We start from the raw sequence: 143,196 nt of genomic DNA, 5'->3' as shown, positions 1-143,196 counted from the left end.
TTAAGCACACATATTCAATAGCAAAATATACCTAAAACAATTAATACACAAAGTAGAACCAATAGTTTCTCTCATTTTTAGAGTATCTAAAAAAAAAAACCCAACAACTGATGCTGGCATGTTATAGTATAACTTGATTTATTTCAGGATCTCATTGTAACAAACAGGAACATATGTAGTATATCATTTAACTGCAGCAAAATAGTTTAAAAGTGTTGAAGTTGGAACAATCCTCAGAGATCATACAGTCCCATCTCCTACCAAATGCAGTCACCCAAAATCAATGACATTCCACCTCTGCTACAATGGTAGCATAGGAAGTGTTACTTTGCAAAGTGACTAATTCTGTTGTTAATCAGTTTGGCCCAGTGTTTCTCAAATTTTTCTTACCAAAACCCACAGTAAGAAATACATTTTGGCTGGGCGCAGTGGCTCATGCCTGTAATCCCAACACTTTGGGAAGCCAGGGTGAGTTGATTGCTTGAGCTCAGGAGTTTGAGACTGCCTGGGTAAGATGGCAAAACCCCATCTTTACAAAAAAACACAAAAATTAGCCAGGCATGGTGGCACGTGCCTGGAGTCCCAGCCAGGAGACTGAGGTTGAAAGATTGCTTGAGCCCAGGACATTGAGGCTGCAGTGAGCCGTGATCATGCCATTGCACTCCAGGCTGGGCGACAGGGCAAGACCCTGTCCCCTCCCCCCAAAAAAAGAAAAGAAAAAAAGAAATCCGTTTTAAGGCTGGGCACAGTGGGTCATGGCTGCCCATAATCCCTGCACTTTGGGAGGCCCAGGCTGGAGGATCGCTTGAGGCTGGGAGTTAAAGATCAACCTGAGCAACATAGCAAGACCGTGTCTCTACAAAATAATTAAAAAATTAGCTGGGCGTGGTGGCATGCTCTGTAACCCCAGCTACTCAGGAGGCTGAGGCGAGAGGACCTCTTGAGCCCAGGAGTCTGAGGCTGCAGTAAGCTGTGATCACCTACTGCAGTCCAACCTGGGTGACAGATTGAGACCGTCTTTAAAAATTTTTTTTAATTAAAAATAAATAAATAGCTGTTCTTTATGAGCTCAAATTCATTTCCCTTTAGTCCTATATTTTGGTCCATTTGCTTTTTAGTGAATATTTATTCATTCAACAAATACTGACTGAGCATCTGTATGCTGGACATTATGCACTGTGCTAGGGATGCTGAGGTGGAAAAAACAGAGACTGATACCTTTTGGAGCTTAGATTCTAGTGCTTAGTCTAGAAGCCTAGTCTGCTAGACCTATTAAGAGAATAATTCTGGCCGGGCACCGTGGCTCATGCCTGTAATCTCAGCACTTTGGGAGGCTGAGGCAGGCAGATCACGAGGTCAGGAGATCGAGACCATCCTGGCTAACATGGTGAAACCCAGTCTGTACTAAAAATACAAAAAAATTAGCCAGGCTTGGTGGCGGGCACCTGTAGTCCCAGCTACTTGGGAGGCTGAGGCAGGAGAATGGCGTGAACCCAGGAGGCGGAGCTTGCAGTGAGCCAAGATCGTGCCACTGCACTCCAGCCTGGGCGACAGAGCAAGACTCCATCTCAAAAAAAAGAAAAAAGAATAATTCTACAGCTGGGCGCAGTGGCTCATGCCAATAATCCCAGCACTTTGGGAGGCCAAGGTAGGTGGATCACTTGAGCCCAGAGGTTTGAGACCAGCATAGGCAAAATAGTGAGACCCTATCTCTACAAAAAAAAGAAAAAGAAAGAAAAAATTAGCTGGGCATGGTGGCGCATACCTCTAGTCCCAGTTACTCAGGAGGCTAAGGTGGGAGGGTCACCTGAGCCTGGGAAGTCAAGACTGCAATGAGCCGTGATAGTGCCACTGCACTCCAGCTTGGGCGACAGAGCAAGACTCTGTCTCAAAAATAATAATAAAAAATACATAATAATAAAAACAAAATAATTCTAGTTCTTCCACATAATTGCCTTTCAGTATTGGAAGACAACTATCATGTTTCTTAATCTATACCTCATATGGCGTAGTTTCTATGACAATAGCTATTGAGCCATAGTGATTAACTAAAGCTCCCCATACTAAAGATGGGCTTGTTAAGGAAACCTCTGATGAAGTGACATTTAAGCAAAGACTTGTGTAGAGTTGGGGAACAAGTTATGTGAAGATCCTTCACTCCTGGGTGAGGAATGTTTCAGACACAAGGGATGCCAGGAATGAGCTTGGCACCTTGGGAGGCATCAAAAGCAGTAAGATGAGAGCTGCAGGTAGGGGAGATCTTTCAGAGATCTGGCAGCACTTTTAGACCAGGGTAAAGACTTTGGATTTCTTTCTTAGTGAGATGGGAGCCACTGGAGGTCAAAGTATTTAACTTCATTTATTTTTGTGAAAGGGATTGTATTAGTCCATTCTCGCATTGCTATAAAGAACTCCGTAAGACTGGGTAATTTATACAGAAAAGAGGTTTAATTGGCTCACAGTTCCACAGGCTGTAAAGGAAGCATGACTGGGCAGGCCTCAGGAAACTTACAGTGATGGCAAAAGGCACACGGGAAGCAGGCCCATCCTACATGTCTGGAGCAGGAGGAAGAGAGTGAAGGAGGAGGTGCTACACACTTTTAAACAACCAGATCTCGTGAGAACTCACTATCACAAGAATAGCAAGAGGGAAATCCGCCCACATGATCCAGTCACATTCCACCAGGTCCTCTCTCTAACACTGGGGATTACAATTCAACATGAGATTTGGGCGGGGGACACAAATCCAAACCATATCAGGGATCTTCTCTTGTATCTGCCACCTAGCTATTTTTGTGTATTAATTTTATCATAAACTGGCTCTTTTACCAAATTCTTTTGTTTCTAGGTTTAATTGGCTTTATTAAGATGTAATTTAGGCTGGGCATGGTGGCTCACACCTGTAATCCCAGCACTTTGGGAGGCCGAGGCAGGCAGATCACAAGGTCAGGAGATCGAGACCATCCTGGCTAACACGGTGAAACCCGGTCTCTACTAAAATAGAAATATTATCCTGGTGTGATGGTGGGCGCCTGTAGTCCCATCTACTCGGGAGGCTGAGGCAGGAGAATGGCGTGAACCTGGGAGGCAGAGCTTGCAGTGAGCCGAGATTGCGCCACTACACTCCAGCCTGGGCAATAGAACAAGACTCTGTCTCAAAAAAAAAACAAAAACAAAACAAACAAAAACAAAACAAAACAAAAAAAAGATATAATTTAGCCTGGGCACAGTGGCTCACGCCTGTAATCCCAGCACTTTGGGAGGCCGAGGCAGGCAGATCATGAGGTCAGGAGTTTGAGACCAGCCTGGCTAACATGGTGAAACCCCGTCTCTACTAAAAATACAAAAAAATTAGCCAAGTGTGGTGGCACACACTTGTAATTCCAGCTACTAGGGAGGCTGAGGCAGGAGACTTGATTGAACCTGGGAGCTGGGAGGCAGAGGTTGTAGTGAGCTGAGATCATGCCACTGCACTCCAGCCTGGGCGACAGAGCAACACTCTGTCTAGAGAAAAAATTAAGATATAATTTACATACAGTAAAATGCCCCCATTGTAAATGTACAGTTTAATGTTTGACATATCTTCATATGTAATAATCACCATAAATAATACATGAAACATTTTCATTACCTACAATTTCCCTCATGCCTTTTTTTTCTTATGCCATTTTGTAGTAGAGCCTCCTGTTTCGTTCCCAGTTTCAGGCAACTGTAATCTCCCTTACGTGATTATAGATTAGTTCTGCCTATTCTTTTTTTTTTTTTTTTGAGATGGAGTCTCGCTCTGTCGCCCAGGCTAGAATGCAGTGGCGTGATCTCTGCTCACTGCAAGCTCCGCCTGCCGGGTTCACGCCATTCTCCTGCCTCAGCCTCCTGAGTAGCTGGGAGTACAGGCGCCCGCCACTACGCCCGGCTAATTTTTTGTGTTTTTAGTAAAGACGGGGTTTCACCATGTTAGCCAAGATGGCCTCGATCTCCTAACCTCGTGATCCGCCCGCCTCGGCCTCCCAAAGTGCTGGGATTACAGGCGTGAGCCACTGCGCCCGGCCCTGCCTATTCTTAAGATTTCATATAACTGGACTCACACAGTAGGTATTCTTTGGTGTCTGGCTTCTTTCATTGAGCCTAATGATTTTGAGAGTCATTCACATCACTGCTTGTATCAGAGGTTTGTTGGCTCTATTGTTCAGTAGTATTTCATGGTATGGATATACTACAATTTATTTATTCACCAGCGGATGCACATTTTATTTCCAATTTGGGGCTAATATGAACAAAGCTGCTATGAAAATTCTTGTATAAATTTTTTTGTAGTCATGTGTTTTCATTTCTCTTGTATAAATACCTAGGAGTGGAACTGCCGGGTCTTAGAGTAGGTATAACTTTATTAGAACTGCTAAATAGTTTTCCAAAGTGACTGTGGCATTTTACATTTCCACCAGCAATACATGAGAGAACCAACTTCTCCACATCCTTGCCAACATTTGGTATTGTCAGTCATTTTGTCTTTAGCCATGATGGTGGGTGTGTAATGACATTTCCTCGTGGTTTTAATTGGCATTTCCCTGGTGACCAGTGACATCTTTTCATGTGCTTATTTTGTTTGTTTTCTATTATGAAGTGTCTGTTCAAATCATTTGCCCATGGGTTTTTTGTCCTAGTGTTGAGTTCTTTATGTATTCTGGGTACAACTCTTTTGTCAGATATATATACTGCAAATATTTTATCGTGGTTTGTGGTCTGGTTTTCCTTTCCTTTTTTTTTTTTTTTTTTTTTGAGACAGAGTCTTGCTCTGTTGCCCAAGCTGGAGTGCAGTGATGCGATCTCAGCTCACTGCCAGCTCCGCCTCCCGGGTTCACGCCATTCTCCTGCCCCAGCCTCCTGAGTAGCTAGAACTACAGGCGCCCGTCACCATACCCAGCTAATTTTTGTATTTTTAGTAGAGACGTGGTTTCACCGTGTTAGCCAGGATGGTCTCTATCTCCTGACTTCGTGATCCACCTGCCTCAGCCTCCCAAAGTGCTGGGATTACAGGCATGAGCCACCGCTCCCGGCCAGCTTTTCCTTTCCTTAATGGTATCTTTAAAAGAGCAGAATTTTGATAAAGCCATTTGTCAACTTTTTCTTATAGTTCATGCTATTTCTTTTTTTTTTTTTTTTTTCTGTAAAAAATAGAGATAGGGTTTTGCTATGTTCCCCAGGCTACTCTTGAACTCCTGGTCTCAAGCAATCCGTCCATCTCAGCCTCCCAAAGTGCTGGGATTATAGGTGTGAGCCACTGCACTTGGTGTACTTCACACTTTTTGTGTCTTAAGAAATCTTTGTCCACCCCAAGGTCCCAAAGACTTTCTCCTTTGTTTTCTTCTGAAATTTAGCTTTTACCATGATCTTTTTCTATGAACTTTTTCTATGATCCTTGTCAAATGAAAATTTGTATGTTGTGTAAAGTAAGAATCAAGATTTTTTTTCTTCTCTAATGGATATCCAGTTGTTCTGGCACCATTTGTTTGAAAACATGAACCTTTCCCCATTCAGTGACTGTGATATCTTTGTCAAAAGCCAATTGATAAAGTAAACCTGACTAAAAAATCAATTGATAATATATTCATGTGTCTATTTCTGGACTCTATTCCATTGATCTATGTGCCTGTCTTACTGCCAATAATACACTATCTTGGTTACCATAGTTATAGTAAGTCTTGTAATTACGTAGGGTAAGTTCCCTTTTCCTCTTCTTTTTCAAAATTGTTTTGGCTATTTTAGGTCCATTGAATTCCCTTTAAATTTTAGAAGCAGCTTGATACTTTCTACAGAGATAAATTTGCTTGGATTTTGTTGGGATTACATTAATCCTGTACGTCCACTTGAATAGAATTGACATATTAACTGTTTCTTCTAATTCATCTGCATGGCTTATCTTTCCACTTTAGATTGTTTATATTTCTCTCAAGTATTTTGTGGTTTTGAATACATAGAGTTTGCAAATAATTTAGTTATATTGACCCCTAAGCATTTTTGGTGCTCTTACGAATGCATTGTTTAAAATTTTTATTTTCCAGCTGTTCATTGCTAACATATAGAAATAAAACTGATTTTCATATGTTGATCCTGTATCTTGTGACCTTGTTAAATTCAGTTATTTGTTCAAGAAGATTCTTTATAGGATTTTCTGTATACATAATTGTGTCATCTATAAACAGTAACAGTTTTCTTTTTTTCTTTTTCCTTGTTACTCTTTATGCCTGTTATTTCTTTTCTTTTTTTTTAAGACTGAGTCTCGCTCTGTCACCCAGGCTGGAGTGCAGTGGTGCAATCTTGGCTCACTGCGACCTCCACCTCCCAAGTTCAAGCAATTCTCCTGCCTCAGCCTCCTGAGTAGCTGGGATTACAGGTGCCCACCACCACGCCCGGCTTATTTGTGTAATTTTAGCAGAGATGGGGCTTCACCATGTTGGTCAGGCTGGTCTCAAAGTCCTGACCTCAGGTGATCCGCCCACCCCAGCCTCCCAAAGTGCTGGGATTACAGGCGTGAGCCACCACACCCGGCCTATGCCTGTTATTTCTTTAACATCTCTTACTGCACTGACCAACACCTCTAGTACAGTGTTGGATAGAAATAGTTGAGAGCACAAATCTTTGCCCTATTCCCTGCCTTAGGGGGAAAGCATTTGGTCTTTCACAGTTAAGTAAGATATTAGCAGTTGGCTTTTTGTAGATGGCCTTTAGCAGCTGAGGAAGTTTCCTTCTATTTCTGTTTCACTGGAGTTTTTATTATGAATAACTGTTGGATTTTTCAAATGTTTGTTCTGTGTCTGTTGAGATAGCCTTATTTTTTTTTGTTCTGTTAATGTAGTGGATTGTACTGATTAATTTTCAACTGTTAAACATCTTGTATTCCAGCGATAAACCTCACTTGGTATTATCCTTTCATATATATTTGATTTACAAATATAATTTTTTTTTTTTGAGACAAAGTCTCGCTCTGTCACCCAGGCTGGAGTGCAATGGTGCGACCTTGGCTCACTGCAACCTCTGCCTCCTGGGTTCAAGCAATTCTCCTGCCTCAGTGTCCCAAATAGCTGGTATTACAGGCGTCTGCCACCACGCCCAGCTAATTTTTTTGTACTTTTAGTACAGATAGGGTTTTGCTATGTTGGCCAGGTTGGTCTCGAACTCCTGACTTCAGGTGATCCACCCGCCTCGGCCTCCCAAAGTGCTGGAATTACAGGTGTGAACCACTGCGCCTGGCCACAAATATAATATTAAGTTGGAGTTTTTTTTTGTTTGTTTTTTTTGAGACGGAATCTCACTCTGTCACCTGGGCTAGAGTGCAGTGGAACAATCTTGGCTCACTACAACCTCTGCCTCCCAGGTTCAAGTGATTCTCCTGTCTCAGCCTCCTGAGTAGCTGGGACTACAGGTGCACACCACCACGCCCAGCTAATTTAGGATTTTTGTGTCCATGTTTACAAGGGATATTGGTCTGTAGTTTTATTTTCTTATGATGTCTTTGGTTTAGGTATCAGAGTAATACTGGCCTCATAAAATGAGTTGAAAGTTTTTCTCCTTGTCTATTTTATGAAAGTGTTTGTATAGATGAATATTATGTCTTTCTTAAATGTTTGATAGAATTCAACACTGAAGCCATTTGGGTCTGGAGTTTTCTTTGTGGGCAGTTTTTAAGTTATATTTTAAATTGATTTAATATAATTTAAATTTTAAGTTTGATATATGGCTATTCAGATTTTTAATTTTTTTCTTGTATTAGTTTTTTTTTTTTTTTTTTTTTGAGACAGAGTCTCACTCTGTTACCCAGGCTGGAGTACAGTGGCATGATCTCACCTTACTGCAACCTCCGCCTCCTGGGTTCAAGTGATTCTCATGTCTCAGCCTCCTGAGCAGCTAGGAATATAGGCACACACCACCACACCTGGCTAATTTTTGTATTTTTAGTAGAGATGGGGTTTCGCCATGTTGGCCAGGCTAGTCTCAAAACTCCTGACCTTGGGTAATCCACCCACCTTGGCCTCCCAAAGTGCTGGGATTACAGGTGTGAACCACTATGTCCAGCCTCTTATACTAATTTTGATCACTTATATCACTCAGGGAATTCATCTATTTCATTTAATTTGTTGAATGTATTAGCATAGAGTTCATAATAGTTTCTTTTTATTCTTTCAATGTTTGTAGAATCTGTAGTGATGCTTCCCTCTTTCATTCCTAATACTAGTAATTTATGTCTTCTTTTTTTTTTCTTGGTTGATCTAGCTAAAGGTTAATCAGTCTTTATTGATAATGATTAATTTATTGATACTGATATAGATAACCAGCTTTTGGTTTCATTGATTTTTCTCTATCATTTCTTTGGTTTCTATTTTGTTCATTTCCTTCCTTCTACATACATTGGGTTTAATTTGATCTCCTTTTCTCTAGTTCTCTAGATTCTTTTTTTTTTTTTTTTTTTTTGAGACTGGGTCTCCCTCTTTCACCCAGGCTGGAGTGCAGTGGCATGATCTCAGGTCACTGCAACCTCCCCCTCCCGGGTTCAAGTGATTCTCCTGCCTCAGCCTCCTGAGTAGCTGGGATTACAGGTGCGTGCCACCACGCCCGGCTAATTTTTTTTTTTTTTTTTTAGTAGAGATGGGGTTTCAGCATGTTGGTCAGGCTGGTCTCGAACTCCTGACCTCGTGATCTGCCCGCCTCGGCCTCCCAAAGTGCTGTGTACAGGCGTGAGCCACCATGCCCGGCCCTTCTCTAGAGTCTTAAGTTGAAACTTAACTCATTAATTTTTTCAGAACTTTCTTCTTTTTTTTTTTTTTTTAATTGAGAAAGGTCTCACTCCCATCACCCAGGCTGATGTGCGGTGGCATGATCATGGCTCACTGCAGCCTCGAATTCCTGGGCTCAGGTGATTCTCCCACCTTAGATTCCCAAATAGCTGGGACTACAGGCGCAAGCCACCACATTTGGCTAATTTTTTGTATTTTTTGTAGAGACAGGGTTTCACTATGTTGCCCAGGCTGGTCTCAAACTCCTGGGCTCAAGTGATCTGCCCATCTCAGCCTCCCAAAGTGCTGGGATTACAGGCAAAAGCCACCACACCCAGCTAAAACTTTTTTTTTTTAATATAAGAATTTAAAACTATACATTTTCCTGGCCAGGCGCAGTGGCTCATGCCTGTAATCCCAGCACTTTGGGAGGCCGAGACAGGCGGATCACCTGAGGTCGGGAATTCGAGACTAACCTGACCAACATGGTGAAACCCCATCTCTACTAAAAATCCAAAAAATTAGCTGGGTGTGGCAGCGCGTGCCTGTAATCCCAACTACTCGGGAGGCTGAGGCAGAAGAATCGCTTGAACCCGGGAGGCGGAGGTTGCAGTGAGCTGAGATCACACCATTGCACTCCAGCCTGGGCAACAAGAGCGAAAACTCTGTCTCAAAAAATAAAAAATAATAAATAAAATAATAAATGAACTATACATTTTCCTCTAAACTGCTTGAACTGCAAACAACAAATTTTGATTTGTGTAGAGTGTTCTATAAATGTCTATTTATTTAGAAGTTTAATGTTTAATTTCCAAGTATTTCAGGATTTTCATGTGCTATTGACTTCTAGTTTGATTCTATATGGTCAAAGAACATACTCTGTGTGATTTTAATCCTTTAAATATACTAAAAACTTAGGCCAGGTGCGGTGGCTTACGCCTGTAATCCCTGAGGCTGAGGCAGGAGGATAACTTGAGGCCAGGAGTTTGAGACCAGCCTGGGCAATGTAGGCAGACCCCTGACTCTATAAAAAACTTAAAAATTAGCCAGGTGTGGTGGCATGCACCTGTGGTCCTAGTTACTTGGGAAGATGAGGCTGGAGGATTGCATGAGCCCAGAAGTTTGAGGTTATAGTGAGCTATGATTGCAGCCCTGCACTCCAGACTGAAAGACAGAGCAAGACCCTGTCTCTAAAATTAAAAAATAAAATTTTTTTTTAAATTATAACATGTTTTATGGCTCAGGGTATGGTCTATCTGGATTAATGTTTGCTATGTACTTAAAAAGAATGTATATTTTGCTCTTGTTGTGTAGAGTGTGCTGTAAATGTAAATTTGTCCAAGTTGGTTGATAGTATTGCTCAAGTGTTTTATTTATTTTATTATTTTGAGACAGGATCTCACTCTGTCACCCAGGCTAGAGTTGCAGTGGTGCTGACATGGTTCACTGCAGACTTGACCTCCTAAGCACAAGTGATTCTCACAACTCAGCCCCATCAGTAGCTGGGACCACAGGTGCATGCCTCCATGCCAAGCTAATTTTTATTTTGTAGAGATGGGTGTCTCTCTGTGTTGCCCAGGCTGGTCTTGAACTGCTGCCCCCAAGTAGTTCGCCCACTTTGGCCTCTCAAAGTGCTGGGATTACAGGCGTGAGCCACCATGCCTGGCCTGATAATGTCCTTTTTAAATGGAGTTCAGACTATTAACATTTAATGTAATTATCAATATAGTTGGATTTAAGTGTACTGTCTTGCTGTTTGTTTTCTATTTATGCCAACTTTTTTTTAATGTCTTTTGTTCTTTTTGTTTTCTTTTCTTTCCTTTTTTTTTTTTTTTTTTTTTTTGAGATAGAGTTTCGCTCTTTCCCCAAGGCTGGAGTGCAGTGGCACAATGTCAGCTCACTGCAACCTCTGCCTTCAGGTTTCAAGCGATTCTCCTGCTCCAGCCTCCTGAGTAGCTGGGATTACAGGTGCTTGCCACCACACCTGGCTAATTTTTGTATTTTTTACTAATACAAAATACAGATGGGGTTTCACCATGCTGGCCAGGCTGGTCTCGAACTCCTGACCTCATGATCTGCCCGCCTCAGCCTCCCAAAGTGCTGAGATTACAGGCGTGAGCCACCGTGCCCGGCCCATCTTTTGTTCTTTTGCTTTTCTTTATCCTGCCTCAGTTAAAGAATATTGAGGTGGCTCACGCCTATAATCCCAATACTTTGAGGGTCCGTGGTGGGAGGATCGCTTAGGGCCGGGAGTTCAAGACCAGCCTGAGCAACACAGCAGGACCCCATCTCTGCAAAAAATTAAAAAAAAAAATTAGGCATGATGGTGGTCTCCTGTAGTCCCTGCTACTTGGGGGGCTGAGGTGGGAGGATCACTTGAGGCCAGGAGTTCAAGGTTACGGTAAAGCTATAATCATGCCACTGAACTCCAGCCTGGACAACAAACCGAGACCCTATCCCTGAAACAAACAAACGAAAAGAATATTGAGTACTTTTTTAGTATTCTGTTTCATCTCCACTATTGGCTTATTAACTTAATCTCTGTCTTATTTTTAGTAGTTGCTCTCAGGATTACAATATGCATTTTCCCTCATCACAATATGCATTTCACTTATTACTCATCACATATTATAGAGCTTCATATATAGCAGATTTCACAAACTACAGCCTTCAAGCCAAGCCTGAATGCCTACCTGCTTTTGTAAATAAGGTTTTATGGGAACATAGCCATGGTCATTCATTTACATATTTTTTCATCAAGTCCAAAATGTCTACATAAATATGACACATTTTGTGCTATAAGGACAGAGCTGAGTAGTTGCAATGGAGGCTACATAGCCTGCAAAGCCAAAAGTATTTACTGTGTGGCCTTTTAAGTAAAAGTTTGCCAACTTCTCATGTATAAGAACCTTACAGTATATTTCTGTTTTTCCCTTTTTCTTCAAATGTTTTTTCTGTCCCCACCTTTTCTGGAACCTCAGTTACAAATATATTAGACTATTTGATATTGTTCCACATTTCACTAAATCTCCATTCATTTTTTTTTCTTTGAGACAGTTTTGTTCTTGTTGCCCAGGCTGCAGTGCAATGGCGCAATCTTGGCTGACTGTAACCTCCACCTCCCAGGTTCAAGCGATTCTTCTGCCTCAGCCTCCTGAGTAGCTGGAACTACAGGTGCCCACCACCATGCCTGGCTAATTTTTGTGTTTTTAGTAGAGACGGGGTCTCACTATGTTGGCCAGGCTGGTCTCAAACTCCTAACCTCAGGTGATCTGCCTGCCTCGGCCTCCCAAAGTGCTGGGATTACAGGCCTGAGCCACCACGCCCAGCCTAATTTTTGTATTTTTGGTAGACACAGGGTTTCACCATGTTGGCCAGTTTGATCTCCATCTCCTGACCTCAAGTGATCTGCCCACCTCGGCCTCTCAAAGTGCTAGGATTACAGGCATGAGCCACCATGCACAGACTCTTTTTTTTTTTTTTTTTTTTTTTGAGATGGAGTCTCACTCTGTTATCCAGGCTGGAGTGCAGTGGCATGATCTCAGCTAACTGCAACCTCTGCCTTCCAGGTCCAAGTGATTCTCCTGGCTAAGCCTCCCTAGTAGCTGCGATTACAGGTGTGCACCATGACACCAAGCTAATTTTTTGTATTTTTTAGTAAAGACAGGGTTTCACCATGTTGGCCAGGCTGGTCTCGACTCTTGACCTCAGGTGATCTGCCCGCCTTGGCCTCCCAAAGTGCTGGGATTACAGATGTGAGCCACCATGCCTGGCCTTTGTTCATTTTTTGTCAGTCCTTTTTTGTTTTCTTTTTGAGACAGAGTCTTGCTCTGTTGCCCAGGCTGGAGTGCAGTGGCGTGATCTCAGCTCACTGCAATCTTCACCTCCCAGGTTCAAGCGATTCTCATGCCTCAACCTCCTCAGTAGCTGGGATTACAGGTGTGTTTCACTCTGTTGCCCAGGCTGGTGTTGAACTCCTGAGCTCAGGCAATCCACCCGCCTCAGCCTTCCAAAGTGCTGGGATTACAGGCGTGAGCCACTGAGCCCTGCCGTCAGTCTTTTTTTAACTTTAGTTCAGATAATTTCCACTTCATGTCTTCAAATTCATGGAGTAGTCTTCTGCAGTTTATAATCTCTTATTAAGCCCATCTAATGCATTTTTAATTTCAGATATTGTATTCTTTTTTTTTTTTTTTGAGACAGAGTCTTTCTCTGTCACCCAGGCTGGAGTGTAGTGGCATGATCTCAGCTCATTGTAGACTCCACCTCCCAGGTTCAAATGATTCTCATGCCCTAGCCTCCCGAGTAGCTGGGATTACAGGTGTTTGCCACCACCCCTGCTAATATTTTTGTACTTTTAGTAGAGAGGGGGTTTCACCAAGTTGACCAAACTGGTCTCAAACTCCTGGCCTCAAGTAATCTGCCTGCTTCAGCCTCCCAAAATACTGGGATTACAGGCGTGAGCCACTTCACTTGGCCCAGATATTGTATTTTTTAATCTCTATAAATTTTTTTTTTGAAAGGGAGTGTTGCTCTGTTGCCCAGGCTGGAGTGCAGTGGTGTGATCTCAGCTCACTGCAACCTCCACCTCCCGGGTTCAAGTGATTCTCTTGCCTCAGCCTCCCCAGCAGCTGGGATTACAGGTGCATGCCACCATCCCCAGCTAATTTTTTTGTTTGTTTGTTTTTTGAGATGGAGTCTTGCTCTGTCGCCCAGGCTGGCACAACCCTAGCTTACTGCAACCTCTACCTCCCGGGTTCAAGCAATTCTTCTGCCTCAGCCTCCCAAGTAGCTGGGATTACAGGAGCATGCCACCACTCCTGGCTAATTTTTTTTTTTTTTTTTTTGTAGTTTTGTAGAGATGGGATTTTGCCATGTTGGGCAGGCTGGTCTCAAACTCCTGACCTCAGGTAATCTGCCTGCCTACGCCTCCCAAAGTGCTGGGATTACAGGCCTGAGCCACCACATCCAGCCTAATTTTTGTATTTTTAGTAGAGACGCGGTTTCACCATGTTAGCTAGTCTGGTCTCCATCTCCTGACCTCAAGTGATCCGCCCGCCTCGGCCTCCCAAAGTGCTGAGATTACAGACGTGAGCCACCAGGCCCGGCCCTAATTTCTAGAAATTTTATTTGACTATTTTTATATCTTTCAATATGTTCATTTTTAAAAAAATCTTTGAGTATATGTATAGTTAATGCTTTTACATCCTTCTTTGCTAACTCTAGCATCTCTTTCGTTTCTAGATCTGTTTCTATTGATGAATTTTTCCTTCTGATTTAAAAAAATATTTTATTTATTTATTATTTATTTATTTATGGAGACAGGCTCTCACTGTGTTATCCAGGCTGGAGTGCAGTGGCTATTTACAGGTGTGATCATAGCACGCTACAGCTTCTAACTCCTGGACTCAAGCGATCGTGCTGCCTCAGCTTTTCAAGTAGGTGGGACTACAGCCTCATGCCATTGTGCCCAGCACTAATCTTTTTTTTATGGAATGGTGGACACTATAAATATATATTTTTGAGTGTCTGAATTTTGTTGTCTGTCTTTAATTGAATTTTGGTTTACTTGTTAATTTGTTAATGGGTCAGCTTGATTTGGAGGCTTGTTTTTAAGCTTTGGGGCAGTTCTAGAGTTATCTTTACTGTTGTGTTAGGTTAGTCGTACTACTAAGATATTACTCTTCCAGGGTCTCTACTTTATGCCCTGGATGTTCAGCTTCATCAAAGAATGTTTACTCTGGCTGGTCAAAACTTAAATATCAGCCAGGCGCACTGGCTCACACCTAAAATACCAGCACTTTGGAAGGCTGAGGCGGATGGATCACCTGAGGTCAGGAGTTCAAGACCAGCCTGACCAACATGGTGAAACCCCGTCTCTACTAAAAAATACAAAAATTAGCCGGGGCGTGGTGGCAGATGCCTGTAATCTCAGCTACTCAGGAGGCTGAAGCAGGAGAATCACTTCAACCCAGGAGGTGGAGGTTGCAGTGAGCTGAGATCACGCCATTGCACTCCAGCCTGGGCAACAGAGCAAGATTCCATCTCAAAAAGAAAAGAAAAAAAACAGCTTAAATATCTTCCAACTCTGTGTGTGTGAGCTCTGGAAATTTTTCTGCTCATAGAAACTCAGGACTCCTGTGAAGAGTTATTGATCTCTTTGCATAGTTGCTTCTTCTCTGGTACTTTGCCTCAAACTTCCAGGCACCTCATGTTCCTCAACACTGATCTCTGCTCCATTCAGTGTGATTTTCTCTTCCTGTATTCCAGTCCAGAAAGCCAAAGTGATAGTAGGACATACCTCACTTGGTTCCATTCTCTCAGGGATCACAGTCGCATACTCACTGATTTCATTGTCTGAAAACAATTTTTTTCATGTATTTTGTTCAGTTTTTCTAATTGTTTATAGCAGAAGGCCAAGTCTAGTACCAGTTACTCCAACATAGGAAAAGAATTTTACTTTTATAGTTTTCTGATTTTACATTTTTTACTTTATAGATATACAGTATCACCTGCAGTAATAATAACTTATTATTTCTAATATTCACACGTTGTAGTTAGTTATCTTGTCTAATTCATTGGCTAGTACTTCCAGGACAATGTTAAATAATAGTATTGATATTTTCCTGGTATTTTTCTGTAAGGGTAGATGGGACAACATTTTAAAGGGAGGCCGGGCATGGTGGCTCACACCTATAATCCCAGAACTTGGGGAAGCTCAGGCAGGTGGATTGAAGAATCACTTGAGCCTGGGTGGTGGACGTTGCAGTGAGCCAAGATCACACCACTGCATTCTAGCTTGGGCTACAAAGTGAGACTCCGTCTCAAAAAAACAAAAACAAAAAAAATTTTTTTAAAGAGAGCATTGACTGGGCACAGTGGCTCATGCCTGTATATAATCCCAGCACTTTGGGAGGCTGAGGCAGGCAGATCACTTGAGTTCAGGAGTTCGAGACAAGCCTGGCCAACATGGTGAAACTCCATCTCTACTAAAAATACAAAAAATTAGCCGGGCATGGTGGCACATGCCTATAGTCCCAGCTACTAGGGAAGCTTGAGGCACGAGAATTGCTTGAACCTGGGAGGCAGAGGTTGCAGTGAACCAAGATCGCACCACTGTACTCCAGCCTGGGCAACAGAGTAAGATTCTGTCTGAAAAAAAAAAAGAGAGAGAATTTTCAGGGTTAATGACAATACTGGGGAAAAGGGCACTGTCCTATGGTGTTGATGGAGATACAAATTGATATAGTGTTTTCGGAAGGCCGTTTGTCAGTACCCACTTAACAACTGGACTTCTAGGAATCAAATTATGTCCTAAATGCTTGTCTTAGTCCGTTTCTGTTGCTATAACAGAATACTACAGACTGGGTGATTTATAAAGAACAGAAGTTTATTTGGCTCACAGATCTCATGCCAGCATCTGGCAAGGATCATCGGATGGTGGAAGGCATCCCATGGCAAGGAAGCACAGGAGCAACACAGAGAGACAACAAGGGGGCCAAACCCTTAGCAGGAGCCCACTCCCATGCTAACTAACCCACTCCCAAGATAACGGCATTAATCCATGCATGAATGAGGTGTCCACACGACCTAATAACTTCTTTAATCTACCTCTTAATACTGTTACCTCTTAATACTGTTACATGAGTTTGTAGGGACATTAAAACCATAGCAATGCTCAAGGATTATATATATATAATATATAAATATATATAATATATAAATATATATAAATATATAATATATAAATATATAACTATACTATAGTATAGTTGTAATATATAACTATACTATAGTATAGTTGTAATATATAAATATAATATGGTTATAATATATAAATATACTATAATATAGTTATAATATATAAATATATATTATAAATATATTAAATATATAAAATATATAATGTATATTATATATTATAAATATATTAAATATATAAAAATATAATATATATTATATATAAAATATATAATATATTATATATTATATAATTTATATAATATATTTTATGTTATATATTATATATAATATGTATTATATATTATATATTATATATTTTATATATTATATGATATATTTTTATATATTATATATTATATGTAAGATATATAATTATATGTTATATATTATATAATTATATATTATATATTATATAATTATATATTATATATTATATAATTATATATTATATATTATATGTAATATATATAATTATATATTATATATTATATGTAATATATAATTATATATTATATATTTATATACTATATATGATATATCTTATATATTATATATTATAATTATATATTATATATAATTATAATATATGTTATATATTATAATTATATATTATATATAATTATAATATATAACATATATTATAATTATATATTATATATAATTATAATATATATTATATATTATATTACATTATATATTATAAATAATATTATATATTATATATTATATTATTATATTATTATAAATAATATAATAATATAATATATTATATATAATTGTAATATATAGATATATATTAATATAATAATACAATATTAATATATATTTATATATATTATATATAAATATATTATATAAATATATATAATATATAACAATATGTATTATATATATATTTTTTTTGAGATAGAGTTTCCCTCTTGTTGCCCAGGCTGGAGTGCAATGGCAAGACCTCGGCTCACTGCAACCTCCATCCCCCAGGTTCAAGCGATTCTTCTGCCTCAGCCTCCCGAGTAGCTGGGATTACAGGCACACGCCAACATGTCTGGCTAATTTTTGTATTTTTAGTAGAGACGGGGTTTCGCCACGTTGGCCAGGCTGGTCTCAAACTCCTGACCTCAGGTGATCCACCCGCCTCGGCCTCCCAAAGTGCTAGGATTACAGGCATGAGCCACCGTGCCCAGCCTGCGAAAGTATTTGTTGCAGCATTGTATTAGTTTGTTCTCACACTGATATGAAGAAATACCTGAGACTGGGTAATTCATAAAAGAAAGAGGTTTAATTGACTCAGTTCTGCATTGCTGGGGAGGCCTCAGGAAACTTACAATCATGGCAGAAGGTGAAGGAGAAGCAGGCATCTTCTTTACAGGGCGGCAGGATGGAGTGAGTGCCAGCAGAGGAAATGCCAGATGCTTACAACACCATCAGATCTCGTGAGACTCACTCACTGTAATGAGAATAGCATGCGGGGAGCTGCTCCTATGATTCAGTTACCTCCACCTGGTCCTACCCATGAGGATTACAATTCAAGATGAGATTTTGGGTGGGGACACAGCCAAACCATATTAAGCATTATTTATCATATCAAAAAAATGTAGTCATGACCCAACTAACTTGTTTCAAAGGGAATAGAGGAATTATTATATTTTAACTGAGAGGATATGCTAGTACAGGTTGAGTATCCCTAACCCAAAAATTCAAAATCTGAAATGCTCCAAAATCTAAAACTTTTTGAGTACTAACTTGGTGCTCAAAGGAAATGCTCACTGGAGCATTTTGGATTTTGGATTTTCTAATTAGGGATGCTGAACCTAAGTATAATGGTTCAGCATATTTTGGAAATATCCCAAAATCCAAAAAAATAGGAAATTCAAAATGCTTCTGGTCCCAAGGATTTTGGATAAAGGATACTCAACCTGGCTGGGTGCAGTGGCTTACCCATGTAATCCGAGCACTTTGGGAGGCCGAGGCGGGCGGATCACCTGAGGTCAGGAGTTTGAGACCAGCCTGACAAACATGAAGAAACCCTGTCTCTACTAAAAATACAAAAATTAGCTGGACATGGTGGCACATACCTGTAATCCCAGCTACTTGGGAGGCTGAGACAGGAGAATCGCTTGAACCCGGGAGGCTGAGGTTGCAGTGAGATCGTGCCATTGCACTCCAGCCTGGGCAACAGGAGTGAAACTCTCACAAAAAAAAAAAAAAAAAAAAAAAGGAAGGATACTCAACCTGTAAAAGATTAGGCATTGATTTAATGCTTCTGTAGCAATATTCCCAGATGTCTTGTTCCGCATTTGTCTGACATAACCATGCATATATTATGTCTCTGTTAGCACAGTATCCCGGGTTTGTCTGTACTCCAGAAACAAGGTCATATAAGGACTCAGCAAAAGCTGGGTCTTTGGGCGCATAATGAGAATGTCCAATCCCTAGCTAAGTGACTCAGTCTTTTTTGTTTAATAATTTCTGGGAGATTTGGGATTTCGAAGCCCATTACTAGTAGAACCTGGCCTATACATTAAACATGGAAGAAACTTCATTATAGATAAAACTCCTTGAGAACTAATTCATTATAGGGTCTTCATCTCTATATATGTTCATATTTATAACTTTCATAGAGTACTGAGTAGAAGTTAATGTATTTTTAAAATAACTGCTTAGACCAGGTGCAGTGGCTCACACCTGTAATCCCAACACTTTGGGAGACCAAGGCAGGTGGATTGCTTGAGCCCAGGAGTTTGGGACCAGCCTGGGAAACAGTGAAACCCCATCTCTACTAAAAATACAGAAAATTAGCCAGGCATAGGGGTGCAAGCCTGTAGTCCTAGCTACTCTAGAGGCTGAGGTAGGAGAATTGCTTGAACCTAGGAAGCAGAGGTTATAGTGAGCCAAGATTGTGCCACTGGCACTCCAGCCTGGGTGACAGAGTGAGACCCTGTCTCAAAAAAAAAAAAAAAAAAAAGGTTAAGTGACTGAATCTGGGGTGGGAGTTCAGATGGTGAGGCATTAATATAGTCTCACTCATAGGTTAAAACTGGATTAGATTATTCCAGTAGTACAAAGGTCATTCAACATCCAAGAAATCCATTAATGTAATATGCCATTTTAATAGATTGTTATGGGTTAAATTTGTTCCCCCAAAATGATATGATTAAGCCCTGATCTGCAGTCTTTTATTTGGAAATAAGGCCATTGAAGATGTAATTAAATTAAGATATGGTCACTAGGGTAGGGTGGGCCCTTAATCCACTATCACTGGTGTCCTTATGAGAAGACAGTGAAGATGTGAAGAGAGAATACTTTGGGTTTTTTGTTTTTGAAATGGAGTCTTACTCTGTCACCCAGGCTAGAGTGCAGTGGCGGGATCTCAGCTCACTGCAACCTCCGCCACCCAGGTTCAAGCGATTCTCCTTCTTCAACCTCCCGAGTAGCTGGAATTACAGAGGCCCGCCACCATGCCTGGCTAATTTTCGTATTTTTAGTAAAGACAGGGTTTTACCATGTTGATCTTACCATGGTGACCATGTTGGTCTCGAACTCTTGACCTTAAGTGATCCACCTGCCTCGGCTTCCCAAAGTGCTGGGATTACAGGTGTGAGCCACCGTACCTGACCAAGGAGGAGAGAATACTTTGTAAAGATACAGAGACACACACGCAGGGAGAAGATGGCCATATGAAGACAGGCAGAGATTGGGGATAAGCTGCTTCAAACCAAGGAACACCTAGGGCCACCAGAAGATAGAATGAAATAAAGAAGGATTCCTCCCTTACAGGTTTCAGAAAAACCATGGTCCTGTTTGCAATTTAATTTTGGATTTCTAGCCTCCAGATTGCAAGACAATAAAATTATATTTTTTTAAGTTACCTAGTTTGTGGTAGTTTGTTATGGCAGCCCTAGGAAACTAATATACAAAGACGGGAAAACGTATAAATGCAGAATAAACACTTAATACAATTTAGCACTAATTTATGATTTTTTAAGTTTTAGCAAATTGAAAACAAAAGGGTACCAATCAAACTCCTATACTAAACGTCATCATTCTTTTTTTCTTTCTTTCTATTTTTTTTTTTTTTTTTTTTTTTTTGAGATAGAGTCTGTCACTGTTGCCCAGGCTGGAGTGCAGTGGCACAAACAAGGATCACTGCAGCCTTGAGCTCCTGGGCTCGAGGGATCCTGCCACCTCAGCATCCCATGTAGCTGGAACCACAGGTGCATGCCACCATGCCCAGCTAATTTTTTTTGTTTTGTTTTGTTTGTAGAGACAGGATCTCACTTTGTTGCCTAGGCTGGTCTCAAACTCCTGGGCTCAAGTGATCCTCCCGCCTTGGCCTCCCAAAGTGCCGGGATTAGAGGTGTAAGCCACCATGCCCAGCCTAAACATCATTATTAATAGTTAAATTTTAGCAGTGTTTCCATTCAGCAAATGACGCCTGCTGTCATGGCCTCTTTTCCACACTTTATGGGAGATCCTAGCACATGCAATAGGACAAACATAAGAAATGAGACAGAAAAATGGAACTACATGAAATAAAACTCCTTATTTGCAGACATATAATTATCTACGAACAATGTTTCAGATTTCTTTTTTTTTTTTTTTTTTTTTTTTTTGAGAAGGGTCTTGCTCTGAGGCTCAGGCCGGAGTGCAGTAGCACCATCATGACTTACTGCAGCCTCAACCTCCTGGGCTCAAGCAATCCTCCTACCTCGGCCTCCCAAGTAGCCAAGACCACAGATATGTGCCATTTTCTTATTTTTGTAGAGACAGTCTCCCTATGTTGCCCAGGCTGCTCTTGAACTCCTGGGCTCAAGCGATTCTCCCAACTTGGCCTCCCAAAGTGTGGGATTATAGGTGTGAGCTATAGCACCTGGACTCAGAAAATCTTTGGATAAACCATTAGAATAAGAGACTTTAGCTAATAAGAGAGGTTGCTACATACCAGATTAATATACAAATATGAATAGTATGCCTATAAACCAGTAATAATGCAGTAGGAAAAAAAATGCCCATTCACTATAGCAATAAAATCTATGAGCAGTAGGAATAAATCTAACAAAAATATGTAAGATCTTAACAGAGAAAATAACATTGAAGAGTAGGAAAGACCTGAATAAATGAATTATACCATGTTCACGGATGGTGAGACTCAACATTATAAAGATGTGAATTCTCCCCTAAATTAATCTATAAGTTCAATACAATAATGAAGCTTGTCAAACTGATGCTAATGTTTATGAGGTAGAAGGGTCGACAGCATTTTTGAAAAAAATGTTACTTGAAGCCAGGCCTGGTGGCTCAACACCTGTAATCCCAGCACTTTGGGAGGCCAAGGTGGGTGGATCACCTGAAGTCAGGAGTTCGAGACCAGACTGGCAAACATGGTGAAACCCCGTCTCTGCTAAAAATACAAAAATCAGCTGGGCGTGGTGGCGGGCTCCTATAGTCCCAGCTACTCAGGAGGCTGAGGCAGGAGAACTGCTTGAACCCAGGAGGTGGAGGTTGCGGTGAGCCAAGATCGCGCCATTGCACTCCAGCCTGGGCAACAGGAGTGAAACTCCGTCTCAAAAACAAAAACAAAAAAAAAGAACGATTTCTGGCCGGGCATGGTGGCTCATGCCTGTAATGTCAGCGCTTTGGGAGGCCGAGGTGGGTGGATCACCTGAGTTTGGGAGTTTGAGACCACCCTGACCAACAGGGAGAAACCCCGTCTGTACTTAAAAAAATACAAAATTAACCGGGGTGGTGGTGCATGCCTGTAATCCCAGCTAGTCAGGATGCTGAGGCAGGAGAATCGCTTGAACCCGGGAGGCAGAGGCTGTGGTGAGCCGAGATCTCGCCATTGCATTCCAGCCTGGGCAGCAAGAGCGAGACTCCGTCTCAAAAAAAAGAACGATTTCCTTATGTGTTTTAACATTTTTGAATCATTCATTCAACATTAATTGACTATCTGTTGTCTAAGAGCTGTTCAAGGAGCTGGAATACATAAGTAAGCAAAATAGGCAAAGTCTCTTCTCTATTGGACTTTACATTTTAGTAGGAGAAGACAGATAATAAACAAATACATAAAGGTACAGAGAGTGAGAAGGAGTGCTTATAGGTTGTTAAAGGAAAGCCTGTCTGATAAGGTGACGTTGGAACAGAAACCTATAGGAAGTGAAAATGTGAGCTCTGTGTTTATCTGGGGGAAGAATGTTCCAAGTAGAGAGACTGGCAAGTACAAAGGCTGTGTGGCAGGAACATACCTTGAATGTTCAGAAACAAGCAGAGGTCCTGGTAGCTAGAATGCAGTGAGTGAGGAGCAGAGTGGTGGAGATGAGGTTAGAGAAGTACTGGGATGGGGAGCATGCAGATCATATAGGGCCTTTTAGGTTATGAGAAGAACTTTGGAGTTGGATGATAAACCTTTGGAAGGTTTTGTGCAGAGGAGTAACGTGATTTCACTTACGTTTTAGAAGGATCACTGTGGCTGCTGTATTCAGACTAGGCTGAAGTTGCAAGGAAGCTATTAAAATAGCCTTTAGGGTCAGGTGCGGTGGCTCACGCCTGTAATCCCAGCACTTTGGGAGGCCGAGGCAGGCGGTTGAGGTCAGGAGTTCGAGACCAGCCTGGCCAACATGGCAAAATCCGTCTCTACTAAAAATACAAAAATTAGCTGGGCGTGGTGGCAGGTGCCTGTAATCCCAGCCACTCGGGAGGCTGAGGTAGGAGAATCACTTGAACTCTGGAGGCGGAGGTTTCAGTGAGCCGAGATCACACCACTGCACTCCAACCTGGGCAATAAGAGCGAAACTCCATCTCAGATAAATAGCCTCTAGATGATAAGTGATGGTGACTTGGATCAAGGTGGCAGCAGCAGTCTTGGAGAGAAGTGGTGGGATTTTGCTATTCTGAAGGTAAAACCAACAACATGGAGTCAAAGACGACTCAATGTCTTTGATCTAAACAGCTGGTAGAATGGAGATTACATTTCCTAAGATGGATAAGACTGTAGGAAAGGTAGATTTAGGATGGAGGTGAACAAAAAGTATGGTTTTGCACATGTTAAGATGCTGTGATTGGCTGGGCATGGTGGCTCATGCCTGTAATCCCAGCATTTAGGGAGGCCAAGGCAGGAGAATCGTTTGAGCCCAGCAGTTTGAGACCAGGCTGGGCAACATAGTGAGACTGTGTCTCTATTTATTTAAAATAAATAATTTTTTTAAAAAGATGCTATGATATTATGAAATATGTGTTTGGTCCTCATCCCTCTTTCCTGGGATACAACTAAAATCCTTAGAATCTCCAAAGTGATATCTTTTTGTATGCTCATGAATTGACTGCTGGCTGGCTGGCAGCCTCTAGGTAGCTTCAGGTTTGGGGCTGGTCCCCAGAAAGATCAAGCAGGAGTAGAGAGGTAGGACTTTCAGCCCACCCCCCAGCCTCTGGGGAGGAGAAAGAGGCTAAAAGTTAATTTGATCACCAATGGCAAATGCTGTAATCAGTTATGCCTACATAACGAAGTTTCCATAAAACCCAAAAGGACTGGATTTGGAGTGCTTCCAGATAGCTGAACATGTGGAGGTTCCTGGAGGGTGGTGCACTAGGGGAGGGCGTGGAAGCTCCAAGCGCTTCCCACGTGCCTTGCCCTATGTATCTCTTCATCTGTATCCTTTGTAATATCCTTTATAATAAACCAAGAAACTTAAGTGTTTTCCTAAGTTCTGTGAGCTACTCTAGCAAATTAATCAAACTTAAGGAGGGCGTTATGGAAACCCCAGTTTATAGCTGGTTAGTCAGAAGCACACATAAAACAAGCTGGGGCCTGCATCAGAAGTTGGGGGATGCCTTATTGGACCGAGCCTTCAACCTGTGGGATCTGATGTTCTCTCCAGGTACGTAGTATTGGAATTGAATTGAGTTACAGGACAACTCGCTGGTGTCGGTGCAGAGCTGATTGCTTGCTTGGTGCTTGAAACTGAGCCTGGATGGGATCTAAATACTCCCTAGGGAATGATATAGGTAGAGAAGATGTTTGAGGGCTGAGACCCAATACATTCCAAAATTTGGAGATTAGGAAAATGGAGAAGAACCAGCAAAGGAGACTGAGAAGGAGTAGCCGGTGAGGTAGGAGAGCCATGAAGGAGTAGTGTCCTGGTGGTCAAGTGAAGAAAGTGTTTTAGGATGAAGACAATGATCAACTGTGTAGGCAAAATGAAGATAAAGAAATGATCATTGGATTTGACAACATGCGAGTTACTAATAACCATAAAAATGGTTTTGGCCAGGCCCGATGGCTCACACCTATAATCCCAGCACTTTGGGAGGCCGAGGCAGGCAGATCACCTGAAGTTGAGAGTTCGAGACCAGCCTGGCCAACATGGTGAAACCCCATCTCTACCAAAAATACAAAAATTAGCTGGGTATGGTAGCATGCGCCTGTAATCCTAGCTACTCAGGAGGCTGAGGCAGGAGAATCTCTTGAACCTGGGAGGCAGAGGTTGCAGTAAGCCAAGATTGCACCACTGCACTCCAGCCTGAGTGACAGAGTGAGACTCTATCTCAAAAAAAAAAGTGGTTTTGATGGATGGTGATGAAAACCTGATTGGAATGGGTTGATCAAGAGAGACAGGAGGAGACATGGAGACAGCAAATACAAACAAAACAAAGCAAAACTGTTCCAATGAATTTTGTGTAAAGGGAGTTAAAAAGAAAAATGGAATAGAGGCCAAAAGTAGATGTGAAATCAAGGGGAGGATTTTTTTGTTTTTTGTTTTTGAGACAGAGTCTTGTTGTGTCACCCAGGCTGAAGGGGAGGTTTTTGTTGGCACATGTGTTTGTTTGTTTTTGAGTTGGAGTCTTGCTCTGTCGCCTAGGCTGGAGTGCAGTGGCGCAATCTCGGCTCACTGCAACTTCTGCCTCCCAGGTTCAAGCGATTCTCCTGCCTCAGCCTCCTGAGTAGCTCGGATTACAGGCGCCCGCCACCACACCCAGCTAATATTTGTATTTTTAGTAGAGATTGGGGTTCGCCATGTTGCTCAGGCTGGTCTAGATCTCCTGACCTCAGGTGATCCGCCTGCCTCAGCCTCCCAAAGTGCTGGGATTACAGGTGTGAGCCACCGCGCCCAGCCTGTTTGTTTGTTTGTTTGTTTGAGGTGCAGTCTCAGTCTGTTGCCCAGGCTGGAGTGCAGTGGCGCAATCTCTGCTCACTACAGCCTCCACCTCCGGGGGTCAAGCAATTCTCCTACCTCAGCCTCCCGAGTAGCTGGGATTACAGGTAGGCACCACCATGCCTGGCTGATTTTTTGGTATTTTTAGTAGAGACGGGGTTTCACCATGCTGGCCAGGCTGGTCTTGAACTCCTGACCTCAGGTGATCCGTCAGCCTCGGCCTCTCAAAGTGCTGGGATTACAGGCGTGAGTCACCACGCCCGGCCTCTGTTCATTTTTAAGATAGGAGATATTTGATATCATGTTTATACAATATTGGTAATTATCCACTTTATGTATAGAGGGGAATGATTTTGAGTTCAGCTTAAGCATAGTTTATTTCTGCCTGGCTTGGATTCAGAGACCCACCCTTCCTGAGCAATGTTGCATTTGCTTCTGCAAGGTGCCCTGAAGGCACCACCAGCCCAGGACCAATTTTCACGTTAATTTTTCTTTTTTTTAAACTTTATTTATTATTTATTTATTTTTATAGAGATGGGGATCTTACCATGTTGCCCAGGCTGGTCTCGAACTCCTGGGCTCAAGCGATCTGCCCGCCTCAGCCTCCCAAAGTGCTGGGATTACAGGCATGAGCCACTGCGCCCAGCCCATGTTAATTTTTCAGGTTGAGATTTCCCACACCAAGCAGGTAAAGTAAATCTGGTCTCCAGAATCTCACAAGGCAAACCACTGGGCTTCAGTATCTCACCTAAGGCCTTTTTTTCCCTACCCAGGGCCCTGCAAAGACAAACTTTGTTACCTTCTCCTTGGACATACGGTCAGAATTTTTAGTCCCTTTTCACTAAGGTTGTGGTCCTCAGAGGTTTCTAACTTCTCAGCTGTCAGTTCTAATAGATCAGAGTTTGGTACTGGTAAGGACCTAGTCCCTTAGCCATTACTGGCCCACACAGCTTGGGCTGTGCTGCCTCCGCTTAGCTGGCATCTAGGGATTTCTACATCTTTCTTGCAAGTGCAGCCGCACATTTAAAAAACTTCAGCTGTATTTTATCCAGCGTCTCTAGGAATTCGTGGCAGGAAAGTTTTCACCTATCTTGCTGGAACCAGAAATTTTTCTCCTCACTCTACCTGACTAATTCCTGCTCACCTTTGAGGTGTCAGTTTAAATGTTACTTCTAAAGAGGTATCCCTAACTTTGTCCATCTCAGTCTACACTAGGATACTACTCATAGCCCCTTTATGCTACTCATAGCACCTTCTTTCTTTCTTAGCACTTGTCATTGTAACTTCATACAAGTCTTTATTGAATTTAATTTAACTTTTTTTTTAATACGGAGTCTCACTTTGTCACCCAGGCTGGAGTGCAGTGGTGCAATCTCAACTCGCTGCAACCTCCACTTCCTGGGTTCAAGCAATTATTCTGCCTCAGCCTCCCAAATAACTGGGATTACAGGTGTGTGCCATGATGCCCAGCTAAACTTTTTTTTTTTTTTTTGTATTTAGTAGAAACAGGGTTTCGCCATGTTGGCCAGTCTGGTCTTGAACTCCTGACCTCAAGTGATCTGCCTGCCTCAGCCTCCCAAAGTGCTGGGATTACAGGTGTGAGCCACCACTCCCGGCCTAATTTAACTTTTTTAGAGACAGAGTCTCTCTCTGTGGCCCAGACTGGAGTACAGTGAGTGGCATGATCATGGCTCACTGCAGCCTTCACCCCCTGGGCTCAAGTGATCCTCCTGCTTCAGCCTCCCAAGTAGCTAGGACTACAGGTGTTCTCCATCACACCTGGCTAATTAAAAAAAATATATATTTTTTTGTAGAGACAGGGTCTTGCTATGTTGAACAGGCTGGTCTCACACTCCTGGGCTCAAGCTGTCCTCCTGCCTCTGACTCCCAAAGTGCTGGGATTATAGGCATGAGCTACCACCCTGGGCTGGAGTCTTTGTTTAATGTCTGATAACACTTTTCGACTGAAAACAACATGAAGGCAAAAACCAAATGTGTTGGTTCAGCATATAGCAGAAGGCCTGATTTATTGAAGATGCTTGGCTGGATGCAGTGGCTCATGCCTGTAATCCTAGCATTTTAGGATGCTGAGGCCAGAGGATCGCTTGAGCCTAGGAGTTCAAGACCAGCCTGGGCAACATAGACCTCATCTCTATATTTAAAAAATGAAAGAAGATGCTCAATAAATTTTGCTAATAAAACAATTTTCTAAAATCTAATAACGGTCTAGTTGTTTTTTTGTTGTTTGTTTGTTTGTTTGTTTGTTTTTTCAGACAGGGTCTCGCTCTGTCGCCAGGCCGGAGTGCAGTGGCGCAACCTTGGCTCACTGCAACCTCCACCTCCCAGGTTCAAGCGATTCTCCTGCCTCAGCCTCCCGAGCAGCTGGGACTACAGGCACGCACCACCATGCCCAGCTAATTTTTGTATTTTTAGTAGAGACGGGGTTTCACCATGTTGGCCAGGATGGTCTCCATCTCTTGACCTTGTGATCTGCCCGCCTTGGCCTCCCAAAGTGCTGGGATTATAGGCGTGAGCCACCACGCCTGGCTGATAACAGTCTAGTATTAAGTGACATGTTGAAACCTATTATCTTCTGTGTCTTGGCGATTATATTCTCCAACAAGAAAGTGTTCTTAATGGAATAAAAGAGGCTTCTGATTATTATTTTAGTTGACTCACCTTAGAAAAGGATTGTTCATTTTGGGAGGCTGAGGCAGGAGGATTGCTTGAGCCCAGGAGTTGGAGACCAGCTGGGGTACGTGGTGAGACCTTATCTCTATTAAAAACAAAAAAACAAAAAAAAACAGGCATGGTGGTGCACACCTGTAGTCCCAGCTATTTGGGAGGCTGAGGTAGGAGGATCACTTGAAACCAGGAGTTCAAGGTTGCAGTGAGCTTTTTTTGTTTGTTTGTTTTTGGGGTGTTTGTTTGTTTTTTGAGATAGAGTCTTGCTCTGTGGCCCAGGCTGGAGTGCAGTGGTGTGATCTTGGCTCACTGCAACCTCCACCTCCCAGGTTCAAGCGATTTGTCTGCCTCAGCCTCCTGAGTAGCTGGGATTACAGGCACCTGCCACCACGCCCAGCTAATTTTTGTATTTTTGGTAGAGACAGGGTTTCGCCATGTTGTCCAGGCTGGCCTCAAACTCCTGACCTCAGGTGATCTCCCCCGCATTGGCCTCCCAAAGTGCTGGGATTACAGGAGTGAGCCACTGTGCCTAGCCACAGTGAGCTTTGATCACACCACTGCACTGCAGCCTGGGCAACAGAGCAAGATCCTGTCTCAAAACAAAATAAAATAATTGTAATGTAGGTTTTGGTAACCACATGTGTCTTTTCCTCTTCAGAATGGAGATCTCCTCTCATCAGTCTCACCTCCTGCAGCAACTGAACGAGCAGCGCAGGCAAGATGTATTTTGTGACTGCAGTATTCTAGTTGAAGGGAAGGTCTTCAAAGCACATCGAAATGTATTATTCGCTAGTAGCGGCTACTTTAAAATGCTTCTTTCTCAGAATTCAAAGGAGACAAGTCAGCCAACCACAGCTACATTTCAGGCTTTCTCCCCTGACACTTTTACAGTTATCTTGGACTTCGTATATTCTGGCAAACTGTCTCTTACTGGTCAGAATGTCATAGAAGTGATGTCGGCTGCTAGCTTCCTTCAGATGACTGATGTCATAAGTGTATGTAAGACTTTTATTAAATCTTCCTTAGACATTAGTGAGAAGGAAAAAGATCGCTATTTCAGTCTCTCAGATAAAGATGCCAATTCTAATGGTGTAGAACGTTCCTCTTTTTATAGTGGTGGCTGGCAAGAAGGAAGCAGTTCTCCATGTTCTCACCTAAGCCCAGAGCAAGGAACAGGTATAATAAGTGGAAAATCTTGGAATAAGTATAATTATCATCCAGCCTCCCAGAAGAATACTCAACAACCCTTGGCCAAGCATGAACCAAGGAAAGAGTCCATTAAAAAGACCAAACATTTGAGATTGTCACAGCCTTCTGAAGTTACTCATTATAAGTCAAGCAAACGAGAAGTACGAACATCTGATTCTTCCAGCCATGTTTCCCAGTCTGAAGAACAAGCACAGATTGATGCTGAAATGGACTCTACTCCTGTTGGCTATCAGTACGGTCAAGGATCTGATGTCACATCCAAAAGCTTTCCAGGTACCCAAAAAGAGCATAAGTCCCCTCATCCAGGTTCCAAACTGCTATATTAATCAGTCTACTGTCAAAACACCCTTAGTTTCAGGTGCTCTAAGCAGTTGAAGCAAGTGATTTTTTTCAGAAGTTCTTTTTGTAATGAAATTTATTTAGTAAGGATAGGCGTGGTGGCTCACGCCTGTGATTCCAGCAGTTTGGGAGGCTGAGGCGGGCAGATCACCTGAGGTCAGGAGTTCGAGACCAGCCTGGCCAACATGGCAAAACCCCGTCTCCACTAAAAGTACAAAAAAATTAGCCGAGCATTGTGATGTGTGCCTGTAATCCCAGCTATTCAGGAGGCTGAGGCAGGAGAATCACTTGAACCCGGGAGGCGGACGTTGCAGGGAGCTGAGATTACGCCACTGCACTCCATCCTGGGTGATAGAGTGAGACTCTGTCTCAAAAAAAAAAAAAGAAATTCATTTCATAAAACGTGGATTTAAATTTTTTAATTCAAAATAATATTGAATAAATATAATGACAATCAAAATAATAAGAATACTAAGGGTCAAAACCCATGATTTTCCAAACCTGTATCTGTGGGTGGTTAGATTACTCTTAAATGTTTAAAGCTCTTTTCTAAATAGTTCAATCCCTGAGACACATATTTTCACTTTAAATAGTTTTTTTTTTCCTGTGTACTTATTCAGAGGAGTATTTAGCTTATTAAGATACAAATACAGGCCGGGCACAGTGGCTCACGCCTGTAATCCCAGCACTTTGGGAGGCTGAAGCAGGCAGATCACAAGGTCAGGAGTTCGAGACCAGCCTGGCCAATATGGTGAAACCCCATCTCTACTAAAAATACAAAATAAATTAGCTGGGCGTGGTGGCACACGCCTGTAATCCCAGCTACTCGGGAGGCTGAGGCAGGAAAATTGCTTGAACCCAGGAGGCGGAGGTTGTGGTGAGCCGAGATCACGCCACTACACTCCAGCCTGGGTGACAGAGGGAGATTCCGTCTCAAAAAAAAAAAAAGTATTTTTTTTTTGAGACAGAGTTTTGCTCTTGTTGCCCAGGCTGGAGTGCAATGCTCAATCTTGGCTCACTGCAACTTCCGCCTCCCGGGTTCAAGCAATTCTCCTGCCTCAGCCTCCCAAGTAGCTGGGATTATAGGCATCTGCCACCACGCCCAGCTAATTTTTTGTATTTTTAGTAGAGACGGGGTTTATCCATGTTTCCCAGGCTGGTCTTCAACTCCTAACCTCAGGTGATCCAGCCGCCTCGGCCTCTCAAAGTGCTGGGATTACAGGTGTGAGCCACCACGCCCAGCACATATTTTTTTTTTTTTTTTAAGGATTGCCTGTAGTCCTAGCTACTGGGGAGGCTAAGGCAGAGCATCACTTGAGCCCAGGAGTTAAAAGACCAGCATAGACAACAGAGTGAGACTGCATCTCCCACCCAAAAAAGAACAAACACCTCACATACAACCCATAACACTGATACTGTAAATCTACCATGGACCAATATGCAACATGAGACATCTCATTTTCATGATAATAGTAAAATGCAGAAAGACGGTGTAAGTTGACAGTTTCAGAATAATCCTCCCTCACTCTGGAAGTAGAGAATAGGGATAAGAAATGCATATCACAATTTTCCCCCCAATTAATCAGTTAACAAATTTGCTTAATAGTTTCCATGTAAATTTAAAGGAAAATTATATTAAAATGAAACTCCTGAAGGTTGTAATGTATAGATTATATATTTATTTTATTTTATTTTGCTATTTTGTAGAGATGGGGTTCTCACTGTTTCCCAGGCTGGTCTTGAACTCCTGGCCTGAAATGATCCTCCCACCTCAGCCTCCCAAAGTGCTGGCATTACAGGAATGAGCCACCATGCCCAGCCTGATTTTTATTTTAGAAAAATTTCAAACATATACAAAAGTAAAGAGAATGGTATAATTAACCTCCATGCACCCGTGACCTAGTCCCACAACCTCCAACTCGTGGCCTGTCTCATGTCTGTATCCTTATCCCTAACCCACTCCCTTTATTATTTTTAAACCAATCTCAGACATCATATGTTTTCACCTGTAAATAGTTCAGAATGTGTCCTTAAAATATTATAGAAGAAATATAATACTATTATCATACCTAAATTGAACAATAATTTTTTTTTTTTTTTTGAGTCAGGGTTTCACACTGTTGCCCAGACTGGAATGCAGTGGCGCAATCTTGGCTCACTGCAACTTTCACCTCCCGGGTTCAAGCGATTCTCCCACTTCAGCCTCCCAAATAGCTGTAACTACAGGCGTGTACCACCACACCTGGCTAATTTTTTAATTTTTGGTAGAGACGGGGTTTTACCACGTTGGCCAAGCTGGTCTCAAGCCCCTTACCTCAAGTGATTTTCCTCCAAGAAAAAAGCTTAAATATTAAATACTTTTACTTTGAAATTGTGTACAGTTTAAAATTATAGTACTATTTTACATTTAAAATCTAATGACCCTACTGCATTAAATTTAAAAAAAAAAAACATGGCGGGCCGGGCACAGTGGCTCACGCCTGTAATCTCAGCACTTTGGGAGGCTGAGGCGGGCAGATCACGAGGTCAGGAGTTCAAGACCAACCTGACCAACATGGTGAAACCATGTCTCTACGAAAAATACAAAAATTAGCTGGGAGTGCTGGCGCGTGTCTGTAATCCCAGCTACTCAGGAGCCTGAGGCAGGAGAATCGCTTCAGGAGAACCCAGGAGGCAGAGGTTGCAGTGAGTGGAGATTGCGCCATTGCACTCCAGCCTGGGCAACAGAGCGAAACTCTATCTCAAAAAAAAAAAAAAGCATAGCAGTCTGAATTTACCCAACTTTCTAAATATATCAAATACTGAAGTTAAAGTTCCATACTTAGGATTACATTGACAATCTAGTCTTAATAAAATTTCTTTCATCTCTTACTTTTTGGGCTAACCAACTCCTTGTGAATTCTTTTTATTTCTTTTTTTTTTTAAGTTTATTTTTTTCTTTCCTTGTTTCCATTGGGCTTGGATTGGATTCTTTCTGTTATTAGAATTGTTATGAACTTTCCAGTGATTTAATCAAAGCGTCTCTTGACAGATGATCTGCCTCGGATGCGATTCAAGTGCCCGTACTGCACACATGTGGTGAAGCGGAAGGCAGACCTAAAGCGCCACCTTCGTTGTCATACAGGAGAAAGGCCCTATCCATGTCAAGCTTGTGGAAAAAGATTTAGCAGGCTAGACCATCTAAGTAGCCATTTTCGAACAGTATGTATGATTTTTTTTCATCGTTTTACTAATTCTTTTTTGGTTTTTGTTTTTGTTTTTTTGAGGTGGAGTTTCACTCTTGTTGCCAGGCTGGAGTACAATGGTGTAATCTCAGCTCGCTGCAACCTCTGCCTCCCGGGTTCAAGCAATTCTCCTGCCTCAGCCTCCCGAGTAGTTGGGATACAGGTGTGTGCCACCACGCCTGGCTAATTTTTGTATTTTTAGTAGAGATGGGGTTTCACCACATTGGCCTGGCTGGTCTCGGCTCACTGCAACCTCCACCCCACCATGGGTTCAAGCGATTCTCCTGCCTCAGCCTCTTGAGTAGCTGGGATTACAGGCACACACCACCACACCTGGCTAATTTTTGTATTTTTAGTAGAGACCATGTTGACTAGGCTGGTCTCAAACTCCTGACCTCAAAAGATCCGCCCGCCTCAGCCTCCCAAAGTGCTGGGATTACCGGCGTGAGCCACCACGCCCTAAGCCTGGCTGGTCTCAAACACCCAACCTCAGGTGATTCACCTGCCTCAGCCTCCCAAAAGTGCTGGGATTACAGGCATGAGCCACCACGCCCGGCCTTGTTTTGTTTTTTTTTTTTTGAGACAGGGTCTCTCTCTATCGCCCAAGCTGGAGTGCAGTGGCGCCATCTCAGCTCACTGCAGCCGTGACTTCTCAGGCTCAAATTATCCTCCCGCCTCAGCCTCCTGAGTAGCTGGGACTACAGGCCTGCACCAATATGCCAGGCTAATTTTTGTATTTTTATATTTTTTGTAGAGATGGGGTTTCATCATGTTGCCCAGGCTGGTCTTGAACTCCTGGGGTCAAGTGATCCACCTGCCTCAGCCTCCCAAAATGCTGGGGTTACAGGCGTGAGCCACAGTACCTGGCCCATCATTTTACTTCTTAAGAAATATGTACAGTTGGCCAGGCACAGTGGCTCACACACATAATCCCAGCACTTTGGGAGGCCAAGGCGGGCGGATCATGAGGTCAGGAGATCGAGACCATCCTGGCTAACATGGTGAAACCCCGTCTCTACTAAAAATACAAAAAAATTAGCCAGGCGTGGTGGTGGGCGCCTGCAATCCCAGCTACTCAGGAGGCTGAGGCAGGAGAATGGCGTGAACCTGGGAGGCGGAGCTTGCAGTGAGCCGAGACTGCGCCACTGCACTCCAGCCTGGGCGACTGAGCGAGACTCCATCTCAAAAAAAAAAAAAAAAAAAGACCAGCCTGGCTAACATGGTGAAACCCCATCCACCAAAAATACAAAAATTAGCTGGCATGGTAGCGCACACCTATAATCCCAGCTACTCAGGAGGCTGAGGCACGAGAATTGCCCAAACCCAGGAAGTGGAGGTTATAGTGAGCTGAGATCGTGCCACTGCACTCCAGCCTGAATGACAGAGTGAGACCCTGTCTAAAACAAAAAACAACAAAAAAAGTACATTTATGGGCTTTAGGATCATCTCATTTGCTGAGGGAAATATTTTCACACAACTCTACCATATTTAAAATTCTTCCAACTTAGTGTTTTTACTTTGCACGTAAAGCATAATTATGTATATTGATTTTTAATCTCCTTCGAGACCTTGAAGTGGGGTATATTCTTTTGATGGTAAATCGTTTTATATTTCCATTTTAATTCACTTAGTCTAATATGTTTTTATATACTGGTCTGTTCAGAGCCAAAGATAATATAAACTGTAAAAATGCTTAAGTGTCTAGGTCAGAATCACCACTGTAGATACTCAGCATCTACCAGTGGTTACTGAATCTTTGTCTGGTAGGATCTCAGTCTAGTTGCGGCTGTCCAACCAAAGGAGGTCTCCACTACACCTGCTTTCTTTTTTCTTTTTTTTTTTGAGACAGAGTCTCACTCTGTTGCCCAGGCTGGAGTGTAATGGCGTGATCTTGCCCCACTGCAACCTCTGCCTCCCAGGTTCAAACAATTCTCCTGTCTCAGCCTCCCGAGTAGCTGGGACTACAGGTGCCCACCTAGTTTTTGTATTTTTAGTAGAGATGGGGTTTCACCATGTTGGCCAGGCTGGTCTTGAATTCCTGACCTCAAGTGATCCATCCACCTCGGCCTCCCAAAGTACTGGGATTACAGGCGTAAGCCACCATGTCTGCTGGTCTTATATTTTTAGATATCATATGGTCTCAGGAATTTGAGGAATTGTATTGGTTTATTATGTTTGGATCCACAATTATTATTCCTTTTGACACTCAAATTTTTAGTTTTATCCAGTGAACCGTCTCTACCTTGATGCTGGCTCTTGTCTCCTTTTGTCACAACTCCATTAAATTTTGAAAGTGTCCTTGTTCTCTGGCTCCAAAAGAGGCCTAGACTCACTTTGTACTTTCCCTACCACAGAGCTGGAATCAGCCATTTCTCAATCCATTTCCTTTAGTGGAAAGTGAAATTAGAGCCCAAAGTCTGGGCAGTCATTGTTATGGAGGTGTCATTTCTTTTACACTATTTCAGTGGATAGAGTTAGAAGATAGATATTTTGGAGGGATGGACATGAATCTGTATCAGAGCTTGTAACAAAAACAATACCACATTTGATACCCATAGTTTTGTTTGTTTGTTTGTTTGTTTTTTGAGACAGAGTCTTGCTCTGTCATCCAGGCTGGAGTGCAGTGGCACGATCTCAGCTTACCACAACCTCCACCTGCTGGGTTCAAGTGATTCTCCTGCCTTGGCCTCCCGAGTAGCTGGGATTACAAGCACATATCCGGCTAATTTTTTTTTTTTTTTGTATTTTTAATAGAGATGGGGTTTCACCATGTTGGCCAGGCTGGTCTTGAACTCCTGGCCTCAAGTGATCCACCCACCTCCACTTCCCAAAGTGCTGGGATTACAGATGTGAGCTACTACGCCCAGCCTAATACGCATAATATTACTATCTCAGGAGAAATCAGAATTCATTCAAATCATGTACTTTTAATGTTTACTGATTAATATGTCAACAGTTACACACAGGATAATAACTGTACTAGTGGTAATTCCATACATTTTCCTACATATTTTACCAGACTATATTAGCTTTCTTGGATTTTTTTTTTTTTTTTTTTTTTTGAGATGGAGTCTCACTGTGTCATCTAAGCTGGAGTGCAGTGGCACAATCTCAGCTCACTGAAACCTCCGCCTCCTGGGCTCAAGTGATTCTCCTGTCTCAGCCTCCCGTGTAGCTGGGATTACAGGCGTGTGCCACCATGCCCAGCTAAGTTTTGTATTTTTTTTTTTAGTAAAGATGGAGTTTTACCATGTTGGCCAGGCTGATCTCAAACTGCTGACCTCAAGTGATCCACTCACCTCAGCCTTCCAAAGTGCTGGGATTACAGGTGTGAGCCACAGTGCCCAGCTTCTTGGATTTTTTTACTGTGTTTGGTGCCCTACTTCTGCACTGTCCTGACTTTATTTAAATGAATATTCCATAAACATTGATTCAACATTATACAATTAATTTTTATAATTTTTAGATTAGAACCCATAATCTACTGTTCTGACAGCTATTGAACAAAATTGTTTATTACTAATTATAATACGTAATTATTCCTCACTACAACTGTTTACCAAAGCATTTCACACGTGTTAACTCATTTGGTCCTCACGTTAACCCTGTGAGTGATATTTCCATTAGCCAAAGGAAGCAAGCAAAGATAATACTAGGCTGATATGTAGAAGCAGCACCATAGTAGTTGTTTGTGATGAGTGTCCAGTAGAATTAGTCAGTCTTCTCATCTGTCTGGGTGGTGCCCATATCTTACCAGTTAAATATTTTAACTGTCACCCTAAAGCAGGTTTATATAATGTTTTAAATTACTTGCTCCGAGATACATGGTTAGTAAGTGACGAAGATAGTAAATAACTAGAACCACAACCCTTCCAATCCCTGTGGTCCTCTTTCCACCAGATCTTTTATTAATAAAAATGGCAAGTTGTCCTTCTATCTAAAATATTAATAAATTTAAATTTATGCAATATTTTTCTTTCTCTAGTAAAATAACAAAAAATTAATACACAAAACAAGAGAGATTCCACCCCCCGACCCCACCTCAAATTAAGATATGTTCAGCCTGGAAAACACAGTGAGACCCTTTCTCTATAAAAAATGTTTTTTTAATTAGCCAGGTGTGGTGGCATGCACCTATAGTCCCAGCTCCTCGGTAGGTTGGGATGGGAGGATTGCTTGAGCCTGGGAGGCTAAGGCTGCAGTGAGCCATGGTCACCACTACACCATAGCCTGGGTGACAGAGCGAGACCCTATTTTAAAAATAAAAAGTATGCTGGGCGCGGTGCCTCACACCTATAATCCCAGCACTTTGGGCGGCGGAAGCAGACAGATGACGAGGTCAGGAGTTTGAGACCAGCCTGACCAACATGATGAAACCCCGTCTCTACTAAAAATACAAAAATTAGCTGGGCGTGGTGGCACGTGCCTGTAATACCAGCTACTCAGGAGGCTGAGGCAGAAGAATTGCATGAACCCCGGAGGCGGAGGCTGCAGTGAGCCGAGATCGCACCATTGCACTCCAGCCCGGGCAACAGAGTGAGACTCAGTCTCAAAAATAAATAAATAAATCATAAAAATAAGTAAATAAGTACATGGCACATAGTGTTTGCAATTATTATTATCATAGGAAGTTACCTCAGATACCAAATGCTATTGGATTAAGGGATAGGTGAAATTATTATGTCATATTAATAATAAAAAACATGATAGCCACTATTTAGAGAAAGCTGATGTTTAATATTTCTGTGACATCAATTCACCACTAAAACCCTTGATCTTTTTCTAATAATAGATGTTAATTTGAGTTTAATGCATGGCTTTGAACATCTTAAGTTTATGAACTGGTACCTAAAATATCAAACTGTCCTGCTTTTGAAAAATCACTTTTATCACTATTTAAATCTCTACACAGATTCACCAGGCATGTAAACTCATCTGCAGAAAATGTAAACGTCATGTGACAGATCTAACAGGGCAAGTGGTACAGGAGGGAACCAGGCGCTACAGACTGTGTAATGAGTGTCTTGCAGAATTTGGCATAGACAGCCTCCCCATTGACTTGGAAGCTGAACAACATCTTATGTCCCCATCAGATGGAGATAAGGATTCCAGATGGCACTTGAGTGAAGATGAGAATAGATCCTATGTGGAGATTGTAGAAGATGGGTCTGCTGATCTGGTCATCCAACAGGTTGATGATAGTGAAGAAGAAGAAGAAAAAGAAATTAAGCCCAACATTAGGTAGCTGTAATGTGAACCAACAGAGCTGGCATGTCTGCAATTTACATTGACTTTCTGTATCTCTCTCTTTCTATGGTCTGAGTCTAGTTAACAAATTTATCACACTGACTTTAAAGAAATGATCTGATATAACTTGCATGCTTTCTGAACAGGCCATTGTATCCATTCTGAATTTTGTTGCCCTAAAACGTGTTGCTGCACTGGAAAGAAAGAACTAGCTTGAGTTGGCTTGATGGATGAACAATTATCCTCTTACCTTCATTACAATCCTCTTACTTTATTACAGAGATACCCTTTTTCTTTTAATATTGGAGGATCTACTTAGCAAACTTTTTTCAAAGAAAATACTTTAAATAAATTCACCACAACCAAACTTTATGTAAGACAATTTCAAGGTGTTTCAAAAACACATAACTACCAATGTTTAATTTCACAGGGAACCAGTTAAGAGCACAGTTAAGGATCTGGCAACCCACCTTACTAAACAAATTAGTCTTTCTATTAATTTGAGATCTGAAACAACCTGTCATTACTCTGATATCCTGAACTTTTAAGGATTATGGAAGAAGACTAAAATGTTTGAAATCATTCATATTTGAAATTTTTATCATTAGCTTAAAAATTACTCTCAGTATGTTAAAAAAAAAAAAAAAAGTAGAGGCTGACCAAAGATTATATACAGATATTTTCTTAAAGCAGGAAACTAATGTTGCCTAAAAGTCAAGGTAGTTTGTGAAGACAATCTGTCAGTGTGGTTGTCCGTCTCTCTAAAGAAAAACAGGCTGGGCGCTGTGGCTCATGCCTATAATCCCAATACTTTGGGAGGCCAAGGCAGGCGGATCACAAGGTCAGGAGTTTGAAACCAGCCTGGCCAACATGGTGAAACCTCGTCTCTACTAAAAAATACAAAATTAGCCGGGCATGGTGGCAGGTGCCTATAATCCCAGCTACTCGGGAGGCTGAGGCAGGAGAATCGATTGAACCTGGAAGGCAGAAGTTGCAGTAAGCCAAGATCACACCATTGCACTCCAGCCTGGGCAACAAGAGCGAAACTCCGTCTCAAAGAAAAAGGAAAACAAACTAGGAGGTTCTTACCATATATGAGTGATTTCTAACGTTTATGTAGTGCTATATTATTTATAAAGTACTCTCTCATGTATTTTCTCAGTGAGGTGGATACTATCTCTGATTTACAAATGAGGAAATTAAGGTCAGAAAGTCTGAGAGATAAAACTGATGATTGGACAGGGTCTGATTTTAAACAATCCTCTTTCAACCTTCTCTCCCTGTATGTCTCCTGAAATGGCAAAGAATAGAAGTCAAACCTCACCAGTTGGCAGTAATTATAAAAATAAGCCAATCAGAATTAGAAAGTATGAAAGGAGGAATTGAATCATTTTCAACAACATACAATATCTTGATCTAGAGATTTTCAAATAATGCTAAGTAATGTCCCTACAGTACCTATTGGTATGTTTCTATGTCAAGTTATTTATATGTAAATTTAAAGTATAAAACTATTTGAACAAATTATTCACTTAAATATGTTGAACATTTTTGCTTCTCTTGTTTATATAATATTTCCAAAACAAACTTTTCTCCTAGTATACAAAGTTTAAACTTCTCCCCTTTGGGCTGGGCCCAGTGGCTCACGCCTGTAATTCCAGCACTTTGGGAGGCTGAGGCGGGTGGATCACTGAGGTCGGGAGTTTGAGACCAGCCTGACCAACATGGAGAAACCCCGTCTCTACTAAAAATACAAAATTAGCGGGGCGTGGTGGTGCATGCCTGTAATCCCAGCTACTCAGAAGGCTGAGGCAGGAGAATAGCTTGAACCCAGGAGGCAGAGGTTGCGGTGGGCTGAGGTTGTGCCATTGCACTCCAGCCTGGGCAACATGAGCGAAACTCCGTCTCAAAAAAAAAAAAAATTCTCCCCTGCATAAATTATGAAACATTCCAAAATTACAGCTAAATTAGAGAAGCATTGTTTTAGTTCTAAAGGTAAAATCTAAATATCCGAAGTAAAGAACTGAGCTTCATAAAGGTCTCTTGTGCAAGTTATCACAGTGAAGCTTGATAGAATTTCACTGTATATGGAGAGGCTCCATCTATTTTACTGTTTTTGTTTTTGTTTTTGTTTTTTTTGAGACAGAGTCTCGCTCTGTCGCCCAGGCTGGAGTGCAGTGGTGCAATCTCGGCTCACTGTAAGCTCCGCCTCCCAGGTTCACGCCATTCTCCTGCCTCAGCCTCCCGAGTAGCTGGGACTACAGGTGCCCACCACCACTCCCAGCTAATTTTTTGTATTTTTAATAGAGATGGGGTTTCACCGTGTTAGCCAGGATGGTCTCAATCTCCTGACCTCATGATCCGCCCACCTTGGCCTCCCAAAGTGCTGGGATTACAGGCGTGAGCCACCGCGCCCGGCCAATTTTACTGTATTTTTAAATGCCATGACATACCTCAAAATTATCCTTTTTATGTTACTATTTTCTCTTGTTCTTTCATTAATTATTGTCCTTGATACCAATTTCTAGGCTAAATTGGTTACTTTCTTTTAAAAAATTTAAAAATAGATGAATAACCATTTGTTTCATGGTACTTAATTGAGACTTTTTCAAGATTCCCCTGATGGCACATTTGCAGTTGCTTCAAGACTGGATGATGTGCATTGAGTTCTCTGTTCTCTCAACATGGCTGTTCCTAAATCAGGATTCTGGTTTTTTTGAGACGGACTCTTGCTCTGTTGCCCAAGCTGGAGTGCAGTGGCGTGATCTCGCTCACCACAACCTCTGCCTCCTGGGTTCAAGCGATTCTCCTGCCTCAGCCTCCTGAGTAGCCGGAACTACAGGCATGTGCCACCATGCCTGGCTAATTTTTGTATTTTTAGTAGAGACAGGGTTTCGCTATGTTGGCCAGGCTGGTCTCGAACTCCTGACCTCGTGATCTGCCCGCCTCAGTCTCCCAAAGTGCTGGGATTACAGGCGTGAGCCACCACGCCCGGCCTAAATCAGGATTCTTAACAATTAAAGTGTATCTGAATGAGGAAGGAAACGCTTGTCATTCTCTAGTCTTACCCGATTAATACTGACACCTTTTGAAATTAAAACCTGATTTTTTAGTTGTTGGAGCCAGTAGGAAAAATGGCTGATTTGAACTTTTTTCATATAAATGAAGTAGTGCTTGCATGTGTGTACTCTAATGCACTTTAGTCTATGATCTAAATGTCCTTTTATGCTATTATCTTCTGCATGCAAACTTTACATACATCAGCATGAATATCCAACATTCACTGAACACAGTGCCACCAGCACTTGTAATTGCCTTTTCAGAAATAATGCTTTCTCATAATTGTTTATAACAAGCATCAAACTATCTCCACAAAACAACGATCAAGTTCACCAAACTAGACAAAGAATCTGTTGTATCATTTTAACATCATAGAAGAACATTTAAGACATGTTTGTAAGTTGTAAATAATGACTCCAGTTATAGCATATATATCTAAGACGTTAGAGACCAGTTATTTTCTAGAGTGAAACTGTCTATTGATGATTTGAGAAAATTGAATTCTTTGGTTTTTACATGTGGGCAAATGTTACATAGGGGTATAATCTGTTTAAATAAGCTTTATTTATGCCAAGGATTTTTTTTTAGTATCAAGACTTGGTTAGACCAAAGTTTGCTCTTGCAGGAATGCCATTTATCAGCTTCTGAATGCCCTTCTAACTCCATTACCCTCGAGAGTGTCTGGGTATAGGATGAAGCATTACAAAAAGAAAGCACCACTGCAGTCATGCCTAGTGTCTGGAAGAAACAAAATGGACTAGGTCTGCAGTTTAAAATAATTTAACCCGAGAAACTCTTCAAATGAATTGTTTCCTAAAGATGCTCAAATTTAAGGGATAAACTCTAAAATCAGAGCTGCTGTGGTTAAAGTCCCCCACAAACCTTTCCCCAGACACCTCTGCAGAACTCAGGTGCACAACGTTGAAAACCATGGAATTAGACAACTTCCTGAATTCCCTTTGAGCCTTGCAGCCTCATTTCGTTACTCCTGTTACTCACTGTGCTTATAAGCAGGTAACCATATGGTCTCTTAGTGAAGCAAATCACATCCTTAGCTCATGATGTTCCTTCTATGGGTATCAGATCTTAAGACTTTTTAAAATTTAGGAACAAATGTTTCAATATTATATTTTCAGTAATGCAATCAAAATAAGCATAGTTACTGTTTTCTGTACGGCTAAGTACTGCCTAATGGATGAAAGAAGTTTGGTGCTTCAATTTATGAGCTCAGAACTCAATTCATTAAAGTTATTTTGCCAAGTCATGCCAAGATATATTGAAATTTCCACTCATATTGGTTTTTAAAATTTTTTTTAGTCCTAAAATTCATAAGTATGGAAAATCACTAAAAGCAGTGTAGGATAAGGTGTGTTTAACTGGCCGGGCACGGTGGCTCATGCCTGTAATCCTAGCACTTTTGGAGGCCGAGGCGGGCGGATCACTTAAGGCCAGGAGGAGTTCGAGACCATCCTGGCCAACATGGTGAAACCCCGTCTCTAGTAAAAGTACAAAAAATAGCTGGGCATGATGGTGGGTGCCTGTAATCCCAGCTACTCGGGAGGCTGAGGCAGGAGAATCACTTGAACCTGGGAGGTGGAGGTTGCAGTGGCCGAGATCGCACCACTGCACTCCAGCCTGGGTGACAGAGCGAGACTCCATCAAAAAAAAAAAAAAAAAAAGATGTGTTTAACTGGGAAGGGTGATAATAATAGAATAATAGGTACAGGAGGATCAAACTTTATAAACCAGAAAGTTTTATGTTATTTTATATGAGTGTATCAGTATTACTATTTATCATTTATATAGCATTTTATATTTGCAAAGTGTTTAATAATTTTTGTTATTCTTTACATATATATGAAATAAATAGGACAGTTATCCCACATGAAAGGTAAATAAATTGAGGCACAGAACAGTAAAAAAACCTAAGGGTCAGGCGTGGTGGCTCACACCTGTAATCCCAGCACTTTGGGAGGCCAAGGCGGGTGGATCACTTTAGGTCAAAAGCTGGAGCCCAGCCTGGGCAATATAGTGAAACCCCTTCTCTACTAAAAATACAAAAATTAGCCAGGCATGGTGGTGGGCACCTGTAATCCCAGCTACTCTGGGGGCTGAGACAGGAGAATTGCTTGAACTCAGGAGGCGGAGGTTGCAGTGAGCCAAGATCACGCTACTGCACTCCAGGCTGGGTGACAGAGCGAGACTCCATCTCAGAAAAAAAAAAAAAAAAAAAAAAAAGAACCTAAGACAACCCAGTGAAATGGTAGCAAAAAATAGGAAATAGAATGATCACATTTCTGAATCCTAGACCATCAGCCTAATTCACTGAGGTGTATTGTGTATCACTCTATTTTATAGATGATTTTATATAAGTAACAGTGGATTGTTTTAAAGCTGACGTCATTGTATGTGGATACATTCTATATAGAATAAATGTTATGTAAAGGATGTGACTTTAGTTATGTCACAGGATCCTTAGGGTGTTGCTTTGCCACCAGCCAGAAACCTCTTGGCCGGTGGCTCCTCTGCTTGGGTTTTGCTTGTGCCTGCTGGGTTCATTCCACCCATGTGGACTGGCAGGCTGTGCTCCACTGGTGGTACCGGCTTGGATCTCATGCCTGCCGAGGGTGAGCCAGGCACGGAGTGACGGGTGTGTGAGTGAGCGAGCGTGGGGTCCGGCCACTGCACGCAACCAGGCACACTGGCTTCAGCGGGGTGGACAGCTCTAGGCGCTGGCACAGGCACCAGCTCCATGCCAGGCTGCAGTGGGACCAGACATACTGAAAGTGGCTTCCGCTGCGGGCATCAGCATCTGGACAAGTGGAACACGGTGGTGCCCGAAAGCTCAGAGATGCCAGGAACTGCAGAGCCCCAAAGAGGGTGTTACAGCATGTCACACCATGGCTTGGAACCCCGAGGTCTGGGCTGCCAGAAGGGCTACAGCTCTTCTCTCCTTCTCGTCGCCCACAACGTGGTGAGCAGGGAGCGTGTTTCAGCCCTGCTTGTGTTACAGCTCTTTCAGTCCACCATTTGGTGGGTCCCTAGTTCTTTTCCTGCATCCGAGAAGAATGAGGTATGCGGACAACTGGAGGGTGAGCAAGGCCGAAAGGAGCTTCACTGAGCAACGGAACAGCTCTCAGGAGACCTGAAGTGGGTAGCTCCTTTCCACAGGGCAGAGACGAGCTTCACTGAGCAACGGAACAGCTCTCAGGAGACCTGAAGTGGGTAGCTCCTTTCCACAGGCAGGTCGACCTGATGAGTGTCCAGATGACCAGCTCTCACCCAAGAGGAGACCTGCAGGCAGGTCCTTTTAAGGAGACTCAAAGCGGGTAGCTCCTTCCCGCAGCTGGTAGTCCTGACAGCCGGCTGAGTCTGCTGAGTCCAGGGGTTTTTATGGGCTCAGAAGGGAGGAAGTGCATGCTGCTTGGTCTGTGGGTGTCCATGGGCAGCCCAGAAAACACCACAAGTTCTTACTCTAGCCCTGGACTCCACCAGGAACTGCCAGACCAACCCCTAGGCTTCAGGCATTCCCTGGCTTGAAGGTGGGATTTCACTGGGAACCCACCCTTTTCCACCCAGGAACCTGTCTGCCTCCTGCCATCAACATGCCCTCCATGGTGCCCAGGCTGTTTGTGCCAAGGGGCGCCTGCAGGCCCGAACCAAGCCACCCTCATCAACCCCCTGACTGGCCTCCCTCCCATGCACATGGGTGCCCAAAGTTTAGAGGGGGCTGAGGTGGCAGGGGGCTGGCGTGTCAGTGCCACCTCTAGCATGCTCAACCTGGCCAGGTCACGACAACACCTAGGTTTGGCCCAACTTTGCTCTGCAACAGAGCAGGTGCAGGAACAGAAAGAGGCCAGGGAATGGGAGCAGGCACTTCTGAGCCTGTGGGTGCTGGGAGCTTCCCAAGCCCTGAAGAGTGCAGGGATGCCCAGGTCTGGAGCCGCAGCTGGGCGGCTGCAGCTGTGCCCAGGAGTGTGGGACTCCAGCCTTGCCAATTCAGTAGGGGCAGGGCTCCTGCCTGTAGCCAGCCCCTGTGGGCTTCGTGGAGCCGTGAGCCTCAGCTGCGTTTCCCTCACTGCAGCTGGCATCGCAGTGGATCTGTAAACTTCATTTTCACGTCAGCCTTCTCCCCACAGAACTGTATTAATGCCACTAAAAAAGTAAAATATTTAAATATAATGTTAACAAGTAATGAACCACACAGCAATAGAAGCAAAGGGACTCTTGAAGTCAAAATATTTTGCAATTACTGAAATAGTATAACACTTTTCCCTACTCTTTCTTTTTTGTCTTCAAACCATCAAAATCCGTTGCATACTTTCTCACCTTTAAATAGGAAACCAGAGGCTGGGTACGGTGGCTCACACCTGTAATCCCAGAACTTTGGGAGGCCGAGGTGGTCGGATCATTTGAGGCTAGGAGTTCAAGACCAGCCTGGCCAACATGGTAAAACCCCATCTCTATAAAAAATACAAAAATTAGCCTGGCGTGGTGCCGCATGCCTGTAATCCCAGCTAGTCAGGAGGCCGAGGCACAATAATTGCTTGAACCTAGGAGGTGGAGGTTGCAGTGAGCTGAGATCACGCCACTGCACTCCAGCCTGGGTGACAGAGCAAGACTGTCTCAAAAAGAAAAAAGGAAACCAGAGACCAGGGAAATACCCTTTACCTTTACCTTTGTGCTTAGCTAGATCATTTGCAAGCAGAATTTTATACTTTGCCTGCCTTGCTCTTTCAGATTTCCAGATACACAATTCCATTATATAGTTTCTTGATTTTCCCATTGGGAAAATCATTTATTTCCTTGTTGATATTACTTACAACTACTTATTTTCTTTATTAAAGAGAAACTTATTTTTATTCAGCCCATAAGGGAAAAAGGGAACAACATTTCTGCCTAGACCAGAGATCCTCAACTTTGGTTGCACATTAGAATCACCTGTGGATCTTTTAAAATACAGATGCCTAGGCAAATCAGAATCTCGGGCAGGTGGGGCTTGGGTGTAAGTATTTTTGCAAGCTAGGCTGGCTGGGCGCGGTGGCTCACGCCTGTAATCCCAGCACTTTGGGAGGCCAAGGCGGGTGGATCAGGAGGTCAAGAGATCGAGACCATCCCGGCCAACATGGTGAAACCCCATCTCTACTAAAAATACAAAAATTAGCTGGGTGTGGTGGCGCATGCCTGTAGTCCCAGCTACTCAGGAGGCTGAGGCAGGAGAATCGCTTGAACCCGGGAGGCGGAGGTTGCAGTGAGCTGAGATTGCGCCACTGCACTCCAGCCTGGCGACAGAATGAGACTCCGTCTGAAAAAAAAAAACCTAGGCTGGATACAGTGGCTCATGCCTGTAATCCCAACACTTTGGGAGACAGAGGTAGGAGGATTGCTTGAGCCTAGGAGTTTGAGACCAGCCTGGGCAACATAACAAGTCGCTGTCTCTACAAAAAATTTAAAAATTAGGTGGGCGTGGTGGCACGTGCCTGTAGTCTCAGCTACTCAGGAGGCTCAGGTGGGAGGATCACTTGAGCCTTAGGATCACTGAGTGAAGGATGCTGTGAGCTATGATGGTGCCACTGCACTTCAGCCTGGACGATACAGCAAGATCTTGGCTCTAAAAATAAAAATAAATAAATAAATAAAAGCTTCCCAATGTTTGTGACATGCAAAATAGGGCCCATTCAAGGTTTCCCTCTTGTCCTCCCCATATAGATGCCAAGGAGAGGCAGTAGGACTATTTGACCTTACAGTCCACTGGTTCTCAACCGTATCATTAAGGAAAAATTTAAAAATAGAGGTGTCCAGTCCAGGAAAATATTTATTTTTGTAAAATTTCAAGACACACTGCATGTTCCATTATCTACGGTTTTTAATAGAGACAAGTAATATCGACACTCTAATAAAATAATGAGTAGTCTTAAAATACCCCATTTTTATTTTGGGATGCATTTGCATTTTATTTGATTATGGGTATTGCATTCTGGGAATTCACACAGTATTTCAAACCAATAAAAGAACTATGTAATGAATACGTGACTGAAATACTACATACTGAAATTTTACAAGCTTTAATATTTTCTTTTTAAAGAAAGGAACCAGAACACTCCAAGCTCTGTAAAAGCTCAATTGCTACACTTTAGAATTCCATAAAATAATTGAATTAAGTCATTCTTTAGTTCCAGTTAAATGGAATACTAGAGAGGCAGGAAAATACTACTGTATTATTCAAAGAAGACTTCAGACGAATTTGGAAACAAAGCAAACTTCTCTTTTGCTTTATTTCTTCAAGAATTACCATTTTTAAAAAGGCTTTAAAAATAACTTAAAACACAACTTTTAGATAGAGTACCATTTTCATTCCCACCTTGAAGGTTATGTTTGCAATCCATTCATGACAAGTATATCTCTTCAGTCTCCTGCAAAAAAGAATTTCTTCCAATGAGAAAATGGTACTTTCTTGCATAATTTTTTTTTTTTTTTTTTGAGACAGTCTTGCTCTGTCGCCCAGGCTGGAGTGCAGTGGCGTGATCTTAGCTCACACCTCTGCCTCCCGGGTTCAAGCGATTCTCCTGCCTCAGCCTCAAAGCAGCTGGGATTATAGGCATGGGCCACCATACCCGGCTAATTTTTGTATTTTTAGTAGAGACGGGGTTTTTCCATATTGGCCCGGCTGGTCTCAAACTCCTGACCTCAGATGAGGCCAGCCTCGGCCTCCCAAAGTGCTAGGATTACAGGCGTGAGCCACCATGACTGGCCCATATTTTTTTTTCTTTTTATTTTCTTGCATAATTTTAAAAGGTTACATGCTGAGTCCAGGCACTGTGGCTCACACCTGTAATTCCAGCACTTTGGGAAGCCGAGGCAGGTGGATCACTTGAGGTCAGGAGTTCAAGACCAGCCTGGCCAACATGGTGAAACCCCGTCTCTACCCAAAATACAAAAATTAGCCGGGCGTGTTGGCGCACACCTGTGATCCCAGCTGCTCGGGAGGCTGAGGCAGGAGAACCGCTTGAACCCAGGAGGCGGACGTTGCAGTGAGCTGAGATTGTGCCACTGCACTCCAGCCTGGGCAACAAGAGTGAAACTTCTCAAAAACAAAAGAAAAGATACTGTGCCTTTTGTTGCCTATCTGAATTGATTTTAAACTTTTTCTGTATACGGAGGAAAAAGTCCACAAAAAACCCAGGAGTTGAAAACCCCACCTAAAAGTATTAGCACCACGTGTTAAAAAATGAAGGCCTTGAGATATGGCCACATTGGTTCACTCCTGTAATACCAGCGCTTTGGGAGGCTGAGGTGGGAGAATCACTTGAGGCCAGGAGTTCGAGGCCAGCCTGGGCATCAGTGACATTCTACCTCCACCAAAAAAACCCAAAAAATTAAAATTAGGCGGGCATGGTGGCACAGGCCTGTAGTCCCAGCTATTTGGGAAGCGAAGCTGGGGCGGGAGGATCCCTTGAGCCCAGGAATTCAAAACTGCAGTGGCTATGATTGCGCCACTGCACTCCAGCCTGGGCCACATTGTGAGACCCTGTCTATTAAAAAAGTAACAAATAAATAAAAAAGAAAAACTGGATTTTTTCTCCCTAAACAATGGATATCACGTTCAAGCAAGTGACCCTTCTATAAACCATGACTTCATATTATTTTCAGGGATGACTATGCCAGTGAGCGAGATTAAGGGGTAGAAACTCTTCCTTTTCAGTCCTGTTTTTCCTCACAACTACTTTTCCTGGAAAGTTATTCAGTCTAACAGCTAGACCCCCCTTCCCCCACCGCCCCCGTCGGAGAGGCCTGGGATTTACCAGACACTCCTAAAGCTAGATTAGCTAGACTCTGGGGGCGGTAGGGGGAAATAGACATTTTTCTGTCGTGTGTAGTGGACGCCTTATAAAAAGCCCACATTTGGCCCGGCGCGGTGGCTCACGCCTGTAATCCCAGCACTTTGGGAGGCCGAGGCCGGCGGATCACCTGAGATCAGGTCAGTCTGGCCAACATCATGAAACCCCGTCTCTACTAAAAATACAAAATTAGCCGAGCGTGGTGGTGGGCGCCTGTAATCCCAGCTACTCGGGAGGCTGAGGCAGAAGAATCACTTGAACCCGGGAGGCGGAGGTTGCGGTGAGCCGAGATCATGCCATTGCACTCCGGCCTGGGCAAAAAGAGCGAAACTCCATCTCAGAAAAAAAATATAAAAATAAATTAAAAAATAAAAATAAAAAGCCCACATTTGCCAGGCACCGACTAGATCCAGCACCGTCCTCATTTAAAACAGTTGGACTTGGGGGGTAGTGCACTGGAATGACTAACCTGGAAGCCACGCCACGACTCACGGGCGGCGGGGACTCGAATCCGCGCGATCAGATGCCGCGGCAGGTGCTTAAGACCTGCAGCCTAGAGAGCAAGCCTATCTTATCCCCACTTTGGGAAAAGTTGTTTGGTGTTACTTAAGGTTATGACATTGTGCTCTGGGAAGTCACTTGCGTCCCCGACGCCTCCCAACTCAGCTGGGACTGGCCAGTGCCCTGCTCCCCGACCTCGCCGCGGCGGCCAGTAGGAGGCGTCGGCGCCCCAGGAGTCCGCGGCCGAGCCAATGGGAGCCGCGAGAAGGGCTGGGGCGGAGCCTGGACGCGCGATGCCAGGGAACCACTCCCGTGGGATTTGGCCAGAGGCATCTCACTGGCGTCCTGTCGCCCAGGCTGGGGTGCAGCGGCTCGATCTCAGCTCACTGTGACCTCTGCCTCCCGGGTTGAAGCGATTCTTCCGCCTCAGCCTCCCCAGTATCTGCGATTACGGGCTTGCGCCACATGCCCGGCTAATTTTTTGTATTTTTATTAGAGACGAGGTTTCACCATGTTGGCCAGACTGGTCTTGAACTCCTGGCCTCATGTGATCCACCCACCTCGCCTCCCAAAGTGCTGGGATTACAAGCGTGAGCCACCGCGCCTGGCCTGAAGTGCAGGCTTTTGAATATAGATGCTCAACTAAGATATGGGAGAAAGAAAGCTAGATTAGCACAGGAAAAAGCCACAGTAGATAAGTAGGAGACAGGAAATAAGTCTGGAGAAGAGAAAGGAGAGGGAAAAGCAGAAACGAGTGACTTAGCTTGCCCAGCTTAATAAACTAAGATTCTAGCTACCATGTCACTTGTGCAGATGGCACGGGCTCCCAGGGTTGTCTCTAGAATGATGACACCCCTTCACCAAGCACTGTGGACCTTCTTTAGAATTAAAGAGGGGGCCGGACACAGTGGCTGACGCCTGTAATACCAGCACTTTGGGAGGAGGAAGTGGGAGGATTGCTTGAGGCCAGGAGTTTGAGACCAGCCTGGGCAAAATACTGCCTTTGCAAAATTATGACTGAGACAGTGGAAAGAGATCTAACCTGACTCCATCTTGCTTCTAACCTCCAAGCTGTCCTTGTTCATTCCTGGGTGGAGGCTGAACTAACTTCAGGAGAAACTTACAGTTTATAGTTTAAAACAGAGATGATAACAGCCCTTTCCCAAAACAAACCTCCTTGCCTGGGGACTAGGCTGCCTTTGTAGGACTAAGAAATTAGCCACAAGATTAGAAATTATGGTTTAGGATTCATGCAGCTGGAGGTTACAAAATCTTGACCTTCCCTAAACTGCTCTTCAGATCAGTGTTTGAGATATTTTGCAGACCCTGCACTTGATGGATCAGCTGGGACCACCCAGATCCATAAACTGGCTCATCTGACCTTGTGACCCCCCCACACCTAGGAACTGACTCAGCGCAACAAGACAGTTCCACTCCCTATGATTTCATCTGTGACCTGACCAATTAGCACTCCTGGCTCACTGGTTTCCCCCCACCCACCAAGTTGTCCTTAAAAACTCTGATCCCCAAATACTGGGCAAACTTAATTGAGTAATAATATAACTGGTCTCCCACAGAGCCAGCTCTGCGTGAATTACTCTTTCCCTATTCCAATTCCCCTGTCTTCATAAATCGCCTCTGTCTAGGCAGCAGGTAAGGTGAACCCACTGGGTAGTTACACTGTCTCCCAAAAAAATAGCAGTCAGGCATAGTGACACATGCCTGTAGTCCCAGCCACTCAGGAGGCTGAGGCAGGATGATCACCTGAGCCCAGGAGTTTAAGGCTGCAGTGAGCTACGATCATGCCACTGTACTCTGAGCAACAGAACCAGACCTTCTTTCTAAAAAGAAGGCTGGGCATGGTGGCTTACACCTGTAATTCCAGCACTTTGGGAGGCTGAGGTGGGCGGATCACCTGAGGCCAGGAGTTCCAGACCAGCCTGGCCAACATGGTGAAACCCTGTCTCTACTAAAAATACAAAAATTAGCCAGGTGCGAGGGCACATGCCCATAGTCCCAGCTACTTGGGAGGTGAGGTAGGAGAATCACTTAAACCCAGGAGGTGGAGGCTGCAGTGAGCCGAGATCGCACCACTGTACTCCAGCCTGGGTGACAGACTGAGACTGTCTCAAAAAAAAAAAAATGTTATGCCAGAGTCAGATTGGAAAGTAAGTCATGATATATAGGGTTAAATAAAACTCATCTGATGAAAATTTATGGTTTGTAGGGCATGATTCCCCAGACCCCTTAGATAGGAATTTGGGCAAGAAAAAAAATCAGAGCCTAGTCCTCAGAGCCCATGACTATAATGTCTTTAGTGTTTATACTGGGAGGTAGTTTATTATTATATTATATTATATTATATTATATTATATTATATTATATTATATTATATTTCATTTTATTTTTGAGACGGAGTCTCGCTGTGTTGCCCAGGCTGGAGGGCAGTGGCGCAATCTTGGCTCACTGCAACCTCTGCCTCCTGGGTTCCAGCCATTCTCCTGCCTCAGCCTCCCAAGTAGCTGGGATTACAGGCGCGCGCCACCATGCCCGTTTGGGAGGCCAAGGCAAGTGGATCACAAGGTCAGGAGATTGATACCATCCTGGCCAACATGGTGAAACCCCATCTCTACTAAAAATACAAAAAATTAGCCAGGCATGGTGGTTGGTGCCTGTAGTCCCACCTACTTGGGAGGCTGAGGCAGGGGAATCACTTAAACCTAGGAGGCGGAGGTTGCAGTGAGCCAAGATCACGCCACTGCACTCCAGCCTGGCGACAGAGTGAGACTCTGTCTCAAAAAAAAAAAAAAAAAAAAAAGAATCTTGTGTAAATACATTGACTAGAGTCTGAAGTCCCAAGTCTGCCTCTTATAGCCAGATAGTCTTAGTTGTCACTAATTTCCTCATTAATAAAAAGTAGAATAAATGTACTACATGTAAAATTGCCGGTATGACAAATGGGTAACATTTTCCAGATGGAAGCACCTAGAAAAATGTTTTGTACAGTGGAGACCTGGATATGCATTTATGACAAAATAAATGTTGGTTCATTCTTTTTTTTGAGATGGAGTTTCGCTCTTGTTGCCCAGGCTGGAGTGCAGTGGTGAGATCTCAGCTCACCGCAACCTCCACCTCCCAGGTTCAAGCGATTCTCCTGCCTTGGCCTCCCTAGTAGCTGGGATTACAGGCATGTGCCACCACGCCCAGCTAATTTTGTACTTTTAGTAGAGATGGGGTTTCTCCACGTTGGTCAGGCTGGTCTCGAACTCCCAACCTCAGGTGATCCACCCGCCTCGGCCTCCCAAAGTGCTGGGATTACAGGCATGAGCCACTGCACCTGGCCATAATGTTGGTTCATTCTAAAAGCACACTCTTGCATGTCCAGAATTTAAGTAGAGATGGGGTTTCTCCACGTTGGTCAGGCTGGTCTCGAACTCCCAACCTCAGGTGATCCACCCGCCTCGGCCTCCCAAAGTGCTGGGATTACAGGCATGAGCCACTGCACCTGGCCATAATGTTGGTTCATTCTAAAAGCACACTCTTGCATGTCCAGAATTTAACATTAAGCAATTACTTATATGTAAATTTTTTTTTTTTGAAAAGGAGTTTCGCTCTTGTCGCCCAGGCTGGAGTGCAATGGTGTGATTTTGGCTCACTGTAACCTCCGCCTCCCAGGTTCAATTCTCCTGCCTCAGCCTCCAGAGTAGCTGGGATGACTGGCGCCTGCCACCATGCCCAGCTAATTTTTGTATTTTTAGTAGAGATGGGGTTTCACCACGTTGGCCAGGTTTGTCTCGAACTCCTGACCTTAGGTTATCCACCTACCTCAGCCTCCCAAAGTGCTGTGATTACAGGCATGAGCTATCGCGCCAGGCCACTTATAGGTAATTAAACAAAAAAAATGTATGTAGCACATTAGGAAATCATACTGATAAAGTAATACAGTCACTAAATTCTGACAGTTTGCTCTGGAAGAGCTTTTGGAGGATATCTTTTCCAATGTCCTCGTTTCTGAAGTGAGGAAACTAAATTCTCAGTCTCATAGTTTCTCTGCGGCAAAGCTAGTATTGTTGAGATCATTCAGGGCTTCTTACTGGGCAGAATCTGGTAATCCCCAAGCCTTCTGCAGGTCAGATTGGGTGAGGGAGTAGCCCCAGTAGTTCATGATGGCACTGCTCCTGTCTTGAGAAGGGTGTGAATGGTTCTCCTTGAACATCCTCTTCCAAACTGGAAAGAACTGGCAAAAGAGGCTGTGAATACAACCACTTAGCCATCTTAGATGGGAGGTACCAGTGATAAGAGATCAGCTGGGTGTGGTGGCTCACACCTGTTATCCTAGCACTTTGGAAGGCCATGGCAAGAGGATCTCTTGATCCCAGGAGTTCAAGACCAGCCTGGGCAACATAGTAAGATCCCATCTCTAAAATAAAAATAAAAATGTTTAAAAAGATCATTGGCTGGGCGCGGTGGTTTACGCCTGTAATCCCACCACTTTGGGAGGCCAAGGCGGGCGGATCACGAGGTCAGGAGATAGAGACCATTCTGGCTAACATGGTGAAACCCTGTCTCTACTAAAAACACACACACACAATTAGCCGGGCGTGGTGGCAGGCGCCTGTAGTCCAAGCTACTTGGGAGGCTGAGGCAGCAGAATGGCGTGAACCCAGGAGGCGGAGCTTGCAGTGAGCCGAGATCATGCCACTGCACTCCACACTGGGTGACACAGCGAGACTCCATCTCAAAAAAAAAAAAAAAAAATCATACCACTATTGTTACCCATAATGCATACATACACTGTTACCCATAATACATAGATAAGGACCAAGGTCATCAGTAGAGCAAGGATTAGGAATCAAGGCTTGTGACTTAAGATTCCTTTTTTTGTTTTTGTTTTTTTTTTTGGAGGCAAGGTCTCACTCTCACCCGGGCTGGGATGCAGTGGCGTCATTATGGCTCACTGCAGCCTAGACTTCCTGGCCTCAGGTGATTCTCCCACCTCAGCTGCCCAAGTTGGGACTACAGGTCTGTGCTACCATCCCCGGTTATTTTTCTGCATTTTTAGTAGAGGTGGAGTTTCAGCATGTTGCCCAGGCTGGTCTCAAACTCCTAGGCTCAAGTGATCCACCTGTGTTGGCCTCCCAAGCCTGACTTGAGATTCTTAAACTCTTGAGATTTGTTCAAGAAGTTGACCTGCAGTCTCTGCCTAAGAGATTTAAGTAGCCCTAAAATGCTTAATCCATTCATCATTAAGTAGCCAATGACCATTATGTGATCTGGGGGCTTGCTTTCTATTCAGAGAGACAAAACTAGCAAACGTTCGACAATTATAAAATTGACTAAGCTGGCAAATCTTTAAAACTAACTAGACAGGTGCAATTCAGAGAAGACCACTAATGGCTGAAATGGTTGGCAAGGTTTCTTGGTGACAGGCTTTGACGTGGACTTTATTTATTTATTTATTTTTTGAGACGGAGCCTCACTCTGTCACCCAGGCTGGAGTGCAGTGGCACAATCTTGGCTCACTACAACCTCTGCCTTCCGGGTTCAAGCAATTCTCTGCCTCAGCTTCCCGAGTAGCTGGAATTACAGGCGTCCGACACCATGCCCAGCCAATTTTTGTATTGTTAGTAGAGACGGGTTTCACCATCTTGGCCAGGCTGGTCTTGAACTCCTGACCTCATGATCCACCTGCCTCGGCCTCCCAAAGTTTTGGGATTATGAACGTGAGCCACCACGCCCAGCCTGATGTGGACTTTAAAGCAGAACTTGCAAGATGTTTGCCCCTCATTGTGATGACCATAGTGTTTTGGGTTTTTTCCAAAAAATTGGGAGCTTTCACATAAAAATCCCAATTTTTGAGGTGTCATGAAAAACTACAAAACTCAGCTTGTATTCCCACTACCGACAAGGGCTATCGCTGAGGCAGCTGACCTCTCAGACACTATAAGCCCTGGGCTCAACACATAGATCCCATTACCCACCTGGCTCCTTAGGCAGTGGGTTTTCTTCCCTTACTTTAGGAGGAAGGATAAAGGCAGCCCAGAAAGGAGAATTGGACAGAGAAGTGAAGATGAGTGGGTATGTCATGAGGTGAGAGATAATGTTGAGACGTTTATAACTAGAACAGAGTTTTCACGTGAGGATAAGGTTCAGTCCCCATTTAAATCAATTACCTCTGCAGTTGGGGGAGAATCTGCTCCCTAGGCCAAAACACCTATTTGAAATTAGCAGAAGAATCTGGTGACAGCCAGTGCAACCATTTCAATAAATAAACCAAAAATAAACTGTGCATTGCTGCTGATGGACTAAAGATGCCAGTTTTCTACATAAAGGGTGACACACTCAACTTCCTTCTATTCATTACATTTTGGCATACTTAAAAACTAACACACATTTTTCTTTCTTTTTTTTTTTTTTGAGACGGAGTTTTGCTCTTGTTGCCCAGGCTGGAGTGCAATAGCGTGATCTCTGCTCACTGCAACCTCTGCCTCCCAGGTTCAAGCGATTCCCCTGCCTCAGCCTCCCAAGCAGCTGGGACTACAGGCATGTGTCACCACGTCTGGCTAATTCTGTATTTCTTAGTAGAGACGGGGTTTCTCCATGTTGGTCAGGCTGGTCTGGAACTCCCAACCTCAGATGATCTGCCCGCCTCAGCCTCCCAAAGTGCTAGGATTAGAGGCATGAGCGACTGTGCCCGGCCAAAAACACATATTAAGATTTGAAATTGACATTAAAATATAATAGATTATAAGTTTATCATAAATCATAAATATAATTTGTATTGCATAATTACATCTCACTTGTTTTTACTTAACTCCATTATGTAGTGCTGGTAGTAAGCAATATTGAGGCAGAATAGGGTCTGGAGGCGGGGAACTTAAGGCAGATTTGTGCTGACTTCCTAGAACTGAATCAAGAGGATCAGACTATACTCCCTTTGGCTCCACAGTCTTCATTCAGAACTTTACTTCAGCCTGATTGGTCACCTCCTACAACCAATCAGACTGCTCGTGGGCCACTCCTTAATTTACATACAGTATAAGCAAGTAACCAATGGGAAACCTCTAAAGGGTATTTAAACCCCAGAAAATCCTGTAACCAGCACTCTTGAGCCCCTTGCTTGAGCCTGCTCACACTCTGTGGAGTGTACTTTTTGTTTCAATAAATGTGTGCTTTCATTGCTTCATTTTTTTGCTTTGTGCATTTTGTCCAATTATTTGTTCAAAACGCCAAGAACCTGTCAACTCATAGTCAAAACCTTTCACCAGTAACAATATGGTTGCCTCACATGCTTTTTGTCCTAGGCAAGTCTGTGCCTCACTTAGTTTTTGTTTTGTTTGAGACAAGGTTTTACTCCTGTCGCCCAGGCTGGAGTGCAGTGGCGTGATCTTGGCTCACTGCAACCTCTGCCTCTGGGGTTCAAGAGATTCTCCTGCCTCAGCCTCCCAAGTAGCTGGGACTACCGGTGCATGCCACCACACCTGGCTAATTTTTATATTTTTTGTAGAAACAGGGTTTCACCATGTTGCCCAGGCTGGTCCCAAACTCATGGGCTCAAGTGATCCACCCACCTCGGCCTCCCAAAGTGCTAGGATTACAGGCATGAGCCACTGTGCCCAGCTCTATTTGGTTTTATTGTATTCCAACTCTCACCCTCTTCTTACTCTGGATTTGGCCTTCATTGACTTCATGGTCTTCCATTGTTCATTTTCAGTTAAGCCCCAATTAGCCCACGATATGCAAAGGTTCTGTGAAAAAAAGAGCCCCATCTCAGCCTGGCAATCAACCCTAACAAAAGGTAAAAGGATTCTGAGGGATGTGTTTGGCTTGGAGAGTAACAATTTAAATTTGTAAAATGTGCCTCAGTACAAAGGAGGTTAAAAAGCACTACCCAGTGTTCCTTATATTCATTTGAAGAGCTGCTTTTCAAACCACAGGCTCTTGGCCTATTCTTCATTAACCCTATTTTCTTTTTCTGTTTTGAGTCAGAGTCTTACTCTGTCACCTAGGCTGCAGTTCAGGGGCACAATCTCAGCTCACTTGCAACCTCCACCTCCTGGGTTCAAGCAACTCTCATTGCCTCAGGCTTTCGAGTAGCTGGGATTATGGGTGCCTGCCACCAAGCCAGGCTAATATTTTGTATTTTTAGTAGAGATGGGGTTTCACTATGTTGACCAGGCTGGACTTGAACTCCTGACCTCAGGTGATCCGTCTGCCTCAGCCTCCCAAAGTGTTGGGATTACAGGTGTGAGCCACTGTGCCCAGCTTTCATCTAATCCGTTCCTTTTAGTTCAAGTTCGCCATACTATGATGATATTTAGCACCACCCAGTGGCAACTTTTTTCTTATGTTCTTGGGAATAAATAGCAACTCTGCAAACTCTTGATCCCAAAAGAGAATACCTCAATCAATAGAAACAAGAAAAAAGGTGCAAATCAAACTAAATTTCATTTTTAAAAAGTCATCTACTTTAAGAGTTCAGATCATTTTAAGGTTGTTTTCCTGGCCTCCTGTCTCCTTAAAGACAAATAGCTAGGCCTGGTGCAGTGGTTCACACCTGTAATCCCAGTACTTTGGGGGGCCAAGGTGGATCACTTGAGCCCAGGAGTTCAAGACCAGTTCAAGACAACATAGTGAGACCCTGTCTCTACAAAAAAATTTAAAAATTAGCCAGGTATGGTGGTGCATTCCTGTAGTTCCAGCTATTTGGGAAGCTGAGTTGGAAGGACTGCTTGAGCCCAGGAGTTCGAGGCCACAGTAAGCTATGATTGCACCACTGCATTCCAGCCTGGGGGACAGAGCAAGATCCTGTCTCAAAAAAAAAGGACAAATAGCTTAACTAGTTAAACAAAAACAACAATAAAGAAATTTTTCAAAAATTCTCCTTTTATTCTCTAGTTATAAACATGTACTCACTTTCAAATAAAATTCTATATTAGAAGGAAAGGTCTCTTTGTAAGGCATAGTATTGACTTTTTCTTATGAGAAAACAGGAAATATCATTAGTGCTTTTAAAAAACTGAAAGCGTGAGAGAAAAATCAGGGCTCTATCTAGAGAAGTCTAATTGTTTCTCTACAAAAACCAACCGGAATACAGGATAGCTCTGTCCTATAGCAACCTAAACCACCACCTCCCTTGATGTGCATATAGAAAATCTATGTCTTGTGACCGGGCATGGTAGCTCATGCCTGTAATCGCAGTACCTTGGGAGGCCAAGGTGGGCGGATCACAAGGTCAGGAGATCAAGACCATCCTAGCTAACACAGTGAAACCCCATCTCTACTAAAGATACAAAAATTAGCCGGGCATGGTGGCAGGTGCCTATAGTCCTAGCTACTCAGGAGGCTGAGGTAGGAGAATGGCGTGAACCTGGGAGGCGGAGCTTGCAGTAAGCCGAGCTCACACCACTGCGCCTCAGCCTGGGCTACAGAGCGAGACTCCCGTCTCAAAAAAAAAAAAAATAAATAAAAGAAACAAAATATATGTCTTAACCAACTTGGAAGAAAAACAAAATTCTGTGTGTGGAAATATATTTTTTCAACTTATTCTTCTTTCAACCTGGATTCAGCCTCAGGCTGCTGCTGACATCAGTGATCCTCTATGGGGTGAGGCTGGAGGGCTTGCATTGCACTGGAAGGGCATGAGGCACACCTACTGCCACAGCAGAGAATCAAAGGACCATAACTGTCCCTTGGGGGTTGAAGAATTCTTTAAAGTGTGAATATTTGGGGAACACAGACCAAGGCTGTGCCCTGATTTTCCCTTTCTGAAAGTCACACTTTAACTAAAATATTTCTGTTCTACAAATTTCCATATATCAAAAAAAAGCTGTAGAATTTAATTCATAGTGTCTTCTCAAAAGGAAGAGGAAAAAAAAAACAGTTCTTCATAGGAGTCTTTTATTTTTTGGTGTCTTAAATGTCAATGATCACAAAAACTTCCGGCTTCTCTTCATTATAGACCTGCATTGCTGAATATGTTATTGCTTTGACTTCTGTTCCCTAAAGTTGGGGTTAGAGAAAAAAAAAAAAAAGGAAAATAGGATATTGAAATCATAATCATTAACTCTAGCAACAATCAGCAGAAAGTAAAAATTTTAGTATTTTGAAAATGAAAAACTCACATGAAACAATTAGTTATCAAATTAGGAGAATATACAGGGATCCAAGAAAAATGAGAGGCAACACATGCACAATGGAGTTGGGACATGGAACTCTAATCCTGGCTTTGTTTCCACCTGGGTGTATAGAAATTGTCTGGCCTGTCTGGACATCAGTTTTTCATTTATAAAATGGGTTAAATCACATAAAGACACATCCATGGGTATGTTCACTGCAGCACTATTCACAATAGCAAAGACATAGAATCAATCCACATGCCCATCAATGGTAGACTGGATAAAGAAAATGTGACACATATACACCATAGAATACTACACAGCCATAAAAAAGAATGAGATCATGTCCTTTGCAACAACGTGGATGGAGCTGGAGGCCATTATCCTAAGTGAATTCATGCAGGAACAGAAAATCAAATACCATGTTTCCATATATTTATTTGGGACATAAACATTGAGTACACATGAACACAAAGAGGGAAACGAGACACCGGGTCTATTTGAGAGTTGGGGGATGGTGAGGATTGAAAAACTGCCTATCAGGTATTATGCTGATTACCTAGGTGACAAAATTATCTGTACACTAAACCCCCACAACATGCAATTTACCCATGTAACAAACTCGTATGTGTACCCCATGAACCTAAAAATAAAAGTTGGAAAGAAAAAAAAGTAAAAAACTTTTGAGGATGATTAAAAAAAAAAAAAGAAAATGGGTTGAATCAAAGAACACAAGCTTTTCTACTATTTGGCTCAGGGCTCTTTCTGAAATCCAAACCACCTCCTTATACCCTGACCTAGGCCCTAGGAATTCAACTTATTCTCTTTTCCTCAGTTGACAACACTCACTTCATCTCTTGGGACTCTTCTCTTTCCAAGTCTAGCTGAAGAGTAAGATATAGTTTCCCAGGTCAAAAGCTCTCCACACGTCTCTGATACATGACATTGCCCAACCCTGCCCCAGTTTAAAACCACAGAATTAGATGTTCTCTTAGGTTCTTTCCAGCCCCAAAAGGAATCTACAATAATTCTGTGCACCATAAAATGTACCAGGCAATAGGTAAATGGCATTTGCTAGCTCTACACCACACAAAAAAAGGAAGATTTCACAGAAGGATATAAGTGGCACTGCCACTGCTTTTTCTCCTCTGCCACAATCACCTGGCAAAACCACAACCTAATTCAAGTTCAACTGTCTGCTTATGGCAGCACACACCATGCTAACTGGTATCACCCCGAGTGTATGTCCACACATCTCAAACAGGAATTCAGTACTCGCAGTAAAATCTTACAATTACCAATAAATTCCCTTTTTCACTCTCTGAGACAATTCTTTCTCTTCTCCTCTAGTGATCATTCCTCCCTAATTCTCACTCTCAACCAACTGTGCTTCCTAGAGAAAGTAAGAGCAACTCAGTAAGAACTGACTCATTTTCCTACCACCAAATCTACCATCATGCTGTATCTGTACTCACCTTAGCCTGATTGCAATGAATGGCTTGTCCCTGGCTCCCATCAGAAGGCCAACTCCTATACGTGAGTACTTGATCCTATACCCCCCTTACCAAATTTTACCAAAGAGGCTGTGGCCCTATCTCTACAACCTTATCTCCTACTATTACACCTTCACTCTCAGCTCCAGCTTGCTGTTCCCTGAACTTACCTCATTTCAGGGCCTTTACACCTGTTTCTTCGCCTAGAAAGTTCTTCCTTATTTCTGCTCACTCCTCATCTCTCTTGCCTCTGCTCAAATATCACTTTCTCAAACATACTGATATATTTTGGCTGTGTCCCCACCCAAATCTCATCTTGAACTGTAGTGCTCATAATCCCCACGTGTTGTGGGAGGGAGCAGGTGGAGATCATTGAATCACGGGGGCGGTTTCCACCATGCTGTTCTAGTGATAGTGCGTGAGTTTTCAGGAGAGCTGATGGTTTTCTAAGGGGCTTCCCCCTTCGCTCAGCACTCAATTCTCTTCCTGCCACAATGTGAAGAAGGAAGGGTTTGCTTCCCCCTCCACCATGATTGTAAGTTTCCTGAGGTCTCCCCATCCATGCTGAACTATGAATCAATTAAGCCCCTTTCCTTTATAAATTACCCAGTCTCGGGTACGTCTTTATCAGCAGCGTGAGAATGGGTTAATAAACATATATTTTCTGACTACCCCCTCCCCTCCTCCAACCACTCTTACCTTATCCTGATGGCACTGTTCACTATCTGAAATTATATTATGTGTTTACATGTTTGTCTGGCTCACTTCTCCCACTACATTTTAAACTCAGTAAGGGCAGAGACTTTGCTTATCCTATTACATTTCTACCTCGAGTGCACAAAAAAAAGTCTGAAACACTAGAGACACTTGATAAGTATTTGCTGAATGCATGCATAAATTCATGGATGGATGGCATATGGATTCATGGAGAGAAGGTAAAGACAGTATTAAAACCAGGAAGGTATTTTTAAACCAAGAAATATTCCAGGAACCAGATGTTTTAATAAGCTATTTGTAAAACATTCCTTTTTGCTTTGAAAAGTTGATTGGCTGGGCCCAGTGGCTCATGCCTGTAATCTCAGCACTTTGGGAGGCCGAGGCGGGTGGATCACCTGAAGTCAGGAGTTTGAGACCAGCCTGACCAACATGGTGAAACCCCACCTCTACTAAAAATACAAAAATTAGCCGGCTGTGGTGGCATACACCTGTAATCCCAGCTACTCAGGAGGCGGAGACAGGAGAATCGCTTGAACCTGGGAGGTGGAGGTTGCAGTGAGCTGAGATTACGCCACTGCACTCCAGCCTGGGCAACAGAGTGAGACTCCATCTCAAAAAAAAAAAAAAAGAGTTATTTGATCATTCATTCAAAAAATAAGAAGTAGCTGGGCGCAGTGGCTCACGCCTATAATCCCAGCACTTTGGGAGGCCAAGGTGGGTGGATCACCTGAGGTCGGGAGTTCGAAACCCGCCTGGCCAACGTGGTGAAACCCGGTCTCTACTAAAATACAAAAATTAGCCTGGCATGGTTGCATGGGCCTGTAATCCCAGCTATTCGGGAGGCTGAGACACGAGAATCGCTTGAACCCGGGAGGGGGAGGTTGCAGTGAGTAGAGGTCACGTCACTGCACTCCAGCCTGGGTGACAGGGTGAGACTGTCTCAAAAAAACAAAAGAAAGAATAATAATAATAATAAAAACTGTTGGCTGGGCACAATGGCTCACGCCTCCTTTGGGAGGGGGAGGTTTCAGTGAGTAGAGGTCACGTCACTGCACTCCAGCCTGGGTGACAGGGTGAGACTGTCTCCAAAAAAAAAAAAGAAATAATAATAATAATAATAATAAAAACTGTTGGCTGGGCGCGATGGCTCACGCCTCCTTTGGGAGGCTGAGGTAGGTGAATCACCTGAGCTCAGGAGTTCGAGATCAGCCTGGCCAACATGGTGAAACCCCATCTCTACTAAAAATACAAAAAATTAGCCAGGTATGGCGTCATGTGCCTGTAATCACAGCTACTTGGGAGGCTGAGGCAGGAGAATCGCTTGAACCTGGGAGGCGGAGGTTGCAGTGAGCTGAGATCGTGCCACTGCACTCCAGCCTGGGCAATAGCATGAGACTCTGTCTCAAAAACAAAACAAAACAAAAACTGTTAGGAGTACCAAGCTGGAATTGGTGGTGTGCACTTGTAAGCTCAGCTACTCAGGAGACTGAGGTGGGGGGATTGCTTGAGACTAGGAGTTTCGGATCAGCCTGGGCAACATAGCAAGGCACTGTCTCACATAAACAAAAACTCTTAGGAATAAATGAAATTAATTTGCTCACAATCCATTCTGAATACTTCCAATGACAAATATGAATTTAGAATACAGTTATGCGCCGCATAACAACATTTTGGTCAATGACTAACTGCATATATGAATATATGATGGTGGTCTGAGAAGATTATAATACTGTTTCTTTTTTTTTTTTTTTTTTTTTAGATGGAGTTTTGCTCTTGTCGCCCAGGCTGGAGTGTGCAATGAGGTGATCTCCGCTCACTGCAACCTCCGCCTCCCAGGTTCAAGCGATTCTCCTGCCTCAGCCTCCCAAATAGCTGGGATTACAAGCGCCCGCCACCGCACCCAGCTAATTTTTGTATTTTTAGTAGAGATGGGGTTTCACCACGTTGGCCGGGCTGGTCTAGAACTCCTGACTTCAGGTGATTCACCCACCTCGGCCTCCCAAAGTGCGGGGATTACAGGCGTGAACCACCACGCCGGGCCTATAATACTGTATTTTTACTATACCTTTTTTTGGTATTTAGAAATATAAATACACAAATATTTACCAATGTGTAACAACTGCCTATAGTATTCAGTATAGTAACATGCTGTACAGGTTCATAGCCTAGGAGTGATAGGCTATACCATATAGCATAGGTTATAGCATCTAGGTTTGTGTAAGTACACTCTATGATGTTTGCACAATGATGTAATCACCTAAAGATGCATTTGTCAGAATGTATCCCAGTAGTTAAGTGACCTGTCTGTATCTGGCCTAAACACAGGGGTCAGCAAAATATATATAGCCCACAGGCCAAATTGCCTCTTTTTGTACAGTCCCATAAAGTAAGAGTGATTTTTACATCTTTATTTATTTACTTTTATTTTATTTTTATGAGACCAGTCTCGCTCTGTCACCCAGGCTGGAGTGCAGTGGCATGATCTCGGCTCACTGCAACCTCCGCGACCCAGGTTAAAGTGATTCTCCTGCCTCAGCCTCCTGAGCAGCTAGGATTACAGGCGCGTGCCACCACACCCAGCTAATTTTTGTATTTTTAGTAGAGGCTAGGTTTCACTATGTTGGCCAGGCTGGTCTCAAACTCCTGATCTAAAGCGATTTGCCTGCCTTGGCCTCCCAAAGTGCTGGGATTACAGGTCTGAGCCACCATGCCTGCCCTGATTTTTACATTTTTAAATGGTTGGGGAAAAAAATCAAAACAATGACATTTTGTTACATTTGAAAATGATAAGAAATTCAAATTTCAATGGGCATAAATAAGTTTTACTAGAATACAAGTGAACTCATTCATTTAAGTATTATCTATGGCTACTTTGGTGCTACAACAGAAGCACTGAGTAGCTGCTCTTCTGTCATTCTTGGCCCACAAATCTTAAAACATTTATTATCTGTCCATTTTACAGAAAAAAACTGCCAACTCTTGTTCCAATAGATTTTCCTACCATAGAGTGAGGCCATACAGGTCGGCAAATACAGAATCTAGAGACACACAGAAAGTAGAAGGCACAATAGAGAACATCTAGTCCAACATCTTTATTATAGGAGAAGAAATAAAGGTCAAAAAGGCAAACAGAATTTTAAATTCCACAATAATCTGAACAAACTTGACCCTAGAACCCAATGCTGACGCCTCATCCACTAAATCAGGTGTGTATAATCACAGTATTTTAACAAAATATATCCAGACAGGTCAGAGAAGCTTGAGAAAAACTTATCACTTTACACCAGTTAGAACTAACTGAAGTTGATTGTCACATATATGAACTTTATGGTAAGGAAATTTTTCATGTTCTTAATGGCTGGATTTTAAAACATACCTGAGGGTGCTTGGACAATGAAAATTCTTCTCCCCACCTTGAGAATACAAATTAAAACATGATTAAGATTTGTTCTCTCTTTATATGTTTTAAAATAAGCCTTGTAAATGTGGTTAACATGCTAGAAAGCCAAAAGAGACAGGAGGGGGTCAGGGAGCTGTTAAGTTTCATTTTCATTTGTCAGAAGATACAGCTGTTGAGGGACGTGTGTGCAGTGTCATCATTTGCTCTCAAGGTTGATAGTTAAGGCCAGGTGCGGTGGCTCATACCTATAATCCTGGCACTTTCAGAGGCCAAAGGGAGGATCGCTTGAGCCCAGGAGTTTGAGAACAGCCTGAGCAACATAGGGAGACCTCATCTGTACACAAAATTAAAAAAATAAAAAAATTTAGGTGGGTGTGGTGGCACATGCCTGTGGTCCCAGCCACTCACGAGGAGGAGGCAGGAAGATTGCTTGAGCCCAGAAGTCAAGGCTGCAGTGAGCTGTGATTGCACCACTGCACTCTAGCCTGGGTGTCAGGGCAAGACTCCGTTTCAAAAAAATTTTTAATTATAGGCCAGGCGCGGTGGCTCATGCCTGTAATCCCAGCACTTTGGGAGGCCGAAGCAGGTGGATCACCTGAGGTCGGCAGTTGAGGTCGGCAGTTTGAGACCAGCCTGACCAACATGGAAAAACCCTGTCTCTACTAAAAACACAAAATTACCCGGGCGTGGTGGTGCATGTCTGTAATCCCAGCTACTTGGGAGGCAGAGGCAGGAGAATCGCTTGAACCCAGGAGGTGGAGGTTGCAGTGAGCCGAGATCGCGCCACTGCACTCCAGCCTAGGCAACAGAGCGAAATGAAAAAGGTCAGGCGCGGTGGCTCGTGCCTGTAATCCCAGCACTTTGGGAGGCCAAGGTAGGCGGATCACCTGAGGTCAGGACTTCAAGACCAGCCTGGCCAACATGATGAAACTCTGTCTCTACTAAAAACACAAAAATTAGCCAGGCATGGTGGTGGGCACCTGTAATCCGAACTACTCAGGAGGCTGAGGCAGGAGAATCGCTTGAGCCAGGAGGCGGAGATTGCAGTGAGCTGAGATCATGCCACTGCACTCCAGCCTGGGCGACAGAGCGAGACTCTGTCTCAAAAAAAAAAAAAAAAATTTAGTTCTAGTGGCCAGGCACAGTGGCTCCCACCTGTAATCCCAGCACTTTGGGAGGCAGAGGTAGATGAATCCAGGAGTTCAAGACCAGCCTGGCCAACATGGTGAGAACTCATCTCTACTAAAAATACAAAAATTAGGCAGGCATGGTGCCATGTGCCCGTGGTCCCACCTACTCGGGAGGCTGAGGCACAAGAATGGTTTGAATCTGGGAGGCGGACGTTGCAGTGAACCAAGATCACATCATTGCACTCCCAGCATGGGCAACAGAGTGAGACTGTCTAAAAAACAAACAAACAAAAAATTAATTTTAAAAACTTTAAAAAAAGGTTGATAGTTGATCTCAAAATAAATGTGCCCCCAATATAGTGTACCTATGGTGGAATCTCAATAAACATTGTTTAGTAAATATTGTTTCAAAACAGAGTAGTAACATATTCAAAATTTTTACTATCCTCAGTTATGAAACTAGTTAAGTAGGCTGGGTGCGGTGGCTCATACCTGTAATCTCAGCACTTTGGGAGACTGAGGCAGGAAGATAGCTTGAGCTCAGGAGTTCAAGACCAGCCTGGGCAATGTAGCGAGACCCTGTCTCTACAAAAGATTAAAAAAAAAAAAAAAATTAGCCAGGCATGGTGGCATATGTCTGTTGTCCTAGCTACGTGGGAGGTTGAGGTAGGAGGATTGCTTGAGCCCAAAAGGTCATGGCTGCAGTGAGCCATGATCATGCCACTGCACTCCAGGCTGAGAGACAAAGCAAAACCCTGTCTCAAAACAAAAACAACAAAAACGAAACAAAAAAGAAAAACAAAAACTAATTAAATAATACCTCCCATTGGAGAAAGCAAGTCTGAGTATCACAAAGGCAAAATACTAGACTCTATAATACAGTCCGAACTTGGTTTACACTTTACAACTTTTCCAAAAATATCCATGATCTGTATATAGAAGGCCCTAGAAAAGTAATCTAGAACTTGGGATCAGTCTCCTCTCTGTCTTTGACACTAATGTGAGTGAAGATCACAACGTGGTATAATAGAAAGAGCAAAGCTTTAAAATTCTGTTCAAACACTTATTAGCTAGTACTTTTGGACATGCTTGTTTCTTTTTTTTTTTTTTTTTTTTTGAGCTGGAGTCTCGCGCTGTCGCCAGGCTGGAGTGCAGTGGCGCAATCTTGGCTCACTGCAACCTCTGCCTCCTGGGTTCAAGCGATTCTCCTGCCTCAGCCTCCTGAGTAGTTCAGATTACAGGTGCCCACCACCACACCTGGCTAATTTTTGTATTTTTAGTAGGGATGGGGTTCCACCATGTTGGCTAGGATGGCCTCAATCTCTTGACCTCATGATCCGCCCGCCTCGGCCTCCCAAAGTGCTGGGATTACAGGCGTGAGCCACTGCACCCAGCAAGCCTGTTTCTTTACTCATTAAAAAACAACAAAAAACAAAACAAAACAAAAACACAGAGAAGATAATAAAAGATCTCACTTTACAAAAAGAAGTGAATGAAATTCAATATAAAATGGGGCCACAGGAGTTAGAGACCAGCCTAGCAACACAGCAAGACCCCATCTCTATAAAAAAATTAAAAATTAGCTGAGATTAGCCAGGCATGGTGGCAGGCGCCTGTAATCCCAGCTACTCAGGAGGCTCAGGCAGGAGAATCGCTTGAACTCTGGAGGCAGAGCTTGCAGCGAGCCAAGACTGCACCACTGCCCTCCAGCCTGGGCAACAGAGCAAGACTCTGTCTCAACAACAACAAATTAGCTGGGCATGGTAGTGCGCACCGGTAGTCCCAGCTACGTGGGAGGCTGAGAAAGGAGGATCACTTGAACCCAGGAGTTCAAAGCTGCAGTGAGCCATGATTACACCACTGCACTCCAGCCTGGGGGACAGGGCAAGACCCTGTCTCAAATCAATCAATCAATCAATTAAATTAAATTAAATTAAATGGAGCCAGGCGTGGTGGTATGCACCTGTTGTCCCAGCTACTCAGGAGGCCAAGGCAGGAGGATCGCTTGAGCCCAGGAGTTTGAGGATGCCTGGGCAACATAGTGAATGAGAACCCATTTCTAAAAAAATAAATGAGGCCGGGCACAGTGGCTCCAGCCTGTAATCTCGACACTTTGGGAGGGCTGATGCAGGCAGATCACCTGAGGTCAGGAGCTTCAGACCAGCCTGGCCAACACAGTGAAACCCCGTCTATACTAAAAATACAAAAAATTAGCCAGGCGTGGTGGCAGGCGCCTATAATCTCAGCTACTCGGGAGGCTGAGGCAGAAGAATCGCTTGAACCCAGGAGGTGGAAGTTGCAGTGAGCTGAGATCACACACTCCAGCCTAAGCAACAGAGTGAGACTCTGTCTCAAAAATAAATAAATAAATAAATAATAAATGAAAATAAAATAAAAAAGCTATATGTAAAAGTAACCTAGGAGGGCCAGGCACGGTGGCTCATGCCTATTACCTCAGCACTTTGGGAGGCCGAGGCCAGAGGACTGCTTGAGCCCAGGAGTTTGAGACCAGCCTGGGCAACATGGGGAGACCCCATATCTTCAGAAAACAAAAAAGTCAGCCAGGCATAGTGGCACACTTGGTGGTCCCAGCTATTCAGGAGGCTGAGGTGGGAGGATCCCTTGAGCCCAAGAGGCTGAAGCTACAGTGAGCCATGACCACACCACTGTACTCCAGCCTGGGAGACAGGACAAGACTCTGTCTCAAAAAAAAAAAAAAAAAAAATTAAAAAACCTAAAAAATATAATTAAGTGACTAAAGAAACCTGAGAAACAAGTCCAGTCAAAGTGACCTAATCAAGTGTTTGCAAACTCTGGAAGGAAAATAAAAGTACGATTTGTTAATAGAAGGAATTGATTTAAATAGGTCTAGAAGTGAGAACATATAAGAAAAAAAGTGTCAGTGTTTCCCATCCACTAAGCTGGGCTTTATGCTGTGCCATTTAGCAATTACATGTATTCTCTCCCTAAAAAATCAACAAATTGGGAATCAGATTTAACAATTAAAATCAACTTTATTTTGTTAAGTTTCTGGTCCTTCCAAGCCCTTAGACATCCCACAAAACTCAATCTGCAAGTGGCCCTCTGATTTATGTTTCCATCTGTTTCCTTGCTCATTGAATTCAATGAAGAATATAACTTAACTTGGTACTTAAAAGACTTTCAAAACTTACCCAATTGATCGTAATTTGAAATTTCTTTGATCAATGCTAAGTACTTTCACTTCCTAGACAGGAAGAAAAATTTTTAATTAAAAAAAGTTCATAATAGACTATCTACTAAACATCTTTTTGTTCTGTTTTGTTTTTTTGGACCATCTACTAGAAATCTGTAAAACCTTTTTTTTTTTTTTTTTGAGATGGAGCCTTACTCCATCACCCAGGCTGGAGTACAGTGGCGTGATCTCGGCTCACTGCAACCTCCACCTCCCAGGTTCAAGCAATTCTCCTGTCTCAACCTGCTGAGCATCTGGGACTACAGGCATCTGCCACCACGCCCAGCCAATCAATTGTTTTTGTATTTTTAGTAGAGACGGGGTTTCACCTTATTGGTCAGACTGCTCTTGAACTCCTGACCTCAGGTGATCCACCTGCCTCAGCTTCCCAAAGCGCTGGGATTACAGGCGTGAGCCACCGCGCCTGGCCTTTACAACCTTTTCTAGAAAACAATAGCACACAACTTCTGTGAAGCAAAGAAAATTAAAATGTTAGCTAAAATAGGACAACAAATGAGATATGTATGTAAGCAGTTTTTTTTGTTTGTTTGTTTGAGACAAGGTTTCGCTCTGTTGCCCAGGCTGGAGTGCCATGGCATGATCTTGGCTCACTGCAACCTTCACCTCCCAAGCTCAAGCAATCCTCCCACCTCAGCCTCTGGAGTAGCTGGGACCACAGGCACGTGCCACCGCGCCCAGATAATTATTGTTTTTTTGTTTTTTTTGAGACAGGGAGTTTCGCCATGTTGCTCAAGCTGAGTATTAAATATATTTCAAGGAAATAAGTTTTTTCTTACATATTCAAGGGAGGTATTCTAGAAAAATGTAAGATCTAAAAATATGAGTCAAAAGAATTTCTCTGCAAGATATATGGTAGAGAACTACTCTGGGCACACAGGGGCAGTACCTCTGCCGCTGCTGTACACTGCCACTTCAATAAAAGCTGTAGTTTAACGCTGGGGGAAAACAGATATATGGTGGAGGAGGACGACATAGGATTTCAATCACTCTGAGCCTAATAAACTACTGGTAGGCACTTGAATTCTGTAGGATGAGTGACTCAGTTGATAGAATGAGTATAAGTAGTGAAGCTGGTAAAGCAGAGAATGGAGGAATTATAAAAGCAGAGAGTGCCATCTCTATTAAATAACAATGACATTGCAGATGTGTTCCCTTCTAAAGGAGGACAGCAGCAAGTAATCTCCATTTGGCTTTTCGTTTTTTCATGTTAAGGAAAACTAAAAGCTGCAGTTGTTTAACTTAGGCCAATGTGACAGGGCTACTAAATTTCAAATGGAACAAAAGGAACAATGGATGGACATAAATATAGCTCAAACTTGGGAAACATAAAAAGTGTGGATGAGGCTGCGTGCAATGCTCACACCTGTAATCCCAGCACTTTGCAAAATTGAGGCAGGAGGATTGCCGGAAGCTAGGAGTTCAAGACTAGCCTCGACAACATAGCAACACCCTGTCTCTATCAAAAACAAAAACAGAAAAAAATGTGGATGAAAACTGTAGGTACATTTTTATCACACAATCCTGATTAGTGACAAATACATGAGATCTAAATACGAAATGTTCACACATAGGCAAATGCAGGTTAACCAGGAAGTGCCCGTGGTCATTATAATCTCTGCAAATCAGTATCGTCTTATTTGTATGGATTGGTTTTGTTTCACATGTCCTATTTTAAATCATGTATTCTATTTTAAAATATGAACTAAGAATCCATTTGCTCAGTAAAAAAGAAAAACCTTTGCTTACCCGTGGTATGAAGAATTCATCAGCACTGAACTTATAAAGCCATTCATCCAAAAAGTGAAACAGAAGAGACTGTAAGTCATCTCCTACACAAGATCAAATAGAATATTTAATAATTCTGGTCTCTAAAAACATACTTGAATTTAAAAGTGCAATAAATGTCTTAGGTCAGTTTAAAGAGAAAGAAAAGACTCATCCTTAATTTCCTGGTTCTTTTTGTGAAAATATACTCAGATTATGTAGAATACTGCACAATTCTATACAGTACTGTATAACAATTTCTTCCTTGTGAATAAATCATTTACCTTGGGTTTCTACTTCTACTGTTTGGAGGGGCTCCACTGTCCCAGTATCTGTCATGTAACCAAACATGGCCATTGCACATTGCTCGAATGCTTCCTCCAGAGTATCTCCCCATGCGTGTAACCTAAAGAAGTATATTCATGCTCTGTGTAATACAATCCACTGCGAGAAAGAAAACTTGATAGCAGGCAAAGTCAAAATAAATTCAGTATGATAAATACAAATTTTAAGGCCTCAATCAATTTAACGGCACTGCAACCGGGTGCTTTTATTTTTATTATTTATTTATGTTTTTTTAGACTGAGTCTCACTCTGTTGCCCAAGCTGGAGTGCAGTAGTGCGATCTCGGGTCACTGCAACCTCTGCCTCCTGGGTTCAAGCAATTCTCCTGCCTCAGCCTCACAAGTAGCTGGGATTACAGGCAGGCACCACCAGGCCCGGCTAATTTTTGTATTTTTAGTAGAGACGGGGTTTTACCATGTTGGTCAGGCTGGTCTCGAACTCCTGACCTCATGATCCGTCCACCTCAGCCTCCCAAAGTGCTGGGATTACAGGCGTTGAGCCACCACACCCGGCCTTATTTTTATTTTTTATTTTTTGAGATGGGGTCTCTCTCTGTCACCCAGGCTGGGGTGCAGTGGTGCAATCTCGGCTCACTGAGCCACTGAACCCTGCAAAACTGAGTGCTTTCAAACCATCATTTTCATATTGTGAAGGAACCAAAATGAGAGGAGAAAAATTAAAGATAGGGATACCAAGATTGAAATATTCAGTCTTCCTATTGACGTGGTTTCAAAGGAATGAACTCCCGCTATACTCACTGGACGTCTGCTGTATGATCCAAATCTGAGGGACAGAGGGAAAAACACTTATAAGACAATAAACTTGACTCTCAAGTCACACACACAAAATAACTCTAGTCCATTATTATTAGGAATATCATCTTTAAAGAGCAAGAAAATGTGGGCCAGTCCATCCATACCTTTTGCTATCTATTCATTCAACAAAGCTAATTGCTTTGCTTTGTTGGAATCTTTTTTTTTTTTTTTTTGGGACAGAGAGCCAAGATCGTGCCACTGCACTCCAGCCTGGGCAACAGAGCAAGACTCCATCTCAAAAAAAAAAATAAATAAATAAAATAAAATTCCAGGTTTCTGTCTCACCTTTTCTTTTACAGTGAACCTAATCCTAGATAAAATCAATTTAGAAAATAAACTCCACAATCTATGAGCTTTTTCCTGATATTCCCACAGGAAAACCAGAAAGTAACAAATGGTACTATAGCACATTCCCATTGGATCTCTCCTCTCAACATTCTTCATCCATATGATGACTCTTTTTTTTTTTTTTTTTTTTTTTTTTTTAGTTGGAGTTTCACTCTGTCACCCAGGCTGGAGTGCAGTGGCGCGATCTTGGCTCACTGCAGCCTCTGCCTCCAGGGTTCAAGTGATTCTCCTGCCTCAGCCTCCTGAGTAGCTGGGATTACAGGCGCGCGCCACCACACCCGGCTAATTTTTGTATTTTTAGTAGAGATGGGGTTTCACCATGTTGGCCAGGCTGCTCTTGAACTCTTGACCTCAGGTGATCCGCCCACCTAGGCCTCCCAAAGTGCTGGGATCACAGGCGTGAGCCACTGCGCCTGGCCCACAACGTGACTTTCATCAGTTCTTCCCACTTAGGATCATAGAATATTAGGGCTGGAAGGAATTCCTGGAGATCATGAATATGATTCCTTCACTTGGAACTGCCTTTGCAAAATTATAACTGAGGAAATTATGACAGTGAAAGAAATCAGACCTAACTGACTCCATCTTACTTCTAACCTGTAAATTGTCCTTGTTCATTTCTGGTGGGCCCAACTAACTTTGGGAAGGAATTCAGTTCATGGTTAGACTCTGAAACAAGATTAATAACAGCCCTTTCCCGAAAAGACCCCCTTCTTGCCTGGGGACCAACCAGTCTGCCTTTCCGGGATTAACAAATTAGCTACAAGATTAGAAATTAGAGTTTAAGGGTCATGTAGCCTCTAGCTCTAACAGTCTGAACCTCCCCAAATTGCTCTTGTGGATAACATCACTATTGTAAAACCTAAGATCAGTACTTGAGATATTTTGCAGACCCTGCACTCAGCTGACACCACCCAGACTCATTATCTGGCTCAACCAGTTTTGCCACCCCACCCAGGAAGAGAAGACAGCAAGAAAAACTCACTTCAATCCCCTGTGATTCCATCTCCAACCTGACCAATCAGTAGTATCCACTTCCCAAGCCCCTACCAGCCAAATTGTCTTTAAAAACTCTGATCCCCAAATGCTCAGGGAGACTGATTTGAGTAATAAAACTCCGGTCTCAAGCACAACCAGCTCTGTGTAAATTACTCTTTCTCCACTGCAATTCCCCCATCTTGATGAATCGGCTTTGTCTGGGCAGCAGGCAAAGTTAACCCATTGGGCGGTCACACTTATAAGAAAAAATTTGAGTCTGGGCGCAGTTGCTCACGCCTGTAATCCCAGCACTTCGGGAGGCCGAGGCAGGTGGATCACAAGGTCAGGAGATAGAGACCATCCTGGCCAACATGATGAAAGCTTGTCTCTACTAAAAACACAAAAACTTAGCTGGGCGTGGTGGCGCGCACCTGTAAACCCATCTACTCAGGAGGCTGAGGCAGGAGAATAGCTTGAACCCGGGAGACGGAGGTTGCAGTGAGTGAAGATCGCGCCACTGCATTCCAGCCTGGGCAACAAGAGCAAAACTCAAAAAACAAAAAAAAAAAAAAGCGGGGCGAAGGAGAGGGTCAGGTCCCTAGGATGACCCTAACCCTCTGTCCGTCGTAGAAATGCCTGCCTGAGAAAGAGCATCATGGCCAGGAGAATATGTTTGTTCTAGCAAACACTTTATGTAGGCCCCTAAATTTCCTTTCTTAGAGCAGGTACTAAAAAGAGCTTACAAATGTGAATATCTATCTCTTACTACTTATAAGTGTCTTTCTCTAAAACCCAAGAGCCATTCCATTGAAATGTAATCAACGGGAAGGATAGGCCTTTGTCTGTCTTCCAGCCTCTGTGGGAGGAAAGAATCCTAATTTCCATACTGTCAGCTGTCAGACACAGCTAGACTAATCACATTTACACTGATCAACTCTTTGTACTTTTTTACTTCTCTGACTCTACCAAGTCCCCCTCACTCCTCTCCCTTTAAAATGCCCAGTCATCCCCATACAAATCAGAATGGAGCTCAGCTCTTTTCCCACAGTAGTTATTAAATAAAACCTGTTTTCACTGCTCTGAGTAACGTCCAGTTGTATTTACCTTTCACACACGAGTGAAGAAGCCAGACATAAAAGAATCTGGCCGGGCGCAGTGGCTCACGCCTGTAATCCCAACACTTGGGGAGGCCAAGGTGGGTGGATCATGAGGTCAGGGGCTTGAGACCAGCCTGGCCAATATGGTGAAACCCCGTCTTTACTAATAATACAAAAAAAAAAATGAGCTGGGCATGGTGTCACCCGCCTGTAGTCCCAGCTACTCCGGAAGCTGAGGCAGGAGAACTGCTTGAACCCTGGAGGCGGAGGTTGCAGTGAGCCAAGATTGCACCACCGCACTCCAGTGTGGGTGACAGAGCAATACTGCCTCAAAAAAAAAAAAGAATCTAAACTGTGTGGTTCCATCTATATGAAAACTAAAATGGGCAAAATTAAGCTATGGTGGTAGAAAACACAAGTGTTTTTCTCAAGACAAGGAAGTGGAGGATTGACTGGAAAACAGCAAAAGGGAACTTTCTCTGGTGATGGACACGTTCTATAGATTGGATGGAGTGTTGGTTACAGAGATGTATGCATCTGTTTATAAAAACTCACTGGACTTTACACCATAAGGTCTGAGCACCTTACTCAGGTAAAATATATAATTTTTTTTTTGAGACAGAGTCTCGCTCTGTAGCCCAGGCTGGAGTGCAGTGGAGTGATCTTGGCTCACTGCAACCTCTGCCTCCCAGGTTCAAGTGATTCTCCTGCCTCAACCTCCTGAGTACCTGGGATTACAGGAGTCCACCACCATGCCTGGTAAATTTTTTGTATTTTTTAAGTATAGACGGGGTTTTGCCATGTTGGCCAGGCAGGTCTCAAACGTCTAATCTCAAGTGAACCACCTACATTGGCTTCCCAAAGTGCTGGGATTACAGGCCTGAGCCACCGCGCCCAGACTAAATTATATTTCAATTAAAAAAAATCAATTTAAAAGACAGTGACACACTGCTATAGGGCAGTGGTTCTCAAATTTTGGAGTCTCCAGAATTCTTTTTTTTTTTTGAGACAGAGCCTCGCTGCAACTTCCACCTCCCAGGTTCAAGTGATTCTCCTGCCTTAGCCTCCTAAGTAGCTGGGATTACAGGCATGCGCCACCACGCCCAGCTAATTTTTGTATTTTTAGTAGAGACGGGGTTTCACCATGTTGGCCAGGATGGTCTTGATCTCTTGACCTTGTAATCCGCCCACCTCAGCCTCCCAAAAGCTGGGATTACAGGCATGAGCCACTGCGACCAGCCCAGAATTCTTTATTCTCCTAAAAATTATTGAAGACCCCAAAGAGCTTTTGTTAATATGGGTTATATCTGTCAATGACCACACTGCAAATTTTAAGTGAAAAGATTTTTAAATACATATTAACTCATTTAAAAATAACAATAGGCTGGGTGTGGTGGCTCATGACTGTAATCTCAGCAGTTTGGGAGGCCAAGGTGGGTAGTTCACTTGAAATTAGGAGTTCGAGAACAGCCTGGCCAACATGGTGAAACCCTGTCTCTACTGAAAATAGAAAAAATTAGCTAGGGATAGTGGCACAACCCTGTAATCCCAGCTACTTGGGAGGCTGAAGCATGAAAATCGCTTGAACCCAGGTGGCAAAGGTTGCAGTGAGTTGAGATTGCACTACTGCACTCCAGCCTGTGTGACAGAGTGAGACTCCATCTAAAAAATAATAATAATAATAATATTCCATTTTATTGAACATAAATTGAGTATTTTTATCTTTTTGCTTTTATTTATTTATCTTAAAGATGGAGTTTCCTGGCCAGGCGCATTGGTTTACGCCTGTAATCCCAATACTTTGGGAGGCTGAGGTAGGTGGATCACTTGAGGTCAGGAATTCGAGACCAGCCTGGCCAACATGGTGAAACTACATCTCTACTAAAAATACAAAAATTAGCCCGGTGTGGTAGCATGTGCCTGTAGTCCCAGCTACTCGGGAGGCTGAGGCAGAAGAGTTGCTTGAACCTGGGAGGTAGAGGTTGCAGTGAGCCGAGATCATGCCACTGCACTCCAGCCTGGGCAACAGAGCAAGACTCCACCCCCACCCCCCACCCCCAAAAAAAAGATGGGAGTTTCCCTATGTTGCCCAGGCTGGAGTGCAGTGGCTAGTCACAGGCACGACCATAGTACAATATATCCTAGTACTCCTGGGCTCAAGTGCTTACCACCATCCTGGCCTTGCATATTTTTATGAAAAAGTAACTATATTGTTAAAAGATTTAACTGGTCATGGTGGCTTATTCCTGTAACCCCAGCAACTGAAGAGGCTGAGGCAAGAGGACAGCTTGAGGTCAGGAGTTCAAGACTAGCCTGGACAACATAGTGTGACTCCATCTCTTAAAAAGTTTTTAAAAAACCAGGTGTGGTAGTGCATGCCTATAGTCCCAGCTACTTGGGAGGCTGAGATGGGGAGGACTGCCTGACCCTAGGAGCTTGGGCTGCAGTGAGCTAAGAGTGCAGTGAGCTGCATTCCAGTGTGGGCAACAGAGTAAGGCCCCATCTCTAAAAAAAAATAAAAGTTATTAATAAAAAAAATTTAGTGAAGACTGGCACTGTTTTGCATTTTTTCAAATATTTTAAATGTCTGGCAATATAGTCATTTAGTTGGAGTGCATAAATAAAATCCAACCTCACAAATATGCAGAAGGAAAATACAGGAGCATTTTAACAGCTTTTTCAAACAATTGTGGCTAGGCTGGTCCAAGTGCAGTGATGTTTACAATTAATTCATCATAACCAGTTATACATTTCTTTGTTCCTTCTCCACTCCCACTGCTTTACTTAACTAGCCTTTTAAAAAAATTATGGATAATCTTTTTTTGTTATACCAAAACTCAAAACATGGTTATTTTTTTTTTTTGAGACAGTCTTGCTCTGTCGCCCAGGCTGGAGTACAGTGGTGCAATCTCAGCTCACCGCAACCTCCACCTCCCTGGTTCAAGCAATTCCCCTGCCTCAGCCTCCCGAGTAGCTGGGATTACAGGCGCACGCCACCACGCCTGGCTAATTATTTTTTTGTATTTTTAGTAGAGACAGGGTTTCACCATGTTAGCCAGACTGGTCTCGAACTCCTGACCTCAGGCAATCCACCCCTCTCGGCCTCCCAAAGTGCTGGGATTACAGGCATGAGCCACCGCGCCGGCCAAAACATGGTAGTTTTTTCAATGTTAGTTGCAATGTGGATTCTGTAACCATCACAATGAACTTACCATACTGTAAAATTAAAATCCATTGATCTATTATGCACTTAGAATGAATCTTTTTGTTTTCTTTTTTGAGACGGAGTCTCACTCCGTCATCCAGGCTGAAGTGCAGTGGCACAATGACAGCTCACTACAGCTTGGACCTCCAAGGTCCAAGTGATACTTCCGCCTCAAGTCTCCCAAGTGGTAAGGACTACAGACACGCACCACCACACCTGGTTAATGTTTTGTAAGAGACAGGGTTTTGCCACGTTGCCCAGGCTGGTCTCGAACTTATGGGCTCAAGCCATCTGTCCCCCTTGGCCTCCCAAAGTGCTGAGATTAAGCTCATCAGGCCTGAAAATTTTAACTGGACTTGAATTTTATCATTACCAACAAATATGGTCAGCTATTTTCCTTGATGTGACAGATCACTGTTCACTTTCAAGGGTGTGGTGGCCCACACTTGTAATCCCAACACTTTGGGAGGCCGAGGTGGGCCGATCACCTGAGGTCAGGAGTTCAAGACCGGCCTGGCCAACACGGTGAAACCCTGTCTCTACTAAAAATACAAAAAAAAAAAAAAAAAAAAAAAAAAATTAGCTGGGCATGGTGGTGGGGCCTGTAATCCCAGCTAATCGGGAGGCCGAGGCAGAAGAATCCCTTGAACCTAGAAGGCGGAGGTTGCAGTAAGCCGAGATCGTGCCACTACTCTCCAGCCTGGGCGATAGAGCAAGCCAAATACTGAAGTCTGAATAACAAAAGCATGTCTTTCATTCTTTCAAGAAAAAGTGTTCCATGAAAAATGGACCTAGTTCAGCTCACAACTCAATTACACAAGTTTTTTTTTTGTTTTTTGTTTTTTTGAGACAGATTTTGCTCTTGTTGCCCAGGCTGGAGTGCAAAGGCGCGATCTCAGCTCACCAAAACATCTGCCTACTGGGTTCAAACAATTCTCCTGCCTCAGCCTCCTGAGTAGCTGGGATTACAGGGATGCGCCTCCACGCCGGGCTAATTTTGTATTTTTAGTAGAGATGGGGTTTCTCCATGTTGGTCAGGCTGGTCTCAAACTCCCAATCTCAGGTGATCCACCGCCTCAGCCTCCCAAAGTGCTGGGATTACAGGCATGAGCCACCGTGCCCGGCCAATTATTGTTCTTTTCCACGAGTAATCAACACTTAACATGCCACAAAAGTACTTTATACAGGCCGGGCACGGTGCCTCACGCCTGTAATCCCAGCACTTTGGGAGGCCGAGGCGGGCGGATCACGAGATCAGCAGATCGAGACCATCCTGGCTAACACGGTGAAACCCTGTCTCTACTAAAAAATACAAAAAAAAAAAATTAGCCGGGCATGGTGGCTGGCGCCTGTAGTCCCAGCTACTCGGGAGGCTGAGGCGGGAGAATGGCGTGAACCCGGAAGACGGAGGTTGCAGTGAGCCGAGATTGTGCCACTGCACTCCAGCACTCCAGCCTGGATGACAGAGCGAGACTCTGTCTCAAAAAAAACAAAACAAAACAAAAAAAAAACTTTATACATACTTCCAATTTTGTTACATAGAATATTATGACAACTAAACTCTGATTTTTTTTTTATCTTGCCCAAATTCCTATCTAAGGGGTTTGGGGAGTCATGCCCTACAAATCATAAATTCTCATCAGAAGGATTTTATTTAACCCTATACATCGTGACTTACTTTCTAACCTGAGTCTGGCATACAATTACAAGATACAACACAAGGAAGAAAATCAAAATATTTTACCCCAAAACATGTTTCTTTGCCATATTTTGAAATGGCCAGGGCCGGGCGTGGTGGTTCATACCTGTAATCCCAGCACTTTGGGAGGCCAAGGCAGGCAAATCACCTGAGATCAGGAGTTCAAGACCAGCCTGGCCAATGTGGTGAAACCCTGTCTCTACTAAAAATGCAAAAATTAGCTGGGCGTAGTGGCGGGCACCTGTAATCCCAGCTACTCGGGAGGGTGAGGTAGGAGAATTGCTTGAGCCCAGGAGACAGAGGTTGCAGTGAGCCAAGATGGTGCCACTGCATTCCAGCCTGGGTGACAGAGCGAGACTGTCTCAAAAAAAAAAGAAAAAAAAAGAAATGGCCCGGCAAAGCTGTTCTTTCTGGGGGAGAATTTGCATCCGTAAAGAATCTCTATTAACATAGCTAGATCTTTTTCTTCCAGACCCTCCCAATCCTAAAGATGTTAACTAACATCTGAATAGGAAACATTTGTCATCTGTTGTCTCTAAGGGCAGCCACTATAAGACTTCAAAAGAACTTTGTTCTCCACAATCTTTTATCTTAACCAGAACATTCCCTTTCCATCAATTCTAGGTCTTTTTTTTTTTTTTTTGAGACGGAGTCTTGCTCTGTCACCAGACTGGAGTACAATGGCACAATCTCGGCTTACTGCAACTTCCGCCTCCTGGGTTCAAGCAATTCCCCTGCCTCAGCCTACTGAGTAGCTGGGATTACAGACGCGTGCCACCATGCCTGGCTAATTTTTTGTATTTTAGCAGAGACGGAGTTTCACCATGTTGGCCAGGATGCTCTCAATCTCCCTACCTCATGATCCGCCAGCCTTGGCCTCCCAAAGTGCTGGGATTATTACAGGCATGAGCCACAATCCCAGGTCTTTAGACAAACTCAACCCATTATCAATCAAAAAATGTTTAAATTCACTTATAGCATGGAAGCTACCCCACCCCTCCCCCCTCCCCGCCCCCCCCAGCTTTGAGTTGTCCCACCTTTCTGAACCAAAGCAATATATTTCTTAAACTTAATTGATTAATGTCTCATGCCTCTCTGAAATGTATAAAACCAAACTGTGCCCTGACCACCTTGGGCACACTGAGCACATGTTCTCAGGATCTCCAGAGGGCTGTGTCAGGGGCCATGGTCACATTTGGCTCAGAATACATCTCTTCAAATATTTTATAGAGTTCGACTATTTTGTCAACAATTAAAAAGGCACCTATTCAGAATATTAAAAGTTAAGATTTAATAACATCAACAGTTCTTATTGATTCATCAAATATTTTTTTTTTTTTGAGACCGAGTCTCGCTCTATCGCCCAGGCTCGAGGGCAGTGGCACAATCTCTGCTCACTGCAACCTCCGCCTCCCGAATAGCTGGGACTACATAAGCGTGCCACCACGCCTGGCTAATTTTTGTATTTTTAGTAGAGACGGAGTTTCACAACATTGGCCAGGATGGTCTCGATCCCTTGACCTCGTGATCCGCCTGCCTTGGCCTCCCAAAGTGCTGGGATTACAGGCGTGAGCCACCATGCCTGGCTCCAGCTAATTTTTTTTTACTTTTTTTTTTCTTTTTCTATTAAAAAGATGGGGGTCTCACTAGGTTGCACAGGTTGCTCAAACTCCTAGCTTCAAGTGATCCTTCCACCTTGGCCTTGTTGTACCCAAGCGAGTTAGAAAAACGCCACACTTTGAGACAAATTAAGAGTCCTTTATTAGCCGGCGACCTAGAGACGGCTAATGCTCAAAATTCGGCCCCAAGGAAGGGGCTTGATTAACTTTTATACCTTGGTTTAGGAAGGGGAGGGGGGGTCTAGTTAAAACAATTTTACAGAAGTAAAGTAGTCAAAAAGTTAAAAGGACAAATGGTTACAGGAAAGTAAACAGTTCCAGGTGCAGGGGCTTTAAGACTATTACAAGGTGATAGATCCGGGGCTTTGGGCGTTTATCAATTGGACGAATTCCTGGGAACTGCGGATATAGCTTGCCACAGTATCTTATCAGTTAATTGCATTCTTGGACGTGCTAGGAGTCAGCTTGCACAAGTTAAGTCCTTGAGGAAGGGGCTGCCAGTGAAAGAGCCAAGATGGAGTCTCTCTGGCTCTCTTAGCTAAGGGAGAGTCAATTCAGGTGGAAACAAGACTCGGTGATTAAGGGAAAAGGGAGAGTCTAAAAACAGTTAGTAAATACCAGGTTGGGCATTACAGCCTCCCAAAGTGTTGGGATTATAGGTGTGAGCCACTGCTTCTATCCTAAGAATGTTCTTTTCTTTTTTCTTTTTTTTTTTGAGTCAGGGACTCTGTCACCAAGGCTGGGAGTATAGTGGCATGATGGTAACCCACTGCAACCTTGAATGCCCGAGCTCAAGCAATCCTTCTGGCTCAGCTTCCCCAGTAGGTGCGACTACAGGACTACACACACATGCCACCACACCCAGCTTTTTTTTTTTTTTTTTTTTTGTAGAGATGTGTTTCACTGTGTTGCCCAGACTAATCTGGAAATCCTGGGTTCAAGAAATCCTCTGGCTTAGGCCTCCCAAAGTGTTAGGATTATAGGCACGAGCCACCTCACCCAGGTGTTTAATTTACTACCATGCACTTAAAATTAAAAATAATATAATAATAAAAAGGCAGCCAGACACGGTGGCTCACGCCTGTAATCCCAGCACTTTGGGAGGCCGAGGTGGGCAGATCACGAGGTCAAGAGATTGAGACCATCCTGGCCAACATGGTGAAACCCCGTCTCTACTAAAAATACAAAAATTAGCTGGGCATGGTGGCGTGTGCCTGTAGTCCCGGCTACTCAGGAGGCTGAGGCAGGAGAATTGTTTGCACCTGGGAGGAGGAGGTTGCAGTGAGCCGAGATGGCGCCACTGCACTCCAGCCTGTCAACAGAGTGAGACTTCATCTCAAAAAAAAAAAAAAAGTCATTTTCATTCAAGAATGTCCTTAGGGCTAGGTGCAGTAGCTCACACCTGTAATCCCAGCACTTTGGGAGGCCAAGGCAGGACGATTGCTTAAGGCCAGGATTTCAAGATCAGCCTAAGCAACACAACAAGACCCCATCTCTATAAAAAATAACATAATTAGCTAGGTGTAGTAGCCAGGCATAGACAGTAGTCCCATCTACTCAGGAGGCTGAGGTGGGAGAACAGCTTGAGCCTAGCAGCTCAAGCTTGCAGTGAGCCATGACAGTGCCACTATACTCCAGCCTGGGAGACAGAGGGAGACCCTTTCTAGCATACAGTTTGGTGCTGCTGTCTCAATTTGTGCTAAAGGGCCAAGAGATTTTGTTTTTCCTTTTTCTTTCACAGAGTCTTGCTATGTAGCCCAGGATGGAGTGCAGTGGGGGCAATTATAGCTCCAAAAGATAGAGCCCAGCCTTACTCTGTAGCCCAGGATAGAGTGCAGTGGTGCAATTATAGCTCCAAAAGACCAAGCCCAGTCTCAAACTCCTGGGTTCAAGTGATGCTCCCACCTCAGCCTCTGGAGTAGCTGGGACTACATGCTGGGGCCAGTTTTACCAACCATTGATTTTGTACCACCAGTACAAATATCAACACAGTGAAAACAATAACACCTCAGTATTATTATGAAAATAGTTTTGACATCACAGACCCTCTGGAAGGGTATAGGGAACCCCAGGAATACAGAGATTACATTTTGAGAACTATTATACTACTTATACAAGTGTACTCAGTTTCTGAAAATTCATTTATGACACGGGCACTCTTCTATAAGTACATCATACTTCAATAAAAGATGTATTTTGGCTGGGTGCAGTGCCTCACGTCTGTACTCCCAGCACTTTGGCAGGCCAAGGCAGACAGACCATCTGAGGTCAGGAATTCGAGACCAGCCTTGCCAACATGGTGAAACTCCATCACTACTAAAAATGAAAAATTAGCTGGGTATGGTGGTGCACGCCTGTAATCCCAGCTACTCAAGAGGCTGAGGTTGGAGGATCACTTGAGTCCAGGAGGCAGAGGTTGTAGTGAGTCAAAGTCGCACCACTGCACTACTCCAGCTTGGGTGATAGAATGAGACTGTCTCAGGGAAAAAAAAAAAAAAAGATTTTTTTTCTTGGTATCTAATTCCAGGTTATTCAATTAAAGTTTTTTATTTTATTTTTTTTTTTTTTGAGACAGAGTCTCACTCTGTCACCCAGGCTGGAGTGCAGTGGTGCAATCCCGGCTCACTGCAAGCTCTGCCTCCCGGGTTCACGCCATTCTCCTGCCTCAGCCTCCCGAGTAGCTGGGACTACAGGCGCCCGCCACCTCGCCCGGCTAATTTTTTTGTATTTTTAGTAGAGACAGGGTTTCACCATGTTAGCCAGGATGGCCTCGATCTCCTGACCTCGTGATCCGCCGGCCAAAAGTTCTATTTTCAAATGTATAAAAAAAAAAAATTAGGAAAATTATTTTTAAATCTCAGTGGACAAGGCATTCCCTGAGTATGACTTCTTATCTTAGAAGCCATAAAAGAAAGGGTTGGCCGGGAGTGGTGGCTCATGCCTGTAACCCCAGCACTTTGGGAGGCTCAGGTGGGCGGATCACTTGAGGTCAGGAGTTCAAGACCATCCTGGCCAGCATGGTGAAACCCTGTCTCTACTAAAAAAACCCACAAAAATTAGCCGGGTGTGGTGGTAGGCACCTGTAATCCCAGCCATACGGAAGGTTGAGGCAAGAGAATCACTTGAACCCAGGAGGCGGAGGTTGCTGTGAGCTGAGATGGTGCCACTGCACTCCAGCCTGGGAGACAGAGCAAGATACTGTCTCAAAAAAAAAAAAAAAAAAAAAAAATGCCAGGCGTGGTGGCTCACGCCTGTAATCCCAGCACTTCAGAAGCCGAGGCGGGCGGATCACCTGAGATTGGAAGTTCGAGATTGGAAGTTCGAGACCACCCTGACCAACATGGAGAAACCCCGTCTCTACTAAAAATACAAAATTAGCCAGGCACAGTGGTGCATGCCTGTAATCCCAGCTACTCTGTCTCAAACAAAAAAAAAAAAAAAAAAAAAATTAGCCAGGTGTGGTGGTGCATGTCTGTAGTCCCAGCTACTCAGGAGGCTGAGGCAGAAGAATTACTTGAACCTGGGAGGCAGAGGTTGCAGTGACTGGAGATCATGCCACTGTACTCCAACCTGGATGACAAAGTGAGATTCTGTCTCAAAAAAAAAAAAAAAGAAAAGAAAGAAAGGGTCAATGCAGGGGGTCCCCAACCCCCTGGCCGGTACCAGTTGGTGGCCTGTTAGGAACCAGGCAGCACAGCAGGACATGAGCTCACAAAGCTTCTTCTATATTTACAACAGCTCCCCATTGCTAACATTACTGCCTGAGCTCCACCTCCTTTCAGATCAGGCACAGCATTAGATTCTCATAGGAGCTTGAACACTATTGTGAACTGCACATTGAGGGATCTAGGCTGTGTGCTCCTTATGAGAATATAAAGCCTGATGATCTGTCATCCCCAGATGGGACCATCTAGTTACAAGAAAACAAGTTCAGGGCTCCCACTGATTCTATATTACAGTGAGTTGTATAATTATTTCATTATATATTACAACGTAATAATAATAGAAATAAAATGCACAATAAATGTAATGCGCTTGAATCATCCTGAAACCATCCTCCCCTACAACCCCCGTTGGTGGAAAAACTGACTTCCGTGAAACCAGTCCCTGGTGCCAAAAAGGTTGGGGACCGCTGGTTAATGAACTGCATTGCATAAAAATACTTTCTGCCTAGTAAGAAAAACCAACAACCCAAGAGAAAAAAAAAATTAACCCAAGAGAAAAAAGGGCTAAGAATATTAACATACACACCCCAGAATGGGAAATACAAATAGCTTCCAAAACACTATAATATGTTCAACTTCACTTACAATAAGAAAAATACAGTAAGTATACTTTACAAATTAGAAAAGATCAAAAAGTATGGTAACAATTAGTACAAGTGGGAGGAAAGAGGCACATTCACACAATACTAGTGAAAGTATAAATTGGTACAACTCCTATAGAGAGCAATTTGGCAATAACTGTCCAAGTTAAAATATCCTTTTAAAAAATGTAGGAGTCTTAGCAATGGAAACAAAAAAAACTTGGAGAACTTGATTCTACAGATCCACTTGCACATGTACAAAACAGTGGATGTACAAGTGTATTCATTCACTGCTGCACTGTTTCTAATACCACAAGAGTATAAATAGCCTAAACGTCCATCAACGGAAAATTGGTTAAAGCAAATGCTAGAACATCTAGGTATGTACATGTAAGAAAAAGGTAACGATGACTGCTCTACAGAGGGGGACTAGGTGGTTGAGGATGGGGGCTGCCAGAGTTACTTTTCACTGCCTATGTTACACTTTCTGAATTTCAAATCAATATATATGACCTATTAAAAATAATTTTTTTTTTGAGATGGAGTCTGGCTCTGTCGCCCAGGCTGGAGTGCCGTGGCGCGATCTCGGCTCACTGCAACCTCCGCCTCCCAGGTTCAAGCGATTCTCCTGCCTCAGCCGCCCAAGCAGCTGGGATTACAGGCACCCACCACCATGCCTAGCTAATTTTTGTATTTTTAGTAGAGATGGGGTTTCACCATGTTGGCCAGGCCAGGCTGATCTCAAACTCCTGACCTCAGGTGATCCACCCGCCTCAACCTCCCAAAGTGCTGGGATTACAGGCGTGAGCCACAGCACCAGGCTTTTTTTTTTTTTTGAGACAGTCTCACTCTGTTGCCCAGGCTGGAGTGCAGTGGTGTGATCTCGGCTCACTGCAGCCTCCACCTCCTGGGTTCAAGCAATTCTCCTGCCTCAGCCTCCCGAGTAGCTGGGATTACAGGCACCCACCATCATGCCCAGCTAATTTTTGTATTTTTAGTAGAGACGGGGTTTCACCATGTTGGCCAGGCTGGTCTGGAACTCCTGACCTCAGGTGATCCACCCACGTGGGTCTCCCAAAGTGCTGGGATTATAAGTGTGAGCCACCGCAAACGGCCTATAATATTTTAAAATTGTTTTTAAGTGAGAGAAGGGGATATGCTAGGAGGTATGCCAGCTCCAGAAAGCACATTGCCTAGAATACTATGGTAAATAAGTAGATTTTACAGAGAGGACAATGAGAAATTAATGAAAGATTTTAAGCAGATAAATAAAAGTCAGATTTGTGCTCCCCAAACCACAGCTACCTTTAGGGATGACAGCTTAACGTTTAATATAGAATTTAAGAGACAAAGATAGGTTATGTGATTTGCCTAAAGTCACTAAGCGAATAAATGGCAAAACCAGCTGGGCGCTGCAGCGCGGGCTATGATCGCTCCATTGCACTCCAGCCTGGACGACAGAGCGAGACCCCATCTCTAAAAACACACACACACACACACACACATATATATATATATATATTTTTTTTTTTTTTTGAGACAGAGTTTCGCTCGTTGCCCAGGCTGGAGTGCAATGGGGCGATCTCGGCTCACCGCAACCTCCGCCTCCCGGGTTCAAGTGATTCTCCTGCCTCAGTCTCCCGAGTAGCTGGGATTACAGGCATGCTCCACCACGCCCAGCTAATTTTGTATTTTTAGTAGAGACGGGATTTTTCCATGTTGGTCAGGCTGATCTCGAACTTCCGACCTCAGGTGATCCGCCCGCCTCGGCCTCCCAAAGTGCTGGGATCACAGGCGTCAGCCACCGCGCCCGGCCTAAAATAACCATTTTTAAAAATCACAATCATAAATGGCAAAACCAGGTTTTTTGCTAATATGATCGAGGTGAAACATCAAGTTAGAAATCCCCTAATTAGCTTTCCGAGTCCTCTAACCTCGCACACTCTAATCTCACCGTTGGGAAATACATGGGGGTAACAACCCTGCAAACGCCTGAAAATACGGTTATCTTTAGAATTTACGAAGATAAATGTGATTAGGCACATGTGGAAGAAGTTCAAGAGACTGTAAATGAGGGAGGCCAGGTTTCGCGACTATTAAACCAGGTGGCTTTTTCCTTCAGCATCCCCAGAAGTACGAACGCGACTACAACAGCCGGCACAAATGGGATCATGCCTGAAGTACCCATGGGGCAAAGTAGAAAGAGCAGCAGGAAGCCGCGGGTAAGGAGAGGGGATGCCTGTGTGCTCACATGTAAAGAGAGAAGTAAGCCACCTACTCACACTCGTACTTCCTATTGACTGGCGGATACTTGGCCTTGATCGCCTTCTGTTCTTCAGTCAAATTGTAATCTCTAACATCTTCCTCTTCCTGCGCCATGACTGCAGGATTAGACACTCTACTTCCGCCCTTTATCCACCGGACTTCGGCCCAGAGTTACTACTTCCGCTCTAGACTCGGCCCCTTGGCGCACACCCTTAAAGGACCACACTCCTTTCTCGGAGTTGGCTGTTGACCTACTTTAGTCCCTACCCTGCCGCTTGGATCGCATATTTAAAAAGCCAAAACCCCATCTTCTGCGCTTCCTTCATTACTAGTTCTTTCCAAAGACTAACGAAAAACGTTGAAGGGCACCTTGAATGAAACCCGTCTGGGTCTGACTGGCGAGGTTCCTTCCCCCGCTTCACCCCCAAAATTGATAATTAGACCCGAAGGCATTCTAGATTTTTCATCTCAGTACTCTGAAAGGATCGTAAGCTTAATAGCCTTCAAGAAAATGGCTGCCCTCTTGCCGCGGGAGTGTGCGGACCAAACCTCTCTCACGTGACCCTGACCGGGCGCAGTCCCGTCAACGCCGGCGCGCGCAATCGCTGGAAGTCGGCTCGGGGAGGCGTGGGGGGAGGGGCGGAGCGCGCGCCTCGGTCCCCGCGGAAAGCTACTCCGCGCGTCTGGATTGGTCGCGAACGCGGCTTCCCCGCCCATCCCGCCATTAGGAGCGCTCCGATTGGCTGATGTTGGCGCGAAGGTGCGCGAGTCAGCCCTCGCGCTGGGGGCGCAGGAAACAATAGAGGCCGCGCGCACAGAGCGAGCTGTTGCAGCCTCCCCGCCCCTCCCGCAACGCTCGACCCCAGGATTCCCCCGGCTCGCCTGCCCGCCATGGCCGACAAGGAAGGTGAGGGTGCCGGGGCCGACCTAGGAGGGCAGTGGGTGCCTGGGCTGAGCCGCGGCCTCGACATGGCCTAACAGTGAGGGCAGGCCCGAGTTTGCCGAGTGCAGTCCCTGGTACTGAAGGCGTGAAGAGGGAACTCCCCGCGGGGCGGGCTAACGGCTCGCCAGTTCCCTGGGACCGATTTCGGTCGCAGCTGGCTAAGCCAGCGGTGGGGCCCCCGGCCAGTGTTTGTTCCTCTTCCTGCCTCCGATATCGGTTTCTCGGCCTCTGTTCCGAGCGTGGGGACACCGCTTCCTACCCACAAGGCTCGGAGCTCGGGCCTCCTCGTCGGGCTTGTGAGTTTCGGCGCGCGCGAGCGTGCTCCGAAGGCCTGGCTGGCCCCGTGGCCTGGAACGGGTAACGGAGTGTTTGGCGGGGATGGCCCGAGGAGTTTCGGCGCCGCGAAAGTGGAGAGTGTGGATGCCTCTGCCGTGGGGATTTAGACAAATCACCTCCATTTCATGGTCAGGATGTAGGAGTCATGCAGGTGGCTTTGCAGAGGATTACCCGGTTTCCGTTTGTTTGCTAACTTAAATTTGTTTTAAAAAATTTTAGCAGCCTTCGACGACGCAGTGGAAGAACGAGTGATCAACGAGGAATACAAAATATGGAAAAAGAACACCCCTTTTCTTTATGATTTGGTGATGACCCATGCTCTGGAGTGGCCCAGCCTCACTGCCCAGTGGCTTCCAGATGTAACCAGGTGACATGACTCTCCCGAACGTTATTTTGATGTATTTTCAGTGTAGATTTCTCATATTGATTTTCTTTTTTCCGCTCTTCAGTCACCCGGAGAAGGCATGTGATCAAAACCTCTTGGTGACATTTTTTTCTAGGCCACAAAGTAAGGCAAAATAACAAAATGATTTTGTAACTTACCTGACAAGAGAAAACATATTGGCGTTTTTTTCTCAATACTGAATTAAATACCTGTAGCTGATGATAATACCTGTAATAATAATGGCTGTACCAAATAATAGTACAAAACTTGTCAACTTTCAAAAAGTATTATGGTCAGGAGCAGTGGCTCACACTTGGAATCCGAGCACTTTGGGAGGCCCAGGCAGGAGGCTTACTTGAGGCCAGGAGTTGGAGACCAGCCCTGGGAATACCCCCGTCTCTACTGCCCCCCACACAAACAAAGAAAAAATTATTACTATGAATCTAGTCCTTACAACAAAACTTTTTTGTTTTTCTTTTTGAGACAGAGTCTCACTCTGTTGTCCAGGCTGGAGTGCAGTGGCGCGAGCTTGACTCACTGCAACCTCTGCCTCCCAGATTCGAGCGATTCTCCTGCCTAAGCCCTCCCAAGTAGCTGGGATTACAGGCACCTGCCACCATGCCTGGCTAAATTTTTTTTGTATTTTTAGTAGAGATGGGGTTTTACCATGTGGGACAGGCTGGTCTCCAACCCCCTGACCTCTGGTGATCCGCCCGCCTCTGCCTCCCAAAGTGCCGGGATTACAGGCGTGAGCCACTGCACCTGGCCTCAACAAAACTTAATTTGAATTCTCGTAGTATGTCATGGTACCTGCCTTCAAGGAGCACATTGTCTAGTTGAAGTGGCAGATATAAACTAATAATTATAGTTATGTATGGTGACAGCAGTTGTAGAGAGATAATTAGGGTACCTAGAAAACACCTGAAGGTGGAATGGCTTTCTTATAAGGGGTTTGGGCATAGTGAGGGCTATAAAGATTAATCCCATGTTTCTTAACGTGTAGGTAGCTTATCTCTAGTAGAGGGGATAAAATAGTTTGCATTTATTGGGGCTGTATTTGGTGCCACATATCGGGGATCCAAATTAGTTATAATTAGCATAAAAGTGGTACAGATAAAATTATCAGAGGAAGGAAAATTTGCCTCAATTTGCCTCATTTCTTAGGAAGAAATGACAATGCAAAAAACAGAGGAAGGTAAATTTAGATGATATTAACATAGTTTTAACAAGACCATTGTGCCATTTGGAATAATGGATTTTCTGTTACAAAACTAAGTTTTCTGAATAACATTCAAAAGCGATTGTGTGCTAAGTAAATTCCTTCAAAACTTGGATCTTTAAAAGTTAAGATAATTGCAAAATGTTATTAGACTATGATGTAGCTCAACAAATGATAGAAATTTGGCAGAAATTATACTAGTAACTTAAGAATGAGGCTGCTACCTTTACAGTGGCATAAGGAAAAATAGGGAAATGTGTCCTAGGGATGTTACACAAAACCATAGTAAAAACCTAGAAATTGGGAGTTAGAAGCTGCTTTGTGTTTTTTTTTTTTTTTTTTTTTTTTTTTTTGAGACGGAGTCTCGCTCTGTTGCCCAGGCTGGAGTGCAGTCACGTGATCTCTGCTGACTGCAACCTCCGCCTCCCGGGTTCACGCCATTTTCCTGCCTCAGCTTCCCAAGTAGCTGGGACAACAGGCACCGGCCACTACCCCTGGCTAATTTTTTGTATTTTCAGTAGAGCCGGGGTTTCACCGTGTTAGCCAGGATGGTCTCAATCTCCTGACCTCATGATCCACCCGCCTCGGCCTTCCAAAGTGCTGGGATTACAGGCGTGAGCCACCGCGCCCGGCCTAGAAGCTTCTTTATCCCAGGAGTTCCCACATGCAATTGATCATCAGAATTGCTTGGGGGATTCAGGATAATTGGAATCATTTCTGTCAAGAGTTTTCAGTGGTAATTCAAACCATTTAAGAACTTGTGGGCTGGTCATGGTGGCTCACACGTGTAATCCCAGCACTTTGGGAGGCTGAGGCAGACAGATTGCTTGAGGCCAGGAGTTCCAGACCAGCCTGGGCAAAATGGTGAAAAGCCCGTCTCTACTAAAATTACAAATATTATCCGGGCATGGTGGTGCGTACCTGTTAGTCCCAGCTCCTCGGCGGGGGCTGAGGCAGGAGGATCACCTGAGCCTTGGGAGGTCAAGGCTGCATTGAGCTGTGATCCTGCTACTGCACTCCAGCCTGAGCTAGGGAGTGCCACCCTGTCTCAAAGAAAAAGAACTTGTGGCAGAGTACTTAATGAGAAGTGTACTGGAATGGTGATTCCACATTTACTATGGTCATATGCTAAATTGTGCTTATTGGACTAGTGGATCACAAATACTGGCCATCCCATACCTACTAAACATTCTAGAACCCCTACTTTTCAGAAACTTCCCAAGTAATATAATAGAATGACTAGCTAGGTTTCGAAAGCAAGAATTAAAGACTTAATTCCCCAAGGCTGAAATCTGTACTGTCATCTTAGTAGTTTTCTGCATTAGCAAATCTAGATAAATAATGTGAGAATTGTTTTTTGTTGTTGTTGTTGTTTTGAGACGGAGGACGGAGTTTCACTCTTGTTACTCATACTGGAGTGCAGTGGCATGATCTCAGCTCACTGCAACCTCCGCCTCCTGGGTTCAATCGATTCTCCTGCCCCAGCCTCCCAAGTAGCTGGGATTACAGGCACCCGCCACCACACCCAGCTAATTTTTTGTATTTTTAGTAGAGATGGGGTTTCACCATGTTGTCCAGGCTGGTCTCGAACTCCTGACCTCGGGTAATCCACCCGCTTCGGCCTCCCAAAGTGCTGGGATTACAGGCGTGAGCCAGTGCACCTGGCTGAAAATTGTTTTTGAGACAGGATCTTGCTCTGTTGCCCAGACTGGGTTGCAGTGGCACGATCAGAGTTCCCTGCAGCCTTGACCTCCTGGGCCAAGGAATCCTCCTGCCTCAGCCTCTGGAATAGTTGGGACTACAGGCACACGCTACCATACCTGGCTAATTTTTGAAAAATTTTTTTGCTATGTTGTCCAGACTGTTCTTTAACTTCTGGGCTCCAGTGATCCTCCCACTTTGGCCTCCCAAAGTGCTGGGATTACAGACATGAGCCACCGTGCCTGGCCCTGTTTTTGTTTTTTAAGATGAGGATTACTTACAAGCAAGCAGCCCTGATGCAGTGTTTACTTTTGTGTGTGTTCTTTTTCTGGTGTTTATCAGATCCGTTTCCCCCCTTTAAAAAGAAAGAAAAACCACGGTTGTAGTTCTGTAACACTGTCCTCTCCTTCATTCTTTTTCTGGTTCTTGTCTAACCTTCTACATACAGGTAATTCCAATTTTCTGTTCATATCCCTCTTCATTTCTTTTCAGTGTAATGTAGAAGCTCTCAAAGCTTTGCCTGTGACATCTGTGCAGAAGAATTCCTATTGATATCTTTAGACCTAACTTCTCCAGAGCTTTTCCTGATTTTTCTTCTGTCTGCCCATGTCTTCCCTGGTATATCTTACTGGCTTCCCCAGTTTGACATGTTGTAAATGGAATTATTCCTTACGTGAAGGCCTTACCCCAACTTTCTCTCCTGTTGTTCCTGTTTCTTTTCATCATAATTGGCTTTGGTTTGACATTTTCTCTTTCTCCATTTTATAGGCAGTCAATTTATAAACCCCAATGAATTCTGGTTGTGTAGCATCTTTCCCATCTAGGCCAGGGGTTCTCAAAATTTTATATGCATCATAATCAGCTGGAGGTACTGTGAAACAGTTAGTTGTGCCCCACCTTCTAGAGTTTCTGATTCAATGGGTCTGGAGTAGATGTGAGAATTTGCGTTTCTAACAAGTTCCCAGATGATGTGGACGCCCTTGACCCAGTATGGAGTACAGAATGCCTTAAGACGGCATTCAGAACACTAAATAGTCAGTTTTAATCGGCTTTCTCTCCCACTGTGCTTTCCCATATCAGAAGTCAGATTTGGACTTCAGCATACTTGTTACTTAGTAGCTGTGTGATCTTAGGCAAATTGTTTAATTTTCTTTCTTTTTTGAGACAGGAAGTAGTCTTTCTCTGTCACCCAGGCTGGAGTGCAGTAACACGATCTCTGCTCACTGCAGCCTCCGCCTTTCGGGTTCAAGCGATTCTTGTGCCTCAGCCTCCCAAGTAGCTGGGATTAGCCAGCCGCCGGTTTTTTTTTTGTTTTGTTTGTTTGTTTTTTGAGACAAAGTCTTGCTTTTTCGCCCAGGCTGGAGTGCAGTGGCACCGTCTTGGCTCACTGCAACCTCTGCCTCCTGGGTTCAAGCAGTTCTCCTGTCGCAGCCTCCTGAGTAGCTAGGACTACAGGCACCGCTACCACACCCGGCTAATTGTATTTTTAGTAGAGACGGGGTTTCACCATATTGGTCAGGCTGGTCTCAAATTCCTGACCTCAATTAATCCACCCTCTTTGGCCTCCCAAAGTGCTGGGATTACAGGCGTGAGCCACCATGCCTGGCCCAGCTGCAGGTTTTTTGAGGTCAGGAATCATGTCTTAATCGTCTTTGTACTTCCATCGCGTTTGGAGCAATGTGTCCATTGATTAGGCAGTTAATAAATGTTTGAAAAATTGGTTTATGTTATTTACTCTTCTTTCCCTTTTTCATTCTTTTCAATTTCTTTGCACCCTTTCCCCTTCTTTCCTTTTTAATGAAAGTTTTAGTAAACAAAATTATTAGCATACCCAACAATGGTTTGCTTTTCCTCCAACCTGTTGGTAGTGAGTGAGTAGTTAATTCACATTTTATTCCATAAAACGTTTTACTTTTTCTCCAGAGTAATTAAGTAGAAAATATGGCTCTTGGCCAGGCACGGTGGCTCTTGCCTGTAATCTCTGCACGTTGGGAGGCTGAGGTGGGTGGATAATTTGAGGCCGGGCGTTCAAGACCAGCCTGGCCAACATGGTGAAATCCCATCTCTACTAAAAATACAAAAATTAGCCAGGCATGGTGGCAGGTTCTTGTAGTCCCAGCTACTCGGGAGGCTGAGGCATGAGAATCGCTTGAATCCGAGAGCCAGAGGTTGCAGTGAGCCGAGATCGCACCACTCCATTCTAGCCTGGGCGAAAGAATGAGACTCTATTTATAAAAAAAGAAAGAAAGAAAAAAGACCCTTAATGACTTTTTCCCCTCTCTTAAAACCTGGTTGTAATAGTGACTTTTACATACATGCATATTGTTGACTTCGCCGTCTCCTGATGTTACTAATTTGAAAGTGACTATATATTGCCGTTACAGACCAGAAGGGAAAGATTTCAGCATTCATCGACTTGTCCTGGGGACACACACGTCGGATGAACAAAACCATCTTGTTATAGCCAGTGTGCAGCTCCCTAATGATGATGCTCAGTTTGATGCGTCACACTACGACAGTGAGAAAGGAGGTAGGAATCTTAAAGGTGAAAGAAGTAAAGATGTGTGGGTCATATCTTTTATGTCTTTGAATTATAAAAGTTATGTGCACTTTGATAAAGTAAACTCTGACTTTAGAAACAATATTTAAGGTTGAGGGAAAGCCTGAGTTTGCAATGGTAGGTATTTATATTAGAGTTTTAGGTATCAGAAGAAATACTTAACACATCCTTGGTTCTGTACCTTCACAATAAACTTCTCTCAGCTGGTGCTGGTGGGGAGGATTTCTGCAATTGAAAGAAGCAAAAATATATATTATTGCTGTACATTCTTGATTTTTTATTTTTTTACTCAGTCTCGCTCTATTGCCTAGGTTGGAGTGCAGTGGCACGATCTTCTCTCACTGCAACCTCCGCCTCCCGGGTTCAAGCGATTCTTCTACCTCATCCTCCTGAGTAGCTGGGATTACGGGCGTCCGCCACCACTCCTAGTTAATTTTTGTATTTTTAGTGGAGACAGGGTTTCACCAAGTTGGCCAGGTTGGTCTTGAACTCCTGACCTCAGGTGATCCACCCACCTCAGCCTCTCAGTGCTGGAATTACAGGCGTGAGCCACCGCACCCATCCATATTGCTATACATTCTTAACACAGGAGATAACTACCCCTAAGGAGGTGAAAATTGGTTTGTGTATGTGAGTAGGTGTAAATAATCTTACTGGTTGATTGTTTAAAGCACAGATATGCACAGAGGACATAGGATATCTATGGTATTAAAATTTCATGGGACTGGTGGGGAGGGAATAGTTCTTAAAAGAGTTCTTAGAGGAGCAATAGTAAAAAAAAAAAAAAAAAAGGTTGAGAAACACTAACTTAAATTACCCTTTCTAGGTTTAAAGTGGTAGAAATGACTTAACCATGGCACTCTCTATGTGTATAGAAACTAAGTTCCAATGAGTTGTTTAATTAGATCCTGTTTTTAGGCCATTGCCTAAGGGTTTAACTGCTCATGAAATGCTTACGCTTTCCTTTTTTTTTTTTTTTTTTTTTTTTTTGGAGATAGAGTCTCGCTCTGCTGCCCAGGCTGGAGTGCAGTGGCGCGATCTCAGTTCACTGCAACCTCCACCTCCCAGGTTCAAGTGATTCTCCTGCCTCAGCCTCCCAAGTAGCTGGGACTACAGGCATGCACCACCACGCCTGGCTAATTTTTTGTATTTTTAGTAGAGACAGGGTTTCATCATGTTGGTCAGGCTGGTCTCGAACTCCAGACCTCAAATGATCCTCCTGCCTTTTGTTCTTGTTACTGAGGCACAAATACTCTGATTGGTAGTGTGATAAATTGTAAAACTACATATATGTGTGTGTATATATTTATATTGTGTGTGTGTAAAATTATATGTATAATTTTACACAATATAAATGTGTTATATTTATATATAAACATACATATATATGTATGTATATGTAAAACTACATGCGTGTATATATTTATATTGTGTGTAAAATATATAATATAATTATATATAATTTTAGATAATATAAATGTATTATATTTATATATAAATATAAATTATATATGTAAAACTACACGTGTATATATTTATATTGTGTAAAATTATATATAATTTATATATACATATAAAATACATATAAATTTTTTATATATAAAATATATATAATTTTACACACACACACAATATAAATGTATACACACACATATATGTAGTTTTACATATATATATAATTTTACACACAATGTAAAAAACACACCCCTTCTCCCATATAATAAACCTTTCCCTGGCCAGGTGCGGTGAGTCACTCCTGTAATCCCAGCACTTTGGGAGGCTGAGACCAGTGGATCACTTGAGGTCAGGAGTTCAAGACCAGCCTGGCCAACATAGTGAAACCCTGTCTCTACTAAAAATACAAAATTAGCCATGCGCAGTGGCACGCACCTGTAATCCCAGCTACTCAGGAGGCTGAGGCAAGAGCATCACTTGAACCTGGGAGGCAGAGATTGCAGTGAGCCGAGATCTCACCATTGCACTCCAGCCTGGGCAAAAAAAAAAAAAAGGGAAACTCCGTCTCAAAAAGAAAACAAAAGAAAAACCTTTCCCCTGGATATCACTTAAATGGATGTATTGTGATGTATTGTTTTCTGAAGGATTTATCCTGTGTATTGGATCACTCATTCAACAAATATGTTGAGTAGTTTTGTATGCCAGGTATAGAATATGCAATATAGGTTCATAATTTGCTTTTATGGCCTAATATATCTGGGGCATGTATCTGTGTTAGTAGATGGAGACCTGCCTCCTTTTGATGGCTGTATAGTAGACCATAATTAACTATTCCTTACTGATAGACATTTAGATGGTTTCTAATTTTTTGACTTCAAAAGCATAGTTTTGCTATAGAAATACTTTCTAAGTAGAATGTTGTATCAAAGGGCAGGACCGTTTTTTAATATAATTGATACTGCTAAGTTGCACTCCAGAAAAAGATTTGAAGTCCCACAACAGCGTATGTATTTATGTCTGTTTCTCCATGCCTTTGCCAACACTGGACTCAGTAGAGTTCATTCTCAAGTTTACATTGCTTTTTTTATTTGTGATGTTGAGCTTACATCTGCTTATTTATGTTTTTTGCCCGTATTTCCTTTTGAGTTACCTCTTCATATAAGGTAAATTATACCCTCTCCACCCAATAAATAGGTGCAGATCATTTTCTTGTTTAACTTAAAATCTTAAGTCCTGTTATTGGTTAGAAGCTGTAAGTTGCTTTTTTAATGGAGCCTTGCTCTGTCACCCAGACTGGAGTGCACTGGCATGATCTTAGCTGACTGCAGCCTCCTTATGGGCTCAAACGATCCTCCCACCTATGCCTCCCAAGTAGCTCTGGCTACAGACATACACCACCATACCTGGATTTTTATTTTATTTATTTATTTTTATTTATTTATTTTTTTTTTGAGTCGGAGTCTGGCTCTGTCGCCCAGGCTGTAGTGCAGTGGCGCAATCTCTGCTCACTGCAACCTCCGTCTCCCAGATTCAAGCTATTCTCCTGCCTCAGCCTCCCAAGCAGCTGGGATTACAGGCGCCCGCCACCACACCCAGATAACTTAATTTTTTTTTTTTTTTAAGAGATGGCATGTCACTATGTTGCTCAGGCTGATCTGGAACTCTGGCCTCAATCTTCCCACCTCAGACCTCCCATTCAATGATTTCATAAAGTATGTGTTCATCTATTGTTGTCTTCTGGGACTTAAATGTTTGGGCCATTAAAACTTTTGTCATTTTGGTATTTGGTATGGAATCAGAATCCAGCCTTTTTTTCCTAAATGATTGAGTTTTTGTTGTTATTTTGAGGCGGAGTCTTGCTTTGTCACCCAGGCTGGAGTGCAGTCACACAATCTCGGCTTACTGCAACCTCTGCCTCCTGGGCTCAAGCATTCCTCCTGCCTCAGCGTCCTGAGTAGCTGGGATTGCAGGCATGCGCCACCATGCCCAGCTGATTTCCATTGTATTTTTTGTAGAGAGTAGGTCTCACCACGTTGCCCAGGCTGGTCTGAAAACTCCTGGGCTCTTGCAATTCACCCACTTTGGCTTCCCAAAGTTCTGGGCTTATAGGCATGAGCCACTATACTCAGCCAAAAAATTTTTTTTATTCAGTCAACCATTGATGGACACTTGGGTTGATTTCCGTATCTTTGCTATTGTGAATAATGCTACAGTGAACATACAAGTGCACGTGTCTTTTTTGTAGAACAATTTCTTTTCTTTTGGGTATATTCCCGGCAATGGGATTGCTGGGTTGAATGGTAGTTCTATTTTTAGTTGTTTTTTTTTTTTTTTTTTTTTGAGATGGAGTTTCACTGTTGTTGCTGGAGTAAAGTGGCGCTATCTCAACTCAGTGCACTCTCCGCCTCCCAGGTTCAAGCAGTTCTTCTGCCTCAGCTTCCCGAGTATCTGGGATTACAGGCATGTGCCACCATGCCCAGCTAATTTTGTATTTTTAGTAGAGATGGGGTTTCTCCATGTTGGTCAGGCTGGTCTCGAACTCCCAACCTCAGGTGATCCACCTGCGTCAGCCTCCCAAAGTGCTGGGATTACAGGCGTGACCACCATGCCTGGCCCTGTTTTTAGTTCTTTGAGAAATCTCCACAGACTGCTTTTCACAGTTGTTGAACTAATTTGCATTCCCACCAGCAGTGTCTAAGTGTTCCCTTTTCTCTGCAGCCTCACCATGTTATTCTTCAACTTTTTAATAATAGCCATTCTGACTGGTGTGAGAGGCATCTATCTGTTTTGATTTGCATTTTTCTGATGATTGGTGATGTTGATCTTTTTTTTTCACATTCGTTGTCTGCTTATATGTCTTTTGAGAAGTGTCTGTTCATGTCGTTTGCCCACTTTTTTTTTTTTTTTTTTTTTTTTTTTGAGACAGTCTTGCTCTATCGCCAGGCTGGAGTGCAGTGTGGCAATCTCGGCTCACTGCAACTTCCACCTCTTGGGTTCCAGCGATTCTCCTGCCTCAGCCTCCCGAGTAGCTGGGACTACAGGTCTGTGCCACCACACCCAGCTAATTTTTGTGGTTTTGGTAGAGATGAGGTTTTACTATGTTGGCCAGGATGATCTCCATCTCCTGACATTGCGATCTGCCAGCCTTGGCCTCCCAGAGTGCTGGGATTACAGACTTGAGCCACCACGCCAGGGTTTTTTTGTTTTTTGGGGGGTTTTTTTTGTTTTGTTTTTTTAACAAACAGTCTCTCTCTGTCGTCCAGGCTGAGTGCAGTGGTGCGATCTCACTGCAACCTCCGCCTCCTGGGTTCAAGTGATTCTCCTGCCTCAGCCTCCTGAGTAGCTGGGATTACAGGTACCCGCCACCACACCAGCTAATTTTTGTTGTTGTTGTTGTTGTTGCTTTTTGAGACAGAATTTCACTCTTGTTACCCAGGCTGGAGTGCAATGGTGCAATCTCGGCTCACTGCAACCTCCACCTCCCAGGTTCAAGCGATTCTCCTGTCTCAGCCTCCCGAGTAGCTGGGATTACAGGCATGCACCACCACACCCGGCTAATTTTGTATTTTTTGTAGAGACGGGGTTTCACTACGTTGGCCAGGTTGGTCTCGAACTCCTGACCTCGTGATCCACCTGCCTCAGCCTCCCAAAGTGCTGGGATAATAGGCGTGAGCCACCATGCCCAGCCTAGTTTTGTTTTTTAAGGAAGTGATATCTCAGCCCAGGCGCAGTGGCTGGCGACTGTAATTCCAGCACTTTGGGAGGCCGAGGCTTATGGATCACGAGGTCAGGAGTTCAAGACCAGCTTGGCCAACGTGGTGAAACCCCATCTCTACTAAAAATACAAAAATTAGCTGGGCGTGGTGGTGTGTGCCTGTAGTCCCAGCTACTTGGAAGGCTGATGCAGTAGAATCGCTTGAACCCAGGAGGCGGAGGTTGCAGTGAGCCGAGATTGTGCTACTACTGCACTCCAGCCTGGGTGACGAGCAAGACTCGTCTCAAAAAACATAAAAATAAATAAAAGTAAAAAAGTGATGCCTCTAGTCTTTAGTCCAAATTTATAATAAATTATTATATATTTTACTCAAGCTGGTAGATTCTTAGTTGTAAGGTTCATGGACTCAAAAAGTGGCTCAGTGATAAAAATCACTATGGTGGTTACCTTGTTTGAGGACATAGTATTGACTGGGAAGACACAGTTCATACCTTCTGGTAAGATGGGAATGTTTTATATTTTGACCTGGTGCATACATATATAAAAATTCATCAAGCTACGATGATTTGTGCACCTTTACTATATCATGTTATACCTCACGTTTGTTTTAATAATATTTATATGGAGAGAAGCCAACAAAATAGGAAGGCAGGTTGATACCTCAACCTTTCTTTTCTACTTCAGGTTGGCCTTTTTGCATAACAGCTTCAACACCTATTTATTTATTTTGTATTATATTACTATATATGTATTTTTTCAGACAGGGTCTTGCTCTGTTGCCCAGGCTGGAGTGCAGTGGTGTGATCACAGCTCACTGCAGCCGCAGCGTCCCAAGCAGCTAGGACTTATAGGCATGTGCCACCACAGTCAGCCCCTGAAATTTTTTTTTTTTTTTTTTTTGAGACAGAGTCTCGCTTTATCGCCCAGGCTGGAGTGTAGTGGCATGATCTCCGCTCACTGCAAGCTCTGCCTCCCAGGTTCACGCCATTCTCCTGCCTCAGGCTCCCGAGTAGCTGGGACTACAGGCGCCTGCCACCATGCCCAGCTAATTTTTTGTATTTTTAATAGAGACAGGGTTTCACGGTGTTAGCCAGGATGGTGTCAATCTCCTGACCTCATGATCCGCCTGCCTCGGCCTCGGCCTCTCAAAAGTGCTGCGATTACAGGCTTGAGCCACCACGCCTGGCCTTGAAATGTTTTTTAAATGCAATTTTCCATTTCTTTTTTTAACCCTGTCAATTTTTTTTTTTTTTTTTTCTTTTTTGAGATGGAGTCTCGCTCTGTTGCCCAGGCTGGTATGCAGTGGTGCGATCTCGGCTCACTGCAAGCTGCGCCTCCTGGGTTCACGCCATTCTCCTGCCTCCACGCCATTCTCCTGCCTCAGCCTCCCAAGTAGCTGGGACTACAGGCGCCCGTCACCACGCCCGGCTAATTTTTTTTGTATTTTTATCAGAGATGGGGTTTTACCGTGTTAGCCAGCATAGTCTTGATCTCCTGAACCCTGTCAAATTTAACAGTGAGGGATGTGTGCAACTTTGATAACACTGATGTTAATAAGTTCTGATAACCCAGTAACATTGGGCCTGCCCAATTTTCAATTTTGAATACGCTAAGTTCTTACTACTGTGGTTTTCTTTATGGTTTAGGAGGCCTACGTTTAATATATACTCAATACTGAAATAACCAATGTTATGTAGTGGTTACCCCTGGCTCTGTGGGCTTTGTGCCAGCTGTGGCTTTTCCTCCTTTGTTATTGGTGCCTCTTTTCTGGCAGCTATGCTTCTTTTTGTTTTTGTTTGTTTGTTTGTTTGTTTTTTGAGACAGAGTCTCACTCTGTCACCCAGACTGGAGTGTAGTGGTGCAATCTTGGTTCAGTGCAACCTCTGCCTCCCGGGTTCAAGCAATTCTCCTGCCTCAGTCTCCTGAGCAGCTGGGACTACAGGCACATGCCACCATGCCCAGCTAATTTTTGTATTTTTAGTAGAGATGGGGTTTCACCATATTGGCCATGCTGGTCTCAAACTCCTGAACTTGTGATCCACCCGTCTTGGCCTCCCAAAGTGCTGGGATTACAGGTGTGAGCCACCGTGCCCAGCCACTTTTTTGGGGGTGGGGTCATTGGCCTTTGCAGTTGTATATGTGCATATCTCAGAGATATGATGGGGGTTCAGTTCCCAATTACTGCAGTAAAGCAAATATATAAAGCAAACCACACAAATTTTTTGTATGTTTACACTATACTATAGTCTCCTAAATGTGCAATAGCATTATGTCTAAAAAACAATGTACATACCTTAATTTGAAAATACTTCATTGCTAAAAAAAAAAAATAATAATAATGCTGACACAGAGGCACCAACTGAACACATGTTGGGAAAATGCCACTAATAGACTTAGTGCAGGGTTGCTGTAACCTTCAATTGGGGAAAAAAACGTGTGTGACGCACAATAAAACGAGCTATGCCTGTACTTAGACTGAAGTTTCTTGAGGTACGTACCATATATGCCTTGTTTTTTCATAGATTGTAGATGCTTGTGGGCTGGAGTTATGGAAAAAATTAGGGATTTTTTTCTCCTTTAGAATCTATCTTGAATTTTTATTTTTAGGTTTTTAGCCTGTGTGAAACATTTTGCTTTTCAAAAGTTATTTTGAAGTTGAAAGTTATCTAATACGCCAGCCATACCACCCATGTATATCTTTGCTTTCTGAAAAGATGTTTGTCCTTCAAAGAATAACACTAGGCCCAGCCCAGTGGCTCTCTCCTGTAATCCCAGCACTTTGGGAGGCTGAAGCGGGTAGATTATCTGATGTCAGGAGTTCAAGACCAGTCTGGCCAACATGATGAAACCCCGTCTCTACTAAAAATGCAAAAATTATCTGGGCGTCATGGCACATGGCTGCAGTCCCAGCTACTTGGGGGGCTGAGGCAGGAGAATCGCTTGAACCCAGGAGGCAGAGGTTGCAGTGAGCCGAGATCGTGCCACTACACTCCAGTCTGGGTGACAGAGCAAGACCCTGTCTTAAAAAAAAAAAAGCACTGTGTAGCAATGCAATTGACAGAATATTTTTACTTATTTTTAAGTTACTCTCACAACTTCTTTGCTTTGTGGATAAGGTATTTGATGCTCAGAGAAACTGAAGGCCTTCCTTGAATCACCAAAGTAAGTAAGTGACAGAGCCACTTAGGGGCCTGGGTCTGACTCTTACTTTGGAACTTTTGCAACCGTACCATGCTGCCTTCTATTATTCTTTGATCATTAACTACCTTTATTTATGTATTGCTTTGCCAAGATTTACATAATCACACATTATATTGTTATATATACTATAATGGTACTTGAGAGAACTCTCTAAGTGCACATAGTAGTCATGTGTGAATAAAAAATGTTTTCATCTAGTTGTTGCCTACCTGGTTTATTTCAACCAGGGACTTTGGTTGGCATGTGTAAGTGGGTGTAGCAAAATGGAACTGGCTGCTGTGGCTCTGTTTTTCCTCACTGAAATAAAAGAAACACTGTAAGGAGAAGATAAACGGCATGATGATATTTCAGAACATTCATCCCAAGCTAGAGCTTCATACAAGCAATGCAAGAAGGGCACTTTAGTGTTTAGCACACTGTGTACTTAATATTCATTATAGTAGTAGCATTGGTTTTATTTATTCAGCATACTTATTTACACTTTGAAATTTGAAAACTTTATTATTTTTTTTGAGACGGAGTCTTGCTCTGTGGCCCAGGCTGGAGTGCAGTGGCACAATCTCGGTTCACTGCAACCTCTGCCTCCCAGGTTCAAGCAATTCTCCTGTCTCAGCCTCCCCAGTAGCTGGGGACTACAGGTGCCTGCCACGATGCCCAGCTAATTTTTGTATTTTTAGTAGAGACGGGGTTTTACCATATCGGTCAGGCTGGTCTCGATCTCCTGACCTCAGGTGATCTGCCCGCTTCAGCCTCCCAAAGTGCTGGGATTACAGGCGTGAGCCACTGCGCCTGGCTGAAAACTTTATTAAGATCTGTTTTTGAAGTATGTGGGCGAAGGATTACCCAGGTGCCGAGGCAAGAGACTGAAGGCACAAACTGTTTCAGTATAATAAAGAAAATAGTTAGAATAAGAATAGTTAAAATACAAAGTAGATATAGAGATGATCATGGACATTATCAATCATTAGTATAAACATTATTAATCACCAACTTTTAATATTACTCTTTGTTGTATTACTAATATAACCAAGGAATAACCGGCAGGTATAGGACGAGGTGCTGAAGGGACATTGTGAGAAGTGACCTAGAAGGCAAGAGGTGAGCCCTCTGTCACGCCCGCATAAGGGCCACTTGAGGGCTCCTTGACAAGTGGTAACACCATTGCCTGGGAAGGTACCCATTACTTAGCAGATCGTGAAAGGGAGCCTCCCTTCCCTTGGAGTCAGGGAACACTCTGCTCCACCAACCAGCTTCTTGTGGGAGGCTGGATATTATCCAGGCCTGCCCACAGTCATCCGGAGGCCTAAACCCCTCCTTGTGGTGCTGTGCTTCAGTGGTCATGCTCCTTGTCCACTTTCATGTTCCTCCCGTACTCCTGATTCCTCTTTGAAGTTCCTAGAAGATAGCAGTAGAAAAAATAGTGAAAGTCTTAAAGTCTTTGATCCTTCTGATAAGTGCATAGAAGAAAACGCTGACGTATGCTCCCTTCCCTCTCTGCTTCAGCTGCCTAAAAGGGAAGGGCCCCTGTCCCATGATCATGTGACTTGCTTGACCTTATCAATCACTTGGACGACTCATCCTCCTTACCCCGCCCCCTTGTCTTGTATGCAATAAATATCAGCACACCCAGCCATCTGGGGCCACTACCAGTCTCTGCGTCTTGGTGGTAGTGGTACCCCAGGCTCAGCTGTTTTCTCTTTATCTCTTTTGTCTTGTGTCTTTATTTCTTATGATCTCTCGTCTCCGCACACGGGGAGAACACCCGCTAAGCCCCGTAGGGCTGGACCCTACATCAGTAGAATTCTAGTTTTCCTTAATTTCAGACAGTAATATAATACAGCCATCCCTCAGAATCTGTGGGGAATTGTTTCCAAGACCTCCTTTGGATACCAAAATTCACAGATGCTGAAGTCTCTGATACAGCATGGCATAATGTTTGCACATAACCTATGCAGATCTTCTCATATACTTTAAAATGTCTCTAAATTACCTATAATACCTAATATAATGTAAATGTTATATAAATAGACTGTATTGTTCAGGGGATGATGATGAGGGGGAAATCTGTACATGTTCAATACATATGCAATGTTTTTCTGAATATTTTCAATTAATGGTTAGTTGAATTCATGGATAAAGAACCCACTGATATGGAGAGCTGACTGTATTTCTTATTAGTTATTTAACTACCTGGAGTCACAGGGGTAGGAAAGCACTTTATAGTGCTAGCAAATGTATAGATTACATCTAGTATTACGCCAGTTTGTTGCTAAGGAAAAAAAATCCTTGCCTGTGTTCTTACACTCTGGGTAACCTCTAGAGTAGCTCTTGTTTTGTCCTCATTTGCAATTAATTTATTTACAGAATTTGGAGGTTTTGGTTCAGTTAGTGGAAAAATTGAAATAGAAATCAAGATCAACCATGAAGGAGAAGTAAACAGGGCCCGTTATATGCCCCAGAACCCTTGTATCATCGCAACAAAGACTCCTTCCAGTGATGTTCTTGTCTTTGACTATACAAAACATCCTTCTAAACCAGGTACGTGCCCTTTTCTATTCAAATACAAATGAGTCACTATAGAAATACATGGTTCCACTCACTGTGAGTTTAATTGCATGTTACTCTGTGTAATTTAACATCTTGTGATTTGTATTGATATGTGTATATTTTTCTTCATTTTGCCTCCATGAAAAAATAATGCTTTTTTACATAGAACAAAATACTGGTGCTGTTTAAGCATTATCTATTTGGTCATAACGGTTCCTATATCATTTATAAATGTTAAGAGCTTTAGACATCTTGACCAAAATTCCATTATGCTCAGTAGGCCCAGAGAGCCAGTGGACTGGGTAGTCTTGATGTGTCTGTCACTTTGCAGATCCTTCTGGAGAGTGCAACCCAGACTTGCGTCTCCGTGGACATCAGAAGGAAGGCTATGGGCTTTCTTGGAACCCAAATCTCAGTGGGCACTTACTTAGTGCTTCAGATGACCACGTGTGTATCCTTCCCATTTTGAAGCAAATCTGGGCTAGTTACCAGTTGGTTTTTTTGGGGTGTGTGGGGAGGTGAGAATCTTCCTTTTATATAATGGTTAATTTTACATTTAAGACCATCTGCCTGTGGGACATCAGTGCCGTTCCAAAGGAGGGAAAAGTGGTAGATGCGAAGACCATCTTTACAGGGCATACGGCAGTAGTAGAAGATGTTTCCTGGCATCTACTCCATGAGTCTCTGTTTGGGTCAGTTGCTGATGATCAGAAACTTATGATGTGAGTAGAATCCATTCAGAGTTTTTTTCTAAATATCTTGTCTAAGTTTTATGTTTAGTCACCATTTCAAGGTTTTTTTCCTTTTTTTTTTTTTCCACTGAAGTTGGGATACTCGTTCAAACAATACTTCCAAACCAAGCCACTCAGTTGATGCTCACACTGCTGAAGTGAACTGCCTTTCTTTCAATCCTTATAGTGAGTTCATTCTTGCCACAGGATCAGCTGACAAGGTCAGTTTCGTTTATTTTAATAGAAAACATAATTTAATTTCTCTAGGTTTTTTTGAATTGCAGAGATATTTTACTTACAGTATTTTTTTTCTTAAAAAATTGATTACTCTTGCTTTTCTTTTTGTACATAGACTGTTGCCTTGTGGGATCTGAGAAATCTGAAACTTAAGTTGCATTCCTTTGAGTCACATAAGGATGAAATATTCCAGGTAAGAGAAACTAATGCTACTATTTTGTTTGTTTTAAGAAAAACCTGCTGGGCGCGGTCGCTCACGCCTGTAATCCCAGCACTTTGGGAGGCTGAAGCGGACGGATCACAAGGTCAGGAGATCGAAACCATGCTGGCTAACACGGTGAAACCCTGTCTCTACTAACTAAAAATATAAAAAATTAGCCGGGCATGGTGGCGGATGCCCGTAGTCCCAGCTACTCGGGAGGCTGAGGCAGGAGAATGGCATGAAACCCGGGAGGCAGAGGTTGCAGTGAGCCAAGATTGTGCCACTGCACTCTAGCCTGGGTGACAGAACGAGAGTCCCTCTCAAAAAAAAGGAAAAAAGAAAAACCTGGATGTATGAGTGGGCACACATGTGCTTTATGCCGTTGCTAAAAATAGAAATCTATATGCCTATGCTACTTTCTGTGGGAATTGTTTTTTCTTTGTTATTTCTATACTTTCTCAAACTGGTTATTGACCACTTACATTCTTCAGATATTAAGAAAACTAGGCCAGGTATGGTAGCTTATGCCTGTAATCCCAGCACTTTAGGAGGCTGAGATGGGTGGATTACTTGAGGCCAGGAGTTTGAGACCGGCCTGGCCAACCTTGTCTCTTTATTTTTTAATAAAAATTTACAAAGAAAGGAAAACTAGTGCCTGATTATTTTTTCAGCCTTGTTTCTGACACTTAGTGATCTCTTCCCTTCTTCCAATATATTCTTCATCCTTCATTACATGCCACATGTGTTGATTTCTCAGCCCAAGCCTCAACCTCTGGCTCCATATTTTCTACCTCATCAGTTTAAACCCATTTATGCCTAGTGTTCCATTATTGGAACGCTAAGCATGTGGGAGTTTATATCCTGCTCAAGGTTATCGCCCAGGTCTGATTGCAAAAATTAAAAAAAGAAATAATCATTGCACTATGTTCAAAGCTTGTTGCTAGGGCACTATGAGAGATTACGTTATGTAGCCTTTGCTATCAAAGAGCCCCCAATTTTTATTTATTTATTTATTTATTAATTTTTTTTTTTTTTTTTTTGAGACGGCATTTTGCTCTTGTTGGCCAGGCTGGAGTGCAATGGTGCAATCTCGGCTCACTGCAACTTCCACTTCCCAGGCTAAAGCGATTCTCCTGCCTCAGCCTCCCAAGTAGCTGGGATTACAGGCGTGCACCACCATGCCTGGCTAATTTTTGTATTTTTAGTAGAGACGGGGTTTCACCATATTGGCCAGTCTGGTCTCGAACTCCTGACCTCAGGTGATCCCACCTGCCTCAGCCTCCCAAAGTGCTGGGATTACAGGCGTAAGCCACCACGCCCAGCCGAGCCCAAAATTTTATAGTGAGGGAGGGCTTGTTTAGAAATTACTATAATAAAAGATTTTGTCAAGTGTTATGAACCTGAGGGTGGTAAAGATTAATTCTGGTGTGTGAAGGTGGCGTCTGAACTGGGCTTTAGGTGAGCCATACTCCTACATACTTAGTCTCTTATTTTCTACTTTTCAGCCCACCTTGGTGAACATTTTATCCTTACCCTATCTCTTTGCTTTGCTTGTGACGGTGTTCTTGCCTGGACAGAATCCAAATTCTTCCTTAATTGCTGGTCACTAATGCCCTCTTTTTCTGTACCTTAAGGCTAGCTAGCACTTTTACCATATTTGGTAACAAACTCTGATTATTTGATATATAGTAGTAAATTTTTTGTCTGACTCTTTAATAAAATTATTGCATGGGGTCATTTTTAATCAGACTTATATGTAATACAGAACTCATAGTAAATACTTGGGAACATAGTTATTGTATATGTCATCTGTACTTTAGTTCTTAGGTCAGAATTGGATTGCATTTGGGTAGAGGCCAGAATTAGCAAATAAGAATAGACAAGATGTAGGCCGGGCACGATGGCCCATGCCTGTAATCTCAGCACTTTGGGAGGCCGAGGCGGGTGAATCATGAGGTCAGGAGTTCGAGACCACCCTGACCAACATGGTGAAACCTCGTCTCTAATAAAAATACAAAAATTAGCCAGGCGTGGTGGTGCACGCCTGTAATCCCAGCTACTTAAGAGGCTGAGGCAGGAGAATCGCTTGAACATGGGAGGAGGAGATTACAGTGAACCTGAGATCACCCCACAAGAACAGACAAGATGTGATGTTTCCAAAGATAAAATGATGCTGGGCATATGGCACACACCTCCAGCTACGCAGGAGGTTGAGGCAGCGAGATCCCTTGAGCCCAAGAGTTCAAGTCCAGCCTAGAAGCAATATAGCGAGGCCTCATCTCTTTTTTTTCCTGATACCAGCCTAACCCCATCTCTACACAAATACAAAAATTAGCTGGCCGTGGTGGCGGACACCTGTAATCCCAGCTACCTGGGAGGCTGAGGTGGGAGAGTCGCTTGAACCTGGGAGGTGGAGGTTTCAGTGAGCTGAGATCCTGCCATTGTACTCCAGCCTGGGTGACAGAGCAAGACTTCCGTCTCAAGAAAAAGTGTGCAAGGGGGTGCTGTGGGAATGGAACAAAAGCTTATATCCTGGGTCTAGAAATGTCTAGTAATGGGTTGTTTTTGTAAAAAAATTTTTTTTGTTTTTCTTTTTGTTTGTTTTTGAGAGAGTCTGTCACCCAGGCTGGAGTGCAGTGGCACGATCTCAGCTCACTGCAACCTCTGCTTCCTGGGTTCAAGCAATCCTCCTGCCTCAGCCTCCTGAGTAGCTGGGATTACAGGCGCCTGCCACCACACCCAGCTAATTTTTGTATTTTTACTAGAGACAGTGTTTCACCATGTTGGTTAGGCTGGTCTTGAACTCCTGACCTCATGTGATCCACCCGCCTCCCAAAGTGCTGAGATTACAGGCGTGAGCCAACCGCGCCTGCCCATAAAATAAATTCTTTAGCTCTTAATTTTAACTGTAACGTGTATAATACCTTGACTTCCTCTTCCCTTTTATTTACAAAATTTTTAAATTGTTAAATATTTTGTGAATTTTTTCCCTTTATTTTCTAATTCATGGCTTTGCTCTTTTCTTCATTCCTATGTGTAGGTTCAGTGGTCACCTCACAATGAGACTATTTTAGCTTCCAGTGGTACTGATCGCAGACTGAATGTCTGGGATTTAAGGTAATTCTTGTATTCATTCCTCTCTCTACATAATTATTTCCTTTATTTACACTTTGCAAAGGTAGTTACTAAGGGTAAATCTGTTTTAACTTTTAAAATTATGCTTTTGTACTAGTAAAATTGGAGAGGAACAATCCCCGGAAGATGCAGAAGACGGGCCACCAGAGTTGTTGGTATGTTAAAAGCATTGGACAGTACTGAAATAGTCTGTAATTTAATGTCCTCTATCTGCATTTCACCTCTTTGTTTTCTTCCCTCTTTCAGTTTATTCATGGTGGTCATACTGCCAAGATATCTGATTTCTCCTGGAATCCCAATGAACCTTGGGTGATTTGTTCTGTATCAGAAGACAATATCATGCAAGTGTGGCAAATGGTAAGGGTTTAGTCATTTATTTTGGGGAGGTGAAATAAGTGAGACATAGAATCAATTTACATTTGTATATTTTATGATTACAGCTACCATCTCTGTTTGTTTTACTCCCAGGTGTGATTTTAAGACTTGTCTATACATTATCATTTTCAGCTGCCTGCTCTTGACCGTATTTGGTCATACCACTGGTATTTTAAACTCTGCTAAACAAAACTGACCCTCTCTCCCACTTCTCCTTTTCCCTCTCCTCCTCCTTTCTTTCTTTTTGTATGACTCCAACATTTTCCTAGCTAACCAGACTTGAAAACTCAATAATTTTCCATGTCTGTTTACCTCTAGTTCTAGTTCACTTCCAGATTTCATACCATCTATCTGCGGTGTTTCTCCCATCTTTCCTTATCATCTTAAAAGTACAAATTTACATACCCAAAGGAGGTATATCATATCACAGCATCAAATACTACTATTTCTCCATGAAAGCTGTCTAGATTTCAAAAATGTTCCCTATCTCTACCTCAAAGAATGTGAACACCCTCCTTAAATTTTCTCTCTTTTTTTTTTTTTTTTTTTTTTTTTTTTTTTTTTTTTTTTGAGATGGTCTCTCACTTTTTCACCCAGGCTGGAGTGCAATGGTGCAATCTCGGCTCACTGCAACTTCCACCTCCCAGGTTCGATCGATTCTCCTGCCTCAGCCTTCTGAGTAGCTGGGACTATACGTGCGTACCACCATGCCTGGCTAATTTTTTTGTATTTTCAGTAGAGACGGTTTCACTATGTTGGCCAGGCTGGTCTCAAACTCCTGACCTTGTGATCCGCCCACCTCGACCTCCCAGAGTGCTGGGATTGCAGGCGTGAGCCACCGTGCCTGGCCTCTTAAATTTTCAAAGCACTTCAATTTAATAAAAATAACTGTGGTGTCTCATACATTAATATTTTTAAAATAGTTATATTCGGCCGAGCACGTTGGCTCACGCCTGTAATCCCAGTACTCTGGGAGGCCGAGGCGGGTGGATCACGAGGTCAGGAGATCGAGACCATCCTGGCTAACACGGTGAAACCCCATCTGTACTAAAAATACAAAAAAAATTAGCCGGGCGTGGTGGCGGGCACCTGTAGTCCCAGCTCCTCGGGAGGCTGAGGCAGGAAAATGGCGTGAACCCGGGAGGCGGAGCTTGCATTGAGCCAAGATTGTGTCACTGCACTCTGGCCTGGGCAACAGAGCGAGACTCCGTCTCAATTAAAATACATATATATATATATTCTGGAGATAGGTGGTGGTTATGGTTAATGCAATGTGAGTGTACTTAATGCCACTGAACTGTACACTTAAAATGGCTAAGCTGATAAATTTTATGTTGTATGGAGTTTGCGACAATTTGGAGGTGGAAGACAATTTCTTGCTCTGTTGTTCAGGCTACATTGCAGGGGTGCGATTACAGCTCACTGCAGCCTCCAATTCCCGAGCTCAAAGACATCCTCCTACCTCAGCCTCCCTAGTAACTGGGACCACAGGTGTGCATCACCAGCCCTGGTTAATTTTTAAAATTTTTTGTAGAGATGGGGTTTGCCATGTTGGCCAGTCTGGTCTTGAACTTGTGAGCTCAAGCGATTTGCCCACCTCCCAGAGTGCTGGGATTACACGTGTGAGGCTGCCCCCCCCCCCCCCCCGCTTTTTTTTTTTTAAAGAAGTGCGTAACTTGGTGGTTGTCTGGTAAAGGAAAAGAATTCAGAAGAAACTTGGTGTCTCTCAGAGTAGATCCAGTACCAGGAATTAAGTTCCAGGGAATAGTTTTTGACTCATCATGAGGAGAGGGAGGATGTTTTCATTAGTACTTTCTTAAAATGCAATAGCACTATTTTTTCTTATTTTTTATTTCTTTATTTAAAAAAAATTTTTTTTTTTCTGAGACAGAGTCTCACTCCCTCACCCAGGCTGGAGTTCAGTAGAGCAATCTCAGCTCACTGCAACCTCTGCCTCCCAGGTTCAAGCAGTTCTCCTGCCTCAGCCTGCTGAGTAGCTAGGATTACAGGCATGCACCACCATGCCCGGCTAGTTTTTTTTGTTTTTTTTTTTGTTTTTTATTTAGTAGAGATGGGGTTTCACCATGTTGGTCAGTGTGGTCTCGATCTCCTGACCTCATGATCCGCCCTCTTTGGCCTCCCAAAGTACTGGAATTACAGACGTGAGCCACCGTGCCCGGCATTTTTATTTTTGAGACGGAGTTTTGTTCTTGTTTTCCAGCCTGGAGTGCAATGGTGCAATCTTGGCTCTCTGCAACCTCCGCCTCCTGGGTTCAAGTGATTCTCCTGCCTCAGCCTCCGGAGTAGCTGGGATTACAGGCATGCGCCACCACGCCTGGCTAAATTTTTGTAATTTTTTTTAGAGACTGGGTTTCTCCATGTTGGTCAGGCTGGCCTCGAACTCCTGACCTCAGGTGATCTGCCTGCCTCGGCCTCCCAAAGTGCTGGAATTACAGGCGTGAGCCACCGCGCCTGGCGCAATAGCACTATTAATTGAAGACAGAAATAAAATAAGTTTGTGACCTGCCAGATTAACAGATTGTACTACATCCATACTTTTTTTTTCTTTTACCTCCAAATACCATCACAACATCCATACTTCGTAATATTACTTATCAAAAAGAAGGATGGGCCAGGTGCGGTGGCTCACGCCTGTACTCCCAGCACTTTGGGAGGCCGAGGCAGGTGGATCACAAGATCAGGAGATTGAGACCATCCTGGCTAACACGGTGAAACCCGACTCTACTAAAAATACAAAAAAATTAGCCGGGCATGGTGGCGGGCGCCTGTAGTCCCAGCTACTCGGGAGGCTGAGGCAGGAGAATGGCGTGAACCCGGGAGGCAGGACTTGCAGTGAGCCGAGATCGTGCCACTGCACTCTAGCCTGGGTGACAGGGCGAGACTCTGTCTCAAAAAAAATAATAAAAATAAATTTAAAAAGTACGATTAGGGGCTGTGCTCAGTGTGGCTCACACCTGTAATCCAAATACTTTGGGAAGCCAAGGCCGGAAGATCACTTGAGCCCAGAAGTTCTAGACTAGCCTGGGCAATAAAGTGAGACCGTGTCTCTACCAAAAAAAAATTAGCCAGGCTTGGTGGTACGTGCCTGTGATCCCAGCTACTTGGGAGGCCGAGGCAGGAGGATACCTTGAATCCAGCGGGTAGAGGCTGCTGTGAGACATGGTGGCATGTGCCTTTAGTACCTGCTCTTTGGGAGGCCGTGACAGAAGGATCCCTTGAGGCCAGGAGTTTGAGGCTACAGTGGGCTGTGATCACACCACTGCACTCCAGCCTAGATGACATAGCGAGACCCTGTCTCTAAAGGAAGAAAAGAAAGAAGTACGGTTAGGGTTATAAGATATTCATGACATGCTGTTAAAGGGGAAGCGCAGACTGAAGAATAGCATAATGGTATTCCTCATTAAAATTTTGTGTATCTAGTCTATATTTAGAAAGCTGATTACTGGCCAGGTGTGGTGGCCTGTAATTCCAACACTTTGGGAGGCCGAGGTGGGCAGATCACCTGAGGTCAGTAGTTTGAGACCAGCCTGGTCAACATAGTGAAACCCCGTCTCTACTAAAAAATAAATACAAAAATTAGCCAGGCATGGTGGTGGGCGCCTGTAATCCCAGCTACTTGGGAGGCTGAGGCAGGAGACTTGCTTGAACCCAGGAGGCGGAGGAGTTGCGGTGAGCCAAGATCGCACCATTGCACTCGAATATGGGCAACAAGAGCAAAACTCCATCTCAAAAAAAAAAAAAAGAAAAAGAAAAGCTGTTTGCTAAAATGTGCTTGGTACCTAGTTCTTGGTTTAGACCTTTCTGTATTATAATTTTTTTACGAAAAAGATGTGTAACTTGAAAACAGAAAATTCACCTCACTCTCTTTGTAATAAATCCCTTCAATATTAATACAGAAACTTAATAGCTGGGCGTGGTGGCACGTACCTGTAGTCCCAGTTCCTTGGGAGGCTGAAGTGGGAGGCTAGCATGATCCCAGGAGGCAGAGGTTGCAGTGAGCTAAGATGGCGCCACTGCACTCCAGCCTGGGTGACAGAGCGAGACCCTGTCTCAAAAAAAAAATACTGAAGAATTCAAGGTTAAACTAGATCCCTGCAAGGCCATCACCTCCATTCCAAGTTGTTACTTTATATTTGGTGTTTTTAGCATTGTAATAGAGTAAGTAAATATTTGGTCTTTGTCCCAGTTCTTGGCACAGAGCTCCCCAAAAACACTCGGAGTTTGCAGAGTGCTAGGAGTGTCTTGGTCGTTCCTAGTGATCCACTTTGGACCACACCTGAGTTTGTTCTACTGTGAGGTGACTTTGGTGGGGCCCCTAGATGGCCTCATAGTTGGTTTAGTCAGAAAGGCTAATCACTTGATTTGAGGGTTAAAACTTGTCGGCCCACTTGCCAACCTTGGGGTTGCAGGGCCAGAGATTGAACTCTGTAAAAACTCCTAATTTGATGTGCTTCTGGGTTGGTGAACAACTCGACATACTGGGTGGGTAGCATGCCCAGAGACTTGATGGAAACTCTGCAGTCCCTCCCCACCTTGCCCTATGCATCTCTTCCATGTGGTTCCTCAGCTGCATCCTTTATTTAAAAAACAAAAAACAAAAAAACAAAAAACAGTAATAGTAAAAAGCTTTCTTGGGTTCTGTGAGTCATTCCATCAAATTATCAGACCTGAGGAGGCAGTAGTGGGAACCCTGAAATTTGTAGTCGAGTGGGATAGAAGTGTGCAGGTAGCCTGGGACCAGCGAATTGCAATTGGCTTCTGAAGTAAGGACAGTCTTCTCCAAAGCTGACTTCAGATAGTGTCAGAATAGGATTGAGTTTTTGTACACCCAGTTGGTGTCCTAAGAAAGGGTACCCCACATTTGGTGTTAGAAGTAACGTCAGAAAGCATCACACAATTGTATGTATTCTTTTCTCTGGGGTCAGATCACAAGCTCTTTCAAGGTAAGACTATCCTGTCCTCTGCAGTACCTATCATAGTGATATGTGCATGGTAGGTGCTAAGAGAAGTAAATTTTGCTCCTGTGAAAGTGGTTCCTGTATTTTAAGATTATGCCGTTGGATACAGGTATTCTGTCAAGCAGTAGAAGTAGAGTTTATTCTATACAAGAACAGTTTTTCTCTTCAATATATAGAGATTCGGAACATGTTGTTTTGGAAGTTTTAAGTGTGCAGTTCAGCAGTCTTCAGTGTATTTACAGTTGTGCAACCATCAACCACAGTCAATTCGAGAACATTTTCATCATCTGAAAAAGAAACCCTGTACCCATTAGCCATCATTTCCTATTTTTCTCGTAGTCCCCCAGCCCTAGGCAGCCACCAAGCTATGGATTTGCCTATTTTGGACCCCTGTTTTTTTTAGACGAAGTCTTGCCCCCCAGGCTGGAGTGCAGTGGTGTGATCTCGGCTCACTGCAACCTCCGCCTCCTGGGTTCAAGCGATTCTCCTGCCTTAGCCTCCCAAATAGCTGGGATTACAGGCGCCTGTCACCACACCTGGCTAATTTTTATATTTTTAGTAGAGACAGCATTTCACCATGTTGGCCAGGCTGGTCTCAAACTCCTGACCTCAGGTGATACGCCTGCCTTGGCCTCCCAAAATGCTGGGATTACAGGCGTGAGCCACCACACCTGGCCTGGACACCTTATATAAATAAAATCCTAAAGTATGTGACAGCTTTTTTTTTTTTTTTTTTGGCACACAGTCTTGCTTTGCCACCCAGGCTGGAGTGCAGTTGTGCAATCTTGGCTCACTACAACCACCACCTCCCAGGTTCAATCAATTCTTATGCCTCAGCCTCCCAAGTAGCTGGGACCACAGGTGTGCACCCCCACACGTGGCTGATTTTTGTATTTGTAGTAGAGATGCAGTTTCGCCTTGTTGGTCAGGCTAGTCTCAAACTCATGACCTCAAGTGATCCGTCTGCCTCAGCCTCCCAAGTGCTGGGATTACAGGTGTGAGCCACCACACCTGGCCTGACTGGCTTTTTTATGCCAAATAATATTCCATCATATGGATTGGATATATCGTGTATCCATTTTAGTAGTTGATGGATATTTGGATTGTTTTTACTTGTTGGCTATTATTAATAATGTCTGGTTAGGCTGGGCACAGTGGCTTACTCCTATAATCCTAGCACTTTGAGAGGCCGAGGTGGGCAGATCACCTGAGATCAGGAGTTCGAGACCAGCCTGGCCAACATGGTGAAACCCCATCTCTATTAAAAATACAAAAATTAGCCAGGCTTAGTGGCATGTGCCTGTAATCGTAGCTACTCTGGAGGCTGAGGCAGGAGAATTGCTTGAACCTGGGAGGCATAGGTTGCAGTGAGCCAAGATGGTGCCACTGCACTCCAGCCCGGGAGACAGAGCAAGACTCCATCTCAAAAGGAAAGAAAAATAATAATGCCTGGTTAAAGAACTCAAGAATGTTGGTTATCAAGACAAATAGTATCCACACTGCAGTTTTGTGGGAATGTCCTAATCAGGCGTCTGGGGATCAGCTGCTTATTTTTTTTGGAACATGATCATGCTAATTAATATTTCATTACCCATTATACGTTGTCTCCAGATACTTTCATCCAAGAGTTGAATAGTTGTAACACAGATTGTGTGGCCCAAAAGCTATAAAGTATTTACTGTCTGGCTTCCTGGCCTAATCTGTTGTTGAAACCTTGAGTTTTAGAAGAAGTCTTCATGTTTAAATTCTTTTTCTTGTTTTTGGGCAGGCAGAGAACATTTATAATGATGAAGACCCTGAAGGAAGCGTGGATCCAGAAGGACAAGGGTCCTAGATATGTCTTTACTTGTTGTGATTTTAGACTCCCCTTTTTTCTTCTCAACCCTGAGAGTGATTTAACACTGGTTTTGAGACAGACTTTATTCAGCTATGCCTCTACATAATAGGTACCACCGATAACGCTATTAGCCCAAACCGTGGGTGTTTTCTAAATATTAATAGGGGGGCTTGATTCAACAAAGCCACAGACTTAACGATGAAATTTTCTTCAGGAATTTTCTAGTAACCCAGGTCTAAAGTAGCTACAGAAAGGGGAATATTATGTGTGATTATTTTTCTTCTTATGCTATATCCCCAAGTTTTTCAGACTCATTTAAGTAAAGGCTAGAGTGAGTAAGGAATAGAGCCAAATGAGGTAGGTGTCTGAGCCATGAAGTATAAATACTGAAAGATGTCACTTTTATTCAGGAAATAGGGGAGATTCAAGTCATATAGATTCCTACTCGAAAATCTTGACACCTGACTTTCCAGGATGCACATTTTCATACGTAGACCAGTTTCCTCTTGGTTTCTTCAGTTAAGTCAAAACAACACGTTCCTCTTTCCCCATATATTCATATATTTTTGCTCGTTAGTGTATTTCTTGAGCTGTTTTCATGTTGTTTATTTCCTGTCTGTGAAATGGTGTTTTTTTTTTTGTTGGTGTTTTTTTTTTTTTTTTTTTTTTTTAAACTTGGGACCACCAAGTTGTAAAGATGTATGTTTTTACCTGACAGTTATACCACAGGTAGACTGTCAAGTTGAGAAGAGTGAATCAATAACTTGTATTTGTTTTAAAAATTAAATTAATCCTTGATAAGAGTTGCTTTTTTTTTTAGGAGTTAGTCCTTGACCACTAGTTTGATGCCATCTCCATTTTGGGTGACCTGTTTCACCAGCAGGCCTGTTACTCTCCATGACTAACTGTGTAAGTGCTTAAAATGGAATAAATTGCTTTTCTACATAACCCCATGCTGATGGGTTTTATTTAGTATAAAACATCCATCAAACACCAGTCTCTGGCTTCTAGAAGAGTCCTTCAGATGACAGTTGTTGTCCATGGTCTTTGACTATCAAGAACAGAATTAAATATAATAGTCCCAGAGCTGTAGAAAAGAACTTTACTCCTTCCCAGGGAAAGTGAAAGACATAAAACACTGAATCAGAGGTGGCACAGATTAGTCTTTGATAAGGTAACGTTTCTTTGAAGTCTATCTGTAGAGAACTACATGGACTTCCAAGAGTGTCAAAGGCAGTGTGGTAGAGAGAATTTAAGGCAAGATTTAAATTTGGAAAAGGTGCTTGAACCTTTTCTCAGAGAGAGGTTTTATCTCCCCAGTATGTTTTTCATTGGGGCCTTTACTTAGGTTAGAAATAATAGGCTTTGAAGGCCTCTATCACCAGATGCAATAACCAGATAAAATTCCTGTTTTTTCCCAATCGCTTAGTTTTTTTGTTGTTGTTTTTTAACTGAGTAGATCATTCTGACCCAGAACTACTTTCATGAGGTAAGATCTTTGGGAAAATCTGAATAGCGTTAACCATTAGATTCAAATCTCAACTGGTTTCTTTTCAAGTCTAGTTGTTTTAGAGTATAGTGAGAAATACCTTGACACAATTTTAAGAGTAAACTATATGGGTCAGCATATCCTTGAACAAAAAGTAGACTTTGTAAATTCATTTAAATTCTAACACTCGTGGCACAAAAGAATGGAAATTGTAAACCCATGTAATGGAAATTGGCTATCTTTTTGACCCCACATGTGCCCCTCAAAAATGTTTTTGGTTTGGGTCAACACAAGGCAAGATACATTCTTTAAAATACTCCCAGATGTGTCCATACATTCATCCTTTACTCAGTGCATATGTGAGGGTTGTTGCTGGAAGACAGGAGGCTCATCTTTCCTTTCCTTGGTGCATTGAGATCAGTATCAACAGCAGATGAAATAGAATCCAGCAAAGAGTTGACATGTTCTGCCTCCGGCCAACTCTAGAATCTTTTTAAGCAGGTCAGCCGGTATTTGCAACTTCCACAGGATGAATTGCTTGCCAAGTTTCTGGCACTCTTGTCTGTTTGGAAGAGTACGTCCAAAGGGTACTTAGTGATCCTTTGCTAAGAAGTTTTTTGCTGTTTCCGGGTTACAGATTTGGCCATATATTTCTAAACAGCCCCTGTAAAGTTGAAAGAAAAAGTTTATAACAGTGAACTTCTGAGGTTTAGTTACTGCAGGCTTTGTTGAGAAGAGATTGTTAGTGTGATTTATGGATGATCAGGGATGACTTTCCCCTAGCAAATATTTGGATGCCTCCTGTTTGTCAAATAGAATGAATGGTGATGGTGATGGGAGGGATAGTTAAACGTTTTCTCTGCTAGGTTAACTTCTCACAGGTATAATTACAATGCCTGAAATTCTGTAGTTTCATTTCTTTGGATTAGTCGTTGTCTTTTCCAGATTGTACACAATCTGATCAACACAAAGGTAGTTAGTAGATCATTAACCTCAATTGCAAGGTTATAATTTCTCAAACATTAAGCATATTATCAGTCATGTGGATTCAAACACAGTATAAGAAAATCCTCAAGGCTGGGTGTGATGGCTTATGCCTGTAATCCCAGCTACTTAGCAGGCTGAGGCAGGAGTATTGTTTGAACCCAGGAGGCAGAGTTGCAGTGACGCAAGATCGTACCACTACTCCAGCCTGGGCAAAATAGCAAGACCCGACCCCCCATCTCTACTAAAAAGAAATTTAAAAAAATAAAATAAAATCCTAGGAAATTAGAAAAAGCAACAATAGTTACTTGTGGGCCAGGCGTGGTGGTTCACGCCTGTAATCCCAGCACTTTGAGAGGCTGAGGCACGTGGATCACAAGGTCAGGAGTTTTAAGACCAGCCTGGCCAAGATGGTGAAACCCCGTCTCTACTAAAAATACAAAAACTAGCTGGCCGTGGTGGCATGCTCCTGTAGTCCCAGCTACTCAGGAGGCTGAGGCAGGAGAATCACTTGAACCCAGGGGGTGGAGGTTGCAGTGAACCGAGACCGTGGCACTCCAGCCTGGTTGGCAGAGCGAGACTCTGTCTCAAAAAAAAAAGTTGTGAATTTGATATAAGTTTAGGAAATGAATAAAATTTATAGGCATCTGTATAATGTACAACTTGACACGGACTTTTATCCTTAGTTTCTTTCACGGACTCTAGAACTTTTATCAGAATATACTGGTAAAACATTGGGGGAGGGATCCTGAGTAGGTGATTGGTCAGAAAGATGCCTTCAGTTTTGTCAGTGTCTAAAAGTTAAGTCTGTGTAGGCCAAGCATGGTGGCTCACACCTGAAATCCCAGCACTTTGGGAGGCCGAGGCAAGTGGATCACAAGGTCAGGAGATCGAGACCATCTTAGCCAACATGGTGAAACCCCGTCTCTACTAAAATACAAAAAATTAGCCAGGCGTGGTGGTGCATGCGTATAATCCCAGCTACTTGGGAGGCTGAGGCAGGGGAATCGCTTGAACCCAGGAGGCAGAGGTCCCGCCACTGCACTCCAGCCTGGCAACAGAGCAAGACTCCGTCTCAAAAAAAAAAAAAAAAAAAAAGAGTAAGTCTGTGTAACATGAACATCTCTGCTTCCACCCAAAACCACAGCCTTTGAATATTATATAAGGAACTTAATGGATAGATATGTTTATTATTTTTGATAGCACAACTGCTTTCTCTGCTATTGTAAGGAAAACTGAGAATAGCAGGTGGGTAGGGTAGGATGAGGAAACAAGATGCCCAAAGCCTAGATGCCACAGAATTCGTGGTGATAATCAGGGCATATTTTGAGTCCTACTAGAAACAAACATTCCAAATGAACTCTGAATGCCTGACTCAGGCATTTTGGAGGTTTGGGTTATCCCCTTGTCATTAGGCACACAAGGGTTTTTTGTTGTTTTTGTTTTTTGGGTTTTTGTTTTGTTTTGAGGCAGTCTCACTCTGTTGTACAAGCTGGAGTGCAATATTGTGATCTTGACTCACTGCAACCTCTGCCTCCTGGTTCAAGCGATTCTCCTGCCTTGGCCTCCTGAGTAGCTGGGATTATAAGTGCCTGCCACTATGCCCGGCTAATTTTTGTATTTTTAGTGGAGACGGGGTTTCGCCATGTTGGCCAGGCTGGTCTCGAACTCCTGACTGCAGGTGATCCACCCTCCTCAGCCTCCCAAAGTGTTAGGATTACAGGCGTGAGCCACCCCGTCTGGCCTGTTTTTAAGGCATTAATTAGTATTGTTAGGAAAGCAGTAACAATGCAAACACCACTCTTCTCTTCACAAAGATCACCTTGAGACTGTGTCTCCATTCCACCTGCCTCACTGAGAAGTGGGAGCATCAGCCTGTTCCAGGCTCTTGGGTAGTAGCATAGCCCTTTAAAAAGAGAGAGCCATTTTCCATGTGTTTTTGGATAAGCACAATTTGAAAATCATTTCCCAAATCCTCTTTTTGTTTTTGACTCTAAGGTAAAATTTTCCCTAAGCCCTCCCACCATCCCCTCAGCCAGTATTAGATGAGATTTGTATAGCAGCAGAAACTGACTTATAAGTAGAGAGCTCTTCAGCAAGACTGAGCCTTAGCTGTTCCATCTCTTTGTTCTTCTGTTGCTGGAGTTGCACCCCATTTCTTAACTGTCTCTGGCGTTCTTCCATTTCCTCCAGCTGTTCCTGCATGAGATGGCCAAGAACATTTCTAATGAGCCAAACAATAAAAACTCACATTGTCCACTCTTATTTATAAAACACTTTTTTGTTCATTGTTTAATCTTGATAGCAGTATTGAGGCTGGTATTTATATGATAGGTTATGAAACAGGTTCAAAGAAGTTGTGTCTTGGAAAAAAAGTGACAATGCTTTTGAAAATGATGACCTAAAAGGCATCTTGTCTGTTAACCACAGCTTGCTTAATAGAATCCTGGGAGGGTGATCGGGACTTTTTAGTATTACAACCTTACTGTCATTGAGGAGGATTTTGGTCTAGTTAGTGAGCTGAGTTTCATATACCTCTCCCTCCATGTGCAGGTTTGTTAAGATAATTGGTAGTTTTTAATAATATAAAATACTACTTAAGTTGAAATACAAAAGTGTGGCAACAATTATTAAATATTGGCTAGAATTCTAGGAGAGTTACACAACTAGTGGAAGTCCATGTTTAGAAAATAAATGGCTTGTTTAAGGAAAAAGTTTTTGTGTCCAAAGCTCCTTAAAGTCAGAGATATTTCTACCTGGTACTTACCTTAACATCATATGGAAATTGATGCTTTAGTGAGGGTGTTGGCTATCCTATTGTTAATTTCCTGCATCCTTTTTTCTTCTTATTTATTTTTGTATAGAGACAGGGTCTCGCTATGTTGCCCAGGCTGGTCTTGTTCCTGGGCTCAAGCAGTCCTCCCACCTCGGTCTCCCAAAGTGCTGGGATTACAGGTGTGAGCCACTGTGCCCAGCTCATCCTTTTTTCATTACACAAAAAGACTGAATTTGGTTAGTTCTAAGTTGGAAGATAAAGATGGTATGCACAGGAGGCCCTTGGGAGCCCTCAGATAACTTTCTCATTCTTCCAAAATCAGGCTGGGATGCATTCTGTAAATTTTCCCTGCCTAGGATGTATACCTGAGGAATAAGGTAAGGAAGATGTCAGCAAGTCAGTCTCTGGTTTACCTGCTAGCTGGCATGGATCCTTAAGGAAGCAGGAGGGAGTTGGGAAGAGAGGAAGGGGTGAAGTTGGTATCTTTTAAAGCGAGAGTGATTTTACCTCAGATTTTGAAGAATACTAAGGAATCCAGTTGTTGGGGTACATGCTATTATTAGAAGGATCTAGATAATTTGTCCTCTGAGTCATACTTGACATTGTACCTGTGGCACATCAATCCGCACTGTTTGATACTCTGGCTGAATCTCAGCTTTCACCAACATTGTCAAAGGACCTTTTTTAGTGCCCAGCCATGCCTAAGAGTGTGTCATCTGAAGAGGGAAGCATCTGCATACTGCTGTCCTGATTGCTCAGTCCTCACTACCTACCAGACCCGTTGGTAAGGTACAAAGGTACAAAAGTACATGCTTGGAAAAGCAGTCTGCACCACCAGTGATAAGCTGTGACAGAGTGGAACAGCCTCAATGAAATGAAGGAAGGATTGCTACAGTGGCATTAAGGATGGTCTCTCTTAATCCTGTGTTAACCACTAGATTAACTTTACAATCAACTCGAAATCCTTCAAAGGCTTTACACTTTCTTTAGTGGCATTCAGACCCCCTCTAGTTTGACCCCTACCTCCAACTTGAACCTCTGTTACTCTTCCGTATGAACATTTCCCTCTAGCCCTGGACTACTAGTACCGAAGTCACTAGTCACATAGGACTCATTTGAAATATGACTAGTCTCAATTGAGATGTAATGTAAGTGTAAAATACACAGCAGATTTCTAAGCACACAAAATGTAAAATACGTCAAAAATATTTGATACTGATTACATGTTGAAATATATGTGTTGGGTTAAATAAAATGCATTAAAGTTAATTTCATCTTTCTTTTTTTAATAGAGCTACCAGAACATTTAAAATGACATCTGTGGCTTGCAGTGATAGCACTACTCTAGCCTGACCAACTCAGATCTGTGTGCCTGTGTTCCTGCCACTTTTTTCACCTAGACAGCCAGTCCCTTGTTTTCTGCTGCCTTCTACCTAGATACTAATTTCTCAAGGGCCAGTACATGTCTGTCTACAGTTGCCCCAGCACTTGCATTGACAGCATTGCCAGTTTAAATTTTCTACATAGGACAGAGACAAAGAAAGGATACATTCCCCAACTCAGGAAAAGGGGAACTGCTACAGCAATAGTAGTATAAAGTAACAGGTGCTATGGAAACAGGAGGGTTATCTGTCGCACACTAAGGATATCGGGAAACTTCAGGAAGAAGGAAAATGGGTTTAAAGGATGAGTAAAGAGTTAAAGGGGAAGAAGAGGTCTAATCAATATATAGTCATGGAATTGTGGGAAAGTGGCTTACTAGTTCATTCCTTGCAACCCTATGGATATGGGAGTATTATTAATCTCATGTTTCATGTGAGGGTGCTGAGCCACAGAGCTTAAGTAATTTGTCCAAAGTTTCCAACTTAGTGATAGAGCCAGGATTTGCCATTGGCTTAGAGCTCATACTCAAGGTAATAGGCTTTTTAGTGGTTCTCAAACTTTTCTGTGCAACCCCAAAAGCTGGCCAAATTGGAGTGCCCTTGGTACTTTTACATTAAGAGAATAACTCCACTTTTAACTGCTTTATATATTGCATTCTATGTAAAATTCTCTGGGGGAGAAGGTCCACAGCTTTAGAGAGAACTTTAGTTTTGGAAACCACTAGTCTGAAGAATACATAAAACTGGCCAGGCACAGTGGCTCATGCCTGTAATCCCAGCATTTTGGGAGGTTGAGGCGGGCGGATCATCTGAGGTCAGAAGTTCGAGACCAGCCTGGCCAACATGGTGAAACCCAGCCTCTACTAAAAATACAAAAAATTAGCCGGGCGTGGTGGCAGGTGCCTGTAATCTCAGCTACTCGGGAGGCTGAGGCAGGAGAATCACTTGAACCTGGGAGGCGGAGGTTGCAATGAGCTGAGATCGTGCCATTGCACTCCAGCCTGGGGGACAAGAGCGAGACTTCATCTCAAAAAAAAAAAAACAAAAAACATAAAAGTGTTTAGTAGGCCAGGCACGGTGGTTCACGCCTGTAATCCCAACACATTGGGAGGCCAAGGCGGATCACGAGGTCAAGAGATCAAAACCATCCCGGCCAACGTGGTGAAACCCTATCTCTACTAAAAATACAAAAATTAGTTGGGCATGGTGGCACACACCTGTAGTCCCAACTGCTCAGGAGGCTGAGGCAGGAGAATTGCTTGAACCCGGGAGGCAGAGGTTACAGTGAGCCAAGATAGCGCCACTGCACTCCAGCCTGGAGACAGAGCGAGGCTCCGTCTCAAAAAAAAAAGAAAAAAATGTTTAGTCCCAGCTGGATCTAGTTGTTACATTCCTTGTGATTCCACCACTAAGCTCACTTCCCAAAACATGTCTTTTTGTGTTTCCATGCTTTTGTATGAGCTGTTCCCTCTGTCTGGAAGACCTCTCCCTTACCTGCCCAGTGAATTATTATTATTATTATTTTTTTTGAGATGGAGTCTTGCTCTGTCGCTCAGGCTGGAGTGAACTGGCACCATCTTGGCTCACTGCAACCTCCAGCTCCTGGGTTCAAGCGATTCTCCTGTCTCAGCCTCCCAAGTAGCTGGGACTACAGGCGGCCTAATTTTTGTGTTTTTAGTAGAGACGGGGTTTCACCATATTGGTCAGGTTGGTCTTGAACTCCTGACCTCAGGTGATCCACCTGCCTCGGCCTCCCAAAGTGCTGGGATTACAGGTGTGAGCCACTGCTCCCGGCATGAATTCATTCTTAAGGTTCAGCCCCAGCATCTTGAAGAGCCTGAGTATGGACTCAAGCTAGATTGTTCAGGAGTTACATCCTCGTTCCATCACTCTCAAGCTGCCTAACCCTGGGCAAATCACTGCTCTGCCTTACCACTGTCTTCTTATTTTTCAAATGCCTTATACCTAACTCATAGAGATGTAAGGACTAAAGAAATTATTTTGTGTAAAGAACTTCAAGTACATACTAGCTATTGTTGATCTATGAAATGTCCCCTCTTTTGCCCAGGCTGGGGTAGTCATGCCTGTTTTCATCAGGACACTGCCTTATCACTACAGCTGTTAACAGTGCTTATAACATTGAAATATGTTTAATTGATGCCAAGACTGCCACATTTTAACATCTCCGATCAGGATGCATGTTAAAATCAACAGTGCTTAGATTTTACGAAATACATTCATTTTGTCTGTTATGCTTCCTTCTGGAGTACAAACTTTTTTTAAGGCGGAGTCTCTGTCGCCCAGGTTGGAGTGCAGTGGCACGATCTCAACCTCCACCTTGCGGGTTCAAGCAATTCTGCCTCAGCCCCCGAGTAGCTGGGATTACAGGCATGCACCACCACGCCCGGCTAATTTTTTGTATTTTTAGTGAGACGGTTTCACTGTGTTAGCCAGGATGGTCTCGATCTCCTGACCTCATGATCCACTCGCCTCTGCCTCCCAAAGTGCTGGGATCACAGGCATGGGCCACCGCACCCGGCCTCTGGAGTACAAACTCTTTGAGGGCAGGAGCATTACCCCCACCCCGCAACACACACACACTGTTTTTTTTTTTCTTTTCTGAGACGGAGTCTTGCTCTGTTGCCAGGCTGGAGTGCAGTGGCGCAGTCTCGGCTCACTGCAACCTCTGCCTCCCAGGTTCAAGCAATTCTCCTGCCTCATCCTCCCGAGAAGCTGGGAACACAGGCACATGCCACCACGCCCAGCTAATTTTTGTATTTTTTAGTAGAGACGGGAGTTTCACCATGTTGGCCAGGATGGTCTCGATCTTTTGACGTGATCCGCCCACCTTGGCCTCCCAAAGTGCTGGGATTACAGGCGTGAGCCACCTCGCCTGGCCTTTTTTTTTTTTTTTTTTTTGAGGTGAGTCACTGTCACCCAGGCTGGAGTGCAGTGGCACAATCTCAGCTCACTGCAACCTCTGCTGCCCAGGTTCAAGCTATTCTGCCTCAGCCTCCTGAGTAGCTGGGATTACAGGTGCCTACCACCATGCCTGGCTAATTTTTTTGTAGTTCTAGCAGAGACAGGGTTTCACCATCTTGGCCAGGCTGGTCTTGAACTCCTGACCTTGTGATCCACTGCGCCCAGCCACACATACTATTTCTAATTGCTATTGCCAGCACATAGCTCACTGCCTGGCCCACAGTAATTAGGCACTTAGAAACTGTTGAATGAATTGATGAAGGTGATGATAGAGTCAACGTTAAGAGTGGAGTGCAGCCTAAGGGTTAAAGGGACACCCTTAAGAAGTAAGCTGATGGGCCGGGCGTGGTGGCTCATGCCTGTAATCCCAGCACTTTGGGAAGCCGAGGCGGGCGGATCACAAGGTCAGGAGATCAAAACCATCCTGGCCAACATGGTGAAACCCCATCTCTACTAAAAATACAAAAATTAGCTGGGCATGGTGGCGTGAGCCTGTAGTCCCAGCTACTTGAGAGGCTGAGGCAGGAGAATCGCTTGAACCCGGGAGGCAGAGGTTGCAGTGAGCCAAGATTGTGCCACTGCACTCCAGCCTAGCAACAGAGTGAGACACCGTCACAAAAAAAAAAAAAAAAAAAAGTTGATGAAATAGAACTTTAGCAAACAGTTTAGGAAGCCATTTCAGAAAGAAAAATTAGGTCCCTCAGACCTTGCTTCCTACTTTAATGATGGTATAGCAACAAGAGAAGCTACTATACTACCAAGAGTGTTTCAGGACAGACAAGGTGGCTCACACCTGTAATCTCAGCAACTCGGGAGGCTGAGGCAGGAAGACCAAGACTTCCTCTCAATAGAAACAGAAAGATTCATTTGATAGAGATTAGATAGACAGACTTCTGAATATTCTTTTTAAAACTTTGTGTCATAAGATTATCTTTGGAAAACAATCCTTGGGAAGATGCACAAATCGTCAAATCTGAAACCATCTTAACCTCTTCCTTAGAGTAGCTTTCTAATTATTCTCCATTGCTCTGCATCTCTAGCCCACTTTATATCCTGCCACCAGTACTTCTTCTAATCCCAGCACATTGGGAGGCCGAGACGGGTGGATCACGAGGTCAGGAGTTGGAGACCAACCTGACCAAGATGGTGAAGCCCCATCTCTACTAAAAATACAAAAATTAGCGAGGCCTGGTGGCGGGCACCTGTAATCCCAGCTACTCGGGAGGCTGAGGCAGGAGAATCACTTGACCCGGGAGGCGGAGATTTCGGTGAGCCAAGATCATGCCACTGTACTCTAGCCTGAGTGACAGAGCAAGACTCCATCTCCAAAGAAAAAAAAAAAAAAGGTAGAGAGGCAGGCAGTGGCTCAAGCCTGTAATCCCAGCACTTTGGGAGGCCGAGCCAGGCAGATCACCTGAGGTCAGGAGTTCAAGACCAGCTGGCTAACATGGTAAAACTTCATCTCTACCAAAAACACAAAAATTAGGGCTGGGCGTGGTGACTCATGCCTGTAATCCCAGCACTTTGGGAGGCCGAGGCAGGCAGACTGCCTGAGCTCAGGAGTTCAAGACCAGCCTGGGCAATACGGTGAAACCCCGTCCCTACTATACAAAAAATTGGCCGGGCTCAGTGGCTCACACCTATAATCCCAGTACTTTGGGAGGCTGAGGCAGGTGGATCATGAGGTCAGGAGATCAAGACCACCCTGGCTAACATAGTGAAACACTGTCTCTAATAAAAATACAAAAAATTAGCCAGCTATGGTGGCATGCACCTGTAGTCCCAGCTACTCAGGAGGCTGAGGCAGGAAAATCGCTTGAACCCAGGAGGCAGAGGTTGCAGTGAGCCCAGATCATGCCACTGCACTCCAGCCTGGGTGACAGAGCGAGACTCCTTCTCAAAAAAAAAAAAAAAAATACAAAAAATTTGCCAGGCGTGACAGTGTGCACCTCTAGTCCCAGCTACTCGGGAGGCTGAGGCAGGAGAACTGCTTGAACCCGGGAGGTAGAGGTTGCAATGAGCCGAGATCACGCTATTGCACTCCAGCCTAGGCAATAGAAGAGACTCCGACTAAAAAAAAAATTAGCCACGTCCATGGTGTTAGGCGCCTGTAATCTCAGCTACTTGGGAGGCTGAGGCAGGAAAATTGCTTGAACCTGGGAAGTGGAGGTTGCAGCAAGGCGAGATCGTGCCACTGCACTCCAGCATGGGTGACAGAGGGAGACTCCATCTCAGGAAAAAAAAAAAAAGTAGCAAGGCAATCATGTTACTTCCCTGATTAAATCCCTTTAATGATGCAGCAGACTACTGAATAAAGTCCAAAACTCAAGCTTGTCACCTGCAGCCAAGTTACTAATTATATTTCAGATATGTTGTTAGATAAAATATATTTAAATTAATTTTACCTATATCTTTTCTCCCCTGCTCCCCTCAGGCTTAGCTCAGCTGAATTTTTGCCTATTTTAATGTGGCTATTAGAAAATTTATAATTATTTATGTGACTTGCATTATATTTCTGTTGGGCAGCACTGGTCTAGATTCTCCCTATGCTTTCATACCTAGCTCAAATTCCACCTCTTTTTTCATGAAGAGTTCTCTGATTTAACCAGCGCCTAAAAATAATCTATCCTGGCCGGGCGCAGTGGCTCATGCCTGTAATCCCAGCACTTTGAGAGGTGAGGCGGGCGGATCACAAGATCAGGAGATCGAGACCATCCTGGCTAACACGGTGAAACCCCGTCTCTACTAAAAATGCAAAAAATTAGCCTGGCGCGGTGGCGGGCGCCTGCAATCCCAGCTACTCGGGAGGCTGAGGCAGGAGAATGGCGCGAACCCGGGAGGCAGAGCTTGCAGTGAGCTGAGTGCCACTGCACTCCAGCCTGGGCAAGAGTGACAGACTCCATCTCAAAAAATAATCATCATCATCATCATCATCATCATCATCTATCCCACAGCCCTTTTACCTGCACCTCTCATAAATCGCCTATTACTTTCTTCTCTGAGATACAACTATTAATGTAATGTCTGTCTGAGTATTGGCTGTTAAGGATAATATTGATGCTAAATAAATGACTTTTCACTAGACTGTGAACCAATTTTTAAAAATATAGGGTAAGGGGAATATGAAGAGTTTAAAAACATTCAGTATTACTTCTGGGCGCAGTGGCTTACGCCTGTAATCCCAACACTTTGGGAGGCTGAGGCCGGTGGATCACCTGAGGTCAGGCGTTCAAGACCAGCCTGACCAACATGGTGAAACCCCATCTCTACTAAAATACACAAATTAGCTGGGCATGGTGGCACAGGTCTGCAATCCCAGCGACTTGGGAGGCTGAGGCAGGAGGATTGCTTGAACCCAGGAGGCAGAGGTTGCAGTGAGCTGAGATCATGCCACTGCACTCCACTGCACTCCAGCCTGTGTGACAGAGCGAGACTCTGTAAAAATAACTGGGAGGCCGAGGCGGGTGGACTGCCTAAGCTCAGGAGTTTGAGACCACCCTGGGCAACATGGTGAAACCCCATCTCTACTAAAATACAAAAAATTAGCTGGGTGCAGTGGCGGACACCTGTAGTCCCAGCAACTCAGGAGGCTGAAATGAGAATTGCTTGAACCCGGGAGGTGGAGTTTGCAGTGAGCCGAGATTGGTTCAGTGCACTCCAGCCTGGGTGAAAGAGCAAGACTCTGTCTCAAAAATAAATAAATAAATAAATAAATAAAGATAAAAATAAAAAACATTCAGTATTACCCCAAAAACCAGTGTTTTTTTTTTGTTTTTTTTGTTTGTTTTTGAGATGGAGTCTCACTCTGTCACCCAGGCTAGAGTGCAGTGGTGCAATCTCAGCTCACTGCAACCTCCGCCTCCCGGGTTCAAGCGATTCTCCTGCCTCAGCCTCCCAAGTAGCTGGGACTACAGGTGTGCGCCACCATGCCCCCCTAATTTTTGTCTTTTTAGTAGAGACGGGGTTTCACCATATTGGCTATACTTGTCTCAAACTACTGACCTTGTGATCCACCCACCTCAGCCTCCCAACCAAAGTGCTGGGATTACAGGCGTGAGCCACCGCTCCCAGACAGAGTGTTTTCATAATACAAACTACAGAAAGCTTGACAAAATCTTCAGTGAAGTGAATGCAGCCATTTCAGCAGGGAAACTTGTTCCCTTAAGGGCATATCACAATCTCTGGGAAGACATAGATTTGTAAGTTTATCCAAAGGAATCAGTGTTTCAAAAGATGAAAGTACTGCTTAGAGCACCACACTACAGTCTTCTCATTAGTGCCCAGCAGCACCTGTGCTCTGAGCCTTGAGTAGCAGAGAGTAATACAACAATAAGTAAAATGTATTCCCTACCTTCTGAAAGTTCACAGTCTAGGAGGGACTACGTAATTGTTTATTCACTTAGTATTTATATCCCACTCTGTTCTAAAAAGGGATTAGAACTGGCTCACACTTAATCAGAAATAACTTGAATGCAAGAGAGATGGGGACAAATGCACATAAAAGGAAAGTGAAGATGAGAGGATTCTATTAAGGTTGGTGCAAAATTAATTGCAGCTTTTGCCATTAAAAGTACTTGAGCCCAGGATTTCAAGACCAGCCTGGGCAACATGGCAAAACCCTGTCTACAAAAAATACAAAAATTGGCCGGCCGCAGTGGCTCACACCTATAATCCTAGCTCTTTGGGAGGCCAAGGCAGGCGGATAGCTTGAGCTCAGGAGTTCAAATCCAGCCTGGGCCACGTGGTGAAACCCTGTCTCTACAAAAAATTAGCCAGGTATGGTGGCACACACTTGTAGTCCCAGCTGCTTGGGGGCGCTAAGGCAGGAGGATCGCTTGAGCCCAGGAAGTTTGAGGTGCAGTGAGCCCTCAAGATTGCACCTGTCTCAAAAAAAGAAAAAATTAGCTGGGCATGTTGGTGCACAGTTGTGGTCCCAGCTACTCAAGAGGCTGAGGTGGGAGGATCGCTTGAACCTGAGAGGTCAAGGCTGCAGTTAGCTGTGATCATGCCACTGTACCAGCCTAAGTGACAGCAAGACCCTGTCGCAAAAAAACAGAGTGCAGGCCGGGCGCGGTGGCTCACGCCTGTAATCCCAGCACTTTGGGAGGCCAAGGCAGGCGGATCATGAGGTCAGGAGATCCAGACCATCCTAGTTAGCAACAGTGAAACCCCGACTCTACTAAAAATACAAAAAAATAGCCGGGCATGGTGGTGGGCACCTGTAGTCCCAGCTACTCAGGAGGCTGAGGCAGGAGAATGGCATGAACCCAGGAGGCAGAGCTTGTAGTGAGCTGAGATCGCACCACTGCACTCTAGCCTGGGCGACAGAGCGAGACTCCATCTCAAAAAAAAAAAAAAAACAGTGCAGATAACTTCTAGTCCCTAGCATGGGCCTGAATGAATGAAGAATGGAGAAAAAATTGCGTGGCCCCAAAGAACAAATTTTTCTTCCTACATGTGACACTATCTTTCAGCCCCAAAGACCTTGGACTCTGGCCACTCTTTCCCCAGGTTAAAAGACCTCAGTTCTTTTCATGCCCAGTGGGCCTACCCTGTACTGCTGCACCTCTTCATCTCGTTTTTGCCTCACAAGTGCGATCTGGTCCTCCAGGTTCCTGTTTTGCAGGCGGAGCTGCCGGGCCTCTGCTTGCAGGGGTCTCAGAGCCTCCTTCATTTCCTGGATCTCAGCCTGGGTTCTCTGCAGAGCTTTGGTCCCAGCTTCTTTCCTCTCTAGGAGCCGCAGGAGCTGAGGCTCATACTCCTCCTCCAGGTCCTGGCGGCTCTCTGCCATGAGATTTTCAAACTGGGCAGAGAGTCGCCGGCTTTCCTGGAGAAAGTGCCCATCCCTCTGGCTTGGAGGGGCTTCTAGTTGTTGCCGCAGCTGCTCCTCCTGCTTCTGATAGGCATCCCGGAGCTGGGCCAGTTCCTCTGAGAGCTGGGTTGCCCTTGTAGTCAGCACTTCCCGGAAATCGGCAAACTGAGCCACGTCCTGCTGGCGGCACTCCAGCTGGTATTGGTAGGCCACACATTCCTTCGTCACTTTGAAAAGCTTCTGCTTGACCAGCCGGATCTCCTCCCTTAGGCCATCTCTCTCCAGCTCTGCTTGGGCATGGAGCTTGTAGGCAGCCAGGATGTCTTGATGGACTTGCTGTACCTCCTGCAGGGCTGGTTCCCGGAGCAATACAAGCTCATGGATGAGCTGATCCCTCTCCTCTTCCAGCTGGGCCACAGCTTGGACACACTGCTGGAAACGCCCCTCTAGCAATTCCAGGTCCTCTATGCTCAGGTTCTCCTCCATGCTGGGGCTCTGCTCGGCTCTGAGGCTCTCCTCAGGGTTAGATTTCTCCGCCCTTGTGACTGTCTCTCCCTCATAAACAACCTGCTCTGGGCTTGTGGGCTTTCCTGGCTCCACGGGCCCCTCCACAAACTGTATCCGATCTGGCTCCGTGGTTTCCTCCACACACACTGTCTCCTCTGGATTCCCAGGCTCCTCCACATGCAGAGCCTCAGCTGGCTGCATGGCCTCCTCAATATACAGGGCCTCCTCTGCCTTCTCAGTCTCTTGCACATAGAGTGTCTCATCAAGGTCACCTGTGTCCTCCAGGTAGAGAATGTCTTCGAGGTTTAAGGACCCCTCTGAAGATAGAGTAACTTCTGGGTTCAAGGCTTCTGCCTCATTTAGGGATCCAGAGTTCTTTGGAAGAGGAGAATTGGCCTCTGCTCTTGTTTTCCTGCAAAAGAAATGATTGAAAGTGAAAGGGCAGCCACAATCCCAGGATGGTGCAATTCTGGAGCCAGCAGCCACGGGCCTAGACTACCTCAGGTTCTTAGATGTCAGCAGCCACTCATCTGCTCCCTCCACTCTGTCAATCCACCCCTCCACACACCCAACCACTGTGTAGATCCCCTGCCAGCATCCCAGCGACATCACCATATGGTCTCTGCTTATGCAGCTCCAAGGACTCGACATACCTGAGGCACCACTGTTTGTTCCACAATTATAATAATTTTTTTTTTTTGAGATGGGAGTCCTGCTCTATTGCCGAGGCTGGAGTGCAGTAGGGTGATGTTGGCTCACTGCAACCTCTGTCCCCCAGTTCATGCGATTCTCTTGCCTCAGCCTCCCAAGTAGCACCACCACGCCTTTTTTTTTGAGACGGAGTCTTGCTCTGTTGCCAGGCTGGAATGCAGTGGTGCGATCTTGGCTCACTGCAGCCTCCACCTCCCGGGTTCAAGTGATTCTCCTGCCTCACTCAGCCTCCTGAGCAGCTGGGATTACAGGCACACATACCACCACGCCCGGCTAATTTTTGTATTTTTAGTGGAGATGGGGTTTCACCATGTTAGTCAGGCTGTTCTCAAACTCCTGACCTCATGATCTGCCCGCCTTGGCCTACCAAAGTGCTGGGATTATAGGCGTGAGCCACTGCGCCCAGCCCAGTTCTAATAAAATTATAACGTTGAGGTAAAACCTTCCTTATAAGTTTTTTTTTTCTTTGAGATGGAGTCTTGCTCTGTCACCCAGGCTGGAGTGCAGTGGTGCCATTTCAGCCTCTGCCTCCCAGGTAGGGGGGACTACAGACACGTGCCATCACACTCAGCTGATTTTTGTATTTTTAGTAGAGATGGGGTTTTACCATGTTGGCCAGGCTGGTCTCAAACTCCTGACCTCAAGTGATCTGCCCTCTTCAGCCTCCCAAAGTGTTGGGATTACAGGCATTGAGCCACCACGCCCAGCCCTTCCTGGTAACTTTTAGCCACTGGATTTACCTGATTCTTCCTTCCAGGATCAGATATTTCTACCTTCTTTTCTGTGTAGGTTATCTAAACACTTAAAGAGAACCATGGTCGGCCAGGCGTGGTGGCTCACACCTGTAATCTCAGCACTTTGGGAGGCCGAATCAGGCGGATCACCTGAGGTCGGGAGTTCAAGACCAGCCTGACCAACATGGAGAAACCCCATCTCTACTAAAAATACAAAATTAGCCGGGCGTGGTAGTGCATGCCTGTAATCCCAGATACTCGCTGAGGCAGGAGAATCTCTTGAACTTCAGAGGCAGAGGTTGCAGTGAGACGAGATTGCACCATTGCACTCCAGCCTGGGCACTCGGGCTCAAAAAAAAAAAAAAGATAACCATGGTCAAGTGCAGTGGCTCATGTCTGTAATCCCAGCACTTTGGCAGGCCAAGACCTCTTGAGTCCAGGAGTTTAAGGCCAGCGTGGGCAACATGGCGAAACCCCATCTCTACAAAAAAATACAAAAAATTAGCTGGGCATGATGGTGCACACCTGTAGTCCCAGATACTTGGGAGGCTGTGGTGGGAGAATCACCTGAGTCTGGGAGGTCGAGGCTGTGCTGAGCCATGACTGCACCACTCTGCACCCCAGCCTGGGCAACAGAGACCCTGTCAAAAAAAAAAAACAAAAAAAACCCAGCTTATCTTTGTTATTCCATACATGTCCAGGTTTCCAGTGCCCTCTTCATTTGTGTCATATCCTTGTGACACAAATGACAGCTTTCAGACTGTCACTCTTTTGAGGATTTTTTTTTAATTTGCCTTCATTCTTAAGTTCCCCAAGAGCTAGAAATTGGGATGGGTATCAAAAACAGTGCCCCAGGGCTGGGCGAGATGGCTCACGCCTGTAATGCCAGCACTTTGGGAGGCCAAGACGGGTGGATCACCTGAGCTCAGGAGTTCAAGATCAGCCTAGCCAAAATGGTGAAACCCCGTCTCTACTAAAAATACAAAACTTAGCAGCGCATGATGGTGCATGCCTGTAATCTCAGCTACTCGGGAGGCTGAGGCACAAGAATCGCCTGAACCTGGGAGGCAGAGGTTGCAGTGAGCCGAGATCACACCACAGCCTGGGTGACAGACTGGGACTCCATCTCAAAAAAAAAAAAAAAAAAAATGCCGGGCGTGGTGGCTCACGCCTGTAATCCCAGCACTTTGGGAGGCTGCGGCAGGCGGATCATGAGGTCAGGAGATCGAGACCATACTGGCTAACACAGTGAAACCCCGTCTCTACTAAAAGTACAAAAAAATTAGCCGGGCGTGGTGGCAGGCGCCTGTAGTCCCAGCTACTCGGGAGGCTGAGGCAGGAGAATGGTGTGAACCTGGGAAGCGGAGCTTGCAGTGAGCCCAGATTGCGCCACCGCACTCCAGCCTGGGCAACAAAACCAAACTCTGTATCAAAAAAAAAAAAGTTTTTCATACCAAGTGCTTGTAAGCAACATTTCTTGTTTCTGTAAAAGTTCATCTTGTTAGAACTGGCCCACCCTTCTAGCCTGTCAAACGCTCTTGAAGTTAGATTCCATCATTCCAACATCTGAGCTCTTTGACCCAGCTGCCTATTGCCTGCCAGCTCAGTCAGTTCCCACTGGGGAGTGCTCTCTTGCTGCTTTGCCCCTCAAATGCAAATAGCTTTGGTCTTTCCTGTTTCTGTTTTTTTGTTTTTGTCTTTTTTTTTTTTTGAGATGGAGTCTCCCTCTGTCGCCCAGGCCTGAGTACTGTGGCATGATCATAGCTCACTGCAGCCTCAACCTCCCCAGCTCAAGCCATCCTCCTGCCTCAGCCTCCCGGGTAGCCAGGACTACAGGCACGTAGCACCACACCTGCTAATTTTTTAACTTTTTGTAGAGATGAAGTCTCACTATGTTGCTCAGGCTGGTCTCAAACTCCTGAGCTCAAGCGATCCTCCTACCTAGACCTCCCAAAGTGCTGGGATTACAGGCATGAGCCACCACATCCGGCCACAGGCAAGAAATCTTCAGACAGCTCTTTCCCTCCCCTGTACAGCCAGTTCACTGAGAAGTGACTTTTCTTTTCTTTTTTTTTTTTTTTTTTTTGAGATGGAGCTTCACTCTGTCACCCAGGCTGGAGTGCAGTGGCGTGGTCTCAGCTCACTGCAACCTCCTCCTCCTGGGTTCAAGTGATTCTCCTGCCTCAGCCTCCTGAGTAGCTGGGACTATAGGTGCCTGCCACCACGCCTGGCTAATTTTTGAGTATTTAGTAGAGACAGGGTTTCACCATGTTGGCCAGGATGGTCTCAATCTCCTGACCTCGTGATCCACCAGGGATCACGGCCTCCCAAAGTGCTGGGATTACAGGCACGAGTCACTGCGCCTGGCCAAAAAGTGACCTTTCTATCTTAGAAAGACTACAGTCTCCATCCCCCTCTTCTGCATCCCACTATCAGGGCCCTACTCCAAGTCATCCTGTCTCACTGGCACTTTTGTCCTGGTCTTCCAAAAGGACTTCCTCCTCTCCTCACCTCAATCTATTCTCTACACCACCACAGTTAACTTGCTACAACACAGAGTGAACTATTGCTCCACTTCACCAATAAATACCCAAATTGCTACGCATGGTTTCAAGGTCCTTAAGATGTGGCCCAAACATACCTTTTTTTTTTCTTTTCTTTTTTTGAGCCAGAGTCTCGCTCTGTTGCCCAGGCTGGAGTGCAGCGGTGCAATCTCAGCTCACTGCAACCTCCGCCTCCTGGTTTCAAGCAATTCTCTACCTCAGCCTTCCGAGTAGCTGGGACTACAGGCGCCCACCACCATGCCTGGCTAATTTTTTGTATTTTTAGCAGAGACAGGGTTTCACCATCTTGGTCAGGCTGGTCTCGAACTCCTGATCTCATGATCTGCCTGCCTCGGCCTCCCAAAGTGCTGGGATTACAGGCATAAGCCACCACACCCGGCCCCAAACATACCTTTTTTTAGCTTCCTCTCACATTATTCCTGCAACCCACCCAATGCTTGACATCCTAGAGCTTGCATTAACTTTTTACACCTCCTACTCTAAGCCCACGGTGTCCAGCTGAGAATTGCAGCTTCTCAAAAACCACCTAACTAGAGAACAACCCTGTACTACCTGGGAAGGCAGAGCTCCTAGAGCCAGGGCCAGGAAGGATGCACCTGCTCAGCCAGCCAAACTCACTCTGATATTCAACAGTCCCTGCTTTCCCAGCAGACGGCCCTTTCATCATTCTCGTGCCGAGCCGCCCACCTTGGAATGACTTCACCGTGTTCAAGATTATTCTAGGCATTTTACATGAATACTCATTTATAGAATCCTCATCATCTATTGGCTGGGCTCCGTGGCTCACGCCTGTAATCCCAGCACTTTGGGAGGCCGAGGTGAGTGGATCACCTGAGGTCAGGAGTTTGAGACCAGCCTGGCCAACATGGTGAAACTCCGTCTCTACTAAAAATACAAACGATTAGCTGGGTATGGTGGCGCGTGCCTGTAATCCTAGCTACTCAGGAGGCTGAAGCAGGAGGATTGCTTGAACCTGGGAGACAGAGGTTGCAGTGAACTGAGATTGCGCCATTGCCCTCCAGCCTGAGCAACAAGAGCGAGACTCTGTCTCAAAAAAAAAGAAAGAAAGAAAGAAAGAAAGAAAGAATCTTCATCTATTATCTCCATTTTATAGATGAGGAAGCCAATGCACAGAGTAAGAACTCACACAAGGTTCCACAACTGTTGTAAGTGGTGGAGGCTGGAGAAGGCCTGCAGTATTTACCACCCTCCTAGGATAGGCGTGAGGTCCAAAAGAGGTAACTACAGCACATATAAAAAGCCTGGCATGCAGCAGTCACAATACACTTTTTTTTTTTTTGAGATGGAGTTTCACTCTTGTTGCCCAGGCTGGAGTGCAATGGTGTGATCTCCGCTCACTGCAGCCTCTGCCTCCTGGGTTCAAGCAAGTCTCCTGTCTCAGCCTCCCAAGTAACTGGGATTACAGGCACATGCCACCACGCCTGGCTAATTTTTGTATTTTTAGTAGAGCCGGGTTTCACCACGTTGGTCGGGCTGGTCTTGAACTCCTGACCTCAGGTGATCCGCACACCTCAGCATCCCAAAGTGCTGGGATTACAGGCGTGAACCACCGCGCCGGGCCCACAACATACTTCTATCTATCTAACAAATTTCTACTCATCCTTCAAGCCCTGCTCAAACTTCATCTCTTCCGTAAAGTATCTCCCAGACAGCCCCATGTGTGTTCTCAGGGCACTCTGTATGCAGCACATCTTCACACTTATTGCTCCAGTTACAGAAGTACATGTGTCTGTCTCCCTGATAGTGAGTTTCCTAAGGACAAGCAGAGTTCTCATTCTGCTCTGTATCCTAGGGTGGGGCTCTGTAAGGGCAGACAGGCAGAAACCAGATGAACTCCAAGGAGGAAATCTGCCCAAGGTCGAATGGCAAAGCTGGAAGTAAAACCCAGGCCTCCTGACCTCCAAGCTGTGCTGTTTAGCACACATCGTGCTGCCTCCACCACCCCACCCATGGTGCCAGGCCTCTGCTGGGTGCTGCCCTCACACAGCCGCCTCTTTTAAACAGAGAGAGGAGGGAAAGAAGCAGATGACAGGAGGCTCAGAGGAGAGGAAGCCAGCTTAGCTGGGGCCCCTGACCTCGGGCTTCCTTGGGCCCTGGGCAGCCTGCCTCTGCCACTCTGTCCCTGTCCCCAGAGAACCGCAGAGCTCTCCAACCCTGTTCAGGGATGTGGCTGGGAGTCCATGTGACATTGTGCAGGCAAGAGTCCGTGTGTCTGACTGTAGCTGTAGGTGTGGACAGCAGTAAGGGCGAGTGTGTGTGTGTGAGACCGCTCAGCTTTGTGCCCCTGTGTGACAGTGAAGGGGTGTCGGGAGCTGTGTATTTGCACCCTCACCTCTTGGTACACTGGGAAGTCCCAGAGCCACAATATGACCTGGGACAGAAATACTCACACCTCACCCCAAACCCCTCAGCCACAGGTCCCTTCCCCCAATAATCAGCCGTGCCCTGCCAGCAGGGATAGTGGGGAGGGCCCCTGGACCCTTCCCCCACCCATCCCAGGCCAGACGGGAGAGAACAAGCCCTGACAGACTCTTAACTTCAAGCTGGCAGATGCCCAGCCTTGCACCAAGTGGCTTCCACACAGCCAGTTCAGCAGGGGAGGCCTCTGTCTCCAACTGACATTTGCAGGGAGGAATGAAGGCTAGCGAGAAGTGTCTTTGGCTGCTATGGGCCAAATGGCACTTGAGCGGTGGATGCCCACTCGCCTGGAAGGGTTAATTTTCATGTAGCCCCGGGAGGGGGAGGGGTATTATAAAAAGCCACAGACAAACGGAGGTGCCAGGACCCCGGGACGGCCCGACTCCCCGATGTCCCCTCACGAGGCGGCTCCAGTGCCCCACCCCGGCTGGACCACTACCCCTAGACAGGCGAAAGACGCCCGCGGTCGGGGGGAAAGGGAACCCGTCCAGCAGCACCCCTTCCCCAGCGGGGCGGCGACGCGGGCCCGGCACTGTCCTACCTCGCGGCCTGGGCGGCGCCGTCCCCGCCGCGCCGGGGCTCCGGGCTGGCCATGGCTGCGCGACCCCGGGCTGGCGGCCGCGTTATTAATAGCCGGGCCCGCGGGCCCCTCGCTCCGGCGCCCGCGCCCGCCGCACTGCCAGCTGCAGCCGACACCGGATCCCGGCCGGCCCCGGGCCGGGCGCGCCCACTTGGCCGGGGCTCCTGCCGGGGGAGGAGGGAGCGGCCGCGCGGACCTGGGGGCGGGGAGAGGCTGCCCCTCCCGGACCAGCCTGGGGCGGGGGTGGGAACGGGGGCCTGGAGCTGCTTTTCCAAACCTCCCAGCCCCCTCGTCTTCCCGAACCTTCTCTCCACCCTTCCTTTCGTGAGGTCCCGTTGCAGGGGGAGTCAGAAGGGGGGTCTGAAGCCCCAGGGAGCACCTTCCCTGTCCAGCCTGGGAGGGTGGGGGCAGGGTTGGGCGGGCTGCTCAAAGGGAGCCAACACCCCTCTCCCGCGAGTGTTTGGGGGTGTCCGCTGCCGCTCAGCGCCCTCTGGTCCCCACCCACGAGGGGAAGGGCCGCAGCCACCCTCTGGGCACTCCGGGCTGTCCCCGGCAGCTGTCGTGAAGGGCGGGGCAGGGCGCGGCCGGGGAGGAGGGTTCACGGCCACACCCCGCGCGTTTGGGGACAGCCTGGAGCCTGGGGGCGGGCTGGGTGGCTGGGGTTTGGGAGAACTGCGGAGGAGTTTACGCCTATCACATTGAGTCCATATTTAACCCCACTTTCTGCCCCACCCTTTGAGGCTTCCTGGGGTCTCTCTCCTGCTCCACCTGTCACCCCACTCAGCCCACTTCTGTCAACTTCAAGACATACCTCCCCCCACGTCCTCAGCCCACTAGTGTCAGGGTCAAACCAGCACTGACGTCTTTCTCCCCAAGAGAGAAGCTGCTGGGCCCCTTCCCAGACCTGGGCTTCAGGCGTTCTTCCTTCGGATTCCTTTTTCCACTTAGCCACCCTGTCTGGGGAGGTCTTTGACTCAATCGCAGAAGAATGCCGGCACCATAACAAGCCCCAGGGGCTGGGGTGCCTGGGAGGCCGGTGGGGGAAGCATGCCGTGGTGTTGAATGTGTGTGGGCTTGTGTGCCCCTGTGTGACTCTGCGGTGATTGTGGGGTACATGTCTGTGTGTGAGCATGTGGATGTGTGATTGTGTGATCTCAGGGTGAATGTGTGTGGTGATTGTGCCATGGTGGAGTGTCTTTGTGGGGCTGGCGGTTTTGACTGTGTGTGGGGGGCATGCGTATGGTCCCGCGTGTGACTCTGACTGTGTGCTTGTGCGTGACTGGGGGTTGATAAATGTTCATTCATCCTCGCGTCTGAGTGTGCTGCCTGTGGCTGTATATTTATATTTCTCTGTCTAATGCAAGGGGGTGGAAGATTTAACACCCAGGGCAGCCAAATATACCCTTGTAAGGTATGCACGAGAAAAAGCCAGGTTTTGAGGCTGCTGGTCATTTTCTGACTTACCCCCGAACTATTCCAGGGGAGGAGGCTGGCGAAGCCTCAGCTGCTGGGCATTTGACATCTGCCGCCCGCCAGAGGAGAGCTAAGGCAGCAAGGGCAGGCCTGCCAGAGGCTCTGTTTGCTGTGGTACCAAGCAACAGGCGGCAAGGGTGGCATTCAGAGGAGCTGGCTCTGCCCCTCCAACCCCCAGCCCAGGACCTGGCCTTAGGCTGTCCCCAGGACTGAATTTCTGACCCACTCCTACCCTCCTGCTCAGCGCTTCTTTAGGCTGAAACCCTGAATTCCCCAGGGTCCCAGGAACTTCCCCACCTCCAGGCCTTTGTTGTTGTTTTTTTTGTTGCTGTTGTTTCTTGCAGTCAGGGTCTCACTCTGTCATCCAGGCAGGAGTACAGTGGTGCAATCATGGTTCACTGCAGCCTCAACCTCCCAGGCTCAGGTGATCCTCCCATCTCAACCTCCCGAGTAGCTGGAACTACAGATGCACACCACCACACCTGGATAATTTTTGTATTTTTTGTAAAGACGAGGTCTCACTGTGTTGCCTAGGCTGGTCTCAAACTCCTAGGCTCAAGCAGTCCTCCTACCTCAGCCTCCCAAAGTGCTGGGATTACAGGAGTGAGCCACCACACCCAGCCAGGCCTTTTCTGCTGCTCCCTCTGCCTAGAAAACCCTTTCCAGCTCTTCACAGCCCGCCTTTTACTCTCCTTCAGGTCTCAGATCACATCTCACAGAGGCCTTCTCTGATGCCTCCCCACCCCCTGCCCATGATGTCCACCCATTTACTTTTTTGTTATGGGCTTTTTTGTTTTGTTTTGTTGGGTTTTGTAAAATTTTATTTAATAGAGATGGGGTCTCACTATTTTGTTAAGGCTGATCTCAAACTCCTGGCCTCAAGGGATCCTCCAGACTCAGCCTCCCAA

General features: G+C 44.3%; 4 protein-coding genes across 19 annotated transcripts in view; 2 read left to right on the top strand and 2 right to left on the bottom strand.

The window, feature by feature from the left end:
- The window catches only part of ZBTB8A (zinc finger and BTB domain containing 8A), a 68,548-nt gene extending 24,676 nt beyond the window's left edge, over positions 1–43,872 (top strand). For 4 of the 5 annotated variants that reach the window (XM_031000991.3, XM_055390771.2, XM_055390758.2 and 1 more), the window contains 3 exons: positions 29,004–29,827; positions 32,925–33,094; positions 38,030–43,872. In XM_031000991.3, coding sequence (XP_030856851.1) covers positions 29,005–29,827; positions 32,925–33,094; positions 38,030–38,362 — 1,326 coding nt within the window. In that variant the 5' untranslated portion in view covers position 29,004 and the 3' untranslated portion in view covers positions 38,363–43,872. The remainder of the gene's footprint in view (positions 1–29,003; positions 29,828–32,924; positions 33,095–38,029) is intronic. The other variant, XM_031000992.3, reaches the window with a different exon arrangement.
- A 14,759-nt stretch (positions 43,873–58,631) lies between these two features.
- On the bottom strand, positions 58,632–89,368 carry ZBTB8OS (zinc finger and BTB domain containing 8 opposite strand). 10 transcript variants are annotated; one of them, XM_055391115.2, is made up of 7 exons: positions 89,225–89,368; positions 72,724–72,748; positions 71,905–72,026; positions 71,603–71,685; positions 69,795–69,847; positions 65,468–65,504; positions 58,632–59,765 (listed from the first exon to the last, which is right to left on the bottom strand). In XM_055391115.2, the coding sequence occupies exons 3-7, from the start codon at positions 71,975–71,977 to the stop codon at positions 59,679–59,681; spliced, it is 333 nt and encodes a 110-aa protein (XP_055247090.1). In that variant the 5' UTR covers positions 71,978–72,026; positions 72,724–72,748; positions 89,225–89,368; the 3' UTR covers positions 58,632–59,678. The 10 variants fall into 10 exon arrangements, 9 of the variants coding, with proteins under 9 accessions (XP_055247090.1, XP_055247091.1, XP_004025431.1 ...); XM_055391116.2 differs by lacking the exon at positions 89,225–89,368 and adding an exon at positions 88,667–88,790; XM_004025382.5 differs by lacking the exon at positions 89,225–89,368 and adding an exon at positions 88,315–88,449.
- Positions 89,056–118,803, top strand: RBBP4 (RB binding protein 4, chromatin remodeling factor). Of its 2 annotated transcripts, none has more exons than XM_019014687.4 (12): positions 89,056–89,204; positions 89,796–89,943; positions 95,266–95,411; positions 106,177–106,350; positions 106,691–106,806; positions 106,921–107,081; positions 107,185–107,311; positions 107,443–107,520; positions 110,570–110,646; positions 110,762–110,819; positions 110,911–111,021; positions 117,787–118,803. In XM_019014687.4, exons 1-12 carry the CDS (start codon positions 89,189–89,191, stop codon positions 117,850–117,852), a joined length of 1,278 nt encoding a protein of 425 aa, XP_018870232.1. In that variant the 5' UTR covers positions 89,056–89,188; the 3' UTR covers positions 117,853–118,803. The 2 variants fall into 2 exon arrangements, with proteins under 2 accessions (XP_018870232.1, XP_063556743.1); XM_063700673.1 differs by lacking the exon at positions 89,056–89,204 and adding an exon at positions 89,601–89,704.
- On the bottom strand, positions 118,234–140,948 carry SYNC (syncoilin, intermediate filament protein). 2 transcript variants are annotated; one of them, XM_063700667.1, is made up of 5 exons: positions 140,777–140,948; positions 133,020–134,199; positions 122,403–122,527; positions 122,151–122,234; positions 118,234–120,008 (listed from the first exon to the last, which is right to left on the bottom strand). In XM_063700667.1, exons 1-4 carry the CDS (start codon positions 140,827–140,829, stop codon positions 122,180–122,182), a joined length of 1,413 nt encoding a protein of 470 aa, XP_063556737.1. In that variant the 5' UTR covers positions 140,830–140,948; the 3' UTR covers positions 118,234–120,008; positions 122,151–122,179. The 2 variants fall into 2 exon arrangements, with proteins under 2 accessions (XP_063556737.1, XP_055246671.1); XM_055390696.2 differs by lacking the exon at positions 122,151–122,234.
- Positions 140,949–143,196: the final 2,248 nt, after the last annotated feature.

This window comes from Gorilla gorilla, chromosome 1, assembly GCF_029281585.2.
Source record: "Gorilla gorilla gorilla isolate KB3781 chromosome 1, NHGRI_mGorGor1-v2.1_pri, whole genome shotgun sequence".
NCBI classification, from domain to species: domain Eukaryota; kingdom Metazoa; phylum Chordata; class Mammalia; order Primates; family Hominidae; genus Gorilla; species Gorilla gorilla.
Note: the sequence above shows the minus strand (reverse complement) of the source record. Positions and strands in the feature narration are given on the sequence as shown.

Excerpts from the sequence above, each read along its gene's own strand:
- ZBTB8OS (XM_004025382.5), bottom strand. The coding sequence starts at position 88,411 with ATGGCGCAGGAAGAGGAAGATGTTAGAGATTACAATTTGACTGAAGAA. Across the intron at positions 69,848-71,602 it reads ATGAATTCTTCATACCACGG|GAAGTGAAAGTACTTAGCAT; the intron begins GTAAGCAAAGGT and ends CTTCCTGTCTAG. Across the intron at positions 65,505-69,794 it reads TTCAAATTACGATCAATTGG|GTGGGGAGAAGAATTTTCAT; the intron begins GTAAGTTTTGAA and ends TGTATTCTCAAG.
- RBBP4 (XM_019014687.4), top strand. Across the intron at positions 106,807-106,920 it reads TTAGTGCTTCAGATGACCAC|ACCATCTGCCTGTGGGACAT; the intron begins GTGTGTATCCTT and ends TTTACATTTAAG. Across the intron at positions 110,647-110,761 it reads CTGAATGTCTGGGATTTAAG|TAAAATTGGAGAGGAACAAT; the intron begins GTAATTCTTGTA and ends CTTTTGTACTAG.
- SYNC (XM_055390696.2), bottom strand. The coding sequence starts at position 140,829 with ATGGCCAGCCCGGAGCCCCGGCGCGGCGGGGACGGCGCCGCCCAGGCC. Across the intron at positions 134,200-140,776 it reads GGCGCCGCCCAGGCCGCGAG|GAAAACAAGAGCAGAGGCCA; the intron begins GTAGGACAGTGC and ends TTTCTTTTGCAG. Across the intron at positions 122,528-133,019 it reads AAGAGGTGCAGCAGTACAGG|GAACAGCTGGAGGAAATGGA; the intron begins GTAGGCCCACTG and ends CATCTCATGCAG.